Raw genomic sequence first — 130296 nt, forward strand, 5'->3', positions numbered from 1 at the left:
GGGGCTACGTTTACGGGCCTTCACATTTTTGTCATAGCCAAGTTGCTGGAACGTTCACCAATAGCGACGAACAAGGTAGTCAGGTAGGCATAAACTACTTTTTAAATTGTAACAACAAACTGTTCGTGTAATCTGCTTAACGCTTCCCCATGCTATAGACTAAGAAGGAATAGGTAGGTATGGTAGAAATCAGCAACATCAGAGGATGATCGAACTTGCACGATGGACAAGAGTATTTAGGAAGCTCTGTCGATCTACGCAGTGAGTGTTCAGCTTGGTTCTCTGTCGTAGCTTGGAACACAGAAACTACTATTATGTAGTCTCTGTATTCCAAGTTACGACACCATATGAAGGACAACTTGGGAAGACTCTTTTTAACTGACAAAGTTGTTGCTAAGTTAGGTTTACTTGCTAAATATCTCTGCTAATTCTGACATAACCTCTTACAAAAATGTACCTGAAAATCACCTGCCATGTGGAGTGGTCCAAATTCTCAGATATGTCGAACTGACTGCTAGCACTCGGTCTTTACACAGTGCTCAACTTTAGTCAGGAATTACGCACACAAGAACACTGCCAGAGTCCTGTTTCTCACTTCCAATATCTGCATCACGCAGGCATTTAACATGCCAAACTCTGTGACGTCAAAAAATGAATAAAAAATTAAGGGGTGGAACCAGTCATTCCTCCTTATAGAGCGTTGGTGCACAAGTTTGGCCCAACCACCTCAGATCAAGAAAAATGTGCACATGTATTCACTATCACATTTACCTTAATCACTCCTCACAGAATACTTGGCACATACACACCACCAACGGCACCGGCATTTCAATGTTAAACAGCCTTGTTGGAAAATGTATATCGAGACAGCCCACGGTCAGCTCACAGTCAGTCCACGGTCGGCCCATATAAGCTGCCCCTTCAAAAGCGCTCAAAATGTGATACGTAAACGGTCCTTATGAACCGAACACATCCATACACTTCAATGCGCGGGGAATACAAAATTTTGGTTTCTTTAGCTGGTTTCCCAAAATTCGCACGCAATCAGTAAATACTAACCAAAGCAAGCAAGTAATATATTTAGAATAGCCGATTTTGTCCACTTTAATCAATGGTCTCACGGCATTTTCTCGAAAAAATCCCAGAAACTCGGCAAAATTGCAGTAAAGCCAAGTTTTCAGACAGGCCAAACCCCTGCCCACACTGAGCCCACGGTCGGCCAATGCAGGTGAATAATTCTCAGGTACGCTTTGGCTAGCCATGTGGAACGTCTTGCAAATTTGGATGGAGAAAGCAGGTTCTCACCCAAGAACCGACGGTGAGATATCTCACCAAAAATCTAATCTCACCGAATATGATCGTGTTGCACATCACAAGACTTGGCTTGACATGCTGAATCTAAATATGGGCCTTGTTTTCTATTTGCATTTTTGGTTGCTGAGTTACAGTGACGTGAAATCTGCTTTTCACCTCATGCTTTATTTCCCATTAAGATTAATATGGGAGCCAATAAGACTGATTTCGTCGGCTCCTACGATTTCCCTGATTTTCGAATGAACCGTGCCTGAACATCTAACACATCTCCCATGAAACTTATGCCGGGGAAAACAGACTCTCACCCATGAACTGGGGGTGAGATATCCCACCAAAAATGAAATCCCACCAGATATGGTCGTGTTGCACCTCGAACGACTTGGCTTGACATGCTGATTCTCAATCTGGGTCTGGTTTTCTCTTTGCATTTTGGTTGCTGAGTTACAGTGATGTGAAATCAGCGTTTCATCTAATGCCTTATTGCTGCCATATATGTTGCTATTTCGCCTAATCCTCCTGTCCCTAATGCTGCACCTCGAGCTCAGTTTCATGCCCAAGCGCTTCACACCGAAGCTGAAGGTGCAACGGCAGACGGACGAACCAGTCATGAAATATGTCGCCAAGCTGCAAGCATCGCCGTATATCGTGCAGCAAATTGTGTTTTGTTGTGTCTGCGTGCAATATTATTTCGGTATTTTTTAATGGAAATTTTGATCAACGTGATGCTTTTTTGCAGACTACATTATTCGTACTCCCTTCATTTGCGGACAGCTCCAGCACGAATGCATGTGTGCTCACAGTCCACACGCGTGTAATGGATTCGTCTCTGCGTCCAGTGCGCAGCAGCTCAAGTGCGTATTTTATGAGCAGACGTTGTATGACTTGCTCGACCTCATGCGATGAAAACGCTGGAGCTGAAAACACACACACACACACACACACACACACACACACACACACACACACACACACACACACACACACACACACACACACACACACACACACACACACACACACACACACACACACACACACACACACACACACACACACACACACACACACACACAATATATATATATATATATATATATATATATATATATATATAGCGTTCTGTGTTAAGAAATGTGACCTTTCTAAATGAATGGCAAATTCTAGGGATTGGGAGTGCGCCATTTGGCATATCAGTTGGATCGCAAATGCGTTCTGCGATGATTAAAACTCCCAGGTCATCCTTTAGCCACTTCTAGCTCAGCCCGTCACCAGACGTCTTCCTATTCGACAGTACCAATGTTACATGCATACATACATAGACATGTAAACGAGTTACCAGTGCAGCGCCAAGCACAATACCTTGTGTCACCAACGTGTCGTCAGCATAATGCCTTTCGCGCAGCTGAATGAGCGAACTTTTGGCGGTTGAAATTTGAGCCTACACTATCACAGAATGATTGAGATGAAGTAGTTTTGTGAATTATTACACAATTGTTTGGACATCATCCTTGGCTGGTGTGTTAGTATGCACGCTGATATACTAATGAGGCGGAGATGATTATACGGACAGTTCTACCATCCGGAAAGTCTAGACTTGTTCCCGTGTTCGGTTTCAGCGAAGTTTTCTCGACATGAAAATATCCCGTTTTCCGTGTAGCTGGATCGAGGAGGTGAAGAAGGAATCATGCTGTAACGCTGCTAAAATAGGTTGCAGCGTGACCAGGATGCGTCTTTGGCACTATAGCGCACAGATTGTGCGAGTTTTTTTTCTGAAAACTAAAGATTGTCGACACCGCCAGTGGCTGCAAAGGCCAAGTAACGCACTATCCGGGTCGGACCGGGACGCTGCAAATAAACCATGTCCGTTTACTTGGGGTGCAGATTCGGTCAGTCTGCATCCCCGCCCGTGATAACCGATTGCAAATGCTGGTTCGATAAAGCCGGCCGGAAGTCAACGGTTCACCGTTTCGCGATTCGTGTGACTACAACAAATTAACTGACCTCTAACCGCATCAGTGTTTTGACTTGAGTCTGTGTCTCCTCAAACTCGGGCTAGTCTCGCGATGCATGGTCTTTTTCAACGCCTGTTGAGGGGGTGCGTGCCATTAGATGGTGCCGCCGGTTATGTAGTTCGTGTCTCGCTCGCTCAAAGATAGCGATATTTTGCAGACCGTATTTTGTTCTCAGATTACGGCGTGGCAGGGCGTCAGGGACGCAACCGTAGCAGAGAGAGAGAGAGAGAGAGAGAGAGAGAGAGAGAGAGAGAGAGAGAGAGAGAGAGAGAGAGAGAGAGAGAGAGAGAGAGAGAGAGAGAGAGAGAGAGAGAGAGAGAGAGAGAGAGAGAGAGAGTAGAGAAGAGAGCAGAGAAGAGAGGAGAGAGCAGAGAGAAGAAGAGAGAGAAATGAGAGAGAGAGAGAGAGAGAGAGAGAGAGGAGAGAGAGACGAGAGAGAGTAGAGAGAGAGGAGAGAGCTGCTAGCTCTCGCGATCCTCTCTCTGCGGGCTCTCTCGAGCGAGCTCTATCCTCTCTCGAGGCTTCTCTCTCTCGCTCCGCTCGCTCGTCGAACTCTCTCTCTCGTCTTCTTCTAAAAATATCTCTGCGCTTTTCAGGCCTGCTATTTGATCGTCAGAAACCCGCAAGCCTATTTGATCGTCACCGTCTTGAAAGGCGGCCGTGGTTCGGTTTGTGGATGTAGGAACCGGGTGGAGGTAGCAGCAAAGTGGCTGATGAAATGATGTCCCTGCCAGTTCCGGTCCTTAATCGTCTCGTCTCAAGTGGGATACAAGCGCCAAAATACAAAAAGCTGCAGATGAACGTCTGGGATATTCGTAGATCTTTATGGCGTTGAATGTGCTGAAGTGGTTGACTACACAGGATGCGAGGCGCGCCAGTCCCATTCCTGAGATCCCGAAGCTCAAAATAATGAAACTGAAATTAGAAACGAGGTGGATAAATACCATCTTTAACAATCATCCTGGAGCGACAACCATATGATTTGCAATTACTATGCTAGAAGGCATGGATCACATTGCTATGTGTGGAGCTTTGCGTTGCCTTTGTATGTTTCCATACAAATACGTGTAGCCCTCACGATACGTAGCCCCGATACGTGTAGCCCTCGTAAGCAAGTTGGCTGCAGTGTCGTGGTCCATCGCCTGTTTGCTTACGTTTTAATTAAATGCGCACCGGATGTTTCTGTGAATCAAATGCATCTCGCAACGGGCTGCCTCGGACAGCAGTTCGGGGCAACAGACTGCCTCACCGTGTCCCATCCCAGGCCTGCTAGTGCTACGAAAATCAGAGCTTGTCGTTACGCTAGGAGCTTCGCCACATCGCATGGCTGACACGTAATGAAACAGAGGAAACCAAAATGTGCTGTCGTGACAGGCTGCTTGGGATCAGTCGCAATGGTCTAGGATGATAAGAAAACTAGTGGTACACTATTGAGAGCTTACCGTTTGCGATACGCTGGGATCTTTGAGCCATTCAACGGATGGGATAGTTCAGCTTGTGGCACTGAGTGTCAGATGTCCTGAGTGTCAGTCAGAGTGAGTGTCAGGATATATGGGGTCATAAAGGCCTCGCTTGAGAGATGAATGTGTTCGTGGCACTTCACTAGAGTGCATGTTAGTTGAAGTGCGGACGCTTTCTCATGACGAGATCATTCTGATACTTGTGCCGCGGCATATGCTACACAGTATGACTGTGCTCGTTATACCTGAGTGCGGATGCATGGGGCTGCATTGCTGTTGCTCGACTGGTATCCCGTTTTTATTTTAGCTTCTATCACGATGATGCGTCGCCGAACTTTAAGGTCTCCTCGTACCCATTCCAACAGAATGTCTTTGAATGTCTAGATTATCCTGTTAGCAGAACGTAAACATTCTAGCTCATGTGATCCAAGTTGATCCTTGCTGTGACACACAGGTACCGACCACATCGCCGTGTCTCAGGCTGACAATGACAATAGTAGTACCACAAGCCAGGCATGTGGGCTGTGCCGAAATATGTTAAAAATCCAAGGTTGAAATAACAATTGTCGTTCATGCAGCACACGGTACAAAGGCGTAAAAAGCAACACATCGTTATTTGTAACTGCTCCCTAAGTTTCGAATCGCCATAACCTGCGGTATGCCCAGCTACCATGAATCTGAAAATCAGGCAAATCGTAAGGGTGAACGAAATCAGTCCCACCGACTCCCATGTCAATATCTATGGTAAAACAAAGTATTAGGTGAGATACTGATTTCGCATTGGTGTGACTCTGGAACAAAACGTGCACGTAGAAAATGCGGCCTAGTTTGTGGATCACTTTGCCAAGCCGAGTCGGTCGATTTTCCCGACCATATTCAGTAAGATGTTATTTAACGCTAGAAGATCTCACCGCCAGTTTTTGGATGAGAACCTGCTTTCCCCGGCCTATCTGCCATGGAAACTGTTGTGTCAGATGTCCAGCAACAATTAACGTGAAAATCAGAGAAATCGTAGTGGCGGATGAAGTCGGTTTTATTGACGCCTATGTTAATCGCCAAGGAAAATACACCATGAGGTAAAGCTGATTCTTTATTACTGTAACTCAGCATCCAAAAACGCAGCTATGAAACAAAGCCGGGCTTTGGAATCCTTGTCATGTTGTCATTTATTTCATTCATTCATTCGTCGTTTTCAAATTGTCGAGTGGTTTAGGGTACAACACGACCATATTTGGTAAGATGTGATTTTTGGTGAGACATCTCAGCTTCAGGTCGTGGGTGAAAACCAGTTTTTTACTTCGTGGGAACTTATGTGTCAAATATCTAGCTATGGCCAATTTGAATATCGGGGAAATCATAGGGAGCCGATAAGATCAGTCCTATTGACTGGCATGTTAATATCATCGGGAAATAAAGCATTACGTGAAAATCTGATTTCACATTACTGTAACTCCAGCAAGAGAGATGCAAATAGAAAATAAAGCTCAAATGTATGGTTAGCCTGTGATGCCGAACTACTTGAGGTGCCTGGATTAACTGATTAAAATAATTTTTGCCCGGCCACGACCACTTTCGACACAACAGTGGACCACCGCACACAACAGCGCCAGGGAAGCTCACACTGCGCGCGCGAGCGGCACCAACTAGATGTCCGCTCATGGCTCATACACGCAGCGCATTCCGTGGCGACTGGCTGGCGCTACTATACCCCATTCCTAGGCGGTTTGCGTGCCTGCAAGGCGACGCACCGCCCCGGGCCGTGACCCTTCACCCCAGTCTGTACGGTGATGCGCCGCCCAGGGCCATACCCCTCCGCCTCAGCATGTATGGTGACGCACCGCCCCAGGCCGTGACCCCTCACCCCAGTCTGTACGGTGGCGCGCCGCCCAGGGCCATACCCCTTCGCCTCAGCATGCATGGTGACGCACCGCCCCAGGCCGTGACCCTTCACCCCAGTCTGTACGGTGGCGCGCCGCCCAGGGCCATACCCCTTCACCTCAGCATGTATGATGACGCACCGCCCCAGGGCATAACCCGCCGATACCACATCATACGACCATATCCGGCAAGATTTGACATTTGGTGAGATGTCTCAGCTTCAGTTTATGGGTGAGAACCTGCTTTCCCCGGCCTTATTTTCATGGGAATTGATGTGTTCGATGTTCAGCTACGGTTTATCTGAAAATCAGGAAAATGGCACGGGCCGACGAAATCAGTCCCATTGCCTCACATGTTAATCTCTATGGGAAATAAAGCATCAGGTTAAAACTGATTTCACATCACTGTAACCAAGCAGCCAAAAATACAAATAAAAACAAGGTCCAAATTTAGAACCAGCATGTGAGGCCGAGTCCTTTGATGTGCAACACGACCATATTCGGTGAGATTTGATTTTTGGTGAGGTATCTCACTTTCAGTTCATGGGTGAAAACCTGCTTTCCTCCGGCCTAATTTGCAAGGAAATAGATTTTCCACACGACCAGCGAAAGTGTATCTGATAATATTTCGTCTGCATTGGCCGACCGTGGGCTGAGCGTGGGCAGTTTTGGCTTGTCTGAAAAATTGGCTTTACTTCAATTCTGCTGAGTTTCTGGGACTTTTTCGAGAAATGCCGTGACACCATTGACTAAAGTAAACAAAGCAGACCATTTTAAATATATGACTTGCTTGATTTGGTCGGCATTGACTGTTTTCATGTCAATTTTGTGAAACTGGCTATGGAAGCCAAAATTTTATATTACCCGCACACTGGGGCGTATGGATGTGCTCAGTTTATACGGACTGCTAACATATCACATTTTGAGCGTTTTTGAAGAGGCCGCTTGTATGGGCCGACCGTGGGCTGACCGTGGGCTGTCCCGACACACATTGTTGAAAAGGTCACAAATGGGAAGATGGGTGGCATGACTGCGCACGAGCAACTTCAAACATTTCTTACCGGCACTCACAATAGTACTCTCCTGCTACGTTTAACGGCTCTATTCATGGCACGAATACGGCCAAGAAATAAATGACTAGTGTATGGATCATGTAGTGCATATCAATGCACCGTTCTATCTGTGTTGTCAGTAAATTATGACGCCGATGCTGTGCTCGAACCGAACAATTATCAAACCCTGTGACAAATTATATAAAAAAGTCCCGCGAAAATTTGTATGGAAAACGTCAGCAGTGCGTCAGAATTGAATCACTAACAGGTCTTCCCAGTAACATTAGCAGTTTTGATATTTTCACAAGACTATCAAAAATGCTCTTGAGTCCAGACAAAATTAAGAGAACTTGCCGCACCCCATTCGAACACTATGGATTAGGATCACGCGGCAATGCGCGGCCGACCAAATGCTTGGGGGACGTTGGCAAGCAGGATTTCTAACACCGATGATAGCGGCTGCTAGGAGACGCGTGTACGAAAAAGATTTGCGTGCGCGTAGCGCGTAAGCAAAAACAAGGGCGGGCGCCATTGGGTTAACGTCGGAGCAAAATAACACTCGGGGGTCAATGCTGAGGTGCTGGCTGGTCCTGGCTCAGATTTAATGTGTACCTGATGCATGGATATGGCGGTCACAACTATAAAGACGAGTACACCTGTCTGGAACACGGGTAGGGAAAACATCGCGAGGGTGGCACTGCTAATCTGGAGCTTGCCCAAGGAGATCTTGGTCAGTTTGTCACGTTAGAATACATGCATGCACTGGCTTCTAACCCACCTCCAGCCATTTGGGATTTTGTTGAAAAGTATGTTTAGGTGATGACAAGTTCAGATAAGAATAAATGCTGAATTTTTCCATTTAAATGTTACACTAAAAAGACATTGGGAAGTGCAGCATGGTGAGATGATTTACATTTTACAATATATTTTGCAGCTATGCTGTCTATTGAGCAGCATGATGCTCATCATCATAGTCTGCCCTATTATCAAAGCCCTAGGGAACAACCTCTGAGTTGACAGAGAGAGCACACCACTGCTGCTGTTATTGTGGGGCAATCACATAGCTTTACATGCAACATGGAACATGGCTCCACCTAGGATTTTGCTTTTTGTCTCTTGTAAGCACAATGTATGCATATTGTGGTCTTTCAAGTTCTGGATGTCCTGGTAATCTTTTATTGGAGCACTGATGTGTGCAAACAGAATGTGTTAATGTGACACAAGTAAGTGTGATATGTAAGCTTTATTACTGGTATATCTGCATTCCATGGTTGAGGCCCACAGGTGTGAGGTCTCTGATCAGCAGATATTTCCACCTGAAGCTTGAAAACCATCCATGGCCTACAGCCATGATATTTCTACCATAGCATATGGTACAAAAGTTCTCAAATATAATGGATAACTCTCTATTTTCAGATGCTCCAGGACAAGAATTGCAGGGAAAATTGCATGGCCAAATAAGGCCTGCATCGCACCAAGACCAACATGGTGAGTTTCATATAAGGCATTGTGTTAAAGAAGGTAGTAGGGTCGTGGAAGGATGCTCTTCAAGCACAAAAACATTACAAATCGATCTATTTTATAACTGCTCAATCAGATCTCGTCAGCTACCATCATTACACACTTCTTGATATGTATATGTACATATGCAACACGTGAGTTGCGCACAACGTGCCTATCCCACTTTTTTTACCGCCACCTATTTGCACTACTTCTGAAGTGTTCTGGTGGCGGCGCCACTAGCACGTAGGCGGAGTCCGCTCGCGAGAGATGACGTCACGCGACGGCGGGCCCGCCGGCGCGTCGGTTCAATATTGCCACGAGAGTGCGTCCGACGGTACCGACGTGGGCACGGTCCGGGTCGCGGCCGGTCCGCGGCTGGTGCGGTTCCGAGCAGTGGGGACGCGCGGCGCGCAGGCGGAGGGGCGACGCGCTCTGTCGGCCGGGCGCGGCTGGCCGCGCCAGACGTCCGTCAGCACAGGTGAGTTTTGCATCGATCGGGGCCGGCGCCGAGCCCTTCCTTGCTACATGCCAGGATGAGTGCGACGGACGGAGTCCTGTCACGCAGGCACGCTGCCGGGAAAGTTGGGGGAAGTCCTGAGGCCTCTTGGCATGTGTGGTCAGCGTACGGTTGTTGTGACCTGAGGTCGGGAGGGCCGGCCGGCCTTGGCCTGGTCCGCCAACCGGCCGCGGCGCGCCGATGAGGCCATTACGTCGTTATCGACACGTGTGAGACGATCGTCGGCGCTCGCCGGGACGCCCGTAATTGGCTGGCTAAGCTCTGCCAAGTGTGACGGATCACCTGGCGAGCGGCTGCGACCCACACCGGTCAGTGTCGCTGGCGGTGACGTCTACGTCGCCCGGCCCACGAGATGAAGACCTGCCAGCAGCGTCCGCCGGCCGACCTAGACGTCGGCTGATGTAAGCAGAGACGGCCACCGCCAAGACCGGGTCAGCGTTGCTCTCTCATGTGTTTTGTTTTGCCCATCATCGCGCGCGCGGTGTCGCCTGAACTGGCTGCGACGCCCTCAGCGTCGGCCTCGTCTCGTCCGTCCCCGCGGCATGTGCGTGTCGGCCGGGCGACGTGCCGTCCGTCGCGGCGGGGAGCAGCCCTCCCCGCCGCCGCTGGCCGGCTGTTTACGGCCTGGCGGCCCGGCACCCCTCCCGGGCTCCCCTCACCGGGAGAGGTGCCGCTGGGAGCGCGCCCTCCGCCGGCAGGCCCTGCTCCCAGCAGAGGCCCTGGTGCGCGGCGGCTGCCGATGACCGCCTATCCAGCGTTCGGCCGTCTCTCCATCGGCTGCGCGCTGGCGGGCGGCGCTGTTTTGCCCTGACCCGGCAGGGCGCGCAGGTTGGTCGGGCGTCGCCCGGACGCCAGGTGGCGGCACCAACCCGGCTTCGTGCTGGGATCCGCCCGCCCACCGCGCCCCCCCCCGGCCGTGTCATGTCGCGGCGGGCTTCCATATCCGGCCGCGGGGCCGCGTGCGGCCCGCGACTGCGCTGCACCCCCCGGCAGCGCTCGACGCTCGCCGCCGGCTACGCTATTTACGCCGCATCGGCCCGCCGCGGCGGCCGACTCGGCGCACCCCCGTCCGGTTGGTCAAGGTTCGGTGGTTGTGCATGGCGCGTGAGCCGGCTGCCGTCTGCTGGCGGCTCGGGTTCGGGGAGGAAGGGAGGGGTAGTGGGAGCGGTGGCGGCCGGCTGAAAGTGTGGCGCGCGCTACTGGAGCTCGTTCTGACTGCCCGATGTAGACGGATATCTGCGTATGACGCTCGGGGGCGCCTGATAGCATGACAGCTAGGATTGCACCATCAGTGCTGCCCTTGGGAGCGCGTCGTATCTCTTCAGTGGTGCAGGCTGCGAGAGATGAGCAACAGCGTGGTAGGAGTGAACTCTGATCACCACACCATCTCCGTCAGCCGGGTCCTCTTCCGAAGATCTGGCGCGTTTGAAGAGTCCTCGCTGCTCGGCGACGCTAGGTCCACCTGGCCCGGTGCCCCCTAAAGTCGGTGGTTATTGTCAACGACTGTATGCGGCCATGTCTGACAGGATCGCGTGCTATGTCTTCTATTGCACACTCCAAGCTTAACATTCACGGATACGTGCGTTTTCGAGAAAACCGATCGACGTATTCGGTTGCCTTCAAATTGTCCATCGACTTTGGATGCATCTTCTGGTACAAGCAGAAAAATCGCGGGAGCAAAATACGTGGTGGAACTTGCTCACCATGAAATATTTTTGCTAATCTACGGTGAGTCCTCAAATAATTCCTAGTTATTCGGTACTGCCGATCACCGGCATACACCTGGAATGTACGTGTGGTGGTTTGTGCGATTTCATTATGTGAACTACTTTGGTAGACGTTTATTCCTGACTTTAACTTTTCAAAGCTTTGAGGCACACCTGGCGAAAATGTAAATCCAAGTACTCGCCCCGAAAACGTTTCCCAGTGCAGCGCTGAGCTGACGAAACTTTGTGGTTTGTTGCAAAATGTGTCTATAAAAGCTCATCATCCTAAACTTGTGTCGAGATCGTTTGCAAAGGCGCAAGAGATCCGATGATGAGAGGGTATCAAAGCTTCTTTATGACATGTTAACTAGCTTAGCCATTCCAGGCTAACATTTGTTGGATATGAGAGGGGAGGAATGGAGACAGCATAGAAATCAGGAGATGAACAGCAACAGCTCTCGGAAGTCCGTCCCGCCGCTGTCTGGCCGGGATGTGTGGTCCACAGCATCCGGGACAGGTTTCGGCCCATGTCCCAGCCCTGGTATGTGCCCGCGTGCCGTCGGTACGAACGCTCCAACCCATCAGTCTCGCCAGGTCGTGATTCATCAGGCCGATCCGGCAGAGGACGGGCGCATTCGGCGCTGGTAATCAGTCTGACTCGGGGCCGGGCCGCGCAGGCGCCGGCCAGGCCCGCGCGGCCCCGGCACGACCGGGCCCGGCCGATGGGGCGAACCCGGTCACGCAGGCGCGCGGCATTGTGCGTGAGAAGGTCATGTATTCACGAGACATTCACGAGCAGTCGCATGGCATTGTGTCTCATGTGCTGACACCACGCGCCCAACAAGTGGTGTTAGGCGCACAGATGTACACACGGCCCACCGCTCAGTAAGAATGGGCTTTTCTGGCAGCATGTCAGACGTGCAGTGGCGCGTTATGTCATTTATAGCTTGCCGTTTAAGGGTTTTGATATCGGTGCTACAGCGCAATGATCCACCACTCGGCATCACTTGAGCTTTTATGAAATGCGAACATAGGCACATGACTCTAATCAGTGCGCATTGGAAACAGGTGTTTGTTTTTTAGCCCACCACCCTCTCACGGTGCACTTTCAATGGACCTCTCATTCATTGCCATCGAAAGATCGCATCCCCCCAGTTCACACGGCCGGACCCGGCGCCCGATGCGCGCGACTCGGCTGCGGTGCGATCGCGCGCGCGCGTATTAATAGCACGTCGGCCGTGGCGTCCCAGTGGCGCCTGCTCTCAGGCTTCGCGCAGGCCGCCTTGACGCTCTCGCCGCGTGCCGACCATGGCACGGAGAAGGCGGCCGCACCCCGGCCAAACCGTTGGTGCTGCGGACGGAGGGCAGAGACGTAGTTGCGCGAATCAAGTTGAGTAGAGCAGGGAGAAATGGCTAAGCCTATCTTCAAAATACGCAAAAAGCAGGTTTTCTAGGATTTGTCTCACGGACTTGTCCCACTTTCCTCTCGATGTTGGGTGGGGGCATAGGGGGTAGTCCCCCATCGGAATAAGAAACCACACCCCTGGCGGAGGGCAAAGGTAGTGTAGTGCGGCGCTCATAGTTTTCTGTGAACAGAGCCCATAGGCTCGGCGGGGGTCAATCGGTTGAATTTGAGTGCCCTGGCCTGACGTGGGTGCAGAGTGTGAACTGTGGACAGTAGCGATGACTCATTGGTGCTCGAATGCTCGACACTCAACACGGGGGCGGAGACGAAGCTTCATCAAACTATTTGGTGGCTGATAACCAGATCTTCGTAACAGCCATGGGCCTGGTGCTGTTTGCAGGTGTCTGTGGGGTGATTAAGCTCACGTTAGGAGCCGACACCAACATGGGGGAGGGGCAAAGCGACGGAGACACAGAACTTTTTAGTTTGTAACGCCGTCGGACTAGGCGACTTCGCTGCCACCTTGCTGGGCTGTCGCCGCCGGCCTGTCGCTCCGCTAGCTGAGCCTTCCACCGGGCCAGCCGATGACCGTGGCGTCTGGTATCGCTCGCGCCTGCCCGGCACGTGGCCGCCGGCGGTGACCGTGGCGGGCGCGGGTCTGTTGCATGCGGCGGCACGCGACCGGTGACGTGACGGCTCGCTCCGTCACGGCCCGCGCCGCCGCCGGCAGTCGCGACGCCGAGCGGCGGTCAGGTGCGGCGCGCCGCCGGTCTGATAACGCCAGCGTCGATAGCCGGCCGGAATGCGCCGTCTGACGGCAGTATCGCGGCATCTGTCCGGCCGCGGCGTGTGACTGGGCTGGCCCGGGCCGCGCCGCCTCGCCATGGCCGTGACCATCGCGTACGAGAGGAGGTCGGTGGGCATCCAGGTGGGTGAGACCCGCCCTGGCGCCGCTCCGCAGCCGGCCGGCCGGCCCTGAGGCTCGGAGGCGGCCGCGGGCCGGCGCCGCGGCTCGGCGGGGCTGCGGTACACACCGCGTGAGCACGCGTCCCGTGCGGCGTCACGCTGGGCAGTGCTGTGTCGACGCGCTCCGGTGACGCGGCCTGCCGTCGGGCTCCGGCGTTGAATGGCACACTGTGACATTACATTCCCGCCGCTGCCAGGCAGGGATCCAGCTAGTCTGGCCGCCTGCCGTGACCGATAAACCGCGACTGCCACAGCCATGGCCCGTGCTGAAGCGAGGTTACGGACGATCGGGCCGAAACGTGACAGCTTCGACGGCACTGGCAGGTTGGCAGTTGCCGGCACGGGACATGCCGGTGCCGGTTGTGCGGCTTGGCGCGGCGTAGAGTTGGTGCCGACCGGGTCAGGTGCTGGGCTGAGGTTGCTCGTGTTGGCTGGGGGATGAGGGGGGGGGGGGTCGGCCGAGCCATCCGCCGTCGGTGCCAGATAGGCCGAGACGCCCGCCAACACAAATAAACAGCCATTACACGGTCACCGCCGACACGGACGCCGCCGCGACCACCGGGCGGCCGTCGCCAGTTCCTGGTGGGGCGGGGGAGGGGGCTCTCCCCGGGGGACGCCGCCGTCGGACTCCGCCAGCGGTCCGCCGGCCGGCGAGCCGAGCTACATCGCGCTCGTCAGCGGACCGGTGTCGGCCGGCTCGGCTCCGCGCCGCTGCTGGGCGGCGCCGGCGGCTCCCTGGGCCGGAGGGGCTGCCGCGCTTTGCCGGGTGCGGACGCGGCATGCGGGCGGGTCAGCTGATAGCTAGTCGGCAGGGCGGCCGCCGGAGGTCGGCTCCGCGGGACGCCGTGGCCACCGCCGTCGAGAGTCAGCGGCGGGGCGCTGCCCGGCCACCAAGGACCGCCCGACGCGCCGGCGGATGGTCGCCCCAGACGGCCGCCCCATCACATATCTCCCGGAATCACCCGCTTAACCCGTTTCTCATGACCCGACCCGACCATGTGCCAGACGTGCGGCTGCCGACGATGTTCAGCCGTGCCCTTGCCGGTCCGCCTCGTTCCACGCAGCTGCGGATGGGCAGCGCTTTGGCCGGGATCAGGCGGACGAGGCGTGACGGCCAATAAATCAATTCGATTTGCATATTGTGATGGCTGAGATACCGAGCGCCACATGCTTCTGCGGCGGCGAAAATGCGACCCATGATCGTTTAATCTTTCGCGGTCCGGATCCAGTCCTGTGACGGAGTAAAGTTGCTCATGGCAAAATGGAACGGTGGTACGGCGACCAGGACTGTCCTTAAAAAAGGTACAGTTGCTGTTTTACGATGGATTCGACGGCGCTTGGCGTAATAAACGGACGGGCAAAAAACTCAAGGCCAAAAAAAGACGCGAAAAAGCGGACCCGGTGCCGGCCATGATGCTCTATGTGGGTGGTTTTAGCTGACGTGGGATGTCAGCGTCGTAACCTTGCATTTAATATATATATATATATATATATATATATATATATATATATATATATATGTATATTCTTTGCATATGCCTCGCTCATCTCTAGCATAAATGCACCGTTGTTCCGCGGTGTGGGGCACAAGAGCATGGTGGCCCTCGTTCAGAGATATGTTTGACAGGGTAGCACGCTGGTGAGAGCTTAACAGCCCTGCCGTCAACAGAAACGAGCGCGTTCGCACCGGTATCAAGCATTAATTCTCGCAAATGGGCGGCTCCTCTGCTACGCTCACCCTCGAAACAAACGACACGTCACGTCCCGATGGCACCATGCAGTCGATGGGATGCGATCCTCAAAATGTCATTTTAGCTTAAGTATGTGGAGCGAGGTAGGAAGCCGGCGCCACAAATGAGACCGTTACTCACTAATACCACCTTTCGTTTGTGCACTGTCTCTCGCCCGAGAGTGACACGGAGAACTAACGGCCGCCAAACGCGGTTATTTTGCTCTGGTTTGATTTCCGCGTTACCTGGGCCCCTGGCATGTTCAGTTTGGCCAGGCCATATTTGCCAAGCATGATGCTAATTTTTGTCCGTGTTTTAGAGATATTTCCGTTTGTTCCAAGTGTACTACCTTATGTGGGGACCCCGTGCTTAGCAGTACTTGGAGTGCATTGTTATTGTTTAAACTGCTTCGGATGATGGGAAACGCGATCATGGCAGCGATCATGGCTGAAACGCTGATCAGCGACGTCATATAGCCACAGCAGCTGAGTGCGTCGTAAAGCCCCGATGACACACATGCAGAAGAAGGTATCGGGCCAGTGCGCACGCACCTTCCAGTTCGTTTACTTACTGAGGTCGACGGTACGGGTGACAGGTTGAGAGAAAAAAGGTCAGGAGTATTGAGAGTTTCAAGGTATTACATTACGTAAAACGCCCGTCATGCGCGTAATGTTGCACTTTAAAGCCGAGGAAGCTGTCCCACATTTGAGCCACAACCCGACCCGCTCCATCTCCATTCCCTGCGGTGGGTCCCGAGAGATGCGGTGAATGGTGATAGGCTTCAGGACAGAAGAGGACTCAGGGGGTGCCGGTAGCGTAGTGGTTACACTGCGCGTCTGGGAAACCAGAGCTGCGGGGTTCGATTCCCCGCGGCGCCCGCCCCTCCTGCCAGGGTGAGAGGCAGGCGACGTCATATAGCCACAGCAGCTGAGTGCGTCGTAAAGCCCCGATGACACACATGCAGAAGAAGGGTCAACATCTGAACACTGACGATTAGTGCCACTTCCGTCCAGTTGTGAGCGTGTGAAATTTGCACACGAATTATTTTGTGGGGTAGTAAGCCGTGTGTACCTGGTAACGAAACTCACCGCGGACAGTTTAGGACATCTTGACACGGACTTAAACTTCGATGCACGAAACCAGCTCACGAGGAGACGCACGGAAGGGTGTTAACCAGCTCACGAGGAGACGCACGGAAGAGTGTTAACTTGACGGTCATGCTGAGGCCGGTGAGCCGCTTCTTCCTCAGGTGTTTGTTTCATGATTCGCTTCGAAGTGAGCCGGAGACCCCCACCCCTCCAGATATGACCCAGGAGACACGGCAGTAGACGGCTCTGTCGTTCCCAGGGAGTCGACTAGGTCGGTCACCGATCCCGGGGCGTGACCTGTGCTAAGAAATGGGTCGGTTCAACCGACGCCGTGCTGAGCTTTTCTCAAGTGTCAGGAATTGCGATGCCCGGACTGATCGCCAGGCCTGGCGTCCCGGCTGGTCGTTCGATCCAGTGTCCCGGCTGGCTGGTCGGCCATGTGTCGCCGCCGTTCTGTCCGGTGTGCTGGCCGGGGTCCTGTGCCGCCGCCGGTCGGCCGGCCCTGCTCCCTGCTGGTGGGGTCTGGTGGCCCCGTGTCGCGTCCTGCGGTGAGCCGTCTCCCCCCCCCCCTTCCCCCGGCCTGGCCAACTATTTCTGGCGCCGACTGGCCGACCGACGGCGCGTCGTCAACCGCGCCCCTGGGCCGTGGCCGCCGCCTGCTTATGTGTGCCCGCTGACGCCCCGCGCTGCTCCGACAGGAGTCGTGCCCACCTTGGCGCGCCACGGGGAGTGTGGTGCGGTGTGGTCGCAGGGAGTGATCCGGACTGCCCTAGCCACGCAGTCACTGATGTGGTATTCCCGATGGGACCGATGGTCACGGCCGCTGTCGCGTCATCAAGACGCGAGGGCGCTGAGCCCGGCTGACCGGGGCGGACGGCACAGCGGCGGTGATGCAAGGTGCGACGAGGTGTAGCGCCTGATAAGGCGGCGCTGCTCGGCCGGCTGGGGCCGCCTCAGATGGCCGGTATTGATCGTGTCGGGCTGCCTCGGCTGGCGGGCCGACCCCGGCCGCTCCTGCCCGGGTCACCGGCGCTGGCCGAGGCTCTGGGACGGCGCCACGGGCAGACCGCGCCCCCTCTACAGGCTCACCGGGCCCGCTCCCGGCTTCACGGCAAGGGACGAGGAAGGGTGGGGCAGAGAGCTTGCAGATGCTTGTTGGTTGGTTGATATTGATGCAAACTTGGGTTGCAAAGACCTTGACCTTATCTGTTGTTCAAGATGTGGCCCGGGAATTAGCCTGGGAATGTGAGCTAGCCTGGCCTGGGAATGATTAATTTGTGAGTGAGCACTGCACTGAGCCTGGGCGAAAACAGTGCTCTTCTCTAGGCGGCAGAGGCCAGCTGTCTCCCGAATTGCACCGGTGGCACCCGCGGCGTCCAGCCCGCTCATGCCTACCAATAGCTGGCTCTGGCTGTCCGGCGCGTCACTGCCGGTGTGTGAGGCAGCACGGCACGCTATCTCGCTGCCGTCTTACGCAGCCTGGGACCTGGCGCTTCTGAGAAGGCTTCACCTGTCGCAGCGTCCCCCCGCGTCCGGAAGGTGGGCGGCTGACTAGAGCCGATCCGTTCGCGTGGATGTGACGCTGTGGGCACGTCTGAAGGAGCGCCCGTTGGCAGGCAGACTCTTCCCTCCGTGGCAGAAGCATGGGCGTAACTACCACTGCGACCAGTGGGGTCCAGATCACAGCCACTGTTGGGAACGCTGGACTGTTTTTGTATGTTGACCAGGTCAGAAAGCACCGAAACAGCAAATGGGCCCCGGTGACATTAAAGCGTGCAGCGTTCAAGTCAGTTTTTTTACATAAACAAGATATGAAAATGCAGCCCAGACTGTCATGGATGGCGCGGATAGAAGGAATGTTTAAGTTGCATTTTTTAAGTTGTTTTTGTGGTTTTACATTAATAAGAGATGAAATGAGGCCCAGGCTTCCATGAATGGCACGGATAGAAGGAATGTTTACGATTTTACCGGCTCAGGACGGCCGCATTGCTATGTTTGAATTTGGTGGCATGCATGGCGGGTGGGATGCTCGATACGTCCCGTGGCCGGTGCGGGCACGTCCAGTGACGACTTCAACTCACCAGGTCGACCACGTATCGGCCTGCCCAGGCTGACCGCCCGCGTTTATCCCGTGCGGAGTTCGCGGCAGTTGGGAAGTGTTGGCGGGCAGTGGGGGGGCCAGGAGCGTTCATTGTATCTGTCGAACAATCTGTATTTCTTTGACTTTGTATGGTTCATAAACCTTTGTGCTGATTAAGACAAGCTTACGAGATGCATAAGCGCAACGTACATGCATACATATATCCCTTGACCGCATCTTCATGGCGACATTTGTAAGAATACCTTTGAAGATGTCCAACCCTTTAACTGTAGAGTCAATATTACGCCGACGCCATTCGTCTGCGTCTCGCAGCGGCACCTGCCAGGTGGGGGAGGCCATCCTGTGCACCGTAGACGTCATTGTGAGCCGCACCGCTGGGGTGACACGCTCCTCGGCCAGGTCACGGCCGCCGTCACCGCCGCGTCGGCGCTGGACCTCAGCCGCGCCCTCTGGCTGCTGCCCCGTTCAGAGCCGCCCGCGTCAGGCCGCCGCGGGGCCGAGCTGTCACCGCTCGCCGCGCTGCGGGCACGGGCTCGGGCCCTTCCACGCCAGCCGGCACGACAGCCCCGGATGTGCCGTATGGACTGAAATGACTGGCGATTACCAAATCGCTACGTGCCCCTCCCCCTCCCCCCAGCATAGGTTCAATAGCGTAATCGTCGGCTCCCCTTCATGGAGGCGGCTGCCGTGCCGCCCCGGTGATTAATGTATGGACCGCGTCACGGAGCTGACGGCCGCGCTGGGATCAGCTGACTGGCCGCGACTTTGCCTCCCATCTCTCTGCCTGTGGAGCTGTCGGCGGCGCCGGGATCAACTGACTGGCCGCGACTTTGCCTCCCATCTCTCCTGCCTGTGGAGCTGTTGGCCGCGCCGGGATCAGCTGACTGGCCGCGGCCTGGCCTCCCATCTCCCGCCTGTGGAGCTGTCGACCTCGCCGGGATCAGCTAACTGGCCGCGACCTTCCTCGCATCTCCCGCCTGTGGAGCTGTCGACCGCGCCGGGATCAGCTGACTGGCCGCGACCTTGCCTCCCATCTCCCGCCTGTGGAGGTGTCGGCCGCGCCGGGATCAGCTGACTGGCCGCGACCTTCCTCCTATCTCCCGCCTGTGGAGCTGTCGACCGCGCCGGGATCAGCTGACTGGCCGCGGCCTGGCCTCCTATCTCCCGCCTGTCGCTGCTCTGACGCAGTCTCCTCCATCGCGCCGGTTCGAGCTGACACGGCTAAGTGTCAGTCTCTGACAGCTGGCTTGTCGCTGGAACACCAGCTCACCACTCCGGATTGAGCTGACGAAGCTGAGGGTCGGCGTCAGACTCATTATCGGCGCCGAGCTTTGGTTCGGGCCTGCTACGTGGTGAACATAAGACACGGCTAATCCGCGGCGGCGGTGTACCTGATGACACCGCGGGCGGTGGCGGCGGCCCTGCGTGCTGCTGCCGTGTTTGTGTCAGTCGAGGCAGCGGCGGTTCCGCCCCGTCCCGCGCTGGTTACCGTTGAGCGTTGAGCCCCCGCCGCTCCGTGCATCAGTTATTCATTGCGGGGCGGGCAATCGCCTGCCTCACCTGGCGTCGGCCGCTATCTGGGCCGCCGCGGCCCGCCGCCCTGCCGCCGCGTCTGGTGCCGCTCAAATCACGCGGGCCGCCGGCTGTTCCGCACGTCACGCGCCGTCGGATCAAGCACGTGGCATCAGAGCACGCGTTTGTCTTGTGCTGTGGGCACCGAGACGGGCTTATCGCGGCCTCGGTGTGCGAGGCCCAGACGCTGCGGCGGCGCGGAGCCGCTAGGTTTGGGGACCACTGGCGGCGGGCGGCCTCTCGCCGAACCGGCTGCGAGCGGCAGGCACCCCAGTCGCGATTCACTGGGATTTGAAAATAGTGCGGTGCTGACTGGCTTGCAGACGGCCGCGGTGACGAGTGCCTGTCCGGCTGTCGGGATATCGGTGCCAGTCGGTGCAGCGAGAGCCGCCGCCATGTCCGGAGTGCAGGTAAACACGCGGCGCCGTGCCGGAAGCCGACCTTGGCCCCCGCCCTCGGCGGGATCGGCCGCCGCTGAGGCATTGTTCCGACCGGAACAATGGCACAGTTGCGTGCGACTCGCCCCTGTGTCACTGCAGCCGACCACGCCCGTGCCGCGGGCGTCCGCGCGCGCCGCTTGTACACGCACGTGCCGCCCGGGGATGACGAGCTCGGCTCGACCCCCGGGCTGTCGGCCGCTGTCCGACGATGGGGTCACTTATCCTGCCAGTGATCGGAGGACGTGTCGCCGACCCGGTCAGAGGGTTGGCGCTGCCCTGTCCGACAGGCCGGCCCTGCGTCCGGTCATGGGCTCGGCGCCGTCTTGTCGGCGGCGGGCTGCCGCCAGCCTCTGAGCGGGACGGGCGATACACGGCCGGCCCCGCGCCCGGCCATGGGCTCGGTGCCGTCCTGTCGGCGGCGGGCTGCCGCCAGCCTCCGGGCGGGGTAGGCGACGCGCCGCTACTCGGCCAGCGCGCGTGACATGGCGCCAGTCAGGCGAGCCCTGTCGGTGCGCTGATGTCGCCGCGAGCCGAGACCGAGGTCAGCCACGAGGTCGCCGTCGCCCCCGGTCGCCGGGTCGGGCGGGGTCGGGCGGTGGCTGTCAGTGGCGGTGCCGGCGGCCGAGCGCGACAGGGGCAGTGGCAGCTTCGGTCAGAGATGCGTGCTCCGGACATGCTTGCTGCCTTCAGAAGGCGCTACCACCCCCGCCGCCAGCGGCCCGGGCCTGTACTGCTGACCAAGGTAGGACGGGCGCGGCGCGCTCGCGCCAGTTCGTGCACTGCAGAGGACCGTCCGGGTCGGCACCAGGAACAAACAGCGTAGCTCACCAACTCGGTCCGTCTGCAGCAAATATACACACTGGCCTGTTGCGCGATACCGGATATGGACTGCTCTTAAGATATCCAGGTCCCGCTGCACTGGTGTGCTCCTGCAGGCGTGATGGCAGCACTGAAGTTTTGTTAGTGTGAGCTCAGCGTATTCTCGCCGTTTTTTCTCCAGCTTCTTACCACGGGTTTGAAAAAAACCATCCATCTCTGCGTTATGAGGTGAAATTGCATATTAATGTCATCGGAGCCTCCGATTTATGCATGACGGATTCATCAGATCTAACGACTGAGGCGCTGTGAGGACACCGCCTCTACCCTCTACCGCAAACCACGGTGTTCCGTGCTTGATCGCGGATAACGCTTCAGCGCCCTGTTTGGGAAGTGGAGTCCCGACTTGCGTCGGCGTATCTGTAATTTGTCTCCAGCCATATCAACGAACGATCTTCAGATTGCGCCCGAGTGTGTTGACGGCTGCGTGATGCTCGACCACGGCCCCTCAGCCAGTCTCTGACGCCGCTCGGACGGTGGGCAGACCCGACGACCGACTTGCGTGAGCCCGGCGCGTGTCACACCGCCGGCCAGTTATCGGTCGGCGGGCACAAGTGTCGCCAGGCTCGTCTGACCCTCTGGCCCTCGGTCACGGGGCCTATGGGTCGGGATGCGGTCACGAACCTCGGGTCTGCGGGGCCGGGAACAGGGACACCCGAGGCCCTGTCGGTGCCCTCGGTGAGGTCACTTTATCCACGTTTCGAACTGTGCCCATTGTACACTCCAAAACGCAGGGACCGGTTGCTGATAAGTCAGATGCATGGATGCTCTGCATGCGGCGTAAAAGTTCTTGTTCATGTTCGCACTATCCATGTCAGTTTTCCCCAACCATGCAAAATTCAGTCCTTTTATGGCAACGGGGAAATATCGCTACAGAGGCCCGTTTGGTACATGGCGTTGTAATCTCTTCAGGCTCCCCTTTGTTACGGTGTGTCCCAGGTTATTGGGCAGCCGACCTTCTAATACACTGAAGGTTATCACGGTGTAACAATGTTGTTTGTCTCTTCTGCGGAGCCACATGTCGAGGTCACAAACGAGTCGTTGGATTACTGGTATTGGCGTGTTGATGACCTGGAGCGAGACCGCAGCCCGCACAAGCACGAGTCGTACTTGAGAACAGAGAAAGCTTTGCAAGTGGGCGAGCCGGCCCGGCTTCCACGCTTTCTAGTCGGTAATATCTCCGCAACCACTGATCACGGTCTGTTGAAGTTTGCAGCAGCGAGGAGCGCAGTTTTTAGCTGTGCTGTAGAGGCATTTACCGATGAGGTGTTCTATCAGACACGATTGTCTAGCGACATTGTGATAGAGGCGGCGTTCTCTTCCCCGTCAGATTGACATGGGAAACGTTAACTGTTCTAATTTCAAGAAAGCTTCTCAGCATTGCCAAAAATTGGGCCTTCTTTTGCCGCGCCCAAGCCTTAATGGCGTGGCATGCTACTAACAAGGGGTCAAGACAGTTTGACAGTAGTGAGAACGAAGAGTGTATTGACGGCGGTGTGGGTCGTTGTGTGCAGGTGGTCCCGTGCTCTCGTGCACAAACCATGGATCCCCCGGGCTTTAGCCGTTGTAAAGACTGATGCCAGATCTCGTGGCCAAAGGAATAATTGACTTGAAGCGCACCGCACTGTGTAAGCGAAGCGAATGCACCTGGCGCCAGCAAATGACCTCGCGATGTGAACACTGCCCGTCGCGCACCGTCGCATAGTGCGTCAGTAATCCGCCGGGAGACGGCGAACGTCACCTGATCCGAACTTCCGGCTTCGGAGTGCAGCACGCTCCGGTGGCCGCCGAAACGGGTTGTCGGTGAAAACCGCGCGGGTGTGTAGTCCAATTCATCGCGTACGTCTTGAACCTTTAATCATGGCAAATTCGAAACATTCGATTCCGTGGACCGAAGTGGCCGGACCTGGCCAGGCCCACCTTCAGACAGTTCCCAAGCCATGTGGTTTTTGGAATTAACGCGCGAACGACCATTAGTGAGCCTCTTAGCTGGATGTCCTTGAAAGGTGACTTTCCAGCGGATTGGTGATAACTGTTCAAGCCTATTGGTATGAATTCCCAAAGGCGGACGGGCCGAAGAGTTTGTGTTGGGAACTGTCTGCATGGCGGTAATTGATAGCTTTCTCGCCTGTTGACACCGCGCTCAACCCGCGCCGCTCCAGACGTCTCGCTGGTATGCATTTAAACATGTGAAACTAGAGTTCGATTGAGCCTCGCTCTGGAAGTCCAGGCACGTTGGGTGGGTGCATTAGCTGGCCGTCACCGGGGCAGCGTCACGGCTGGAGTATTGTGCGGTGGCCGGGCGGCTGTCTCACCCTCGGCGGCTGGCTGGAGTATTGTGCGGTGGCCGGGCGGCTGTCTCACCCTCGGCGGCTGGCTGGAGTATTGTGCGGTGGCCGGGCGGCTGTCTCACCCTCGGCGGCTGGCTGGAGTATTGTGCGGTGGCCGGGCGGCTGTCTCACCCTCGGCGGCTGGCTGGAGTATTGTGCGGTGGCCGGGCGGCTGTCTCACCCTCGGCGGCTGGCTGGAGTATTGTGCGGTGGCCGGGCGGCTGTCTCACCCTCGGCGGCTGGCTGGAGTATTGTGCGGTGGCCGGGCGGCTGTCTCACCCTCGGCGGCTGGCTGGAGTATTGTGCGGTGGCCGGGCGGCTGTCTCACCCTCGGCGGCTGGCTGGAGTATTGTGCGGTGGCCGGGAGGCTGTCTCACCCTCGGCGGCTGGCTGGAGTATTGTGTGGTGGCTGGGCGGCTGTTTCAGCCTCGGCGGCTGGCTGGAGTGTTGTGCGGTGGCCGGGCAGCTGTCTCAGTCTCGGCGCTGACTCAGCACCGACATTGTCTGGTGATTGGCACCGGCGTGCTGGGCGTCAACAGTTTACAGCGGCGACACGGCATGACCCACCTGGGTGGGCCAGAACAAAGATCTGCTCTCAGAGCTGCTCTAAATCTGAGATAAACACTGGCGGAGGATCTGGACGGTCTGTGCGCCGGCTCACCCAGAAATTCACACGGCGCTGGTCCTAGTGTGTGGCTTCCTTCCCAAACGCTCGACTTCAGCGTAAGATCGGCTGGTGGATGTGTGTGGAAGGGGGATGGGCGTGGGCGGGGGCGTGAGCGTGAGCGTGTGCACGTGTGTGTGTGTGTGTGCGTGTGCATGTGTGTGTGTGTGTGTGTGTATGTGCGTGCGTTCGTGTGTGCGTGTGTATGTGCGTGTGTGTGCGCGTGCGTGTGTGCGTGTGCGTGTGTGTGCGTGTGCTTGTGTGTGTGTGTGTGTGTGTGTGTGTGCGTGTGGCCAGCTTCAGCAGGTTTTACGCCTGACGCATGAGTCAGCCGGTCTGTTCAGCTGACGTTAATGGTGATGCTGGCGCATGGTGTTCAGCCTAGTAGAACACCACCACATGGCATGTGTATTCTGACCGGTTTCCTCAGACGCCTGCGCCCGGCGCCGCGCCCATTGCCGTGTTGTCTGACGCGTGTCCTGTCCAGTTTCAGCAGACGCTGCGCCCGGCGCCGCGCCCATTGCCGTGTTGTCTGACGCCGTGTCCTGTCCAGTTTCAGCAGACGCTGCGCCCGGCGCCGTGCCTATTGCCGTGTTGTCTGACGCCGTGTCCTGTTCAGTTTCAGCAGACGCTGCGCCCGGCGCCGCACCCATTGCCGTGTTGTCTGACGCCGTGTCCTGTTCAGTTTCAGCAGACGCTGCGCCCGGCGCCGCACCCATTGCCGTGTTGTCTGACGCCGTGTCCTGTTCAGTTTCAGCAGACGCTGCGCCTGACCCGTCAGACATCGACGGGTCCGCAGAGCCCGGTGGGCAGAGCGGCCCGGGACGTCCCCGACATGGCCGACCCGTCCCAAGGTGAGCCAGACCGCGCATCGACAGCCGGATCCTGCCCCCGTGCCTCCCTGCGGCCAGCGGCGCCCGCCGACTGCTGCCATCGCAGGTCTTGGTGGCAGTTGACGGCGTTTACAACAATTTACAGTCAGCCATTTAAGTCTTCAACAAGTTGCACTTAACAGCAGTCAACAAGGTACTCCCGACACATGCGGCGGCCGATACCATAAAGCGTCCGTGTGACCTTTTCACGTGCAAAGCTCAACCCTGTGACAATTCACAGCCTGTCATGCACAATGTCCGCCGCCGTCCGATGTCACACTCACATCATGTTCCCGTGCAGAATGCGGCGCAGTTTCTCGCAAATCGTCTTCTACTCATCCAGTGATACCGTTCAGTGTGCCAAGTCCTGTGGTATGAACGCTGCCGTGAATTGGAAACACGACTACATCCAGACGGGACCGGTCCCCGCGGATCCGTCCCTGTCACCGGCCGTCGCTGACCCTTCACCGTCATCCAAACTGGACCGGTCCCCTCGGATCTATCCCTGTCGCCGGCCGTCGCCTACCCTTCACCGTCATCCAAACTGGACCAGTCCCCGCGGATCTATCCCTGTCGCCGGCCGTCGCTGGCCCTTCACCGTCATCCAAACTGGACCGGTCCCCGCGGATCTATCCCTGTCGCCGGCCGTCGCCTACCCTTCACCGTCATCCAAATTGGACCGGTCCCCTCGGATCTATCCCTGTCGCCGGCCGTCGCTGGCCCTTCACCGTCATCCAAACTGGACCGGTCCCCTCGGTTCTATCCCTGTCGCCGGCCGTCGCTGGCCCTTCACCGTCATCCAAACTGGACCGGTCCCCTCGGATCTATCCCTGTCGCCGGCCGTCGCCTACCCTTCACCGTCATCCAAACTGGACCGGTCCCCGCGGATCTATCCTTGTCACCGGCCGTCGCCTACCCTTCACCGTCATCCAAACTGGACCGGTCCCCTCGGATCTATCCCTGTCGCCGGCCGTCGCCTACCCTTCACCGTCATCCAAACTGGACCGGTCCCCTCGGATCGATCCCTGTCATCGGCCGTCGCTGACCCTTCACCGTCATCCGAACTGGACCGGTCCCCGCAGATCCGTCCCTGTCACCGGCCGTCGCTGACCCTTCACCGTCATCCAAACTGGACCGGTCCCCGCGGATCCATCCCTGTCACCGGCCGTTGCTGACCCTTCACCGTCATCCAAACTGGACCGGTCCCAGCGGATCTATCCCTGTCACCGGCCGTCGCTGACTCTTCACCGTCATCCAAACTGGACCGGTCCCCGCGGATCCAGCCCTGTCACTGGCTGTCGCTGACCTCACCGTCATCCAAACTGGAACGGTCCCCACGGATCCATCCCCGTCACCGGCCGTCGCTGACCCTCCGCCGTCATCCAAACTGGACCGGTTCCCACGGGTCCATCCCTGTCACTGGCAATCGTTGGCCCTCCACCTTCTCCTGCGGCGGCGACCCGCTTCCTGCCGCCGCACCAGGTCACCACTGGCGTGCGGTGCGGTGCGGCGCGGTGTGGTGACGTGCCGCCGCCCGGCCGCCAGAGCGGATTGTGATGACACCGCTGCCGAAGCGCGGCACCACCTCGGCCATCCTGGTGGAGCGGGTGTCGGCGCCGCCGGCCGAGCCAGCCGCTGGTGGTGACGTGCACGTCGCCGGCGGCGATCACCACGGCATCGTTGTCAACAAGAGCAGCAAAACAGGTGAGGCCGCGCTGCAGAGCTGTCCTCGTCAGCAGCTGGAAATGGGCCAGGTTAGGCTCCCCTGTTACCTTCAACCACAGCAACAAGCAGGGATAGCGGTCTTTGACAGGGGCAGAGCTCTTTTTCATTGACAGCACCAGCTGTAAGTGGCTAATCAACATTTTGGAGGCGCGTTTTAGCTGGGCGACTGTACTGCCACACTCGGCCAGACCAGCCCCCGCGTAGCGGTGCGATGTGTGGACAGGGAGCTGCACTTCTCGCAGTCGGGTAGTGAGAGGCGACCGGCTGTTTAAGCCTTGTCACCGAAGTGCTCATTTTACTGTTTTATATTATCGTACGCCTCAACACGTCCTGACTGTCGGAATTGGCTAGTTTAGAATACATGTTTAAAAAAACTTGATCAAGCCGTCCTTGAATCTTTTTTCCGGCATCGGTAAGTGAACAGTGTAGCCCCAACAGCGCCGGTGCTGGTCGGGGCACAGCCGACGCCGGCGGCTCCCCTGTAGCGCGACAGGCGGGGTACAGCCGACACCGGCGGCTCCCCTGCAGCGCGACTGGCGGCGCCGCTCCGAGTGGTGCTCAGCGCCGCTGACCCGGCCGACGGGCGTCCGGCCCGTCATTGGTTTTCATCAGGGCCGCTCGCACGTCCGGCCGTCGGCCCGCGCGCGGAGTGAGGCGCCGCCTGCCGTCCCTCCCCTGGTCTGGCGGCGTAAATCTGTACGCTCCCCTCGCTTCTCAATGGCTTCCACCCGGAAGCGGGGAGCTAGGCTGGAAGACGGATGAGGCTCAGTGCACGGACAGCAACGTCCCCCTGCCTCGGCGGCGGCCCGCGTATGGGTGGGCTCGGTACTCTGCCGGGCGTCCCCCAGTCTCGACGCCGTCCTCGGTCGCGGGCCGCGGGTCCGTTAGCCGCAGCGACACGTTGGCACAGGCTTGGCCAGCATTTGTAGGGCATGTGGTTGTATGAGCGTGAAGTCCAGGGACATGCCTCGATTCCCTTTTGCGGTCGTGAGATGAATATTTGAACTCGTTCAACGGTGTTTGTAATTTTGACATTGCATATGCTGCTGGCACACATACGCCTGTGATCTATGAAGGATCATAGGCGTCGTTAACAAGGCAGTTAACGGACAGACGGTTATAGAGTTGCCAACACTATATCGTCACAATATATCACTCCGGCGCCTTGGTTTACGGACGTGTAAAGCCACAGCGATGGCGTTAGTGCCAGCAAGCGCTGCCCGTCTGTTATGATTTTGTCTGTCACGAACGGTGTAGTGATGACACGGCAGGCATTGCCCATCGCCAGACGTGCTCGGTAAAGTAATGCCGTGTGGCTATGATGTGATTGTGCGCCGTCCTGCCGCTCCCATTGTATTGATTGTGTCGTGCTCTCCGTATTCCCAAAACACCCCCCCCCCTCAAAAGGCCCATCCAGTGCTCCCCCTCATGGTCGCTCTGTTTCGCGAGCGATGCGGCGGTGCACTCGGCGGCCCAGTGGCGCGTGTTTGTCCGCCTGTGGCTGAAGGAGCGGCGGCCCCTTGGGCTGTATCCGTCCGGTCCCGGCGCCCCGCCTCCAGACCCTCAGAGCATCTGCCTGTTTGTCTGGCTGGCTAGTGGCGGCCGGCTGTCAGTGACAGGGTCCAGACGACCGGTGGGGGCCGTCAGCTGACCACGCCCATGCCCCAGGCCACGCCAGCCCCACTGGTCGTACGCACCAGCCTCTCCGGGCTTCTCGCCTGGCTGTTGGCGACTTCTTGTCCGTGTCATGGACTGTGCCAGCGTGCTTCTGGCTCAGATGTCTTGCAAATGTGTTCTGTCTGGCCGCCGGTGGTCCTTTGACCGTGCTGTTGACTATGCTGGCTTGTTTTCGGCTCAGGTCTACGTGGAACCGTTTTGCCCGGCTGGCTGGTGGTGACCCGGTATCCGTGCTACTTACTACCTTAGCTTGTTTTCGGCTCAGGTCTGACGTGAAGCCGTGTTGTCCGGTCGGCTGGTGGTGACCCGGTACCCGTGTTGCAGACTACTCCAGCCTGCCGCCGGCGCAGATGTCCCTCGAGTTCAAGGTGTTTCTGGTGAGCGCCGCCACTGGTATGCACACACAGGAGTCGCGCACCCTCCGCTTCTGGTTCAAGGACTACGTACCGGAGGCGGAGCAGGCGCGCTACTCGCAGGAGTTCTTCAAGGAGCTTGTCAGCCCGCTGGACTTCCCCAGAGGTCAGTAGTGTCCGTTACGGAGCTGTGCCGCGTGCGCGGTATGGACCTCTGCTCCGGGTATAACGGCCCGTCCTCCGTCCAGCGCTCACGTGGTAACTCGTTTCCAGGGTCAGCACGTACTCAACCTGAAATGTCAGCAGCCCTGCTGATCTGTACCAACAGCTGACGCCATGACAGCAGCCAGCGCTGTGCTGGCGCGGATCTAGCCGGCCACTGTCGGTGCCACTGCCGTTCGGGGACGATGTGACGGATGCCCGCGTGACTGGTGATAGGTCTGTGCAGTGCGCCCGGCCGCCGACGGGCGTCGGGAGGCCGCCAGAGCCCCTTCCGGCGCTGTGTTCGGTGCCCGTAATCAGTGGCGGTGCCTCGGGCGCGGCCCGCCACTGCCCGTCGCCTGACGCCCGCGCCTCGCGTCCGCAGACTATGTAGGCTTCATTAAGAAGATCATGAAGTTGATGCAGACGAAATACATAGACCTGCGGCGGACCGAGATCGAGCTGTGTCAGCTGACCGAGTCGGCCTCGGCGCCGGTGCGCCCCAGTGAGTACGCCCGTACCCGCGGCCCAGCCCGCCCGCCGCTGGACCCAGACCGTGGTCCCGCGGCGGGATAGGCTGCCGATGATTTGTGTGCCGTATCACGTCAGTGTGTCTGGCCTTTGGGCAAAGTCGGCAAACTGCGTGGCAGTGCGTCTGTTTTTCAACTCAACGCGGCGTCCCAGGTCGTGGCGGATAGCATATCGATGCCATGCTGAGTTATGTGGATCTGTACCGGTGCCGGGTCGGTCGCGCCTTCTCTCGCTCGGTGTGTCCATCTCCGCTCCGCCCCTGCCCTCTCGCTGTTGGTCCGTCTTCGCTCCGACCCTGCCCTCTCGCTGTTGGTCCGTCTCCACTCCGCCCCTGCCCTCTCGCTGTTGGTCCGTCTCCGCTCCGCCCCTGCCCTCTCGCCGTTGGTCCGTATACACTCCGCCCCTGCCTTCTCTGGCAGTGTGTCCATCTCCACTCCGCCCCTGCCTTCTCGCTGTTGGTCCGTCTCCGCTCCGCCCCTGCCCTCTCGCTGTTGGTCCGTATACACTCCGCCCCTGCCTTCTCTGTCAGTGTGTCCATCTCCACTCCGCCCCTGCCCTCTCGCTGTTGGCCCGTCTCCGCTCCACCCCTGTTCTCTCGCTGTTGGTCCGTCTCCACTCCACCCCTGTTCTCTCGCTGTTGGTCCGTCTCCACTCCGCCCCTGCCCTCTCGCTGTTGGTCCGTCTCCGTTCCACCCCTGCCCTCTCGCTGTTGGTCCGTATACACTCCGCCCCTGCCCTCTCGCTGTTGATCCGTCTCCACTCCACCCCTGTTCTCTCGCTGTTGGTCCGTCTCCAATCCGCCCCTGCTGTTGATCCGTCTCCACTCCGCCCCTGCCCTCTCGCTGTTGATCCGTCTCCACTCCACCCCTGTTCTCTCGCTGTTGGCCCGTCTCCACTCCGCCCCTGCCCTCTCGCTGTTGGCCCGTCTCCACTCCGCCCCCGCCCTCTCGCTGTTGGTCCGTCTCCACTCCGCCCCTGCCCTCTCGCTGTTGGTCCGTCTCCACTCCGCCCCTGCCCTCTCGCTGTTGGTCCGTCTCCACTCCGCCCCTGCCCTCTCGCTGTTGGCCCGTCTCCACTCCGCCCCTGCCCTCTCACTGTGCGTCCGTCTCTGCTCCGCCCCTGCCCTCTCACTGTACGTCCGTCTCCGCTCCACCCCTGCCCTCTCGCTGTTGGTCCATCTCCACTCCGCCCCTGCCCTCTCGCTGTTTGCCCGTCTCCGCCCCGCCCCTGCCCTCTTGCTGTACGTCCGTCTCCGCTCCACCCCTGTTCTCTCGCTGTTGGTCCGTCTCCGCTCCGCCCCTGCCCTCTTGCTGTACGTCCGTCTCCACTCCACCCCTGTTCTCTCGCTGTTGGTCCGTCTCCGCTCCGCCCCTGCCCTCTTGCTGTACGTCCGTCTCCGCTCCACCCCCGCCCTCTCGCTATGTGTCTGTTGCCGGTGGTTGACGCTGCTCTCCCCTCAGCCAGGCCGGGCTACATTCTGTGCTCGGTGGGAGCTCCTCAGCGCCCCTGTAAGATACGGCTGGGGCGCGCGCTGTCACTAATGCCTCACCGCTCTGCCACGGCCAGGGCGGTGGGATGCCGGAATGCTGGCCCGCTCGCTTACCCACTAACGTCGGCAGGGTGGCAGCGTGGCAGGGGCGTGAACGTACTAACTTTGGCTGTCGTGGTGTGACCGCCTCCGCACATTAACCCACTGACCGCGTCTTAGAACGCACTGAAGTCGGGCTGATGACTCGGTCTGAACTAACTCGCCGGCATTCTCTTCGGGCGTGCATGTCTACTGCAGCGGCGTTGGTCGGGCTCTTCCGCCGACTGTCTGTCATTGGCCCGGATAATCCGCCCACAGAAGTGCTGAACTGCTGCTAATTAACAAGCGTAGAGGTGCACGTGGAACTAACCCGGACTGCTGACAGCCTTATGCGTAGGAGATTGCCGGTGATGGCTTGCCCGACCAGCGGCCACTCCTGTCATCCCGTGTTGTCAAAAGATGTAGTGGATGCTGTTATGATTGTGCTCTGTGAGCGCCGGGGTTGACCCTACCGTGCGGTGCGGAGGCCGCGTGAGCCATGCCCCTCTGTTTGTGACGTGAAGCCCTGAGAGCCGCGACCGTGCGGCAGACGGGCTGCACAGTCCGGAGCGGCACGCACGGCTGCGGCCGCGGCGGCCGTCAGCCGGCGCCCGGCCGGTGCCCTGTCCGCGGCTGGCGCCGGCCCCTCCTCCCCGGCTGCCGGGCCTAGAGCGAACCGCTAGGGCCGGTCCAGCCGGGCTCGCCGGCGACCGGGCCCCGGAGAACACGACCAGAGGACTGAGGAACGGCGGCGCGGCGGCACTGCTCGGAGCGGAACGTCCGCCGGCGCTGGCTGGCGCTGGAGCGGCTGGAGCGGCACAGAGACGAGAGCCGCGCAGTAGCAACGCTGCTCGGAGAGCCGAGTTCTTCGGAGAGACACCGAGTCCGGGATATGAAGCGAGGACGCCCCTGTCGAAAAACGTGGTCTCGATGAGGGAGAAGAATGGAAGCGTGATCTCCCCGGACCGGGCCGGCGCCGCCGCTGCCAGCCGGGAGCGGGGTCCGAGAACCCCTCCAGCGCGTCACTCCAGTCTTGTGTACACCCCGGGCTCGCACAACGGGCGAGGACCTCTGCCAGGCGGGGCTAGTCAGGCCGGCACGCCGCAGCCGCCCCGAGCCGGCCTGGGCGGCGGCGTTGAGCCGAGTCGACAAAGCTGGGTGTATAGTTCGGCGCCCGGCCGCCTGCCGGCCAGCCGGGCGGCGCCTGGCTCGGACGGAACGAGACTGGGCGCTGAGCGGCGCCACGATAGAGCTGCGCCCCGCCCGGAGCCGGGCAGGAGCCCCGACCGGAGCCGCCAGCGCGACGCTGCCGACCGCCGAGCCGGAGCCGCGCCGGAGCAGGAGCAGCGGCCACTGGTCCGAGCCGCCGGCTACCGGACGTCCTACCGTCTGGCGCTCGGCACGGAGGAGGCGCCGGGCGCGAGCGGCCGCGCGCTGGAGCCGCGGGCCGGGGGAGAGCGCACCGCTGGCGAGGCGGCCGGCCGGTCGGCAGGACCCGGGACGGAGAGGCAGGAGGCTGGCGGATCCGGCCAGGCGGCCCGCCGCGGCTCGACCAAGCAGCACAGAGCCGGCGGCGACGAGCCCGGCTTTCGCCAGGGCTTCGAGCCAGAGCGTCGTAAGAATCGGGACGTCGGGTCGCGGCCGGGTGAGGCCGACCGGAGGCCGTCGAGGAGCGAGCGTCAGCCGCGCAACCCAACCCTGGTCCCGGCCCCACCGCCGACAGAGCCGAAGACCAGACCTGCCGTCTCGGCCCCAGATGACACCCCAGCGCCGGTGGTGCCGGACGAAGCCAATGTCGCCTCTCCTGGAACGGACAGCCTGGAGCGCCATCGCAAGCGCCAGCGCAAGATCATGTCCCTTCTGCAGGCCCGCAGCGTGCCGGCGGAGGTGAAGCAGCAGTTTGCGTCCGACGCGTCGCTCTCGACGGCTGAGAGTGGCAGCCTCTGCCCCAACGGCGACGAGCAGGACCGGCGGCTGAAGCGCGAGCGCAAGATCCGCTCGATGCTGCGCTCCTCCAACCTGCCGCCGGACATGAAGAAGCAGCTGGCGTCCGAGCTACTGCTGCCATCGGCCGGTTCGCAGCAGCATCTGGACGCGCTCGAGCCGCAGTCGCGGTCGGTCAGTGCGCCCTCGCTGCCGGCGCGGTGTGCGGATGCCCCCAGCAGCTCGTCGGCCGGCGCCGATGAGCAGCAGCGCCGCCGCGAGCGCAAGCTGCGCTCGCTGCTGGCCAAGGCCACCGTGTCGACCGAGTCGCTGGAGAACGGCTCGCCGTCGGGGAGCACCACCAACGTGGACCGGCTGATCGCCGAGATGAAGCGAGGAGATGTGGACCGTCCGCCGGCGCTGGCGCCGGCGGAGCAGAAGCGGGAACGGTCAGAGGTGGGCGGGGCGAGGAGCAGCACGGCCATCGCTGGAACCGCGCTGAGCGAGGCAGGAGCCGCCGGAAACGAGACGGTAGAGGACGACGGGCGGAGGAAGAAGGCTGGCGCAGCCGGGGGACTGGCGGGGACTAAGGCCGGCGACGCCTCCGAGCCGTCGCCGACTCGTCGGCCCGGCACGTCCGAGTCTTCACTGACGCGCAGCTCCGAGTCGCTGGGCCGGCCGGACCGGGTGACACCGGAGCGGCGGAGGCGGGACCGGCTCTCGGACCCGGGCGGCGTGGTGCGGGCGCGCCGCCAGCGCACCGCCTCCGAAACGGCGCGGGCCGACGACCTGAAGCGTTGGCCGCCGCCGGCCGACGAGTCGCGTAGCTGCGAGACGCTACACCGGCCGCGGCGTGCTGCGCGCCGGCCGGACAGCCCGTCCGGCTGCCTGCCGGGCGGCGGCCGGCGCGGCCGCTCGCCGGCGCCCGAGCGGCCACCGCCGCCGGCGCCGCCGCGCGCCCGCTCGCTGCCCGCCGCTGGCCGGCTGCACTTCCGCGAGGCGGCCCGCGCCCAGCTGTACCGCGAGCTCTACCGCAACTACCGGCGCCGGCAGCGGCTGATGCGCGATGCGGCGGCCGAGGCGGCGGCCGGACCGCCACGCCGCTGCGCCGTGGCCGAGCAGGCGGTACTGGCCGAGCCGACCGAGCCGATGCCGCCTGCCGAGCGCCGAGAGCGTCTGCTCCGGCTGGAGGAGGACATCCTCGAGGAGCTGCTCTTCCTGCTGCCTCACAGTTTGAGTGCGCGCTTGTACCACGGTGGGTGCGCTGGCCGGCGCGGGGCTGGACGCCATCCGCCAGTGCACTACTGCCGTGGACATGCGCGGGATTATTCGGCGTTGATTTTTGTGTGGTCGGGTTGGCACTTGACTCCGACAGGGACCTGTCTCGGAGAGGGTTGTGTGGCGAACGCAGATGTGGCTAAAGCGATGGCCAAGTCCAGATCGGTGTCCCGCGAAAATCCTGGCAAACTATTGCCGATATTGGCGTCGTATCTGGCGATTTCGATTTGATAAATGTTCTGTGGATGCCGATCGAGTGTCGACATGCTGTTATGAGCATCTTACATCCGTGGTGTTCTGCTGACGATGGCCGGCGGTGGGCTATGATTCTTTGGGTACTGTATGGCACGTTGTCCTCTTCCATTGTTTCGGTGGTGGGTACAATGCTGCTCTGTTATGTATGACGGCAGCACAGGAACGCGAGAACGTGGTGTTGGATTGCTGGCTCGGCCCCATCGAGTCAGCAGGGCGTGAGAGAGACGACGTCAAGTTTTTGCGGGTGTTGGTGTTGGAGTGGTGTACGCGTTCTCCAGCGAGCTTGCCACCACGTGGCGGCTGTATGAGCGACACTGCCGGGATGACCGCATGAGCAATGTTCATCATAGTCGTGGGCTGGTGACGGCATTGTTTATCCTTACAAACCAGGCTGGCGGTATATGTTTTGATGTCGGATATCTGCACAATGACTCACTATCAGCGATGGTGTGTCACATCTGCGGCGAACTCCCCAGGGGTTTGCAATACCGTATTCGAATGCTGTGATTCGGTTGTGCGTTGGCGATGCAGGGGCGTGGCATATGGTGCGCATTGTTACGCCACGCGTGGATGCTGCGCACGCATTACGTTATGCAGCTTCTTGAATGTGCTGCTGCGATACTTACATGCAGAGAATGCGTAGACATAGACGGGCTGGGGGTAATCACTCGACCGCATATGCGGGTGCACATTGCGCTTTAAACTGCGTCCCCGTGCATCCGTTCGGAGCTCCGTCCTGTCAGCGGTATGATCGAGGACAACGCGTCAGCCTGTTTGTTTGCCGTAATGGCAGCCAGGGGTGTGAGCCAGACACTCAGCCGCTGTGCCAGTGACGTATAACCTCGTACGCGCGTGGTTCTCGGGTGTTTATGATGAGTCGGTCGATTGAGTGTCCGCTTAACTCGCGATGACAGCGAGCGCCGGGCTGAGCGAAGGGGTGGTGAATGCATGTGACCGCAGAACGCAGCCGGCCATGTGACCTGGGCCGCGCTGAACGGTGGGGCTGACCCGCCGTGCCGCTGTGTGACCGCCGGCCGTGTTGCAGTATCGCCTGAGGAAGGCCACGCCAACGGCGAGGTGGAGCTGACCGAGGCCAAGGTGCTGGAGATGATCGAGCAGTCTTACCCGAACCCCATCACCGTGCAGCAGATGGCCAAGTAAGTGGCGGTCGGGCCAGGCGGTGGGTACCGCCGGAGCGGACCGACTGGTCCAGGGCGCAGACAACGCCTGGGATGCCGGCCGGTGGATAGTCACGTGAGTTAAGGTTGTGGGCGCGCGTCTGGAAAGCCGCAAGTAAGGACGCTGGTGTTTGTCTCTTACAGCACCGAACGTGCACTTCGCTGCTTACGGTGGGCCGTGTCCACGAAGCCGTTGTCACAGACCTGCCGCAGTGTGAGGATGAGTGTGAAGTGCTGTGGGTCTACACCCTGTGTCCGTGCCGTGTCCGTGTCCATGTCCGTGTCCGTGTCCGTGTCCGTGACGGCGGCGGTGTGCGGTCGTCCGCAGGCAGACGTACCGGGCCGCGGAGGAGATCCAGCTGCACCTGTCCAGTCTGACGGAGCGCGGCACCGTGCGGCCGCTCGAGTCCGGCGCCTACACGCGCGTCCAGCAGAACGACGCCGAGGTGACCGTCGTCAAGCAGATGCCGACCGTGGTCAGCTCCAAGCAGCCCACCATCGCCATCATCACGGCCAACTACTGCGAGAAGCTGGCCGTCGACGCCATGATCGTCAACAAGGAGACGTTCGTGCGGTTCACCACCGTCGGTGAGCGGGAGGGCCGAGGTGTGCCGTCTGTCGCGGGTCGGCGGGAGGCAGAGCGGGACAGAGCGGGCGCGTAGTGCTCGCCACTAGCTCCACAGCACGCTTTGGAGCGGCATGCTGTGACAGGCTCTTCTTGGTGCCATTCTGCAGACATGATTTTCAGTAACGCCTTTTTAAGTAGTGTAGGTGAGTTTGGTTTCTATTTGAGCAGGTTTTATTGGGTACAAATAACCACTACAATCGGCGCAACCGAAAATCTCAATAAACAGCAACAGCTATCAGTTCTTGTCATACGTCTAAGCAGCGGAGCTTTCTCCCTATCACCGCTCGCAGACAACACCGTTCCGCCGGAGCGCACGCCCCGACCGCGCCCGCCTGACCCGTCTCTGCCCCGCAGGCGAGTCCAACGTCTACACGCTGGGCAACGTCGGTGCGCACCGTGTGGTGTCGACCAAGCTGCCGACGGTGGGCCACACGCGCGGCGCCGTCATCGCCGCCGGCAGCACGACCACGCGTCTGCTGGGCTGCTTCCAGCAGGTGGAGCACGTCTTCCTGGTGGGCGTCGGCGGCGGCGTGCCGCACTACACGGACTACGCCCGCCACGTGCGGCTCGGCGACGTGGTGGTGGCCGCGCCCACCGACGGACAACGGTAAGCGGCCAGGACCGGCGCCGGTGGTGTGGGGAATTGGCCTCTATCGAGGGATATTGCATTGGGGACACCTTTTGATATTTAGTCCGAATCCTTTATATTTCGATTTGACCAGCGCCCACGCTAGGCTTATTGCGTGAGCCCTGACCCCACCACCCGGTCATCAAATTCCGATTTAACGGCAAACGTTTGCGGTCGATGCTTAACGTGCCGCTACATTTGGCATGGTCCGCTCTGCCTCTGGCGTCACCTGACCTATTGCGCGGCCGCTGGCACCGGTCCGCACGCTTTACTCGCCAGGGGCAAATAGCCAGCCCCTATAGCGACTCGAACTCACCCAGCTACGAATAGGTGGATTGGAAGGCAGACACTCAAACCAGCTGCGCTATCGGGAGGAAATGTGCTTTACTGTGTCTTGTTCGTGGGAGTAAACAGCTGTCATCTTCCCTCGTGCTAAGCATTTTGACTTTTAATTTTGATTTTCCTTTGTCCAAAATGTGCATTTGCAGCTCCAATACGAGTGAGTCATGGCTCAGCGGGCTGTGGACAGTATAGGGTCCATAATGTCCCGGGTATGTCGACGGCCTCCGTGCCGTCCGGGTGAGCGCCACGACAGTCTCCATACCGTCCGGGCGAGCGCCGCGACGACCTCCATACCGTCTAGGCGAGCGCCACGACGGCTTCCATGCCGTCCGGGCGAGCGCCGCGACGACCTCCATACCGTCCGGGCGAGCGCCACGACAGCTTCCATGCCGTCCGGGCTAGCGCCACGGCTTGTGTCGCCCTGGCAGCGCCGTCTTATCTGCTGACTGTGTGTATCTGGTGTGCCGCAGCTTTATCTACCTGCACTGCGAGCGGGCCAGCGAGCTGGAGTCGGGCGCGTTCGAGTTCGAGACCAAGTCGTGGGGCCCGCCTTGCCTCGACCTGCAGAACATCGCCGCGCTGCTCAAGCAGCAGGGCGAGGAGCACCCCGACTCTGCGCCCTGGGTCAAGTCAGTCGCTTGCGGCGTCCGCTCCGCTCCGCTCCGTCCTGTTACTTGTTACCTGTTACCTTTAACCGCCAGCAGACCGTTCCCCGCGCGCGGCCCTCTGTGGCCTCCCGATTGGAGACGGCGGGCCGTCCGCAGTGAAGGCGCAATAGCGTCTGACCCGCGTCCAGTCATGGCCGCACAGCACACAATGTGCAAACGTGTTTATGAACAAAGGTGCTGGGCGCAGTTGTCGTCGCAGGATATATCGACCCTCTGATGGGCGCTTGGGGACCTGCGAGTTGCACGCCTTGTTTGTTGTTGACCAGCTGGGACCTATTCTGGGTGCCAGGTGGGCGGTGTGTCACCAGTGTGTTTCGCTCCCCCCCCCCCCCTCTCTCTCTTTCTCTCTCTTCCCTCCCAGTGTGTGCCGTTTTACAAACGTTACCATTACTCGTCTGGGTATGGCGCCTACCCGTATGATGATGTTCCGCATACTAATGCCTCCCTTACCAGTATGACAATGTCCCGTATAATTATTTTCCACATGTGCTTCGATTGCCGGCAGATTGGCATTACCGTTTAGGTCAGCAGACCTGCCGCCTGGCATGCCCCATGTCGTTCCCCCCTCCCCCCGCTGTGCATTCAGTTGGCCTTTGTGTGTTGTCCAGGTACCTGGCGGACGGCCAGCAGCGGCTGCTGGAGCAGGACGCCGCCTTCGATCGACCGCCCGAGGACACGGACAAACTGTACATGGCCATCGGCGAGAAGGACTTGATCGAGGTGGCGCACCCGGCGCCCGCCGAGAGCACCCTCAACCTCAGGTCAGTCACGTCATACGCCGCGGGTAGCCTACTTACCCAACCGCCGGGGTAGTTTAGCAACCCACCCGTCAAAGGTAGTCTAGTTACCCACCCACCATGGGTAGTCTGGGTGCCCAACCGCCGAGGTAGTCTAATCACCCACCCGCCGAAGGTTGTGTAGTTACCCACCCGCTGGGCTTAGCCAAGTTACCCGTCCGCTGGGCGTAGTCTAGTTACCCACTCGCCGAGGGAAGTTAAGTTACCCACCCGCTGGGCGTGGTCTAGTTACCCGTCCGCTGGGCGTAGTCTAGTTACCCACTCGCCGAGGGATGTTAAGTTACCCACCCGCTGGGCGTGGTCTAGTTACCCACCCGCCGGTGGTAGTTTTAGTTACCCACTCGCCGATTTGTGGGGTTATCCACCCGCCAAGGGTGGTGTAGTTACCCACCTGCCGGGAGAAGTTTAGTTACCCACTCGCCAGGGGTAGTTTAGCTGTTGTCCCTCCATGCTTAGGCCCGAGCCTGGCATGGCACCGGTAAGTCACGGGTGCCTCCGGCCAGGTCTGGAACGTCACTGGACACCATTTGACCGTGCTGTGTGCTGTGCGCTGTGCGCAGGGAGCGGGGCCGGCCTATGGTCCACCTCGGGCCCGTGGTGTCACTGGACACCATTTGACTGTGTTGTGTGCTGTGCGCTGCGCGCAGGGAGCGGGGCCGGCCTATGGTCCACCTCGGGCCCGTGGTGTCACTGGACACCATTTAACTGTGCTGTGTGCTGCGCGCAGGGAGCGGGGCCGGCCTATGGTCCACCTCGGGCCCGTGGTGTCACTGGACACCATTTAACTGTGCTGTGTGCTGTGCGCAGGGAGCGGGGCCGGCCTATGGTCCACCTCGGGCCCGTGGTGTCACTGGACACCATTTGACTGTGTTGTGTGCTGTGCGCTGTGCGCAGGGAGCGGGGCCGGCCTATGGTCCACCTCGGGCCCGTGGTGTCACTGGACACCATTTAACTGTGCTGTGTGCTGTGCGCAGGGAGCGGGGCCGGCCCATGGTCCACCTCGGGCCCGTGGCGTCACTGGACACCATTTGACCGTGTTGTGTGCTGTGCGCAGGGAGCGGGGCCGGCCCATGGTCCATCTCGGGCCCATGGTGTCACTGGACACCATTTGACCGTGTTGTGTGCTGTGCGCAGGGAGCGGGGCCGGTCTATGGTCCATCTCGGGCCCGTGGTGTCACTGGACACCATTTGACCGTGTTGTGTGCTGTGCGCAGGGAGCGGGGCCGGCCCATGGTCCATCTCGGGCCCATGGTGTCACTGGACACCATTTGACCGTGTTGTGTGCTGTGCGCAGGGAGCGGGGCCGGCCCATGGTCCATCTCGGGCCCATGGTGTCACTGGACACCATTTGACCGTGTTGTGTGCTGTGCGCAGGGAGCGGGGCCGGCCCATGGTCCATCTCGGGCCCATGGTGTCACTGGACGCTATTTGACTGTGTTGTGTGCTGTGCGCAGAGAGCGGGGCCGGCCCATGGTCCACCTCGGGCCCGTGGCGTCACTGGACACCATTTGACTGTGCTGTGCGCAGGGAGCGGGGCCGGCCCATGGTCCATCTCGGGCCCGTGGTGTCACTGGACACCATTTGACCGTGCTGTGTGCTGTGCGCAGGGAGCGGGGCCGGCCCATGGTCCATCTCGGGCCCGTGGTGTCACTGGACACCATTTGACCGTGCTGTGTGCTGTGCGCTGTGCGCAGGGAGCGGGGCCGGCCCATGGTCCATCTCGGGCCCGTGGTGTCGCTGGACACCATTTAACCGTGTTGTGCTCTATGGGCAGGGAGCGGGGCCGACCCATGGTCCATCTCGGGCCCGTGGTGTCACTGGACACCATTTGACCGTGTTGTGTGCTGTGCGCAGGGAGCGGGGCCGGCCCATGGTCCATCTCGGGCCCGTGGCGTCCGGTCGCCAGGTGGTCAGCCACGATCAAATGAGACAGGAGTTCTCCAGCCAGGTCGGCATCCTGGCGTACGACGCCGAGTACGACTCGGTGGTCGAGAGCATATACGGCAACAGGAAGGACAACTACATCTTCATCAGGGGCATCGCCGGTGAGCGTCTGACAGGCCATATGGCGGTGACCTGGTCGTGCCTGGGGCAGGAGGGCGGCTGCTGTTGGCACCACGTACACCAACTTCGTCGCTCGTGTTGAAACACGTGACTGGCGTAATCTGCGCGTGTTGTTGCCTGATGTCGGAGGGAAGCCAGCCTGTTTAAAGACAAGGAGTGGAACAGATGTTTATGATTCAGCAGCTGCCTCCGTGTAGTTTGTGAGCCGACCAGTTGCGGCCGGGCAGGCCGGTTACCACGTCAGTGACGGCCACTGGCAAGGGTGCCAGCGGTGGCAAAAGAGTGGTGCGTCGTCTGCCCATTGGTTTATTTTCCAATCATTCTCAACCGGAGCGTTCTCAGGGGAGAGGCAGCTTCGCATGCGGCCCGTTTGTGCCGTTTCCGACCTCTTCCCAGCTCGCTGTCTGACCCGCAAGGACTGACCCCGCGTGGCATTTCAGACTACAAGGACGGCAGTCGGGGCCGCGAGTGGCAGCCTTACGCCTCGCTGACGGCCGCCAGCTTCATGAAGGCCGTCATTTGCGCCATGGACCCGCCCAACGACGCGTGAGGCGGCGGCTGGCCGGCCGGGCGCCGAACGAGCAGTGCCGCCGGGCGCCGCGCCCGAGACGGCACGGCACGTGCCCCTTGGCACACCGCAATTATTGTTTGTGCGTTTTATATTATTTAAAGTATGTGTTCGTTGCGATGAAAGCTTACGCATTTTGTATTTGCGAACCGTGGCGACGGAGGCTGGACTGGATGAGTGTGTCGGTGGATGGGGCGGCACGATAGGGTCGGGCCGGTCGATTGGACTTCCTCTACTGGCAGCTGTGAAACTCTCCACTGCCGTTTGTTGTATTCATAATGTTGTGTCATATGCAGCTCAGAATACCATCCCATGCCTTCGGATGCTATGCCCTGACAAGTGAGAACTCTTGCACAGTTAATTAATAACTGTAGCTCATAATACCACTCTATGCCTTCGGATGCCTATGCCCTGATAAATAACAACTCTAACTTGACTGTCACTTTCACTCGCCTCGCTTGTGACCTGTCTCGAAGTTTGAATCGATACCGAGCCTGCCGGCGACACTTCTGAATTCATCGCGACGTTTCGTGAACTGAACTGTATTGTTGGCGTCGTTTCATCAGCTCCCCGCGTTTTCATGTGACGTTTAGCAGTTTTTGAATAGGCGACCCTCGCCGTTGGGCGCCTAAACCGCTGCTGCTGCGTTGTTGACCCGGTCGGACTCGCTGTGGCGGTGGGCGCAACTGAGGTGTGCTCGTCTGCTCAAGCTGTGCACGTGTGAGGCATTGGTACGAGTCGCGCCGCTGCCGCGTCCTCGGTGACACCGGGCAGTGTTCCCTGGCCGCCATCCAGCCTGTCATGGACGCCCCGTTCCTCAACACCAGCGCGTCTAGGTTACGACCATGCGCCGGCCACGTCCACCACCCTCGCTAACTCTGTCGTGGCGCTGGAGGTCACCGCCCGCACGTGGAGGGACCTCGCTATTCTGCATCCGTCCTCTTCACATGCCATATTTTGATGCGTTCTTCGATTGTGTTAGCAATGTCTAGAAATCTGGACGTGCTCTTTGTGCGCATTCCTTGCATTTTCTTCTCTATGTGGCCATTTCCGTTCATGTGCTCTAGTGTACGCATGAGTCGCTCCACTTCATTCTGGGGCTGTAATTCCCTGCTTCCCTAGTCCGGATGCTGCTCGGTAGGTGCTACGAGTGCTTGCCCTCGTCCTGAATAACAATTATGAAGGAAAGTGTCGGAGCGTTGGTGAATAAGTGTTAATTATACCAAGAAAAACTTGTGTGGGGTGTAACATTCGGAAAGTGAGAAGCGTTCGTGGAAGTCATTACGGCGTTCGTTTGGCCCAAATTACGGCCGGGGCCGTGACGCATTAGATGTGCGAGCTAGTCAGCTATTGCATTACGTGAATATTTGCAAGTGAGTAAATATTTCCTTATTGCATTCAGTAAAGATGTCGCACCCAGTGAGGCGGCCGCCTGTGCCGTGGTGTATTGCTTTCACCGTGTGCGCTGCCGCGTGAGCAGTGCGGTGGGAATCGCCGGAGCTCGGGCTATCCGCGGCTGTCTGAGGCGCCCGCGCCGCCTGCGGGGCTCGACCGGTCGCGTCACCGCTGCAGGGCTGGTCCCGCGCGGGTGTGGTGATCCGCTCTGCCTAAAGCCCAAGACTATGTTATGAAACTTCTCGGAAAAAAATATATCTGAGCTACCAGAATCCACCTACTGGCACTTGAAAAACCGACAGTTTGAGGGATACAGACAGCCCCATTCGTTCTGTCCACACCGCTGTAATGTAGCTCACCTACTCGTGCCATTCGGCTCAGCCAACGCGTTGGATTTGAATATCCTGTTCTCTTCTAAGTAATAGCTCTCGTGAATTCAAGGCAGGGGTACTGGACTTCCTCATACCAGACCGAGGACTGGATCCGCTTACCCGAGTATAACATTACGGTGCACGTTGCGCTGAGCTGCTGAAACCGTAATGTGAATGCATATGTACAGCACGCACGTGCTTGCAATATGCCACAATATTCCTTAATTAAAACTGTGACTCATCGTTTCCGTGAAGTAGGGACCAGAAAAGGACTACGGGGTTCCTTAATAAGTAGATGATTAGGGTGACCGTTTGCGTCAAAGTGAAAGTTTAGGGAACAAAGTAACAGAAACCCCTTAGATTGCAACTGCGTTACAAAACGAACCCAAGCGATGTTGATCGCGCAGCAAGCTGCACAGGATACGGCATTGTCACAGGGCCTTGCACGCGGCGCCATCGTATCCCTGCCAGATTTGTGATTGATTCCGGTTCAACGGAGTCAAGTCGGACTGCAATTCAAGGATAAATGATCAGTCGCGAGGTCGATCCTGACAATGGCAATTCAGGGACGACAACTGATGAGGTAAACGGCCCATTACTCCATGAAGGCGTCATAAACCATGCACCCGGGTAGCAATAAAGTTATTTCAACTTTTCCTTCAATTAATGAGTTCATCGGGAGTCATACACATGGTGGATATTATGGTTTCAGGTCATAAAGGTAGAGCATGAAAAGGCATGCACAAAAGGTACACGAAAATGATGCGAGCAATGATCAGAGCTAAAACAGACCTGTCAACGCACTATGATACAGATCAGATCAGCTGTCAGTGGTTAAAATCGCATCGCGTATGGCGGCCTTACACGCGTTCAGTGCTGTGACATGGCGGGTGCACGATGGCAGGCGGTTCCAGGCTAATTCGATTCAATACGAAAACGGCCTCTGTGATGTGCCAGTCGGTGTGTGGCAGGTGCAGAGTACGTACGTCCCAGGCGCACGATTTACGACTCGAATCAGCGGGGCGGGAGGCGCAATATCCTTTGGGCCACCACCGATAGTATTACAGATTCCATTTCATTATGAGCCTATTAAAATAATATCTTTATTTCGGCGATTCAATCTTGATTCTGCTCTGAATTTACGTAATCACGATCTACACTGCTATCCACCAACAAGGGAACTTGAGGCTCGGGGGATCGAAGCCCTTGGTAGCGAGGAACTAAGTGAATGACCAAACCTGTTGATAGCCCCGTGCTCCGAGCCTATTGAACCGATCGACATCAAACCGTCTCCATCAGGTCAAAGGTCACTATTAGTGCAAAAAACAGGCAAATAAGGCTGCAGACAACCCCATGCTCCGAGCTTTTAGCACCGATCGGCATGAAACCTTCACCATTCGATGCGCCACAGTAAACCTCCTATCCTTTACAGAACATAGTGACCTTGGATCAGGTCAAATGTCACCAAAAATGCCCAAAACCACCAAAATTAGTTGCAGACAATCTCATACACCGAGCCCATGGCACTGATCAGCATGAAATCTTCATCAGTTGATGCGCCATAGCTGACATCCTATCCGCGTTAGAACATGGTATCCTTGGGTCAGGTTAAAGGTTACCACAAATAGTAAAAACCGGAAAAACAGTTGCAGACAGCCCCATGCCCCTATTGGTAAAAGTTTCATGCTGATCAGCCATAGGCTCGGAGCATATAGCGCTCTGCAGTGAATTCTGGTGGTTTTGGGCGTTTTTTTTCGTGACCTTTTACATATTCCAAGGTCATTTTGTCTGGAAGGATATGATATCGACCATGGCGCATTGATTGATGAAGGTTTCATGCTGATCGGTGCTCAGGCTTGGAGTATGGGTTGTCTGCAACCCTGTTTTCCGTTTTTTTATTTATGGTAACCTTTGACGTAGCCCAAAGTAATAATTCTGGAAAGGATAGTCATTGACTAAGCGGCATCGAATGACGAAGTTTTTTGGTGTCGAGCGGTGCTGTTGCTCAGAGCATGGGGCTGTCATGGCATATATAGGCTCGGAGGATGGGCTGGTTTAGTCGATCGTTTACTTCCTCCCATTTAGTGGACAACACTGCTTCGTCGCCATCCATGCAGAAAGTCGTAAGTACGGCACCGCAGTATATATTTTCTTCAACTAACACTTCCAGCAAGCTAGGATGCGGTTTCGTTAGCAGCTCTGAAACCGCTGACACCAAGTCACCATCTTGACCTTCAAAAATGCATAAACCTCTGGGGCATTGCAAGTAAGTCCAAATTCAGAAACCGCCGGCGGATCTGCCTGGAACCTTTACCAGAAAATAGAGCATACGCGATTTGATCAGCCGTTGTAATACTGGTGGCATCTGGTTGCCATCCTTAACCTTCAAAACCCGCATAAACCACTTTAGGGCATTGCAACCGAGTCCACGCACGGAGGCCGCTGAACAAATCTGCCTGGAACCTTTACTAGAAGATAAAGGACACGATTTCATCAGCCGTTCTGAAACTGGTCACCTCAGGTTCCCAGATTTACCCTAAAAAACCTTATAAACTACTTTGGGACATTACAACCAATTTCAAGCACGGAAACTGCTGAAGAGATCCGCCTGGAACCTTTACCAGAAGAAGACACGCATGCGATCTCATCAGCCGTTCCAAAACTGGTTACCACAGGCTCCCATCTTCACCTTCAAAATCCGCATATGTGGCGCGCGGCGTATCTATCCGCTGCGGGCCACATGCCGTTTTTTTTTTTACTGCAATTAGGTTATTCTCATCACGTGTGTATTTTTGTAAGCCCGGGGACTGGATTGAAACAGGTTAGCTTCAGATGTGGCGCGCGGCATCTGCATCTGTTTCGCAAAAGTCTAGGTAATGTCGGCGCGCCAATGTTTTCGCCACCATTTGCAGTCGCCCCCTGTCAGTCGGCTTATGACAGGGAATTGCTTCCATGGTAATTATCTGCAGATCAATACTGTGGGCCAATTAACTGACTGCCCGCTGTACCAACCAAGCGCTGTCCTTATTTGGTAGCCTGTGTGCCCCACTCAGGCCGACAAAAATGGAGCTTTGCAGACAGATGTACGATTCTCGGAGCTCTACGTGACATGTGCGTTGAGTTATTAGGCCGGGCGGTGTGCTGGGCCGCGTGGTGCACATGTGGTGTGTGAGCAGCCCATAAGGAGTAATCGCCGGTTAATCTGAGAAGTGGTTTAGCCTGCAAATATGGCTTTGCCGGATGAGATTGCCCAAGCCATTGGAATTCAGGGTCTAGGGAATGCTGCATCTGTATTGAGCAGACCTGCTGACGAATTTGGCAATGATGTGAGTTGGCATTCGTGCAATTCAGGGCGGTGAGGATGTGCGCGGATGAAGTCGTGTTCCCTTCTCAGCAAGGAATATAAACTTCATCTTCAGCATCCCATATGTAGAGGGTTTGTTCCACACCTACACAGGGCTTTGCCTCTGGGATACTGTATCAGGTATCCCACATTGTTTGCTAGATTATAGGGTGTTGCTGGGCAGTTCAGTCATCTTTTCTGCACCAGATTGTGAAGAAATGCCTTACTGAACATGCCAAGTATACTTTCATGTGCAGCATGCTCTGAGTTTGGTTCAGTTCCTGCTAGATCAGTCCAAAGAGAGGCATCATATTGGGGGTTTGGGATGTTACGGTGATAAACGCAAGGAGAAATTCCTCTTGGATATTTTCAAGGAAGGTAAGTTACAAATGGGATGCTTTCAAGCATGAACTGGTTTTAGAATACATATATGCTAGGCTCAGCACTTTTATGTTACTTTGCACCTTGTGCAGTGAATGTATATTTTAGACTGGGGTCTACCAGCATTGAAAAAAATTAGTTGGGACTTTGGCACCAGAGAGGTCAATATCCATTAATGCTCTGAGAGCTCTGTCCTCTCTCTCATCTTTGCCTCAACCATGCCTTGATGAACTGCTATTACATTGCCCTTTTACCTTGATCCCCTACATCTTGACCTTTCCACACAATTTTCAACTGAAGTCCTAAGTAAGGGGAGAAGTTACATCCATTGGAACTGATGACATGTTTGTAGTGGCATGGAATCATCAGCATACTTTTGATTGAACTTTACCTCACTGGGGGCCACACAGTGAAGGCTGAGGAAGGGATTTCTTTATGAAGGCTGAGGAAGGAATTTCAGCCAAAATAATTATTGGCAAGATTGGTGCACATGAGTGTGCAATTATGATGCCACAGGTCAGAATGTTCAGATGTTATTGTTGACTGAAAACACTTGCACACTTGGTTGTGCAAGAGTTTTGATGAATCACTACTTGGACATCAAGAGTACACTTCTGTTTGATTGCTCTGTCGCTGATCATAAGCTGATGTCGGTTCATTGCACAGGAATGTATATGCATATTACTTTCAAAAAAATGTGCCAAGCTTCTTGTGAAGAGGAACCATTGGCTGGGCAATTAGCATTCCCTGTTTTTTTCCAAGGGTGTACCATGTCCTTTCCACAATCAGTTTGGAATATTGTAAGGCTAAGAGACAAGGCATCTGTATAAGCTGGTGCACTCACTGAAGCTGAACTTCGCTGTTGGAAAAAATGACTTAGTGCCATTGAAATTCATTAGCAAAATTTTTTCTGTCATATCTAGGTGTGTTTCACTAAAAGCATGGGAATTCCTAGGTTCCCAAGCATGGATGGCCAATTGAAGATCTGAGTTCTCAGGGTGTGGTGGCCCATAAACTGTTGATGCCTTTCTTTTGAAGATGTTAGCACAGATAGAATGCTTTGTTCAGTTAATAAGCTCTTCTTGTATAGGACAGGAAAAGGCTGTTTATTGCAAGCAAGACAGATATGTTGCATCATGAATGCACCAGGAGACCATATAGTAGTGTCACAATATTAGTTCCATGGCAAAAAGTCCTACTGACAGGAGAGCTGCAACATTACACTGCATTATTTCTTCTGAAAAGTAGCTGGAGGCCACTTATATGTTATATTCATTTTACTGCAAAGACCCTGTGTAACATGAGTGTGATACATCCAAATGTTTATTTGAAAAGCATATACCTGCATCACTTCTACAGCAAAAATGTATGTGTGTCATGAGTGCTTAACAGCAAAACATATGCAGCATTAACATATATCCATGAATGACTTTACAGCAAACATATATGGTCTTCTTATATACATAGTATTACTTCTGCAAATAGCATGACCTTAGTGTGACATAACAAAACTTATACTAAAAAAGTTAAACTTGTCCTTACACCTACTGCAAAAAGCTGTGTAATTCTTGCTTGTAAGCAAAATTGCTTCTGCTGTCGATACTGTCATGCCACATATTTTCTATACTGCACTCAACATACTTCACTAGGTATAGCTGTCTCTACATGGGCAGTCAGTCATCTTACACTCATGTGACAAGCCTCAACAAAAAACTGGAGGGGGCAAGTACAAACATGCCTGGCCAAGGAAAATCACAATAGGGGTGCCTTCTTCATGGTGTCAATACATAGTGCTCCAGGTAATATTACATTTTTGTTGACAGCTTCACAATGGCAATAGATCTACACCATGTGCATTACGCAGTCTTGTCAAAAAAACTTGGCAAGCACAGGGTTTTAGTGTTGTGAACAAGGGTGCAGTTTCCTATATTCCATTGGACAGGGGGCTCCAGCCCCCTCGCTGCCTAACTTGGGCTCCGGCCTGTTTGAGAAAAAATAGGCCAGTTCCTAGGAGAAACCCATTTGGTGGCGTATTTCGGGAACAGGCTGGCTGCGTAATTTTGCACTCGCCACATTTATTTAGGAAACTACGCCCCTAGTTGCAAAACATTCGGGTGATAAGCAGGGGAAAACATCCAAACATGCCCCAGAATGCGTAAAACACATCATTTGCCCTGAATGTGACATATCCTCCTACCACAGATGAGAGGTGGATAGGGTTCCTGACTGAATAAACTAAACCCCTGGTGTGGTGTTCACCAAAATGCGACACCACTTCTTATGTGAGGCTTTTGTGCTACACAGGAAGTCTAATGCCGGAAAAATGTTTGTCAGTCATTGAGATTCCGCAGCCAAAACTACAGCCTTTACTAATGTACCAAGCATGACAAAACGACAAAATAACGTGAAATGAATTGAAACAATTTTTGCATTGGCACCACGAGATTTCAATTCCAGTATTAGTGGTTGTGGTTCCTTCCTTTCTTGTGAATTGTGCCTACATCCCCGCTAGGTGTCCACACATTTTGCACTCCGCGGCTAAGTATTAGCAGTTGAAGTAATGTCGTATTTACACAAAGGCGGGTGTGCATTTTTGAAGCATAGATTGTGTCTTATAGTGCTAATGTCGCCCATAAGTCCGTGGTGGAAGTAATGCCGTGTATTAGTAATGGCAGTAAGTTTTGCCGCAAAATGAATGACGGGCTCAAATACGATGCCTATGTGCGTTAACATTAGCAGTAACGTCATAGCACTCTTGACCGCAGCAGTTTTGCTGTAGCACTGATGTGAAGCATGCGCAGCTCTGTTTCTCTTGTTAACTTATCTGTGTGGAATGTTCGGCCTCATACCCTCGTTGAATTACGCAGCGCCCAGTTATCATCGCATCATGTGCAGGGATTTTTATTTTGTGCATGTTGCCATCACATACGGAAAGGTCCTAGATATAAATATACGTCTAACATTATTGTATTTTCAGGCATCGTTGGAAGCAGCTTGGGCAGTAAAAGCTTCAGAACACGCTGACGTATACTTCAATGTAAGTTCCTCATTGGGTAGTTGAGTCATGGAGTCTGTCATTGTAACGCGTCAGCCAGATATTCCTGAGTCATTATCTTTCCTGCCTTGTTGGCTAATACTTAATCGTATGTTTATTATATGTATGTCCGTCCCGGTGGCTCAGTTGGCAAGAGCGTCTGCCTTCCGATCCACCCACTCGTGGCGAGTTGGGTTGGAGTAGCTTTAGGTGCCAGCTATTTGCCTCTGACAGGTATGGCCTGCGGCCGGTGGCAGCGGTCGCGCTAAAAGTCAGTTGACGTCAGAAGGCAGGACGGACCGTGCCGAGCATTGCGGAATGTTAAAATTTTGCCGCTAAATTCTGCCGTTTCCCGGAATTGCGCGATCGGACAGTAGGGGTCAGGGCTCACACAACAAGGACTGCTTGGTGTGAGTGCTGATCCCAGAAATCCATCGATTCACATGATTTGGATAAAATCCTTAGAAGAAACATGCTGTATTTTCAACTCAGAACTGTCTAACTTACGAGGGGTTGAATTATATTTTGGTACTGTTCATGGCTCACTTGTCTGTTTTGAAGGAACTGTAACTGGTCGTCAACTGATGCCGCAGATTATCTGTTCTGTGGACCCCAAACTGCTGCGTCTGACGCCGCACGATGACGAGATCTACAAACGGTTCCGCGAGCAGTTCCCAGAGCTGCCCGTCCAGAAGCTGACCACCGACCAGATCAAGAATGAGGAGGCCAAGAAGGTGAGAACGCTGGGCACGCCTGCGACCGTCGGGGGAGGGGGGGGGGGGGACATGGAAGGCTGCAGCTACTGTTTGTCTGCCTGGGAGGCCTGCGGTCTCAGCGCGCCCGAACGCCGCTCTCAAGTGATCCTTGCGCCGTCCGTTTGCGTCACAGGAGTGGCGCGCGTTCTGCAACAGCTTCGAGGGCAAGGTGGAGGACTTCAGCTTCGCCACGCTGCTGCGGCTGGACAGTGGGGACGAGTACTCGCAGGACAACACCGAGGTGGTGCCGCGCGTCCAGTTCTACGCCGTGGAGCTGGCCAGGAACCGCGAGGGACACAACGACAGTGTCAAGCTCAAGTTCAAGCCGCAGCCCCGCGCCAAGGCGGTCGGGTAGTCGAACGCCCGGTCTGTGACGTGATGAGGGGAGGGGGGGGGGGGAGACATACTGACCGGAGCACGCGGGCGCATCGTCTAGCGTGTGCGTGATGGGGAGGGACGGAGGGAGGGAGAAAAGAAATGGCGGCGGGTTGCGCGGTGCTTTGCGGCATAGAAGAACTGCGTCCCCAGTCCTCCGTTGTTTGCAATCTTGTGCATTTTCAGCAACGTGTTGATCGTCCGCCACGGGCTACTGTCGTGTTGGAGCTACTTGTCGATTGGAATGTCTTGGCTGCGCATGTACGATGTACGTGATGATACGTTTTTTCTCGAAAATGTGCAACAATGGTCTAAACTACTGCGGAGGCTCTGACTTGAATAGCAAAAAAGCACGCGATGCGTAAGTACAGCCTGTTTAATAATTATCGGCCGCGACACAGACGGTGGCAATCTATGCAAAGAAATGTTTGAGAGCCACTGACGGGATCAGATTGAAATCGGATTACAGTGTTGCGTGGTGGCCGGGACGATTCTCACCCCAGACGGCTGCCCGGTGAAAGGTCAACTCAGGCCCGTTCGTCTCATGGCTCGCTTGGCGAGAGCTTGGCATCGTATAAGGTCGGGTTGGGGCGGGCTTCTGATGTGCAGTTTTCGGATTGCACCGGCGGTTTGTTGATATGCACACGTAGTTACGTCCGTTGGCAGTGTCCCGCGTTCCAGTAGCTACCACTTGATATCAGTACATTCCGCTGACAGGTTTCAGTCTGGTAGATTTAGCGCCAATCCTTTTGGGGTTACTGGCCACAACTGGTTGAATTTATCAGTTGTGTTTGTGCTCACTGCCACACATCTCTTCACGTCGGAGTATATACGAATCAATTGGATGAAACCAGTAATGGATGGATCGCGCGGTGCGTTACGACGTTGCCACCCATACTGCTTACCCAACAGCACACATAAGCGGATAGCGGGCACAGACGGTGTTCCGTCAGACGCAACAGAAGGGTACAGATTGGTGATGACTTGCTGCATTGTGAATTGCTTGCCAAGCTGTATACGTGCACTTAAGGCGGCTCAGTGACGAAGAACCAGAACACATGTAGGATATTCTCCGTCCGACTCTGACAGCGCTGAAAGTGATCTGAATTTTTAATCCCGTATAGGTGCAGCATGCGGTTAGTCGGTAAAATTCTGTGCAAGATTTGAGTTGGAGCCGCTTCACTTAAGTCCTCAGTTGTGGTATGTAGGACTTTATATACCTGTGTCCTTTGTTCTTTACTTATAGCCCCCAATTTGTGCTCCCTTTCACTTGTGAGTACATAGGTAGGGCAACGTTTGCGGGTGATAAGTGCATTATAACCCCACCTTGCCATGCCCATGCATGTGCTTAAATGGCCATATCCACACGGGCAGGTGATAGCAGTAGCCTTTTCTTGCGTCAGTACCTCTTTCCGTGATCGAGTAATTGCATGCAGTACGGACCGCCAGGTCAAAAAATGTCCGCACCCGAACTGAGTGCGCAGTTGGTTAGCTTTCAGAAGCTTTTGATTCTGGTAGTCAGAGGTCACTTATTTGAACGGCTGAATGGCGCATCAGCTGGCGCGTGTTCATAGACTTAATCTCATCTAAATTCATATCAGAGTTGTTCCATAGAACCTCGACTAGAATATTTCCCTAAGTTAGCCCAGGCTGTGTTGACCGCACGGCTCGCGTCAAAGCGTTTACTACCTCTGACCAAAATACACACTCATCTAACAAGTTCAGTAACTTTTTAGGATCGATGTCATAGTGCAACGGTGATATGTTGTCCTTTATTGTAAGTCGATATTGTGCAAGTTCCTTCCACTTAGCTTTGTAGTCAGAGTCAAATATCTTCTTAATCCAGATAATTTTGAGGCTATCGGCTTGATCTCATGGATCTGGGCCTTGCAAGTTTTCCATGTGAAGATGGTTTTTGAGTACAGCTCATTTTGCTTTGTCTCGCGATCTATTCCAAAATATCTGATAAATTATCGCTTTCATTTTCTTAAAAATCATCCTGCTAACCTCTTCTAATGCTCTCGTGATGCGAAAGACACTTCATCACGTGCACCCTTCCATAGACCGTAATGCTCCGTCCAAATCGTAGGTTCAGGTTTTCTTGCAATCCTATTTGTTCCAGGGTAGTTAAGATCGCATAGATCCTTGCGTGTTGCTGCTAGTTTAACTCCTAAGTAACTTTTTGGTTTTCGCCCCCTGATATGTCTATCTGTGGACAGGTGCTATCAGTGCGGCTGCAATGCTGTCCACCCAAACCCCTCGCGCATTTTTCTTTTCAAGGCCAGGATTGACACATGTATGTACGCGTTGAGGCGTTTAGAGCACCCCTTAAGAGGGATATCTTTATTTCTGTCTCGCCAATGGTGAGCCCCTTGATGCTATTACAGTGACGGATTTTGTGCGCTAACGGTTCAATTGAAATAAGAAAAAGCAGACAACTGAGCGGGCATCCCTGACGAAGGCCCTTAGACATTATGTATGCTGCTGACAACTGTCAGTTTACCTGCACACATCCACTACTATGAGTGATCCCTGTTCGATTATAAAGCATGCTAACCCACTTCTGGATATCGGGTCTGAAATCCAGTGACTGGCGAACACTTCCAATAACCCCAGTCCACAGAATGGTAGGCCTTACGCCAGTCACAGAAAGGCATCATTCCGGGTGTATCACGCATCTGCATATCGCGTTATAACGATAATAAGGCGCATATTTTGCCTGATAAATCTTCCCCTAAGAAAACCAGTCTGGTCTTCGTTTATGATATGATGCATCAGCGCGTTTAGCCTACGAGGAAATGCCTTGGTTGATGTCTTAAAGACAACATTTAAAAGGCTGGTGGGACGAAGTGAGTCCATTTATCTCTTGTTTTTGTCCTTCGGTATAAGAACGGTGGTGCCAGATTTTAGAATATTTGGAATAGCTCCCAGGTTAAACATTTCGAGCAGTGCGGGCAAGGTAATTTTTTCAAGACATCCCAGAACATTTTATAGAACGGCACATTGAATCCGTCTGGTCCCGGAATCGTTCAGGCTCTCAATGGAAGACTGGACGGTTTACGAATCGTTTGAATATTTGAACGAACGATAGGCTCTCACTGAAAAGCGTGCGGTCTTTAACTCAACTGTCAACGGGCACTCACAGTGCTGCGCCAGATTCCTCCACGCAGGTTATGCCGTTAACGAATGGTTCAGGTGCAGCGAGGGCCTCATCAGGGGCGTACAAGATCTGAAAAGAAGCGCGTCTCTCTTCTAACATTTGTTGTGCATCCGCTGATTCATTGCCCTGCTCGGTGAGCTCAAGCTGCATTGCTCTGAGTGTTTATTTGGTTGCTCCCTGTTGTTTCTTTTGTTCAGAGCATGAAAGTATTGTGTGCCCTTCTCTGCAAACTGTCGCCAATTCGTTCTGGATCGGGACATATTGTTTTTACTAAGTGTATCCACAAGTACGTCACGCTTTGCCTATTGCTCCTCTATCGTTTCAGCTGGTAAGTCGCGGTTTAGTTCACCATTTATTCTGACATCTACCTCGCTGAACTTTATTTCGGCAGCTCTTTTCTTGTGGCTAGCGTACTGTATAATACAGCCCTGCAGAACACAAAGGAAGGTGGCCAGCGGAGTTGTCTTTTTAATCGTATCGGACTCGTCTTGAACTATGTCCTCTATTTATGATTTGATCTCCATCACAAACTCATCGACAAGCAAAAACTGTACAATTTCCAGAAAGACCCTCCTCTTGTATTTCCCACAGGAATGAACAGATTACACATCCTGTGATAAGTCGAGTAACCGTTCGCGATCAGAGCCGAAGGCAATGTCTCTTCCATTAAGGATTTTTTGCCAAAGAAAGCCGATCCTTAACTTCCTGGGAGGACTGGATCTATGACAGGCATGTTGCTTTGTGCCTATATTTTAGGTTTTCCATACGTCTATCAGGTCATTTTCAGTCATACTGCGTAACTAGCTGTTTATACCGAGTATGGTTTGATGTATCGCGTCTCACACCTTTTTTGTTATAGTTCATTAACACGCGCCCGGGTGGCCGGCTAAATACCTTCGCTCGGGTGGGGGTTCAGTTTGAACCCGCCCCCCTGAGATCTCGACAACTAAGAAAGCTAGAGATACCAAATTTACAGGGTGTGTTGGACTGTACGTGAACTCACTTAGGGCAAAGTTTCAAGTTCCTAGGTCATGACCTTCGGGTCTAAAAAGGTCAAACAAGGTCAAGTTCCAGGTAGGTCTCCAAAGTGCTCCCAGAACCTAGATAACCGTTTCTAAGCAGAAGATCACATGCTCATTCAAGGTCAGTGACCTTGTTTGACCTTTTGAAAGTCAAGGTAACCAAAATCATGCAAGATCGCTTCGAGTTTTGCATTTGATTAAGCGACAAAGATTGCGCTAGGCAGTATGTTCCTAAAGCAAGATGTTGACCTGGGTCATTTTAGGTCAATGACCTATTCTGACCTGCAAGAAGTCCATGAAAGATGTATAATGCGGTTCCTGCTATCAATAAGTTCGAAATGAGCACCAGAAGCTATCCCATACAGCAAGCCCTAGCGTACAAAACAGGTTGGTTTGGACTTTAGTGTGACCTTCATGCCCGACTTAAGGTCAATGTAATTTGCTTATTCAACTGTTGTGTTGCCTAAGAAAGCATCTCACAGATGCATGGCTTCGTCTAGCACTCCGTTGTTCGATCAGATTGAAGATTTCCCTAGAAATTACCTTCGCTGAAACCATGGCCTGACTTTGATCTGACATAGGTCAGCGACCTTACAAGGTACATCTTAATTTTTGGTGCCAAAGGATCTGCTATTCAATTATCTACAGTATGCAAAATTTGGCACGGCTATGCCCACCGTTCGGAACCATTCTGGAAAAAACCTTGGGGGGGGGGCAATTTGACCATCCGACCACCCGAGCGCGTGTTGAAGTAAACGTTTAAATCCTCCCTATGATGTTATAACCGCTGCTCAATTCATCACAGCGGTCGAGGAAGTTCTTAAAGGGATTGCTGTGTCGTTATTTGGCCAGTACACGCCACCAAGTGTACTGGCCAAATAACTGGTGGCTACGTTAACGTGCCATTAATGATTACCCACAAGGTGACAAACGTCTGTTAGCGCGTTCCCGGGTCTGTTTCCCCCAGGTGGGCCGCCCATGTTGGACCCAGTTGGTTGCCCATGACATGCCCACATGGGATCAAAGCGGGAAGCCCTGATGGGCCCCATATGACTGCCCATCTCGGACCCACATGGGTCCCAGTTGGACATGCTGGTTGAGATTATTCCTTGTACATCATTTGCAGCTGCGTTAAATGAAACGCCGGTGCCGACACCTGGGCTGCCCGAGTAGGACTGGCCAGCATTTAGCCGGGCCCATTTCCACATTCCACATTTAGCCGGGCCCATTTCCACATTCCATTTAGCCGGGCCCATTTCCACATTCCACATTTAGCCGGGCCCATTTCCACATTCCACATTTAGCCGGGCCCATTTCCACATTCCACATTTAGCCGGGCCCATTTCCGTATTCCACATTTAGCCGGGCCACATTCGAGATGTCCCGCGAAGGTGTTTCCTGCTCGTGCGGTGCCTCCCCTCCCCGAGAAGCATGAGTGCGTGTTTGATTAATGTGATAAAATACACGTACTGGATGACTGTCCGTTTGGTGAAGCGTCCCCCGTTCACAACGCTGCAGCAGCTATACCTTGGTGATGGCGATGGCGCTGTTTGGTGAGCACACCCTTTGAATGAGGATACTCGAGACGCGGCTGCTTCCGTTCGATGTTCAAGACTCACAGGGAAGAAGCGACCCACCGGCCGCTTTAGGTCGTATGAACCAGATCAAGTATGTTTGATCCGTTTGGAACGCTTGAAACGGATTGATTGATGTACTGGGGCCAACATGACCGTCTTAGAACACATGAGGTAAGCTGCGGGTGTGTAACCTACTGAGGTCACACCGTCCGCGTTAGGACGTGCCGAGGTCACGCTGACCACGCAAGGACGCGTAGTGCAGGCAGCCAAAGATGTGGCGTTTACAGCGGGACGTGTGGCACGTTCTTGGAGCCTGCGGAGGACACCATGAACACCGTGGGATGCATGTGTTGAGCCTTGTATGCAGCGTGGTAAGCCTCAGGGAATACCTGGGGGCGCTTGGGCCGGGGGTATTGTTCAAAGCTAATGCGGTTACGGAGGGATCTATCGCAAGACTACGCATGAGGTCAACTAAGGAAAAACGCTCGGCAACAATGACGGTTCGTAGCTAGAACATCACGTACTATCCTGCTAAGCTCAGCTGTGGCGTCGAGATTGTCGGTGTTACCTACAAGCTGGTCTGATCTGAGACCGCTGTCACGTTCCATGGGCGGCGTAGAACCACGTGACGCCAAAGGTGAGAACGGTGAGCCTGACTGCGTGGACAAGCTTATGGCGTTGGCGGGATTATTGATTATGGCAAGTGCGGCGGTGTAGTCTACGTCAAATCTCATGATCCCAACTATGATAACATCTATAATCAACAGTGGCGCAGCTTGTTTATTCGGGATATACGCCCAGATAAGGTGTATGTATAGTATGTATACACCCTATCTGGGTGTAATATCCCGAACAGGAACAGATTTCCCGAACAGGGAAATCGTTCATATGGTGCAACAACGGAGAGTCAAACGAAGCCATACATCTCAGAGATGGTTTGTAAGGTAACAAAACAATTGAATTGACAAATTCCATTTGCCTGGGGTCACGTGTGAAGGTCAGACAAAGTTCCAAACCAACCCGTTTTTTACACTAGCGCTTGCTGCACGGGGTAGTTTCTGGTGCTTATTTTGAACCTACTGATGCTAAAAACCGCATTGTACATCTTCTACGGGCTTACTTAGGGCCAGAATGGGTCCCTGACCTAAAATGACCCAGGTCGACATTTTGTACCTGGGAACATACCACCGAGCGTAATCCTGACGCGCTTTGAAATGCAAAATCAAAGCAGTCTTACATGATTTTGGTCATCAAAGCCTTACAAAGATGGAACAAGGTCATTGACGTTAAATGGGCACCAGTGACTTTTTGCTTAATAGCAGGTGTCTAGGTTCACATTAGTTGCATAAGAAGGTCTTAAGACACTTTGGACACCGGTCTGAAGTTTAGCCCTGTTTGGCCTCATTTGACAAGAGGGTCATGACGTAGGAATCCTAAATTTGGACACAAGTGAGTGGTGCGTGCAGACCAACACACCCTGTGAATTTGGCGCATCCAACTCCTTTAGTTTCCAAGATCTCGGAGGGGAGTCACATGGACCCACACACACCCGAGCGCAGGGTATTCAACCGGTCACCCGAGCGTGCGTTAAGGGGGGCTCTGTCAGAACACCTCAAGATAATTTGTAACTTTCTGTCTGAAGCCGTCTACGGCAGCAAATGAACAACGCGAGCCAAAAGTGTTGGGTGGTGCTCCTCTTTGGCAGCTCCTGTGATGGCCACATATCACCAAAAGTCACAGTCATAACATCAACGCTCAAGTTTCATCCTGCTTCAATTCAAGGAATAAATTCCTTGCATTCCGATTTGCATTCTGATGCGATTGACCTATGGAGATGGTACGACGAGGCGTGTAAGTGGCGTATTGGTTTATTGTTTCGTCAAGATCAGATCATTCCGGAACAAGGATGATGTTGTGTATTAAGTTAGTACGACATTTAGATCATTATTTTGGTGTGCTCGATGTATATGTTTCTGGTACGTTTAAAACTGTCATTCGACAATTTTACCAGAATTGACAGGAGGTAATGCTCTTTTAGTTTACTGATTCTGGTGCCAATCCGAGTAGTCCGGTTTTTTGCCGTGACTTCTTCGACCTGCTCTAACTCATCGGTTTCTGGAGCTGCGGCTTAGCGATTTTACCAAAAGAATCAGAAGGTTAAGCCTTATCAGTGTACCCATTTTGGAGCACATTCAAGCAGTCCGATTTTTTCACCTTGGACTTTGGTTGGACAACAGCTCCTTTGTCTTTCAGGCTGCTAGAGATTCAGCTTCGTCAGTGTACCAGCTTTGAGGAAAATCCGAATAGACTGACTCTTGACTTTGAAAACTTTGAGCTGCAAAAAAATTTTGCCTTTGGACCTGCGACCTTGTATTCTTGCCAGAAGGATAAGGGTGCATAAATCTATACGCATGCCAATTTTCAGGCACATTGAAGTGGTACGCGCGAATATGACTGAATCTGGGTCTGATTTGACGCGCGTGTCACGGTGGCCAGTTATTTCACACGGGCGTGATGGTCATACCAACACTGCAACAGCATTTCTGGAAATCGTCGTTTATTATCTTCATCCACGAATCATACACATGAAACAAGCCACTGTCAAGTAACATCGCGTCATCGAATATCATCCAGCTGGCTCGCTTAGTTAGGGTGCCATCGCGCGTCGACACGTGTGGAACAATACATGACAGGACATGCCACCGGCCGGGCACACGGGCACAACATTCCACAGCGGCCACCACAATGCATGCCGACAGTATATGCCATGATCATTTTGCAGCAGGCCACCACAGAAACCCCTGCTGCTAGCTCAATTTGTGGTATACAAAGTTATCAATGCACTGAGGCTAGTGAAGGTTGTGAGCTGCCTGCCGTCCGCCGGGCAGCGGGATGCGATGGCTTGTCGTCCGCTGGGCAGCGGGATGCGATGCTGGCCGGATTTCCGCAGGTCAAGGGAGCACAGCTGGCGTATCCAACCATCAAAAAACGGCCAGTCCTTCACCAGTGCAAATACCGCGCAACGAAAGCAAACAGGGAAAAGGTCCGACAAACTGCTATTCCAAAAAGCCGTTTGTTCCGAACACGATCTCAGGCAAAGACAAAGGTCAGTTGTCTCCCGCCTGGGGGCTCACGACCTCTGGCCACCCATCAACAACACCCGTGCGAGACAGGCTAGACAGGGGACGACTCTGCGTCCGTTGCTCCGTCAGACGTGGCACCAGAACGACACAATCCTAACAGGCCGGCTCTGGCTCCCATGGTGACCGGCCCCCACGCCCCGTCATAAAGCACTGTTCGGCGGCCACCGGCACGGCGTCAGGGAGTATGCCAGGGCACAGGCAGGAGTACAGCAGCACAAAACTAACGCGGTGCGGTCGCCTCGGTTACAATCCCAACGAGTGCGTCACCACAGCGAGACAAGAACAGAGACGGCCGGTCGCGCCGGCACTAGAAAACGAACATGACACGGCACTGACCCGACACGCGTGACCTATCACAGACGGATGGTGCGGCGGCCTACCGGCGAGGGTGATGGTCCGCTGCCAGTCGCCAAATGCCGGGCGAGGCGGCACAGTCAGGCAGGGGGCGCCGCACGCAGAAACGGGCTGCGGGGGGCCTCACTCGAGCCCGAACCCCTCCGCGTTGGCAATGGCGACGGACAGCTTCTGTTTGAGCGTCTCCTTGTCCTTGTATGTTGGCAACACCAGCTGGTTGAAGCACGTGTGCGCCAGAGGCAGCATGTCCTCCTTGTTGGGGTACAATGTGACCTTGAAGGTCATCTCGCCCATGCCACCCACCGGAACTCGGTCACTTCCGGTCACAAAGAGCAGGAAACGCTTCTTCTCCTCGGTGCTGAACTGCTCAAGCGTCTCCCAGAGGTTCCTGCGATAGTAAGACAGGTACGTCCGTGGATGCACCTCAGTAGAACATGGCAAAATATACCCGTCTAATGCCGCCTGATGGCCGTCACTCTAAAAAGGATTACGGGGATATCCATGAAGGAATATGAACTCATGACGTCACCTGGTTACAGCGTCCCGCAATAAACTGTGCTCGACAGACCGATGGCCCGGTGCCATCACCTGAAATACGCCGTGTGGAACGTCCTGAAACATCACAGTCCCTGTACGGCGGCGGGCGAATTGTAGCTGAAATTATGCAGGGGTTTCGAGACAAAAACGAGGATCGAGGGTGAGCTAGCTTGAGCCTCTGTTGTAGGCTGATGGGCTCTACAGAAGTTGACAACGTCAAACGGCAGCGCCGCGGGTCGTAACAGTTACGTACGTAACTCACGCCCTCCATTTACGGACCCGCTTATTGCGGATCCCACTTCACAGTAGTTAGGGGTGGTGTATCACACTAGGTAATTAGCGCGAATATGAATGAGGTCAATAGCATACACGCATAAGTCGCCACCTCAAGAACAATTTGACGCTTCCATCCACAAAAGACGATGAGCATATGCTTTTTGCACTCACCTGCTTCTCCTTTTCTCAGAGTGGCGTCCTAAGTGACGTATGTATTTGAACACCAACTTTTATTGATGGGCAGTGTTTTGCATTCCCAGAACCGAGGTATTTGCAGACATGGTATGCGTATTTACTGCGTAGATGTTAACTGGTCATTTCTACCAACTGACTGCCTCGATTTAAGCTGCCGTCAATTAAAACACCAGTTCGCAGCGAACGCGCCAGGAGCATTTGCAATGACTGTGCTGGGAGCGTTTGCAATGAGTGCTAGGAACATTTGCAATGGCTGTGCTAGGAACGTCCGCAATGAGTGCCAGTAACTTAACGATGGCTGGGCTGGGAGCGTTTGCAATGAGTGCTAGGAATGTTCGCGATGAGTTTGCTGGGAATGTTCGCAATAGACTTGCTAGGAGTGCTCCTCTGCAAACTCGTTCTTCACTTGCTACATAATACTCAATGTTTTGCACCGACTGTATAGCAGGTAGCCCAGCGTATACAGCATCTGCAGCACACAGATGGTTTTGAAACTGAGTCTGCATCGCTCACCTGATGACCTCGTGGTCGGCCGAGTAGCCGTCGTACTCGGTGACCTTCTTCAGCTCGCCGAGATTGATAGTGGGGCAGCCGCACACGACCATCTCCACCTCCTCGGGCCGGAACATCTGGTCAAGACAGAGGGTGCGGCCGGCGCCACCGTCAGCTCCTCACCGGGGTACCGTCCCAGGCCAGCGCGGCTGCGCTCCACCAGCGGCGGCTCGTTCGACGTGTCCCGCTGGCACATAATCGTTCGGAAGGTTCCGCCAGGGCGGATCCAAGATTCATGCCGGGTAATGCCTGGCATGGTCAACCGGGTCGTGCCTCTATACCAAGACGCCCAAACTAGGGCAAAATAACGCATTGCTGAACATTAAAGTAAATCTAAGCAGCTTTTATTTCACAAAGTTCTTATGCACGTTTTTCCAGACCTTGCCCCGCTCCCCCCCCCCCCCCCGCCCAGATGGTGCGCTATGTACGCGTTCTTAAGATCCGGACATGGATAATATATCGTCGCAATACAAGGTTTATTTTGCGGCCTACTCACCAGCAGAGCATTGGAGGCGCCTAGAGTGTGGAATCCGAGATAGAAGGCCCGGACTTGTTCATAGATGGCGGTGTTTAGAATCCAGTCCAGGTAGAGGCGCACATACTCTTCTCTGTTCTCGTTGTTGACCGGCACGTCCTCGCCGTTCTCCCGGAGGTTGATGGTGATGACTTTGCCAAACTCCTCGATGGACACGTGAAAGTTGAGGCAGAGATCATCCTCTACGTTGCCCTCGTACGCCAACAGCTCCTTCAGCCCACGTGCCACCTCCTGTAAAACGAGCAGCGCCAAGTAGGATCGTCACAAAAGATCGACTCGCAGTTTGCCGAATACCTTTTTGTCGACTGCTATACGACAGCCTCCATATTGGCGGCATGCAAAATGTCGACGTGCCAAAAAGTCGAATGGGCAACATGGCGAACTGCAAAAAGGGTGACCTGGAAGAAGGGCGAAATGCCGAAATGTCTACATGTACATGAGTCATGGGTCATGTACAAAGGCATTACATAGCGAACTGCAAAATGGCGTCATACCAAGAAATCGACATGCCGAAATGCCGAACGGTTAAATAGCGAACTGAAAAACCGCGACATGCGCAAGGTCGATATGCACAACTGGCGAACGATTTAATGTCGTCGAGCTGCTTAAGACTCTTGTTTGAACAAATGGCGACAATGGCAAATAGCAACATGTCAAAGCCATGCAAAGCCAACTGGCGACATGAAAAACTTTGAGTGCCAAAGAAAAGATTGGCAGGTTCTCGAGGGCTACATGGAATAAGTAATTTCAGCTCGTTATTTTATGACAGATGCGTCTGGTGACTACGACCAACCAACTGTTCCTGTTCCCTTCCTTCTGCCGGAACAGAAGAAAGAGGGAGACTGATGTTTTGATGATATGCTGAAGTTGTAAATCCGCAGACACACATCAGAAATATATCAATAAAATATTTGTACGACGCGTCTGCAGAGTCCGGACAAAAAGTCGGCTTGCCCTTTGCTGAATGATTTTTGGGGACTCCATGCTTCCAAATTGGGGAAATGTAAAAAAGTCGACAAGCCAAAAAAAAGTCGAATCGGATAATAAGCGAACTGCAAAACAGCGACATGTAAGAATGGCAGCCTGCCAAAATTGCGCACGGCTCAATGAGGAATTGCCAAAAGTGGCGACATACCGCAAAATCAACAAGTCAAAATGGTGACCGGCAAAACGGTCGCATGTAAAAAAGACAGTTTGCCAACTTGGCAAGCGATGAGCTGCGTATAGAAAACGTTCCGTATTTCGAGATGTTGATGCAAGCTTCAAATGTGATAAAAAACATTTCCGCGTGACCATACACCAGCACCAACTCTAACTACAAATATGACCCTTTTATGTTGCGCCATTTAGCCGTCCACTAATATGACGTCAATGTTTTGCTGGGTCGCTATTTTGTAATTTGCCATTAAGCTGTTCGCCAATTTGGCATGCCGAATTTCTAGCATGTCGCCATTTTTCAGCTCACCGTTAAGCTTTTCGCCATTCTGTGGCGTCGATGTTCTTGCATTTTGCCCTTTTGCAGTTAGCCCGTTAGCCGTTTCGACTTTTTGCCGCATCGACTTTTTTACACGTCACCATTCAGCAATCGACAAAGAGTTATCTGCCAAATCGGAACTTCGACTTTTTGTCCTAGAACCCCATTCCTCATTTGAACCAAACTGTACCACGTTCATATCTTTACTTATGCACAAGTCGGCAGGGGCCGGCCGCCAACATAATGTGCACCAGAGCGACTGCACCGGACATGTAGGACTTCGAGGGCTCGCGCTGTCATCTGACAGATGGGCGGAAGGCTTGCAGTGTCATCTGACAGCCGAGCGGAACGCCCGCGGTGTCATCTGACAGCTTGGCTGGGTACCCACGAGTTCACCTGGCCGATCCTTCGAGTACTCACAAGTTGACCTGTCAGCAGGCCAAGGTACTCGTGTACGCGCGAGGTCCCCTAGCAGTCTGGGCCGGACACTCACCGGCATGATCTGCGCCAGGTCGTCCAGGGTGGGGCGTTTAGCAATGCCCACGGCTACGTGCTCCATGGTGGGCACCACTGGCGGGCTGAGCAGCTTCCTACAACACATGCCCGACGTCAGATGACTGGTAGACGCTTTCCCTGAGCACTGAATGATGGTTATGTTTTGTGGTAATTATCATGCAATTTACTGGTTTTCGTGACCTGTCACGTTCGGTGATGAAACAAGTGTCTCTGAGTTGTAAGACAAATATCACCCATAGAACATCAAAGACAATAAAAAAACCAGCTTAACTGCTTCAGCTTTGATGGGATTACATTAAAACGAGTTCACCGAATGCGATCAAACACAGTCAACAGTCGATCGAGTCATAGATATGATGGCAGGCTTTGAACCTGGTCAAATAACCCACATATTTACACAATGTGCTACACCACTGGGAGCCAGCCCGTTATACCATATGTTATGAGCGTCCGGCTCTGCCAACACTGTCAGGTGCTCGACTGAGCCAGCCGGCGCGCTCTGCCGGAGCAGCACGCGCCAGGGTGTGCTCACTTGTAGCAGATGTGTGGGAAGCGCAGGTCCAGGATGATACCGTTGTAGACGGCCAGGCCCATCAGCACGCCGATCAGGTTGTACTCGCGCAGCGAGCCCGAGTGCGTGGTGGAGAACCAGTAGCAGCGCGACTTGGGGTGGTACACGAACATCCCGTAACTCGGCTGCCGGCCGACGAGGACTGTAAGTTCCCAGTAGCGGTGGCACCACTTCAGGTGGTCAACAACAGTGCCATTGGTGTGGTAAACGGACCTGCTGCTAAGCACGACGGCAGGCAGTTGGTGGTCGATGCCTGCGCGAGTTTGGTTGGCACCCGAGCACACTATAGTGCCTCTGGAATCGACGTGCCAAAGTGCCTAACTATTGCGAAACATGTGCCGAAGATGTACTGGAGTGCCAGTTATCCCAAAGTGACGCCGCCTTCTTACACCGGTGTCATCGAGTGCCGCCGGCTATCGCAGACAAGGTCTCGGTAGACTTAACCAGTGCTCAAAAGTAAAACCTTGGCCTCGGTTCTGTCGGTGTGACCATCAGATATGGCGCCGCCCATTGCGTGCCGTCAGTCCCGAGGGGTTTCTGCAAATTCGCGAGGATGACACGATCGATCTAGCGCGGGCAAGTTTTACCCCAGGGACATGGCGGCGCGGACGGTAAGCTATACGACTGGCGACGTTGCGTGGCCGCAGAACGCTGTTTGAAACACGGAGTCGCGTTGCAAAAGGTAACATAGCAGTGGCGCCGTTGTCTCCTGAATGATTTTGGACCGTTGTTCACTCCATCAATCGTCTGCCATTGGCAGTTTTCAGTTACGATGTCATGACATGCAGGTGGATCGTGAGGGCGAGCTGGCACCCTATGGCGACAGGCACCCACACCCCTTGGCAGCAGCAACACGAGACTCCGGAGACGCAGCCAGCCGGCCCGCACCGCTCCACACGACACTCACGTCGAACACCTTGCGGATGATGAGCATGAACCACTCCTTGGTGAGCCCACCCATGTCGAGACCCGGCTCGCCCGAGAACGTCACCTTCAGCTTCTTCTTCAGGTCACGCTGCTTGTTGGCGATCTGAAGCGGGCGGGGTCGGTGTGAGGTCACCTTAAAAAAGTTTAAATAAAAGTGTCGCCGTTGTCACATGTCCTAAAGGACTAGCCATCGGAAGCATCCAGTAGTCAGCCAGCTGCTGCTTGGTTCACTCAATCACATATTACACGTCGCCACATCACATGCTTATGCTCATCCACCACGTTCATCACCGGACCTCCTTGAGCGAGTCGTCCAGCAAGCGCGACCTCCTGACGTGGATGTTGAGGAAGAAGACATCGATCTGCGGCGGCTGATGCCGCGAGACCTTGGCCACCAGGGACCGCCTCGCTGTCAGGATCATCTGCTCCGAGTCCTGCGTGACACACAGCACAGCGGTCAGGGCGAGCTCTCAGAGTACTGTGTGACACACAGCACAGCGGTCAGGGCGAGCTCTCAGAGTTCTGCGTGACACACAACACGGCAGCCAGGGCGGGTTGCACTTGAACTGTTGAACAACGCGCTACACGGATTGAGAACACTTTTCTGGTACATGTGCTCTCAAAGCGCACACGCACGCACACACACACACACACACGCCCGTGCGCCCGCCCGCGCGCACGCATACGCTCACGCCCGCACACAATACATCTCCGTAGTGCCACTACAGAAATTTAAGAAGTGGACGGCGTTTCACTTCCAACCTAACACCAATCATCACCCTTGAAAAGTGATACTTTGGTACTTTGATTCTTAAGCGTGATGCTTTCAAGTTACCAGACAGTTTTCTGATTAGAAATAAACACGTAGAGACTTTGGAAAGCACGGCATTCGGCTGTCCTTTCAGTGCGTGTTCAATGAAGGCTCCAGTGCTCTAATACCGTACGGCGCCAACCGAACAGCGTGCGACCCTGTCTATCTGCGTCATTCTGTCTGGTCATCACGGTCCGTGCTGTTCAATAGATTAATAAATGGTTTATCGCATTTGTTTACAGGTTGCAACCTTGGTGTAACCATGCAGGGTGATCACACAAATTTTGCATGTGATGGACTCGGATTGAAAGTCGCCCGGGTGAATTTTGCATGTGATGGACTCGGATTGAAAGTCGCCCGGGTGAATTTTGCATGTGATGGACTCGGATTGAAAGTCGCCCGGGTGAATTGATTTGAGGCGTGTTCAGCTATAACGATAAGTGAGGGGGGGGGAGGCAGGTAGATGTTGCATATCATGTCCGTCACTCAATCTCGTCGACAATTCCATGTTACCCGTGAGGTATTCTGAACCCGAAGACCCATGTTTGACGAGGCCCTCCGGTGCATGGTTCCCATAACATTTCCTATTCTGAGCTCTGGCCCGTAAATTTCGAGGCATCGATTTTGGCACGAGGAAATCGTTGTTCCATGACCCTGCAGTGAATACGCCCACCAACGCCTTTGACGGCTTGAGTTTGACATTTGCCAAACCTGAAAGGTCACATTTGAACGCCACTAATGCCTGCCCCTCCATGAAAGCCCTCTGTAAAGCCTTCCTGAGACGTCCGTCTGGCAGCACTTTGCATGCCAACTAGTACAAGCCCTAAACAGCTCTGCACTGAAGCCGTAATGTCTTCTCAGCGCCCCCTCCCGCACCCAGTGTCCCCCCGCCCTCGGTTAGCAGACCGTCGACAGCTTGGCGACGTGCACCTTGGTGAGGATGGTGCGCTTGGCGACGATGCTGAGAATGAAGGGGATACTGGCAGTAGGAGAAGCGGTCGGGCCGGTCGGGCGTCTGCCAGTTGGTGTACTCCTGCATCAAGTCGACGTGGTCGAGCGCGTGGTTGTAGAACTCGGTGTAGGGAATCAGAGCCGGGTTGGCTGCGTTGTTGGCCGCGTCTGCGCGACGGGGCGGCGTGGTCAGTAACCCGACTGCAGGCAGCCCGGCTGGATTCGAGACGACGCTCATCATCAGCACAGTAATTGCACAAAGTGGAGTAATCCCTTGAAGTACCACGCTCTTCCACTGAATATCGGCGGCATGCAGCGGCGCGGTAAAATGCCGCAACTATACTCACTATCGCACGCCTCCTAGACCAGACAGACACCAAACAATGATTTCTGGTTTCGGAGCGGAATGGCCGGCTCTCATTTCATTGGCAGTGTGCGCCGTTGAGCCCCCCCGCGACAGGTCGCCGGCCGCGCCTCCGACACCAGCCCCGCCGCGCCGCCGGCGCGTGTACTTACTGATGAGGGCGAGCACCTTGATGGCGGTGGGGATCCACCAGCGCGACTTGTTGAGCGGCGGCAGGGAGGCGTCGGCCGGCGGGAACTGGCGGATCGTGATGAACTGGATCATGTGGGCCACGATCATGCGCAGGCGCGCCGCCTCCAGACTGCGACGACGCGAACGCAGCAGGTTATTGTCGGTGATACCATGTGACACTGTCGGTGTGGCACCATGTGTTATTTCCAGTTTTACACCATGCGACACTATCAGTGCGATGCCATGTGACATTACCAGGGTGACACCATATGACGCTCTCAGGGTGACACCATGTACCGCTGTCAGCGTGATACCGTGTGACACTGTCAGGGTGACACTATGTGTCAGTGCGACACCATGTGCCGCTGTCAGTATGACACCATGTGACATTGTCAGTGTAACACCACGTGCCACTGTCATGGGGACATCCCGCGACACTGTCAGTGTGGAGGGCTGCATGGCCCTGTCACGGCACAATGACGGAGAGGCCAGTGACGAGATCGGAACGGTGCTGCCGACCCCAGACCTGAGACGGCTCCGCGGTCCCGAGTGCGCGGTACTCACCACCTGAACCAGTGCATCAGCAGCTGGTGGTCGCCGTTGGAGAGCGTGGTCAGCTGTCGCAGCAGGTGGGCGAACACCGTGTACGAGCTCTGGGACGCGAACAGCGGCAACTGCACCAGGATGAACAGCGCTCGCACCTCGTCCTTGTGGAACAGTCTGTCCACGAACGCGATGACGGTGAGCAGGCGGGTCAGGCCAGGCCAGGAAAGGCACGGCACGGCAGGGGGCTTCCGACACGGGCTGATCAGACGCAACAAGATGCTTAACTGTGACAAGAGAATGTCGCAAGAATATTCGCCGGATGACATCGAAAAAATATGCTGTTGGTGACATGTACCGACAGATGAATACACTTTTTTTGCGCGGCAGCTGATATACCCAAAGCTGACGACCCTAGCGGAAAAAACATATATCTTCTCATCGCGGAACATACATTTTGCCCGATGAATGAAAAACAGAGTGGTCGCATGAACTATTTGATCTATTGATATCATAATTTGGACCAGTGTTCGCTTGGTTGAGCTTGTCGCGTATTCGGTGTGTCGTTTTTTACCTCGTTCTCGAGATTGCTTGTAAAAGAGTAATGGTGACGAGCGTGACGCTGAAACATCAAGTTGTCCAAAACAAGACCATAAAACACGTTGATTATGTCCATCAAGCGATTATTTGGTCCCTGGCACTCACGTTGTGTGCCATGTACTGATAATAGTACTGCGCAACGTGGTTACAGATTTGCACAATCATTACATATTCATTTCTATTTATTACATTTATCTATTTTCTGACTATTGCAACTTTACAGATTATTACGCAATACGATTATTGCTGTTCCGTGAGGTCAAAAGTCGCCCACGGCACGCCAAGATGTTGATCCGAACGCAGCAACGGTGTACCCCGGACGGTGCGGTATGGTTAAGCGTTAGTTGAAGAGAGCTTCGTTTCGACGGTGATGATGAATCAACATCACTTTGAAGATTGCTGGCGTACAAAAAAACCGCAATTTTTAAAGTATGGCAGTGAGAGTTACGCAATATATATATATATATATATATATATATATATATATGTATATATATATATATATATATATAATTAATTATTTGGTATTGTTATATTAGTTATATATAGTATTGTTAAAGACCTTGGCGTAGGTACATTTATTCAGCTCCTTTTGCACTGTGCGCATTTAATAAAGAAGAAATTCAAAAAGCTTACTAACTGCGCCTACGCTGAGTTCTTTAACAGCACTTGTATAGAGGGCAGTTCGCTGCCTACACATATGGATATATATATATATATATATATATATATATATATATATATATACATGTAGTGGATGGAGCATCCTCAAATAATTTAGTAGAAGCAAAAAAATTAATCATCAGGACAACAGTACCTATCATTTATGTCTTAATCGGTCATCGTTCAGGTATGCGTTGGTATCATCATCGGGATATCACATACACGATGAAGAAACAAGGCTAATAATGCAATACTCTGATGACGATGCCTAAGCGGACCGAAACGTTGATCGATTGAGGCATAAATGGCAGCGAATGCTGTCCTGGCGATTGTTTTTTGCATATACTACAAACATTTGGGAAGGGAGAGAGGCTTGGTTTGATTCGAATACTAAAGTTGTATATTTCAGTCTCCACTTTTGCTACGGCTTCACGACATTACAACGTTACGAGCTCTGGGCTAACGAGAGCATTCCGCTGGTATCCCAGCTCTGGTTTGGTAAGCTTCAAGCTCTTTCGGACATAATGGGCTGTTTCAGAGCTTTTGGATTCAAGAGAGTGGTAAGAGGTGAAGTATACTGCAGTCACATGTGATGCCACCGCTACTGAGCATTCCACCGCACGCGGAACCGACTTCGGGTGCGTGCAGCGGTTCGGGAGGGCCTCGCTCCAGGGCCGACGCGAGGCCGACTGAGGCCGATTCATGAATCACGGCCGTGGCAAGCTCCCGGTGCCGGGCAAGCTCCCGGTGAGGCAGGACGCCCCGAGGTTTCAGGACAGAGCGAGGGTTGAAAGAAACGGGACGGAGGCGAGTTGAAATAAGCAGCGAAGAGTTCAGCAACATGCGGCTGGCCAGCACACATTTGCTTTTTTCGGTTATGCAATCAGCTGCAAATGCGCTGATATTAGTTCATCAAGAGGCCTCATGATTTGCGAGTGACCAAAGCATTTACCTACGCGGAACAATCTTTTAATTGGTTTCTTTGCTTTCAGGTTAGAGCTGTTTCGTCCAGTGATAGTCATATGAGAACTGTATGCTCAAGGGAAGAGGTACGCGGTGAAGTCTGTGCTTGTTTGAAGTTTGTGCGGGCTCTCGGGGGAGGGGGGGGGGGGGGGTTACCACCAGGACATGCTGTAAGCCAGCTGTCACCTGACTGCCGCGGTTCGCCTCGGTGAGACCGGCGGCGCCGTGGGGATTCAGAATGGCCAACTGGGCGAGCACAGAAAGGCTCACTGGTTGGAACGTTGGTAATCGTACTATGATGCTGATTCGCCACTGCCTTCGCTACGAGGCTCACCTGGCCGACATCACGCCAGTGCATACCATCACGTCTCGTTGACATGCCGAGATACCTCGGCCGACTTAACACGTGTGAGGTTTGACCAGGACGATGGTCTGAGCAAGAAGTTCTTTGTGGTAGTGGCGTGTCGTTTCAATCATTCCGTGTGACTGACTTTCGACATACCGTAACCACAACGTGTGTAATGGCGTGGTGCCAGCTAAATTTAGCATATGGATTTCAATGCAGACGATTACGAACGATTACTCGCTGACAGTAAAATTGTTTGACATCGCATCCAGCGACGGCGGGATGCGGGCACGCTACCACGCGCGGAGCTCGTGCAGTGAGCCACCAACCTTTTCTTCTCTTGCAGGAGGGCGTTGATAACGGACTTGAGGACGGACTTCTGCACGATCGAGGGCTGCAAAGCCAGAACGACCATGAGACAACGCAGCCGAAGTGCAGGGCTGAGGCGACCGTCCATGCGACGCCATCAGTAGAAGCGCCACGACCTGGCAGCAGGCTGCTGAGCACTGCATAACGCAGAGCTCCACCGCGCAAAGTAGGCCCCACCGCGTGACCCACTGCGACGCTTTTCGTTCTGATTGCCCTCGTAAGCACAACACCAGCACGATCATGACGGTGTCGTTTCAGTGCCCTGCGTTTGACAGAAAAGTGACTGCTCGTCTGTGCTTACTCCGCTTCCGCTAGACTGATGCCTGCCCTGACTAACGCCGGTGAAGTTTCATTTTGACGACGGCCTGGAATTGATTTAAGGTGGCACCGTTCCGATTCAAGGCCACGCGGCCTAAATCCCAAATCGTTTCTAGGCACCATTTGCGGTGGTGACAGGTAGCCCCGTAAAATACATGTGTTCCACATGTGTCCCATAATGTGGGTGGCATGGGGGCATTACTGGAATATATTTTCAATAGAAATACCATGAATACGTGCTATATTTATTGATATATAACCACCAGAGTTGGGATATCAACTGCGTGTTAAGGTTCTTATTGCATTGTGTCAGAGGTGACTCTTGCCCGATGCACTCATTTCGGGCGCAAGTTTGAATAGAATGAAACCCGCATTGGCGTCACCAAATCCAGTGGAGTGATGTTTGATGCTTACACATGGATCAAGCACAAGTCTCTGTCGCGGCATATGCCTGTATTCTGTAAAGGTCCGGCAAAGGAAACGAATAAAGTGCGTTTTGCATAGATGAAACTGCGTTAGTGTATACCAACGCATGCTTCGTTAGACGTAAACCGGCATAACCCTCATAGGACAGATCATCATTCATGCCGATTGTATGAACGCATTCAGCACCCTTGTATGCACTGTGTGGCGGTCGGCCAATTTTGGAAGCAAGGCTAGGAACGGTCTCACTCACCATAGATTTGAGCGAGTCGTGAACGGCGTACAGAAACTCCATTTTAAGCTCGGGGCTATCCACGTTGGCTCCATCGCGTTCCGTATCCTCCTGAAACCCAACAGTCAGGGCTGGCTCAGTGGTCCGCATGTGGACGAGGCTGGCTCAGTACGCGTCGCGCCGGCGTGTGGGCCGAGTACACCTCGTGTGGACAGATTGGCCAGGCATGTGGACGGCGTTGGCTCAGCACGCGTTGTGTGCACGAGAGTGGCTCAGAGTCATACCGTAGAGTCATTCCTAATCGCAGGGAAGTCCGGCTCAGTGCACATCGTATAGATGAGGCTGATTCAATACACCTCGCGTGGACGAGTCAAGCCCAGCTCCCGTGCTGGGACGAGCCCAGCTCAGCACCGGCATGTGGACGGGCTCGTGCAGCATCCGCGAGTGAACTTGACTGGTCCAGTATTCACACGCAGTCGAGCCTAGTCTGGCCTCCGCGTGTGGACAATGCCGACGGACATCACGCATGTGACCGACGCTGCCAAGTACCCGACACGCGGCCAAGGCCGGGTCGATGTCTCGCCGCCCAAAGCCAGACGGTTCATGGCCGGCCATCAGCTAATTGGCGCGCCGCCGACCATGCCCAGACCGGCGCCTAAGCCCACCGGCATGGCGTGAGTCGCTCGGACCGGGGCCTGGTGTCGACGTCTGGTGCCGTGCGGGCCGAGCGTGCAGATTGCACCCGGCTACGCGGCGCATGGTGCCCGCCCCTCTCCGGCCCCTCGAGCGTACCCGATGAACCGACCTCCTGTCAACAACCCCGCCTGCGGCTGGCCGCCTTCGAAAGGCCGCCGCCGGCTCGATGGCTCCAGCCGGCGGCAGGTGCCGTAGCCTGCATGTGACCCTCAACAAAGCACGGTCAGTCAATACCGTATGGAAACCGGCACCGAGCGCCCCCTCCCCTCCCCCTCCCTCGCGGCGCCCGCTCCGGGAGGTACGGCGCGACGGGAGGTGGTCAGCACCTGGTCGGCCCCGTTAAGGCGGGCACCGTGTCTGGGGCGGCAGAGCCTGGCGCTCCGCTGAAGCGGGCACCTTGTCCGGAATGGCAGAGCCTGGTGCTCCGCCGAGGCGGGCACCGTTTCCGGGGCGGCAGAGCCTGGCGCTCCGCTCAGGCGGGCGCCGTGTCTGGGATGGCAGAGCCTGGTGCTCCGCCGGGGCGGGCACCGTTTCCGGGGCGTCAGAGCCTGGTGCTCCGCTGAGGCGGGCACCGTGTCTGGGACGGCAGAGCCTGGCGCTCCGCTGAGGCGGGCGCCGTGTCTGGGGCGGCAGAGCCTGGCGCTCCGTTGAGGCGGGCACCGTGTCCGGGATGGCAGAGCCTGGTGCTCCGTTGAGGCGGGCACCGTGTCCGGGATGGCAGAGCCTGGTGCTCCGTTGAGGCGGGCACCGTGTCCGGGATGGCAGAGCCTGGTGCTCCGTTGAGGCGGGCACCGTGTCCGGGATGGCAGAGCCTGGTGCTCCGTTGAGGCGGGCACCGTGTCCGGGGCGGCCGAGCCTGGCGCTCCGCTGAGGCAGGCACCGTGCCCGGGACAGCAGAGCCTGGCCACTGGCGAGGAGGCACTCACTCGAGCCGCGAGGATGCGGCAAGCAATTGGGTGATTCGATGGCTCGTACTGAGCCGGTGGGAGCGGCGGATCTTAATGTTCACATTCATACGTATACGTTTATGTTTATGAGATATACACACATCTCAATACGCACAGAATGGATAATCCAAGCTCGATGCACTTATTATTGCACAATGCTTACGTTACAGTTGACAAAAATAACGACGCTCAGACTGTGCCGCGTTGTATTCCACACGCCGGGCCCAGCTCTTGGAGCTGAGAGCACTCCCCAGTACCTACAGTGGATCTAGGGATGGGAGAGAATAGAGCTCCCCAGTGCCTACACTGGATCTAGAGATGAGAGAAGAAAGCGTTCCCAGTAGCCACACTGGATCTAGAGATCGGACAGGATGGCGCTACCCAGCACCTACATTGGATCTAGAGATGAGGGAGGGGGTGGGGGTGGAGGGGGGGGGATGCGCTCTCTGGTGTTTTAACCAGATCAAGATATAGGAGAGAATGCCCTCTCTTGCATCTGCACGGGATCTAAATAATATTGGAGAGGACAGCGTTCCCCTGAGTCATTACGGTATATGAATGTGGCAGGAAATATGCTCCATTCTACAAGTGGGCAGACATTGGCTGGACTTTGATGGCGTAACACGTTGAACTATGCAATGATTTGGGAGCTGACAACGCTCTCCTGCACACGTGGTCAGGGTGTGGGAGGCGAAAAAATTCCGGTGCGCGACGTCCAGAATTCGGATTTGTATACTGACGCCTTGCACATTGGTTCGAGCTCCCGGAAGCGGAACCGATCCATTGTGTAACGGACAAGGCATTTCAACAACAGCAGTTCAGGCTTTGCGAGGTATATATATATATATATATATATATATATATATATATATATATATATATAAACAACTTAGAAAACCCGACCACCTAAAATGCACCAAAGTATTGTATCGATTCAAATGCAATATCGAAGGTTGTAAGCTTCGTTCCACACCACAACATTGATGTAGCCACGACACTCACGTTGCCTGGCAATGCACCTGCGTGACAGGGCACCTCCGGGCCACATGCGACACGAGCATGGCAAGTCGTTGACACGACAACAATTGACGGAAAATACTGGCATTCTTCAGCCGTGCAATGGTAGAGGGCGCCTTCAAATCCGGGAAAGCATATGTCTTAACGAAACTCTCTCCATCCCAAAACAAATTCCTACACAACCCTTGATCCGTTAGGTGGTGGACGGTGAGTATTATATATGTGACTGTGGTAACGCGCTCGTGCCTTTGTAGTGTTCCCATGTTGGGTGCATTTTATCTGTATCAAAGTGATTCTATCTTACTTCGATTGGCCATGCTTCATTTGTCTACTCTGCACTAAAGTTCCCAATAACACATATTGGGAAAATGCACCGCAAAGCTTGTGAAGGTGCATGAGACGGAGCCATTTGAATTGTGCCAGTTTCCCCAAATCTACTACAAGCTGTCATGCTCCTGGACAGGCAACACCGCCGAGCCCAGTTCCCGCTAATAAAGCAGGGATGAGATTTGAATGGGTCTAGAATTGCAAGATAGCGTCGTGTGGAAACACCGGACGACTGATGCGGCAGTGATCTCGGCGTTCCTCACTAGGCGGCGTGACCCAGCGGTATCAGCCGGTCCGTTTCCGGCAGCCAGGAGGATCATTCTAGGAGCTTCACTGGGCTACGCCCATTTTCCCTACAGTTAAGATGTCCAGATATCGAGGAACTCACAGTGTACGGTTTTACGTAACATAAACAAAGAAGCGCTTGGGCCTCTGGCTTTTCTGCACTGTGAGTTGGGAGTTCTTATTCCGACAATAAATCGACCTTGTACGTACGTTGGTTACATCGTTATCAAGGAAGCATTTGATATATCATCAAAACTCGATAGATTTTCGTGTATGCTAGAACAAGAACTTTCGGCTCACAGTTTAACCCATATGGAACACAGCCCATCTGTGATAAACCATGGAGAGTTGAACTTGGATGGAGGGTAACCGGGGTTGAAAGTCATTCATACCTGACAGCCGAAAGCCTATCTCTTCTTTCTTGAGATCTTTTATCTCTATCTTAAGATCTCTTCATCCTTGCGGATAGCACGCCTTTTTAGCCTTTTAGATAGCACCGATCGTTTCGAGAAGTCCCAGAAAAGAAATCAGGTTAATAACAAACTAAATTGTAAGTATCATGCTACAACTCAAAGTCCCGGTTGAAAGGAGCTTACTTCGAGGAATCGATTATACCCCAAGATGATTTCGTCGCTGTAAAGTTCAAGAACGCGCAACTCCATTTCCATACCATAAATATCAAACTCTACGCCATTCCACTGCTGTAGCCAACTGCCCACGCACATCCCATGACCTGGCGATAAAGTCGGCAGTAAACTGGAGCGAGGTCACTGCTGCCATCGACGGTAGCCAGAAAGCTGAGCAGGTGACCCTCACAGTGCGTCGCGAGTATTAAATGCCGGCATGGCTGTACAGGGCGTAAGGTATCCGATTGACTAAGGTAGTTTTTTATAAATTTGGTCCGAATCCTTTGAATGGATGGATTTCTGGGATCAGCGCTCACGCTAAGCAGTGCTTGTTGTGTGAGCCCTGACCCCCACCATCCGATCGCGCAGTTCCAGGCAACGGCAGAATTTAGTGGCGAAAGCTTAACGTGCCGCAATGCTCGGCACGGTCCGTCCTGCCCTCTGACGTCAACTGACCTTTAGCGCGACCGCTGCCACCGGCCGCAGGCCATACCTGCCAAAGGCAAATAGCGAGCGCCCTAAAGCGATTCGAACCCATCCCGCCACGGATGGGTGGGTCGGAATGCAGGCGCTCTAACCAACTGAGCCACCGGGGCGGACAAAGTCCCGTTCCATTGCAATTCGCCTGTTCCGACGCATCCGTTCAACACCTTCGGTGGCTTTTCCAGCCTCATGACGCCAGACCCATGATTCCCTCAATGGAAGGCGCGTGCGCCCGGCAAACACATTTCACCATTTGTTCGTCTGGTCGGCCGCAGAAAATGCCGCCATTTCGTTGCGACCTTCCTTCAGCGGAAGCCAACGCCGACGTAAAACGCTTGGAATGACGCCTGGTGACGTCGCAGCAGCGATCGATGGTGGTCAGGTGCAGGCCCTGACGTGGCTGGAGGAATGTGACCTAGGGCGCCACTGCGCCGCGGCAGGACGTTGCTGACGCCTGGTCGGCACCAGGCGCCGACGGGCGGAGCCGCCCAGAATGCCTTGTGATGGGTTGGACGTCGCGGAAATTAGGCCTGACCGCCCATAAATCGGCACAATCGATGGGCCGTGGTCATCGGGGGCGGGCTCCCGCGCAGGCAGTCGTCTCTTCGATGTTCAGTGGACGGTTCAGCTCCGTTCCCTGGTCGTTTGCCACGAGGTGGCAACATGCTCGCAACCCAGCGGGAGCTCACCAAGAGCTGAGGGCACAAATTTGTTTGAGTCCATTTCATCTGCAATGCTATGGTGCTAAAGTCAACTTCTTATCCAAATTTCGACCAGTGAGTGGTAGGTTTTGCCAACAATGAGAGGGGGCCGCTGCCCTGCATCCCCCTCCCCCGCGACCGTTTGGCGGTTGGGCAGTCCTTGGTCGACACGCAGTGCGGTGGGGGTGCCTCCACTCAGGGGCGCAGCCAGAGCCTTGCCAAGGGGGGCGCAGGGTTGAAAAATACCCCCAAATCGCATGTCAGTCCCTCAGTTATGTCAGGGACCCCGGAAATTGCAAACTGCGGACCCCGGCCTCGTTTCTGGTTGGGTAGTGGGTCTCAGGGGCTCAGATGGACGTGGAGTCGACTGCTCGGTGTTCGTAGTTCCTGCCGACTTAGATACCTGCATTGTCTCAGGGATTCCTCGCACGGTGCAAGAGGACCTCTGACTGATATTCCAGGTCGCTACCCTACGGGCCGCGATTCTTTATGTGACCTACAGCTAGTCCTTCGGGTCGTTATGCCCTCCAACCGGGCTTTTGATCGTCGCTTTCGTTGGCCACCCAGGCCCCTTTTCGGGTCTCATCAAACACTTTCTTTGGATCTGCACGGGGTCCCTGCCAGCATAGAACTCTCTGTTAGACACTGTGGCCCATAACAGATACAAGGCCCCAGGCCAGTGTAAATCATTGGGTCCGGCTTTGAAACTGATTGGGAAGTGGGCCCTCAGGCCCATACCGACAGGGAGCCGACTGTGCCGTACTGGCAATGCCTGACAAACAGACAGGCCCATATCGACTCAGGTGGTTCCCGATCGACGCAAAGGGACCTCTGATCGTTACTTGAAGGTCCGTCTTTGCAGGTCGGGCCCCTGAATAAGAATCCGACCAGCCGTTCATGTCCTTAAACCCCCAGTCGGGCCCCTGATCGTCGGACCCGCGGGCCCTCCAGACTCTTCAGGCCTCCTCGAACATTGCCTCTGGCCGACTCGGGGCCCCTTGACAGCACAGGGATCCTACTAGGTGCTGTAGGGCCCCGAATGTTATAGATCGCTGGCTCCGGCTTTGCCCCTGCTTGGGAAATGGGCCCTCGGGTACATGCCAACACGGAGCCGACTGCGCGTTACTGGTAGAGTCTGACCGAAATATAGGCCCTTATCGACTCAGTGGGCCCCTGATCAGCGCGCGGGGCCCACTGGCTGTCATGGGAGTGCCCAGCCCTGATGGCCGGGGCCCCTGAATGAGACCTGCGGCTGGCTTTTTGGGCCTTTCGAGTCCTCAAATCGGGCCCTTAATCGCAGGTTTCGAGGGGCCCTCGGACCCCCGGAACCAAAGGGGGGGGGGGGGAGACACGTGCACTCTGTGCCTCCCTGTCTGCGCTGCTGTCTGCACTTTCCTTGCCTGTCGTTCTGAATGGCGACCACGGTATGCATTATGGCTTACAAACATGCTGTCGCTTACCAGTTGAAAACCGCAGCAACTTTCTCTCCGCAAAATTGCATCCTGGAATAACGCGAAATGAAGCGAGCGACAGTGGAGCCGCCGTGGATTTTTCCATCATAAGATAACATAAGGGAAAAAGTGGCAACCTGGTAAGAATCCCCTCACCTTGAAGGCGGCACAGATGTCAACAAAGCTTTCGAATATTGTCCGAAGGTACGTCGACACTTCTGCGTAGTTCTCCGACTCCCGAGCTCGTTGAACATCCGTCCTGTAAGAGCACGCATCACAGAATGAACATCCGTCCTGTAAGAGCGCGCATCACAGAATGTGATGCGAAATTGAAGTGCGTCTTACGATGACGTGAGCCCAGTCACGAAGGGAAGCAACGTCCGGTGGTATTCAATAGTTAGCACAATAAAGTCATTTCAACAGGAAGGCAAATCTTGGGTACGACCACAGTGTTTGTATTGAATCAACCTCCAAATCTGGTGCCACTGCACCCAGTTAGGCACAGAATCATGCTGATTTAAATGCTTTTTACCTCTTAGGAATCGTCATGACCCCACCAAACTCAGTTAAGATCCTCCTTCGTGCCAGCATGTCTTTCTGAGGGGTGGGGGGGGGGGGGGGGGGAGGGCACGATTGCACCATACAGGCCCCTGAGGCGAGCGGCGGGTGCTGTCCCGGAGCGGCAGATGGCGCGGCCCGGCACCGGCCGCCCAACCGCGCCGCAATTGTCGCCATCGATTGCGCGCCCGTCGACGGAAGTATGCCGGCTGGCCGGCACGCGGTGTTGATTTCCGATAGGTTGCGGCGCCGCACAGTGCGTGCCGCTCGAGCGATTTACCAATGAGCGACCACGTCCTGCCCGCATCACATTGGCACAGGAAAATCGAACCTGGTGTGTGTGGACAGAGCGATGTCGATATATCCCGCATTTATGAACCCTGTGCGCGTCCCGAGTCCAGGGGCCGTCGGAGCAAAAGCAAGAGCAAAGGAACAAGAGATCAAGAACCAGTGCACTACAACAGGTCAGTGACCAGGATGGCTGATATTGCATGGTCTTCACTTTGGTATTTTTATACTACGCTCAAGCATAGAGTGCTTGTAAGGCTTCCAATGCAGGGAAATCATTTTTCCTAGTATTCGTAACTCATAAATTACAGTCGTCCGATTAGTTTGATGTGTTTTTATCAGTTTTAGATCTTTCACTGCTTACAGTTAACCGCTTCGATCATTCTTAACGGTATCTCAACATTGTCGTCGCAGGCAAAGCTACACAACGGGCAATAGCTTGCTTCAATTTGCCCCAAGCGACCAACGTCCCTCTCAGCGGCGTAACTGAGTGAGCGCTCCTGAATAGTAGATAGGTACACAAATTTATAATGCGAACCACGCGATTCCAATGCGTGAAAACCACTGGCTGGCCGTGCCACGTCATTTAGATTACTTCATCAATGACCACGCGCTAAAAAATGGACATTCTAGCGGAGCTGCCGTCTTGAGCCACTGCCACCGCCACGTCGCATATTCACCAGGCGCATGGGCTAGTTTGCGCCGGATCCAGGCCACCAAGGGCCGTGTGTGCTCTGTGTGTGCTCAGTGGTTCGCTTCCGACGGCGCCGACGGTGCGCCGTTTTGTGTACGGTGAGACAAACGAGCCTGGTGGCAGACCCCCGCGGACCACGGCCGGCGCCGGCACGGTGTGCGGACAACACCTGATCGACCCGAGGGGGTTTGGAGGCGTGGTGCCACTGCCACGCGCCACGGTATGCCACTGTCACGGGCAGAGCGCCACTGGTCCCCGCATGCCGGTGGGTCACCAGTGGACGGCGAGCGACGCCGTTGCGTCACCCGCGGACGGGAGAGCGACGCCGTTGCGTCACCCGCGGACGGAGAACAATGCCGTTGCGTCACCCGCGGACGGAGAGCGACACCGTTGCGTCACCCACGGACGGAGAGCGACACCGTTGCGTCACCCGCGGACGGAGAGCGGCACCGGTGCGTCACCGGTGGACAGAGGGCGACGCCGTTGCGTCACCCGCGGACGGAGAGCGACACCGTTGCGTCACCCGCGGACGGAGAGCGGCACTGGTGCGTCACCGGTGGACAGAGGGCGGCGCCGGTGCGTCACCGGTGGACGGAGAGCGGCGCCGGTGCGTCACCGGTGGACAGAGAGCGGCGCCGGTGCGTCACTGGTGGACGGAGGGCGGCGGGGCGATCGCTAGCTCATGGAGGGCTCCCCTCAAAGCGGCGGTAAAGGTGGAAACGTCAGCAAGAAACAACGAGTTCAAACGGTGGGAGCCTCGGAAGAGCTGTGAATGAAATCGTGCGGTTGATTGATCGTTGGAATCTGGGGTGCATTCGTGAGCAAGCTGCTCGTATCTTTACCTACGAAGCCCTAGCTATGTTCTAGCGCAGCTTTTGCTCGACTGAGAATCTACAGAGGCGTTACCCTGGCCGCAAAATAGAAGCAGGCGTTTTCTAATATATGGACCAACAAGTCCCCAAAAAGTGAGTTAAATATGGACCAACAAGTTTCCAGAAAGTGAGTCAAATATGGACCAACAATTCTCCAGAAAGTGAGTCAAATAGAAACAGGCGCCTTCTAACACATGGACCAACAAGTCTCCAGAAAGTGAGTCAAATAGCGAGTTCAGGCAGCGGATCCAACAGTAATCAAAAGCCGGAGCAATCACGGGACTAACCTGGAAATCATGGCCTCTCTTTGTAGGGGCAGAAACTGTCGGCGTGGGGTTTCCACGCGCTTCAGTCCCAGTGCCAATGCCGGCGTAACGGACCACAATATACGTAAGACGGTCGGCTCAATTTTACCGCAGCCCAGGAATTGTTTTCACTTGCGGCTTGATCTTGCTTAATCTTTTCTAAAACACTCGTTACAGTCCTTTGGAAAACTTAGTTGCTTTACAATAATGCCCCAAGTAGGGGAACATGTCCTTTTCCCATTCGTTGGAAGTTAACTCTGTGCTGGGCTTGACATCTGCCCTGTAGCATCCTAGTTAGCATCGTTCACAGCAGCGCCCACCACGTGGCATGGACTACCATCACATCCTGAATACCCAGACCGTGAGAGCGTGACGGCTGCAGCTCCACAGAGCGCTGCACACCTTATACGTACGTTGGGTAGGCGGCGCGACCAACCACCTAGCGACAGACAGGCCGTGCACCCCCTCGTTGGCGGCGCCCGTGACAACAGCCCGGCTCCAGGTGTAGCTTCTCCCATGCACCAGAAAGTACCCGAAAGGCAAGCAGCTTCCCACGCACCAGAAAGGCTGGAAGCTGTTAACGCTGATGAAGATGGGGAGGCGGACACCGACAAATACCCCCAATGGACGCATCAGGGCGTGTCCCTTGAGTACACATCGAGGTGCACGTTGGGCAGGGTTGAAGCATTGGGTGGCACGACGCTGGGCCGACTGCACTGCACGTGCGTTTCGTTCGGGTACGAGAAATGTAGACGATTCGCCATTGAATATGCTGTGAGCCTGAAGCATCAGCCTACCCGGTGCTAACCCCGCTCGGAGTTGTTGATCCGTTCCTACCATGCTGCTACTGTGCCAGTTTTCTGTCTACCCTGCCCCGCCCTCTGTCCCTCCGGCCGCGTGGACGGGGCCCACTCACATGAACTCCTCGCGGCGCTTCTGGTGGACGGGGTAGAGTGGACGGCGCAGCCCCTCGCTGCCCGTGGACGAGGCCAGCAGCGACTCGATGCTCCGGGAAGAACGGATCGAGTTGGCTGTGCTGGTCCGGCTCCGAGACGTCCGAGGCGGCGGCGTAGGCTGCGGGAACGACGTTTCAGGTCAGATGAGGCTAGCTCAGGCTAGCTCCAATAGGCTCAGATCAGGCCACACAAGCTCACGTCAGTTAAGGTCACAGCACAAGTCAGTCGGCAGCAGTGCAGATCAGCTCACAACAGGTCGGATGAAGTCAGGCCAGCGCAGGGCAGCAGACTTCAAGTCAGGTCATATCAGGGATACAGGAAGCCTTTGCAGAATTCAGTATCACTGGCGTTTACTCAAGAGAAGACCCAGAACGCGCAAACCAATGTCTACTATTGGAGAGAAGCTCACTGCACTGTCCTCATGACTTCAGCTAAGACATCACAAATTCAAATCGTCATGCTCGCTGGCAGCGTGCAGAAATGCAGTCCAAGTTGCAATTCTTCGAGCGGAGCAAAACTGCATCACAAGCTCTCTAGGAGGAACACTCAAAAGCCAAACCCTACGCCGCAGGCACCCACCTGGAAAATTTTAGCCCCCCCCCCCCTCGACACGCCGGTCAGCCCATCCCCAATGTGGCTCCGTGTGCGGTGCGTGGGGGAGCCGCCGACTTACAATGGGCGGCAGGGCTGCGGTACAGATAACGCTGGCCATGGCCAGCGGAGAGAGGTTGACGCCCAGGTGGGAGAGCAGGGCAGCACTGATGGCTGTCGGGCCGCGGCCCATCTGCGTCTGCCGGCAACGCCGTCCGACAGCGGTCACGGCGGTTCAGCGAGGTGCAGTCAGTAGGCAGTGTGGATTCAGCAGGAATCAGCTAGCGGTCACAGAGGGTTCAGCGAGGATCGGTCGGCATTCAGGGAGGATCCAGCAGGGACCAGCCAGCGGTCAGAGCGGATTCAGCGAGGAGCAGTCAGTAGTCAGTGTGGATCGAGCGGGAATCAGCCAGCGGTCAGAGAGGGTTCAGCGAGGATCTGTCGGCATTCAGGGAGGATCCAACAGGAACCAGCCATTGGTCAGAGAGGGTTCAGCGAGGATCTGTCGGCAGTCAGGGAGGATCGAGCGGGAATCAGCCAGCGGTCAGAGAGGGTTCAGCGAGGATCTGTCGGCATTCAGGGAGGATCCAGCAGGAACCAGCCAGTGGTCAGAGGGGATCCAGTAGGAGTCAGCCATCGATCAGAGAGAATCCAGCAGGAATTAGTCAGCGGTCCGAGGAGCCAGCGGGGCTCAGGCAGCGGTCAGGGAATGACCAGCGTGGCTGAGACGGTGGTCGGGGAGTGGCCAGCGTGGCTGAGCCGGTGGTCGGGGAGTGTCCAGCGGGGCTCAGCCGGTGGTCAGGGAATGATTAGCCGGGTTCAACCAGTGGTCGGGGCGGCGGAGCCGGTGATCGGGGAGTGTCCAGCGGGGCTCAGCCAGTGGTCAGGGAGTGTCCAGCGGGGCTCAGCCAGTGGTCAGGGAGTGTCCAGCGGGGCTCAGTTACCTTCGGGGTCACCGGGGACGGATAAACGTCAAGCATTTTACAAAAGGCTCCCATGGGTCATGTGGATACCATATGATAGTTCAAGTTGATGCCTGCTGAAGAAATGATATGGGACTAGGTAGATCCATGCCTAAGGTTAACTCGCAAACTCAGATGGGAGTATTATCCAGGCAGGGGTTCACAGCAGGATGGGATACATGGTTCAATCCAAGCAGGGTTCAGCAGGTTATAACTGTGAAACCCGGTCCATATAGTGGACTGAGCTTTTTGGACACCATTTAACCCCAGTCAATGGTGCTCTCACTATTAACAAAATATAACGAAGCCGCCTCGTTACCGAGAAGTCTTAGACAACTGCCCTCCATCCATTTATGTACCCAACTTCAAATGGACCCGTAGACCCGAACCCCCAACACAAAAGCAGCCTGCAGACTAGCAGCAAACCACAAATTACAACCACCAACTACCGTTTGCGTAACGGCCGCCGAACAAAACACTCGGCAGCCATCAAGCAACGCGTCACGCTCACGCCAAACTATAAAACCGGTGCGAACCGCGGGCCGCAGGGCCGAGCGGCGACCTGCGCCCTCTTACGATGAGGGGCAGAGAGATGCCACCATTGCCGGGCTGGCGCAGCGCGACGTTTCTGTTGGCCTCGAGATTGTAGAAGTTGCCGCAGTACTGACAGATCTGGCGGACGCGTGGTCCCGACACCGGCACGGTCACTGAAACGGCGCAGCGCGGTGGTGGGTGGGGTGGCAGCTGTGGTGACACAGAACGGGGCATGATGTTTGGAAAGCTAGCCATACTACATGGTGCTACTCAACAGGCATAACGCCATTGTATGGCGAATTGACAAGGTCCTCTGTCACAGCGAACGGTTATTTATTAGGGTCATGCCCAGGACCGTCAGTTCGCATTGATTCCAAGCGAAAGTCGTTGAACGCTCGACGCGGATTGGACTAACTAGCATTGGTGATCAAGCCCTCACGAATCGTGGGGAAATATGTAGCGGGCTATGGCTTACAAGCGTTCCGAATTTATCACCACAGCTTACGTAAACCTGCCGGGAGTTAAACCCCCACCCTTCCACTCCACCCCCGGGAACTCCACCCTCGGTGACCGGGGATCGCTTAGAGATGGTGGTAACCTCTGGCGTTGTGACGAAAGTCTCACCTTTACAGGACGGGCAGGTGAGGCTGTCTGGCAGGGGCCGGGACAGAGGTTCCATCACAATCGTCTCGATCCTTTCCACTACCTGGAACAGCCCCGATGGACGGTATCTGGACGATGCGTTGGGCGCCCATGAACGAGACAACGGCAGTCGTCAGTCTGGTCAGAAGCGAAATGGCCAATTCTGCGATCAATAACTTAAAATATCTAATCAAATGGATACATATAACGGGTCTAAGCCCCGCGTAAGATCAGCTGAATGACATACTCCCGCTTCAGAGCACCGCCAGGGATTTCTAACGTGAATGGTTACGCCGGCGCGTGTTAACTGTTGTCTAAATGTATAACGGCCCAGGCGAATCACGAAACAGCGTAGATGACGAGTGCATTAGGCGGATGATTACGGTCATACACCACATGCAGCAGGCATCATTACACGATACTGGCTACATTACTTGTCCGTCCCGTTGTTCAGTCGGTCGGAATGCCTGTTTCCGTTTCACCCACCCGTGGCGGGGTGGTTTTGAGTTGCTTTAGGCGCTCGTTGTTTGTCCCGACAGGAACCGCCTGCGGCCGGTGGCAGCGGCCGCGGGTGGGTGGCCAGGTGACGTCAAAGGGCGGCACGGACCGTGCCTAGCATTACGGCACATTAAACTTCCGCCACCAAATTTTGCCGTTGAACTGGAATTGCGCGACCGGATGCAGGGCTCAGGGTTCACATAATAAGCACTGCTAAGCGTGGGCTCTGATCCCAGAAATCCATTCGTTCAAAAAGATTCATATAAAAACGAAGTATAAGACAGTAGTAAAAGCCTTATTCTTTGGCGGAAAAAACAGGATAATGGTAACATAGATGATTGATATTTCAGCAACATGCTTTTATCGGAACAATAGCACACCGCATGCAGACTTCTGCTATTGTTTCGATAAAGGCATGTTGCCGAAGTATCAACCCGTCTATATCTTTGTGCTCCTAGTTTTTCTCCGAAGAATAGGGCCATTACTACCGTCTTATCTCTGTGAATAATGTTCCTCGCCAATGCACTGAACAGCTGTAGTGAAAAAGAATTACGGTCATGTTGTCGAATGTTTTATGCTGATCGATTGATGAGCTATTATGGCCCATCAGTCAATCATTATATGATATTATGGCCCACATATTCACATGTGTATTATATATATATATATATATATATATATATATATATATATAATATATATATACATATACATATATGTATGTATATACATTCATGTCTTATGAGATTATGCTAATGACATTAAAACATTAGGATCAGGATTGTGCCCGGCAGCCCGGATTTGGTGAACAGGTCCTCCAGAGACCATCGAGCTAAGGATACATTTATGGCAGTCAATGAGGCGACGCGTAGCAGTGCAGCCACCCAAAGCTGGCAGTGCTACGGACTATCGCTTCTCTTCGCCGGCGTGCGAGCAGATAGGTGCGGGACGGTCCGGGTCTGTGGTGGTGCAAGTGAGCAGATAACCAAAGGGGAAGTCTGAACGGAAAACAACTGAAATGTGGTATTCATTCTTATCCACGTCAGACACGTTGTTCCGTACCACATCGTACACCTATCCCAGACCATGGATATTATATCCAAATAGCGGTCAAAAGCAGGCGCAATTCAAAGCCTGGGCTACCTCTGCGTTAAAACAAGCGCGGCAAAATTTACTGTGCCCAAGCGTAATCTCAAAAACACTCTTCCGAAGACATCTGTAAGAAGACAATGGTAAAAGTGAATCCAAAAGTCCAATGGTCACGGATGACCGGAACATCCTATCCCCACGGTGGAATATGTCGTAACTGCAGCATTCTGCAACGGTGCATTACCCAGCAGACATCATGCGGTGTAACAAGCGGAAACAACACATCCGTCATCGCACGGGCTGCCATGGCAACCAGCGTCTGCAGGGACAGCACTCACCTGTATGCCGCTCGGACACTTCGAAGCATACCCAATCTAGTGGTGAAGAAGAAGGAAAACAAACGTTCAACTGGTTGATAATGGAGGCGTGCTCGGTGTTCAGCCATGAGATGATGGGACAACAATAGGATAATATGCGCATTTGCACTTTGAGTGCAAAGGCCTTCCTTGTTCGTCAAGCTACGGACGCGGCCAGTCCCTGACTCCCCGCGGTTCAGAGGCGGTGGGCCGCTTCTTCAGAACACGCCAGCCGCGCCGGCCGTGCGCGGAGGACCTGCGCGCTGCCGTGCTGGGCGCCCGCAGCGCGGCGGCGGTACTCACATAGACGGCGGTGGGCGGCAGCGGCGGCGGCTCGCCAATCTGGCCGACCCGGTGGCGGAGCCGCTCCCAGATGCGGCTCATGCGGCGCGTGGCGGCGGCCGGCCGGCCCGTCCCCCGCCGACTGCCGGCCATCGGCGCGCGGCCCGCCGCCGCATCGACCGCCGCCGTCTCTGTGGTAACGGCCAGCACACACGAGTTGCCCCGCAGCCAGGTCCAGCACGGCCGCCGCCGCCCGCCAGCCCGTCTGCATTATGAATCGGCCGCGCCGGCCGCCCCCGCCGAACGCCCTCTGATCGGCGCTGATCGCGCTGCCCGATCAGCTCAGGCTCCGGCCGCGCGTCAAGGCTGGCGGCCGCCGGCGGCCGCCGGCAGGTCAGGGGGACCGGGCGGCAGACGGCTGGAGGCGCTCCGGCCGCTGGCAGGCCAGAGGGACCGGGAACCACATGACTAGACGTGGTCCGGCCGCCGCCAGAAAAACCAGGCGGAACGACTTTATACTGCATTGAATGTCTGCACAAATGATAGCAAGCCGATCCACCACCGCGCTCGCTCCGTCGCCATCCGTGTCCAGCACCAAAACGGCAGGTGCACGTCACGCACCGAGCAGGTCCGTCCGCCCGAGCCCTGTCGGCGCACGGCCGGCCTACACTGGCGACGAGGGCGGGCCTCACATGAGGGTGCCGAGGTGCCGGCCTCTCACTGAGAGAGGTGCGGTCGCGACTAAGCGAGTGCCGCCTCGCACTGAGCGAGGTGTCGGGCCTCACACTGAGCGAGGTGCCAGGACCTCACACGAACGAGTGCGGGCCTCAGCTGACCGAGGTGCCGGGCCGCACTGAGCGAGCTGCAGCACTGATCGAGGGTGCATCACTGACCGAGATGCGGACCTCAGCACTGAGCGAGGTGCCGGGCCTTGGCACTGACCGAGGTGCCGGGCCTCGAGCACTGAGCGAGGTGCCGGGCCTCGGCACTGAGCGAGGTGCCGGACCTCGGCACTGAGCGAGGTGCCGGACCTCAGCACTGAGCGAGGTGCCGGGCCTCAGCACTGACCCAGGTGCCGGGCCTCAGCACTGAGCGAGGTGCCAGGCCTCAGCACTGAGCGAGGTGCCGGGCCTCAGCACTGAGCGAGGTGCCAGGCCTCAGCACTGAGCGAGGTGCCGGGCCTCAGCACTGAGCGAGGTGCCGGGCCTCGGCACTAGCCCCGCCGAAGCCGACCAGGCGCTGGCCGACAGAGACGGCCACTACATTGACTTGTTTGTGCGGCGGAGTCGTGACCGGTGTGCCTGTGGGTATGTCTGAGTGCCTTTGCTTTGAATGGCTGTCTTTGTCCTCATGACCTTCATGCCATCCATTTATCTGCTCGCGACGGGTGGTAATAGCCCGAAGATTATTCGGGCTGCCCAAATACGTGTCAATAGTCAATCGATGCCGTCAGCGCCAGATTCCGAGTCGGCTACGCGCCACCACTCGAGCACACGTGTTCCGGCCCGGCTCGCGCCCAGCTTCCGAACACCCCGGTACGTACCCCCCTTGAGCTGCCCGACCACCTCGTGCTCACGCATGGCACGTCATCTCAGCCCAGGCAATACAATCAGCCCCAAAGCGCAGTATACAATCTGATGAAATCCCCGGACTGGAATGTAAGCTCGATTCACTAGTTATTGATGCGCAACACTTTCCTATTCATAAAGACTGACCCGCACCCGGCCGGCGGTCTGAGACGACCGGGCCCGGCCGGGCGGCAAAGTTGATTTCCTGCCCTGGGATCTCCAAGCCCCAGACGCCGCATGGGGAAAAATAAAGATACCGTTTTATAGGTCTCGCAACACCATGAAGAATATACATCAAATCTTCGACATGATGTCAAATGCGAGGTCACCAGAGGTCAGAAAGGGTCAAAAACGGTTGTTCCGATAGATGCAGTGAAAACTTGTGTTAACACGTCAAGGCGGATATCGAGGGCGCGGAAATCAGCATTCAGATTATGGGGAGCCCATCCCAAAGCAATAGCCATCTGCCTAGTTGCGGCTGTCAGTATGTCATCAGCGGCAAAGCAATAGGGACATTAGTATCAGTATTGGTATCCGTATATTGGAAACCATCCACATGGTGGCTGTTACGGTTTCAGGTCACACAGGTGCCGTATGAAAAGACACGCACAAAAGGTATGCAAAAATGATGCGAACAGTAGTCAAAGAGCTAAAACAGACACATCAACGCACTATGGGCCGGATCAGATCAGTTGCCGGTGGTTCAAATCACAATGATCGCATGGCGGTCTTAAACGCGCTCAGTGTTGTCACATGGCGGACGCATGATGGCAGGCGGTTTCAGTCTGCTGCGGCTCGATACGAGAACGTCCTATGTGTGCTGGTCAATCGGTGTCTACGCAAGTGTAGACTACCTCTATCCGAGGCGCACGTTTCACGGCTCGAAACAGTGGCGCGTGCGGCGAAAAGCGCGCGGACCTCCTGACGAGCGCTTACCATCTTCAGCATTTTAAATACTTTTGTCACGTTGCGGTGCGCCGTCATGACCTCGATGCTTCGCTACCCGAGGGAATTTAAGACCGGAGTGAAGTGATTGTGTTTTTTGGAGCCGGTAATTAATATCGCAGCAAAGTTTGTTGATTTTTTTTATCTTGTGAAGTTTGCTCCTGTTCTTCCCACTTAACATGCACAGGCAGTACGTGATATGAGGGAACATGTACACCTGGATGATGATTTTGTGTGTCTGAAGTAAAGCAATGATGGACTTTGTACAGAGAAACAGGGGTGCCCATGCATTTTTTTTCACGACGCTCGGGACATGGGTACTCCATGACAAACCGAAGTCAACTATGACGCCGATAACTGTGGTGCCACTTAAGGCATGTGCAGTCGAACTGCTTACTAAAGTGGAAGTCAGCAGATTTTTTAAAATTTTGTTTTGACCCAACGAGCATAAAAGCAGTTTATGTTTTGTTCAATTGGAGAGAGTTGACACTGAACCAGATCTGAGGTACACGCATGGTAAGTTCCAGTCTGGTTTTGAGGTCGGCGAGACCCGGTCCGTCAGGGGGCGTCCAGGCCACGTGCATGGTGTCGTCGGCGCAGGAGATACGGCGGCCATGAGTCGAGTATCTTTATAGATCGATTGGACCGATGATCGAGACCTGGATACACCGCATGACATGGGGAGAGTGATCCGCCTTCCACACACCGCCTGCGCTCGACCACCCAAATAGCTCCCAAACCATCCCACATCGGCAACGCCAAACCAAGACAGCTTGGTGAGGAGGACCTCGTGGTCGACGAGTGGACTCGGGCAGACGGTAGAACCGACGGCGTACTTATTTGTCGTGCCTCATATGGCGGTTGAGTACCTCCATGTCCCCATCGTCCAGCGCCCAAATCTGCGATGTCGTAGTACTTATTGTGGAGGTTTGTGGCTAGGAAGAGACTTTTAAGCCTCTCGGGGACCATTTCCTCCCGGAGGACCCTCGCCCGCTGCGAAGTGTCCAACCCTCCAACTTCTTGGATTGGGGAAGAGGAGCCTGTTGTTCTTAACGAACATTTCCCTCGAATCCGTGATCAGCTTGATCGGTTCTCGTGCATCTTCTGGGACGAGGATGGCACCTTGCTTTCACACTTTCCCCTGGCCATCACGACATCAAGCTGCTTGAAAAGACTCGGCCACTTTCGACAATGCACTGTCATGACGCAGATATGTCATGTCATCGTCAGTCATGACGTCCGTTCGACGATTTATCTTGGCGTCTGAAACAGCTTACACACGACAATGAGCATGGCCGGACCCGTCGTGCGCGCATTTAAGTATTTTACATTGCCTTCCGTAACTCTTGAAATGTCCGGCCTGCCAGCGCCGAGCGCATACGCCGTTTTGGCATGGATTAGAACATATAAACAACATCATGAAAGAAAGCAATCGAACATCAAAGAAAGCGATGAGAACTGATAGCTGAAGAACATTGCTAACAAATATACGAATGTCTATCCTTATTTTTGGCGTGCGCCTGTAATGAGATTTGCCGGCATTACACTTTCATAACGCAGTCATGTCGTCCGATCGGCGATTTACATTGCGGTGTAATAGTGCTCCCGCGACGGTACTGATCGAGTATGATCGAACGCGTCGTGCACGCATACAAGCATTTTATGCTGCCTTCCGTAACTCTAGAAATTGCCGGCTCGCCTGCATTGAACGCATCCGCCCTTGAGGTATCGACTGGGAAACATCAATGACATCACCGAAAAAGGCTGTTGCGCTGGCATCTCAAAGCTGTAAAAAGTGCTAACAAATGTACCCAGTGGTTGTCTTGGCCATAAATATACAGACTGGATAGGACAGGGGAAAGGAGTGGTCCGCCTGCTGGTACATAAAGCCGGCCGCCACACCGATAATGTGTATATATATATATATATATATATATATATATATATATATATATATATATATATATATATATATATATGTACATATAAGTACAAGAAATATAGACTCGCGCTGATAACGCCATCGCAAGGCACGGGGCGAGGAGGTCGCTATGTAATACCGTGGAATCAAAAATTAAAACTTAAGTCCATTTTGAAGACCTTTGTGAGATAAATCCATATGCCAACGATATTGAAGCATCTATGTCTTGCATTTCACTACTCAATGAGTTACCCCGCCACCGACCTGCACGACCGCTGCCTGGGCGGACAGCCCGCCGTGCTGACACCGAGCGATGGTGGTATTTTCCTGCCTTCCTGCTGTTCTAGAACTCCGCTGGAGTCGGCTGCGGTCGCGTCTGATGTGTACGGGTGACATCCGTTCGGAAAGCCTGAGGAGCGTAGGCCCACCCCTGATGACTGCCGCGGCCCCTCCGCTGGTCCGGGTCGTCCGCCGCGCTCACCCCAAGCATCGGTGGTAGCGTAGATTGCACCCACCGTTGTGCCGGGTTCTGTGGCGGGCGCACAGGCGCGCAATGATTGATGCTGCTGTGAGGTGGACGTCGGCACACCTGGCGACGCGGTAATCCTGTGTCACACACACCGCGGATGTCCACGGACCGGCAGCTGCGTGTGTGGCGCCGACGTACGAGTTGCTGCCGAATCTGCATTGTGCGGGGTATGATGCCGCCTTCCGCTGCCTTCGCCATTTCCACGGCCTTCACATATAGATGAATGGCACGAGTACTTGCCACGCTCAGATATATTAGGCGCCCGAGCAGGCACCCGGCCATGTGAGACTGGTTGGCCGATTTCTAGTGAATGGAATGAATACTTTTGAGTTCTCAAAACCAGATATCACAACAATAACAAAAATAATACATCTGACTGCCCGGACCGGACCGGCCGACCGGACCGTCACGAGGCGCCACAAACGTGTTCAAGGTTAATGTCTGCAATTCGCGCGCACGTTTTCTGCGGATGACAGCTAAACTGCATTGAATTACGAACAATTACTAAGTTAACTGGCACAAAGCACTAATCACACGTCGCCCGGATCACATATCGCATAAACCTTAACAGAGAGCAGGGGACAGGCCAGACGAACCGACGGTCGGAGAGGTGAGAAAACTGTAGGAAAGCATATCTTCTGCTGGTTACACCACCAGACAAATGAAGACTGGATAGTGGCTCCTTCAGCTTGCCTATTGTCCTCTTAACAGCAGTGCTTCAGTGATTTTTTGCGAATCGTGTTTCCTCGCAGGCCTGCGTTACGCAGCTTCGCCTGGCGATAAAGACGCACCCGTCGGCAGGTGGCCACCAGAATAGTCATCAGCCCGGTACGGTGGTTTCCCAAACCGTACTTAGTTGCCTGAGATCGTAGCCGGGATCTCACATGTCATCGGCACCGATGCTGCACACCACCTCTCTCCTGCATCTGCCAGGGCGCTGCATGCTAAGCCTCGTCCAGCTGCACAATGTAGCGTCTACTCAAAAGTCTGCTCGTCGAAACAGTCTACGTCAGCCGCTGCAAAGATGCAATCGCGATCTTGACACCCATCTGGTGCTGCTGGTGTTAACCTACCTGTTTGTAACAGCTGCGAGACCAGCATCACAGCCACCTCCCGACTAGGACCAGCGACATAGTCACCGGCGCTGTGCGGTAGCAACCTCCCAGCCAATCGGCCCTGTTGCCACGTCGACCTATCTCGAGGCAACCTCGCTCCGCACCCCGGCCACGGTGAGCTTGACCGTGACCTGCCTGTTGCTGCTCGCGCTGCCCGGTGCGGTAGGCGCGATGCCGGGCTGAAGAACCGGTCAGTCGTGGCTGCGCTCTCCTCCGGACGGCCGTCGTCGGAACCTACTGGCGGGGCTGGCCAACGTCCAGTCCCTGCTGCTGAAAATCGTCTCATTGCAGCATGACCACCTAAACCAACTCCATTATGACTCTTGCGTGATAACGAGACGTGGCTTCGATCCGACACTGCGTCCTAGCTAGTCAGTCCCCTACCGTGCGCTGTATCGTGCGGACCGGCCGGGAGAGGTCGGCTATGGAGGTTTGGCGATCCTTGAGCCGTGACTGCTACGAAGCCACTGTCGCCACACAGCCGGCACCTGAGAGTCCGGACTGTAGGCTTCAGTCCCTCTGGATGCGTGTGAGGATCGGAGTCCGGTCCGCATTTCACTGTGGCTGCGGTCTGCCGGCCCCCGCGCCGCGCCAGTGGCTGCTCTCCTGGCACTTCAACGAACTGGAGCTGCAGCACCAGCGAGTTCTTCTTGAACACACCGGACCGATTGTCACCATGAGCGATCTAACTTGCAATTTACTGGACCCCGCTAGTAACGTTGCGAACGATCGGTCAAATGAGATGCTTCGATCGTTTCATCCGCACCACTTCGTCAGGGAGCCCACCTTTTTCTTCCGGGTCGCTTTTAGACATGCTCCTTTCTAATTCAGATAACGTCGTTCAGCGTGTTGGAGCTTTTCACTGCGCTTTTAGCCGTCACCATTTTGTTCGCACGCTCTTAGTTTTGTCAAGTGTCGTGTCAAGCCTCTCCGCATCCATACTGGACTGTTGAAAGGGATTGACCATGTTTGTTTGCTTCGTGATTTGTACCATATCGACTGGTCGGGTGCTTTTAGGTGCCCATTCGCCGCCATGCGGTCCCATTTACTTGGCTGCATTATACATGTCGTCGACAAATATGCTCCGATCAAACATGCATCATTGAGAAGCCCAAGCGCACCAGCTGTCACTCCGGTGACCCATGAGCTCATGGCACAGTGGAGGGGCGTGTTGCATCGCGAGGGGAGATCGCCGGCTTTCCGTGAAATGGACCGGAATATGAGGTAAGCGATCAGGCGTGACTGCCGGGCAGATATTGAGAGGCTGCGTGAGCAGGGGAGGAATCCTCTGTACCACATTATCCACCAGCTGTTGGCGGGAAAAAGAGCAGTGCTTGCAACCTCCCAGCCGCGACCCCGGCTGAGATGAATGCTTATTTTGTCAATGTCAGCCCCCGTGTCGCAACCAACCTGTCTGGTCTCGGACAGCCACCTGACGTCCCATATGGCCTGCCCAGGGTGGGCGCCTGCAGTTTCCGGGTGACTGACCCGGTCCTTGGCGGGCTGCGCGAGGTCATGTTCTCCATGAAGCGTTCCGAGGCGTGCGGATCTAATGGCGTTTGTATCCCTTACCTTACCTTACCTTATGGTGATCGGGAATTGTAAAAGGCCACTAGGCCTGTAGATCCCGGTCTCGTCAGGCTCCCGGTCCGGTAACCAAACAGTCTCAAATTATGGGAAGATTCAGTGTGGGACGTCGTACATGATGTCAGCCCAGTGCGTATCAAGCCTAGACTTCAACTGTTCAACTGAGGTCAACGACACGACCGGGTGTGGAAGAGCGTTCCAGTCGTTGACAACCCGCGTGCTGAATGAGTTACGACGGACGGGAAGTCCTAGCTCGAGGTTTTCGGAGCTCCCATTGGTGTCCTCTCGTCACCTCCGAGTTGTGCCTTGTCAGGAACTTCTCTTCCGACAGCGACATACCTCCGTGAAACAGCTGGTACGCTGTTACCAAGTCTCCCCTACGACTACGATAGTACAGCGAAGACAACTGAAGGAGTCTGAGCCTCTCAGGGTATGGCTGGCGCCTCACTTCATAGACAAGCCGGGTGGCTCGTCGCTGTTCGTATCCTACTCCTCCGTTTTGACGTCATCAGCCCCATCCTTCTCCATATTATCAACACCTGCCTCACCTCCTGCGATTTTCCCGTTTCCTGGAAGCACACCCTGGTTCATCCTATTTTCAAATCCGGCGATCCCACCCTGGTCTTCAATTACCGCCCTATTTCTATCGTTCCTATCATGGCCAAGTGTTGGGCATGTGGTGCAGCGCCAGGTGCTCAGCCACATGTCCAACAATCGTCTTGTCTTCATCCCAACATGGTTTCCGTCCCCGCCACTCCACTGAGACTGCTCTGCTCTCCATGACCAACCACATCTTTTCCAACATGCATAGTGGTCATCTTCACTCCTGTGCCTCTTGGATCTCAGTGAACATTTCTGTGCAATTCCTCATGCTCAACTACTTTCCAAGCTCCAGCTCCATAACATTGACCTGGCTTGGTCCTCCTCCTGTCATTCTGGTTACTCCCAGTCAGTCCACATCTCTTCTTCTGGTCACATGGTCTCTAAGCCCCTCCTCAGTACCATGGGAGTCTTCCAGGGATCAGCCCTTGGTCCTCTCTTATTCACAATCTTTGCCAATGACCTCAGACCGCACATGCCAGATGCTCATGTGACCCAGTAACCAGACAACATACAAGTCCTCATATCTGATGCCAAACACAACCTTCCTTCCCCCATCCAACACACAGGAACCACCATGTCCTCTGACATGATTTCACTCTGCAATGACAGTTCTCTTCTGTCAGTCATGCCAGAATGCACAAAACAAGAACTATCCACTTTGTAAATAAGTTCCTCTCATGTAGTTTTCTTTGTTAACAAGAATCAAGGGTACACCATGCCAGAACTTTTGCAAAAATAGGCAAGTACCATAAGCTTTTGGGAGTGCATTGGCCAAAATTAAGTAGCAAAATGTTTGACTGCCAGTACTGCTCCTGTGATTTTTGCATGGCAACATGCACTGTGCCTACATTAAAAGCAGATAACAAAACATTACCTGGATTCTGACACTGTATTGAATGCAGCTTGTGAGTCAAGGCAATGGATACTAGGTAATTGTAGGCGACTTACTGCTTGCATAAATAAATTGTCCAGGAACCAGTCAGGAAGTCATTTCAACAGAAATTAGTCACCACAATATCCTGATGTAGAACAATGAAAAAGGCACTCAGCTGGCAAAGCTAAATACAAAAAGTCAGACACCTCAGTCAAGAAGTTGAAAGAGGCCACCAAATATAAAAACCTGGTGAGCACTGACATCAACAAGACCATAAACGTTCCATTGAGAGGGAACCACGCGGACTGCTTGGAGCGTCCCACTGGGGCAGCCACCACCAGTAACAATAACATGGAGAACGCAAATCCATGCCCGATCCGGTACCTCTGCGTCTTGCAGAGACCGTGCCAGCAGACAATATATCCAGCGAAAGCCATAAAACAACGAAACATTTGTCAACAACGCTAGATACGCAGCCCTTCCGACATACTACGCAACCCACACATGCAGCTCCATGTCTGTATCAAGATGGCGGCGGCTTTCACGTGCTGGCGGACAGCTGTTGTCCTATCCGAGTATGTATGGCCTTAGTGTTGTATATTATGGCAGCATTGCTGGTGAGTCCTTGTCAGCTAGAACTCCCAGGCTTATCTTGAGATATTTTAGGGGGAAAGTCTCTATTGACTTGGAAACAAATATGCAACCTACACGCATGTATGTGCGCGAAAATCTCAGTGGAGCCGAACTACCAGCCTTATCTTGAGATATTTTGTCACGAAAAGTCTCTAGCGACTTGGAAACAAATATACGCGGGTCGAAGCATGATCATCGGAATCCTGCTCCAAACAGCGCCCTGGGAGTGAGGTCACTTAGTCTGATAGCCTGTTTTAGTGGTTGATGAGTTCCTTGCGCTATAGGGCCGCATATTCAGTTAAACTCGTAATCGGTCTCGGGTTTCACATCGATGACAATCTGTGGGAGGCCTGAAGAGTGCACAGTGTGCTATTCCTTCCACCAAGTTCGTTGTGTTATATTTTAGTAATACCCAGGCCAGCTCAAAATGGTAAGAAAATACATCACGACTTAGTGCCCATGTACTTGTTGTGTAAGAAACAACTGTTGGTTCAATCACTTATGAATGTAATTGGTGAGCTGCTTTTATTGTTGTTTTGATTGGAAACCAGATAAGTGGTCATATTCTGTGAAGTAAATCTTATTATGCACATCTCTGAAGGATTGTTTCCTTAAACCACATAATTTATTATGTTCTGTAAAATGAATTTTATTATATACATCCCTGTGAGTGATTGTTCCCTGGCAGTTCATCTAACCCAAGCAGCTCTGAGTATGAGTATGTTTGAGTGTGACACATTGATGCTGACAGATGAGAAGTGAGTTTCAACTAGGGTGGGCAGGTGGCTGGTCCAGGTCTGAGTACAGACTGACAAGTCCAGTTATGGTCATGATTGAATCAGATAACACACTGTGAAAATTATATAAAGATCATTACTAGTCATGTGTCTTTGTGATCTATGCAACCCTGTTTCAGCATATCATGTCTATCTCCAGAAATTCTTCATAATGCTGACAGAACAATATCATCAGCATGCCATTTGTCACATATCCTTTAAATGAGCATGGTTACAGCCATGCCATACACAATGTGCAATGATAGCATGGGGTTTTCTTTACTTAGCACCTCAATAACAAATGGTGTCATTAGCCATAACATAATAAGACTGAAATTTCCCAGGATTTAACCTAGCCTAATCTACCTTATCTTATCTAGCATACCTTATCTTTTTCCTGCCACTGCTATCAGGGCTTCACCCTATGCTCAGCTGACTGTTAACATCTCACCTGATAAAGCAATCATCCACCAGCAAAAAGACCTGTACCAATATTGGTGCTGTAGCTTATGCAAACCCTTGCAGACATGTCACAGACTGGCACAGTCATGATATCTATTATGGTATTTACAAGGGAAAGATGATGCATTTCTTTGGTTTTTAGATACTTCTTGATATAATTTGGTCTAAAAAAGTCTTATGTAGTCACCTTACAAAGATTGCTTTGATTCAAAGGCAATGCCTTGGTGAATGTACTAATTTTGAATGTAAGTGATAACAATGCTCAATAAAGAACTAAATATAAATAGCAGTAAAGCAGTAAAATGGACAGTGAAGAAATGCACTTATGACATATATTTACAGCTATAAGATGTCACTTCCTCCATGTTCTTGAGTAGTAATTTGGCAAAAAAGATGATCATTAAACAGAAGTAACATCTTGAACCAGCATGAGAATATTGGCACTTTGTGGAGAATACAAATAAGGCTTTTAAGTAGTTGAATTGGAATATGAAATAGGGTAGTAGTAAAATCATAGAAAGCAATAAGCAATGAAAAAAGAAGGTTACTTCACCTTGCATGTCTCAATGGCCAGGTCAGCAGTGGTGTTGAGAACTGTGGGAGAACTTTGGGTAATACACAAACAAGTATTAAAGAAAATGCTAGGAGGTAGCCAGGTATGGGCCAAGTAGAACATGCCCCCTTCCCTGAGCCAATAGGGCATCATTAGGTATTGGGTAGCTGGGCAGGAAAAAAAGCTCATATTCTCATGATATCATGGTAAGTATGATATTTGGCCCAGTGAGGAAAATGTTGCCTACATGCCAGGGGAAACAATGGTGGAAATTTAGCAGGTGCTGGATCATTTTAGTTTAACAGTATACTAGAGAGCGTTAAATGGATCACAAATACAAATGTCCCACTTGCAGTGCTCAAAATTTGGCACCGATGCAGAATTCGACCGGATAAAATTTGTGCTCTGAATTTGATGCTAGAATCCACACTCAGTAAGGAGTACCAGACACACACATGGCACATTAATTTCTCATCCAACAAACCATCTCAGGGTATTTACTAATGAGGCCCACCAGCAATACCCCAGGTATTATGTTGCTTAGGAAAAAAGCCAGTGTGTTTTTTTACTGAGGATTGGGTTATGTGAAAATGTTCTGGACATATGTTTTTAAATCCAGAATTGTTGCATTTTGTGCCCAAATTGGCAGGCATCAGTACAGACCAGAGAAGTGTGTTAGAGGTGAGGTTTATCAGTGTTCTATAACTTAATCATAGGACATGACCTTGTATATTTACCTCAAAATTGCTATATTTTATAGAAAGTTAGATAACATCAAATTCTTGCATTTAAGTCTTGAATGAACACTGATACACCAATATAGCAAAGGACCCGTAACCTAATCTGTTGGAAAACCCGTGATAACTTCCCATGTCTTTTGTATTTATTGGGAGGGATGTATCTGTCTGGAAAATATATAATATGCTTGTTGAATTATCACTGTAATGCTATACACATAGACACACATAAACATTCCAAATCAGTCATATAATTTAAAACATGTCTTTCAGCACTTGGATTTTTGTTAATAACATTAAAGTACTATCATGTAATTTTTAACCATTTCAGTCCCACGAATCCAAACCCATAGCTAGCAGGTGTGCTCTATGGTTGTTCAAGTGCCATAAACCTCAGGAGATGGGTTGATAGTTTGGGAAGTGGATGGTGTCTATACATACCTGAATGAAAATGTTCTAAACAGTTGAGGTTGTGTTTTCTTTGCATCAGGTTGTAATACTTTGTAAGTCAGCAATTATTGAACATTGTCTTCTGAGTTGTTGAAATATGGTTCAAGTTGTAATGCAGTTAGGGACTGGAAAGGCAAAGGTTCTGACCAAATTTTAGATGAACATGTTCTCCAAGCCCCCCCCCCCCACTGCTGTGACTGTACCCATTATTTTGTTGAAGATTTTGGGATAGAGGTAATGAAAGGTGTAGGACAGGCCCAAATGGCAATGTTTTTAATGCTCCAATCTGTAACCAGCAGATTAACAGCATACAGATCACAGAGTGCACTTGAGATGGATGGGAAGAGTATCTGTGAAATGTGCATTATATTCAAGGTCTGCTTTTAAGGGAGTGGTCCACATGTGTACATGCTTTTGAAGTGGAATAGCCATTTTGAAGATCATTGGACATAGTTTACAGCTCAGCCCTTCTTATGACCTAAAACCATCTAGTTTGTGAACCACATGCCCACAAAGATGTGCAGGCTTTTTATGTCATTCAGGCATGCATGGCACTATAGCAATGCCATATAAATCCTGTCACCCCATGGACCATGTAATGTTCAAGGCCAAGAAGAATGTCATATTATCATCCAGCTGTTAAAATCTGACATCCTTGAGCACCATTTCTACATGTAGTGGATGTTAAGTTGCTCTCAATCAAGGTTGAGCAAGCTGTGTCAGTTGCAATCACGAATGACATTTTGTGCCAGGTAATATGAACAGTTGGACATGATTTCTAGTTATTATGAAAGTGAGACTAGTAATCAAATGACTTCTAAAGCTCTAAAACTCACATAAACCATATGCAAGAATGCCACGAGAAAGGGCCCAGAACACAAAATGATAACAAAATGTGGCTCACTGAACACTTCAAGCACCATCACTGCCATATCGCGGCAAATTTAAAGTGCTACAAATGAGTGCTATGGTGACAATCTGGCATGGCTAGTGTGTTAACTTCTCAACATTATGCAAACATTCCATGATGCAATCAGACAATGACATATGGAGGAACTTATTTACTAAATAAGACAGTTTTATTGTTTAGGGCAGTCCTTTCCACTAAAGAGTGAACAAATAGGAATAAGTGAGCATATTTTGTCATATGTTATGCTTACTTCAAGATCAGCAGCTGTGAAACATTTCCTTTAAATTACTTTAGTTTAGGCGTTTACCTGGAAGCAAGAATACCACAAAATTTAGTCCAAAAAGCAAAATGAGCTGAGGCAGTTGGCAATGACCAAGACATAAAGAGAGTTATGCAAGTAAATTTTGCCAAGAGATGCTACTACCAACTGAAGAGATGCCACTGTTTATTCGATCTTGTATATGCAAGCAGATCAAAAACTTAATCTCTGACCTGATTGTGAAAAGAGTTGCAACCCTGAATCCCCAAATCAAAAGTCTCTGTCTTCCCCAACGTGCACCAGCCGCGCACTGGTCTGAGACCCGTACTAGACACGAAAATAGAAATTATGTGCTATAAGCCAATGGCGCTGTAACATGCTACTCATATAATCTAAACAGACCGTCGTTTATCCATGTCTTTCCTCTTTAAGGTCGTATTATGCTTATTCCTGGTGCACTTATTCCCCATTCTGCAGGGTTGGCATGCGCAGAAGCTGCGCATGTTAACCATACGGAGGCGTCTAGGGACAGCACCATTAGAGGAGCAAGAGGTCAACTGCCCGTTGTCATTTGTCAAGGGGTCAAATATACTCATCCCCCCCCCCTGCCCGGTCTCGGCAGTATAGGGCACAATACACGGACAGACATTCCTGAAGTCGTCAACCTTCTGCGTGTTCGCGCGACCCTGACCGCCAGCTCAGCTGCACGCATGTTCCGTTCGCGAGAGCGGCTTAATTCATGCTTCGCTTAATAGTGATACAGAGCAATGTCAACACAGCGACAAGCCGGTAGCCGGTGAGCCGGTAGGGGGCCATGCTTTCTGTACTTTTGAAGGTAGGGGTAACGGCTTTAATTCCCCCACTTTTGCGATTTTATTTGTGTTAAGCTTACTGTGGTACCGCCTGAACGGGAAGGTTCCACATTTGGAGATATTGAAGCAAGCATCCTATATGGTGAAATTAGCTCACTTGTGATTATTGGTGTACTTTAAGTAGGTTGAAAGTGCTGCTCTAGACAACACAGTTTCCCTGTTTGGTAAATGTGCTCCTCAATGCACCATTGTTTGGTTAAGTCATCGTGCCTTGCACAACGTTGATCGGGAGTAAATTAATGGCAGTTATATCCGAAAATTGTGCTCACGAGCGCTAGATATAAACGACTCGACGATGGTGTTTGTCCTGGCTTTAATCGCCGCCTGGCCAATGAAATGTCAGGATTTTAATGACTTTATTATGGCACCGTGGATGCCTTGGTGACTTTGAAATAGTCTCCGAAAAAGTCTGCACATCTTCGCGGACGGTTAGTTCAGAAACTAGAGGTGTCTATATCTTAAGAATGGCAGGGCTGTGGAGTGGACCAAATGGCTTTCAAGAAAGCCATTCCAGTTCGAAAGCCCAAGAATTGTGGAACGCCCCTTTTAAAGAGTGTCTCACCCTTACTCTAATGAAACCTCAGGACTAGTCACGTCTATTACAGCACTGGGTAGCGCCACTGGAGCGCCGCTTAAACATAAGGACATCAAATTTGTTTTTTTTGTTGTTCAAATGACGCTTTCAGCGCTTTGTAACAGCGCCTACATTTCTTCCCTGCAGACGTGACCACCATCGTCATGATAACCACCGTGCGCACCTCCACTGTGCGACCAAAAGAACGTGCGGGATTTGTCCGGCGGGCAAAGGCCTGTTACTGAGAAGCACATTGGTTGAAGTTTGAACTAGGATCGTCACATGGATCGTGTGATGCTCCCATTCCTAAAGCCAAATTGCGCCTCGAGAAATCAAAGCATAGTTAACTTTTCATGGAATTCGCGGGATGATAGATCCACGTTCTCATATCTTTTTGTCTAAACAAAATGCTTCAAGCTTTTGCAGCATTTATTGGGTGAACATTTTGACGCATTAGTGCGCTGCAAACTTTGCGGAACACAAACGTTGGAAAGGCAAGAGAAATCAGAGGTACTACTTTCATGGTGGTGAGCAGGGAGTCAAATGATGATATTATTGATAACACATGTTGAACCTACAAACGCGAAGTAAAGAGCGAAACACCGGTTGTGCGCATGATCCCATTCGCCTTCCTTCCCCACATTCTGGGGACATGTGTCCATTCATTCGCCGCCACCAACGGGCCGGACCGCCCGCCCTAATCTGTGCTTTGGGTCGGGTGACCCGTCAGGTTCCACTCTTCCGCGGGGACGCGGGGATGGGGACTTTGTACCAACTAAAAGCTACTAAAAGCTACTAAAAACGACTAACTGACAGCCAACGCTTCGCACCTCGATCGACTAAAGACGACTAAATGAACAGCGAATCCATTAATACCATATCCTGTTCTTGCACGAAGTATCTTCCCACTCAGCCACAATGCCACCAGAACATGATTGTGCAGTGTTACACCAAGGACTACATGGACGCAGTTACAAGGTTTTACTCAAGCTTTGCTCTGATACGTAACATGGGGTCCTCTTAAGTTAACTTTTTAAAATTCTCTTTCATAAAATACAGTTTTAATGTGATGTAATTATCAGATTAGCAATTCTCTTGATGACTTGCCGGACAATTGTTCTCTGATATGATGTGAGTGAAACGCTCAAGCTTTTATATTTCTTCAGAACTAACGTTCACACCATCTGTTAACGACGTTCAAGTGCCTGGAGCATAAAACATTCACACAATGTGCTAATGATGTACAGGTGCCTGGGTCTCTAAAGTTCCGAGGATCCCACTAACATGGAACGATGTGGGATACTGGATCCATCGTTGGGAGCCAGGCACATGTCTGGGCGTAACAGTAAATGAAGTGGGCAAGCGAATCCTCAGCATGTCATCTGCTTTCTTTGGTGGCTGGTCCTAAGTGAATATTTGTAATGCTCTCTTCACTGTTTTGCTCTGGAGATCATTGAGATTATATGCTAAAATTCACTACTGCTTCTGCTATTCTACCCGCTGTGCGCTACTCTGTGGTGGTTGATTGGTAAACCCTATGTGTGCACTTCTGTAACACAAACTTCTTTTCAGTTTGGATACCCAATGTTCCCTGATGCGCTGCGGCCGTTCAACACACAGTACAGATGCTATTCTGTATCGATGCTGCCAGGCCAGGAGCGCACGGACGTCGAGAAAGGTGGCAAGAGTGAGTACTCAATACACTGTCTGACGGGTCTGCGGGCCAACCAGCTGCCCATGTTTACGAATTACAGCGTGTACAATCATCCTGCAGACTGGGTAGGCCGGTAGGCGCGCCTGAATATTGCGAGCAGGCCGTGTTTGCAAGATGCGTGACGGGTTGAGCGGAAGATGAGCGTTGACCCATCGCGGGCATATGGTGGGGTGGTTTCGAAAGTTAATCCAGCGACGACCACTTGAGAATGTCCCCTTTTGCCGGGACAGGCCGACGCCTGGCGGGCCGACCCGTGCATTACCAGGCTCGTCTGACCCGGGCGCCATTGTGTCCGGCAGTCATCATGCCGCCGTCGGCGTTGGACACGCTGACCCGGCTCAACGTCGTCTACCCGATGCTGTTCAAGCTCACCAATCGGAGGGCGGACCGCGTCACACACTGCGGCGTGCTCGAGTTTGTCGCCGACGAGGGCAAGGTCTACCTGCCCTACTGGGTGAGCCAGACGCCACGAGCATGCGTGAGCCGCCGGTGTGCCGGTGGTGCGGAGTCGGCGGCGTCTCGGTGGTGTGCTTTGTAACTGGGCGGCCGCTTGCGTCATGTCTGGTGCGTGGAGGATCACATACGTTTATGTTGATGATGGCGCTGCGATAATCTCACACATGGGGCGAATGCACTTGATATCCATTCGTCCTTTCTGCTTGGTGGGGCCTTACACAGGGCCTGACATGTGCCGGTCGTGCGGTGTGTGGCAGATGATGCGGAACCTGCTGCTGGAGGAGGGTGCCCTGCTGACGGTGGAGAGCGTCTCGCTTCCTGTGGCCACCTTTTCCAAGTTCCAGCCTCAGTCGCCCGACTTCCTCGACATCACTAACCCAAAGGCGGTGCTGGAGAACGCGCTACGCAACTTCGCCTGCCTCACCACCGGCGACGTCATCGCCATCCCCTACAACGCCAAGGTGTACGAGTTTTGCGTGCAGGAGACTAAGCCCGGCCGCGCCGTCAGCATCATCGAGTGCGACATGAACGTAAGCACCGTGCGGCCGGCAGTGTGACGGACTGCAGTACTGCGCCATCGCGTGCTGCTTAAAACCCGCGAGAGATTGGAGAAGATGTGATAGACGCGGACATTTTCAACATCGGTTTCTACATACATGTGTATCGAATACCGGAACTTCCTCTGTAATCCTTCAAAGGTTTATTTTGGGGAAGGTCGGGACGGAGTGTATTTCGTATGCATTCCGTTGCTTTAACGACTTAACCAACGAATGGGTATTCCCAGTTTTGCAGCGTGTGCAATGATGCGCTCCCAGTGGCCATGGACGTTAGTGAGGAGCCATTACATCGATGCCTGTTTCCCTGTGCATGGTCTGTCGTGTTTTTGGCCACCGAAATGGCGCGTTGAAGAAGTTTATATATGTGTGCTGTACTTTGTTGCCAGCGATCTGACCCAGCTGAGGCTGCCCGTGTTGCCGACAGGTGGAGTTCGCCGCGCCGGTCGGCTACCAGGAGCCGGAGAGGGAGCCAGCCGCCCAGCAGCCCCCGGCCGAGGAGCACGAGATGCCCGAGCCGACTGGCTTCGTGCCGTTCCAGGGCTCTGGGCTGCGGTGAGCCGCCGCAAACTGCACCGGCAGCGGCGCGTGGCGCAGTCCACCGATGGGCGCGGCTCGGTTTCAGCGTTCTGTTGACAGTCAATTAGCGGTCTACATACATTCATTTATGTGACTACATTGGATGCTTTTGCATCCCGAACACGTCAGAGAAATGATCAGTTTGTAAATGTCGTTGGGTGGGAAGGCACGTGCCGATCCGATCCGAACGATTTATAAGTTTCCTCGCTCCCAGCCCCGTAGTCCGTTCAGACAAATGTTTGCAGAACCTGTTCGTGGCCCTTCGACCTCAACCCTTGGACATTAGTGCTTACGGAACTTGTTTGTGGACGTCCCGAGTGGCGGGCGTGGGACGTACTGTCGTCGGGTCACGCATGGCCTCTCCTGCGGCCAGCCACTGCCAAGACACGACCGTTGCCGTTTATTGGTCGGATTCGGCCGGCTTTAGTCATTATGACCATCCCACGCACCGGCTCTGGCGCGGACGTGTCGCACCGTATGGGGCCGATCGCGTGCTCAGGTGCTCGGTGGGGATCTTACATCCCGCCCCGTGGCTTCGGCGCGTGACTCACCCACCCGCCCCAGGCTTGACGGCAAACAGAAGAACCTAGACGCGCCCAAGGCCACGGCGTCCAACGGACCGCGGGTGCGGGGAATCCCGGACTACGACTACCAGATCGGCTACCTTCGCTTCTTACGGAACGCTATACCCCAGCCACACCAGGTGTGTGTCCGTGCTGCGCCGAGGTCCTTATCGTAGCAGAATTGGAGGGGAGGAGGGCACGACGATTTGGCGCCTCGACCAGAGCGGTCCGCGGATGGCGGCGTGGCGCTTCTCGTGCAGTTTTGATGTCCCCGATTATGTCAGAGGATGGTATCCCCAAAGACCCATCTGGCGTGCCAAACAGGCACAATGGAGGGACTGTCGGATGTTCTCTACATCTGGCCGGTAACATGTTCTGGGTGACAGCAGGTGGAGCAATGTTTCAGCGCCAGCGGCAAGTGACGTTGACTGACGTTGACTGAAGTCCTGCTAGATGACCGATGGGCCTGTTGGAAGTTTTACGGGCGTAATATGTGGGCTCACAAGGGTCAGTCAACCTGGTCGTGTGCAGCTCGCGTTCCTTAGGCATTTGCCTGCTGCGGCATTGCTATTGCAAGGACCGTAGTCGACCGCAATCAATGGCCCGCGCGACGATCACGATCACAGGTGGACTATGCATGCGGGCGGCAGCCGGGCGCGGAGCCGCGCACCCACAATCAGCTCAGTATTGCCATCGAAGGGCGCCCGTAATGGCCTGGCGGTGCGCCTGCGGCTCGTCAGGGATGTGGCGTGCACCAATGGAGCACTTCCCTTTGTTCTGTGGGGCAAACTGTGCCCTCTAACCGGGTTCCGACTGGTTGTTTGGCCACTGTCGTGAGCGATGGGTCCGTTTTGACACGGCCGTTCTGAGTGAATGACCGTAGCGTGCCGGCGCTGTTTCAGGCAACCTCTGAGGAGGCGGTGTTCAGCTCGTTCTCAGGCGAGGGCAGGAAGCTGCGACAGCCCAAACACCGACGACCGTGACCGCACGGCCAGCACCGCTGCCCGTCGCGTTACTGACTGCTATCCGCCGTCTGTGTGTACAGGACATTTCTCAAGTTTGTATATTTATTCTGCCACATGTCGAAACCGCCCCGAATAAATATTGCGACCGAAGCCGCGGCTCGCTCTGCCGTCCATGCCATGGAAGCTGCCGGACTAGGAGTGGGCACCGGGGCGAGGGCCGGACCGCTCACCCCGCAGCATATGCCGTAAAGCTCGATGGGACACGACACGCGCACGGCCAGCGGCGGTCTGCTGCGTCGGCACGGCCAGCGGTGTCAGCAGCGGTCTGCTGTGTCGGCACGGCCGGCGGCGTCAGCAGCAGTCCGCGGTGTCGGCACGGCCGGCGGTGTCAGCAGCGGTCCGCTGTGCCGGCACGCCCTTGCGGCGTCAGCTGCGGTCCGCAGTGTCGGCGGTGTCAGCAGCGGTCCGCCGTGCCGGCACGGCCGGCGGCGTCAGCAGCGGTCCGCTGTGTCGGCGGTGTCAGCAGCGGCCCGCTGTGTCGGCACGACCGGCGGTGTCAGCAGCGGTCTGCTGCGTCGGCACGACCGGCGGTGTCAGCAGCGGTCCGCCGTGTCGGCACAGCCGGCGGTGTCAGCAGCGGTCCGCTGTGTCGGCACGGCCGGCGGCGTCAGCTGCGGTCCGCAGTGCCGGCAGTGTCAGCAGCGGCCCGCTGTGTCGGCGGTGTCAGCAGCGGCCCGCTGTGTCGGCACGACCGGCGGTGTCAGCAGCGGTCTGCTGCGTCGGCACGACCGGCGGTGTCAGCAGCGGTCCGCCGTGTCGGCACGGCCGGCGGTGTCAGCAGCGGTCCGCTGTGTCGGCACGGCCGGCGGCGTCAGCTGCGGTCCGCAGTGCCGGCAGTGTCAGCAGCGGCCCGCTGTGTCGGCACGGCCGGCGGCGTCAGCAGCGGTCCGCTGTGTCGGCGGTGTCAGCAGCGGCCCGCTGTGTCGGCACGACCGGCGGCGTCAGCAGCGGTCCGCAGTGCCGGCGGTGTCAGCAGCGGCGCGCTGTGCCGGCACGACCGGCGGCGTCAGCAGCGGTCCGCAGTGCCGGCGGTGTCAGCAGCGGCCCGCTGCGTCGGCACGACCGGCGGCGTCAGCAGCGGTCTGCTCTGTCGACACGGCCGGCGATCGACGCCGCACGCCCCGCGACAGTCGCCAGCCGCGCCCGCCACAATTATGTTCACTGGGGAAATATAGGATGCATCATCTCACAGGCCCCAATCTAGCCGGACCCGGTGCCACAGCGGTGGCGGTGGGCGGCCTCACGTCTGGCCGGGTCTCGCTGCGCCCAAACACCGCCGCCGCCGCCGATGTCAGACGCGGACGCGCCGTGCTCGGTCCGGCCCGGCCCGGCGGCTCAGCCCGTGTGCCGCACCCTGCCGCGGCGGGCGACGCTCAGTCGGCGACGCCTGGCGCCTCCGTGCTGAAGTAGGGCGCCGACTCGCGGTTGAGAAGCGTGTGGCAGACCTCGCAGACTCGGCTCATGGTACCGCTGGGCCCGCTTGGCACCGCCTTATTCAGACAGTCGGCGCAGTAGATCTTGCCGCAGTGCCGGCAGTGGTGCTGGAACGCACCCCCGCGGCAAGGTCACACTTCTTGTGTGATAGAAACGGGTACGGGTACGTATCACTATCTTGTGTGATAGAAACCGGTAGGATTTCCCCAGTGCAAACGTAATATGCACTGGGGAAATCCTACCGGCGCGACGAAGTGCTAGTTTTGATGCATTCAGAACTGAGTATGCGTGCAAAAACGATACGGGAACAGCATCGGCACAGGCGAAACAACGTGGCACTGGACTGCACAAATAGATCTATCTCGGTCAAGTCTCTTGGACAGAAACATCGTTCGATATTGCCACTCCACTGGATGAGTGCCGGTCTCCGTCTGGTGCTCTACGTACTTGACGCCCAGCCTGTGCAGCGAGTACACTGTCCCGTGCACTGTCAAGATTGCATTTCCAAAATTGCAGCAGGGGAGGGGGGGGGATAATTGTATTGGGGAATGCTTTCAGAGCTGGCTCCTTGGTAGTCTTATGTGCCAAATATCGAAAAAGGGGACCCGGACCTGTTTGCATACTTGACCACACAACCCAGACGTCCATCTGGAGGAAACCACCGAGCGGCGGCGGCGGCGGCGGCGGCACCAACCTTGCGCCTGCTGACCGTGAAGCGGACGTGACAGCGGCTACAGTCGTCCACGTCGTCCTCGTGTTGCCAGCGCACCTCCGTGTCCGATTGGCGGATCCGCTCCAGCTCCATCTGGCGGCGGCGGCGGCGGGGGCGCGGTCAGCACCGCATCACGGCCCGGCCGTGGTCAGCACCGCATCACGGCCCGGCCGTGGTCAGCACCGCATCACGGCCCGGCCGTGGTCAGCACCGCATCACGGCCCGGCCGTGGTCAGCACCGCATCACGGCCCGGCCGTGGTCAGCACCGCATCACGGCCCGGCCGCGGTCACCACTGTATCACGGCCCGGCCGCGGTCAGCACCGCATCACGGCCCGGCTCGCGGTCAGCACCGCATCACGGCCCGGCCGCGGTCAGCACCGCATCACGGTCCGGCTCGCGGTCAGCACCGCATCACGGCTGGGCCCGCGGGCTCACCGACACGACCGAACTGCCGAGCTCCGATCAAGCGTGCGGGTACTTCGTGACGGGTGTTGAGCATAGGTTTACAAGCTGAACTGGCGAATGTGAAATGAACAAAGACTGGATACTTTAAACTGCGGCCGAAAGTAAGACTTGGCCGCGCAGACAAAAAAAAAACAGCAAGGTGCCGAACAGACCTGCAGTGACTGGGATAGCTTGACGAAGTCTCTCTGGACAGCTTCAGAGTTGTCCAAGTCGAGCTGTAGCGTGGCCACTTTGGTCTTCAATCTGGATACCTCTTCTTGGAGCGAGGACTGGAAGACAGACGCACAAGTCTGAGAAGGGCGGCGGTGGCCACCGGGGCGTTAAAATGCGTGACAAAACAGCCTCCTATAGTGCTTCCCCAATAAAATCAACCCCCCAAAGATGAGAACTGCAATACACGAACCCGACGTCACACGGGCATGCTCTACACTGGTTATCACCAGGGTCCCCTCTGCCGTCTCACCAGACCCTTACTACCCCTCAGCCGGCACCAGCCCTGGAGTTCCTTCGCTGCCCCTCGCGCGGAGCCAGCCATGGAGACCCCTCACTGCCCCTCAGACGGCGCCAGCACTGGAGCCCCTTGCCGCTCCTCAGACGGAAGCAGCCCTGGAGCTCCTTCGCTGCTCCTCAGACGGCGCCAGCACTGGAGGTCCCTCAGTGCCCCTCAAACGGTACTAGGCCTCGAGTCATGCCCCGCCGTCCCTCAGACGACTCCAGGCTCCCGAGGACGCCCACGACTCCCGCACCTTGGCGGAGCTCTGCTCCTCCAGCTGCGCCTGCAACGCGGCCACCATCTGCCGGTTCATGGCTGTCTGCTGCGCCAGCTGATCACGCGCCGCCGCCAGCTGGCCGTCGGCCTGCTGGCGGCGCGCCTGCTCGGCCTCCAGCTCGGAACTGACGCTATCCTTCAGCGTGACCTCCTCCCTGGCGGCAAAGACACGAGCGCAGTGTTAGCGGCGCGCCGTTGTAGGTGGGAAACACGCCCCAAGGAGGAATTAGGTGGGGGCAAACCAGCGGCCATTGAAAGCGGCAGCTAATATAATTTCACAAGGTTCACAAACGCACCACTTACATCGCGACATCACGATCACATCACGCCATGACATCACGGTTTATCACAAGTCTGTGCGACGCACGATTGCGCCGCAATGGCCGGACAATTTGCGAACGTCAGGACTGCCAAAAACGCTGCCGGATATACCACGCTGCCGTCAAAACTGTGAGCATTTCACAGAAATTACACGAACGTGTTTGTCGATTTGCTCGCTCCTGACAGCACCCTTTTATTCGCCGCTTTTTTGCCCTGATCACCGTTTTTCACCGTGGTCACACATGAATCAAGACTAGGTAAAGGACTGCATGATGGTTTTTTACAAGTTGTAGTCATGTCACTCCAAGACCTCCGGGCTGGCAGCAACCATTTTACGCGTGTAGCTGACAGCACACGTGCGTCTGTGGTAGGCCAAAGGGGCAAAGCTGTTTCACAGCCAGCGGGCCCGCGACCGATTACACTGCGCGGCTTCTTTGCTCGCCATCCCAGCTCAATATCTCGACAACTACAGGTCGGAGCGACTCAGGAGTCGCACGCTTCGATAGGAAATTGTACGGGGAATCGCATGCTAAGTCCCTCGTCGCACGTGCCACGTGCCACGCGCCCACAAGGTAGCAAGATCGATTCAGCTGTGTTCGTTGAATTTTTTACCCGTTATGCCAAATCTCGGCACGCAGTGCAAATAGGGGCATGAATCCGTGTTAAAACCGTCCGGTAATAAAACATCCACAATTTCGGAAAAAAACATTTTGTAAGACGCACGGTTGTGCTGCAATTCGTCGGAAAATTAGGGAAGATCGGCTATTCGGAAAGCGCGGTCGAAAATACCCTAACGCGGGTGAAGGAAATTCGTGGCCCATCGGCGGTGAGCTAGCAAAAGGCGTCATCCCGAACGCGATTAGTGGGCAAAAACGGGTCGGAACGACTCGGAAGCGGAGCGATTCGATAGAGAATTGAACTGGCAATTGCATGGTGTGAAGTGCTGGATCGCACTTGTCACATGTCACGCTGAAACGGGCCAGCAAGATAATTTTGCTGTTTTGAAGTCTTGAAAATTCTTCTTAAAAAAAATTCTTCAAAATTTGAACAGTTTTCCAGTTTTGCACACGGCACCCGGGGCACAGAGCGACTCAGATTGTGATGCTTCGATAGCGAATCCCGCAGCCAATCACAATGGTCATGTGCATGGTCGCACGGGCCACGTGTCCCGCCGACTCGATCTCGGAAGATGGATTCGGTTATTTTCAACGGATTTACAGGTTTTGAATCACACCCCGGCACCAAGGACGCGGAGCCACTCGGTACTGGTATGCTCTGAAAGGGAATCAAACGGGCAATCACGTTGTGCAAAGTCTGCGTTCGCACGTGTCACGCGTCACGTGCGTATGAGCCAGCGAGCTTTATTTTTCCATTTGCGACCGTTTTCACGATTTGTGTCATATGCCGGCACCCAGTGCACCTAGAGACACGAATCCAACTGCAAAACATAAGTAAATCAATGCCTACGTTTTAGAAAGAGCGCAAAGAAGCAAGTACGCAAACGCCCGCAACATCTCTAAAGTGTGTGCATTTTCATTTCCACGGGTTGGTAGGCTCGATTGAGACGATCGACTGTCATGCATTTTATTGTGAACAAGGGGATATTTCTCATGAAGGTTAAGCTAGCCAACGTCGCAAGTTGTTAAGTGCATTTGCGAAGAACATTATGCGTATATATATACATATATATATATATATATATATATATATATATATATATATATATATATACATATTACGGTACTAATGGCCTCATTCCTGGTTGGATTGCCAGGAGAACGGAAAGACAGATGCATTGTTGTTTCGGCTACGTGTCTTTATTGAGGTGAATATCAGTAGTAAATTCAAAATTTCCGCCGATCCTACTCAGTGCTTAGTTTTTTTTTTCTTAACAGCCTTAACTCTTACAAGTCACCAGTCAGGGAATTCGTAGGCTAGATCGAGACGATCGACAGTCATGCAGTCGTATGTGAACGACTGATGACTTGTAAAAACTGCAGCTCGCTGTTTGAAAAAAGAAACAACTGAAAAGTCGAGTGGGATCGGCAGGCAACTTTGAATTTACTCCTGATATTCGTTTCGGTAAAGGCACGTAGCCAACAAATAAATGAATATATCTCCATTTTCCAGGTTATTCTACGAGGAACCACGTTATTAGTATTGGCTTAGCCGACATCGTGGTAAGTTATTAGGTTTGCATGTACCATGTCAGTAGGCGAGAGAACAAATAATTTCTTTACAAAGCTGAGGGAGATCTTAAATGCGGACAATGTGTCCAACCTGATTATAGCTGGGAATTTAAATGTAAAGTTGAATAGCCTTGGGATAGAAAAAAACTCAAACAAGGAAACAGTGATGTGCAAAGATCGTTAATGAAATCATCAGCACTAGGGTTGTTTCATATTTGGAGAGAACCTTACCCGCATGAAAGCAATTTGCTCGGAGACGGCTCACTCCGTTGCAACATCTACGATTGATTACTTTTATAATAATCGAGGCAATTCATCATACGCAGAAAGTCACTAGATGTAGTGGAGCCAGATTGTGTCAGTGATCATAATATCATAGTGTTGCACATGGAGGGGGAAAACAGTACAAGTGAGTCAGGTTTATTGCCCGCCAGATCATTGTTGTTACGGTTAAGGTGGGCAAGACAGATATAATTCGAGAAAAGAATGGGGAAAAGGCCATGCTCTTCTCAAAGGTAAATTGTTTGGAAAATCATGAGAAGTCGACTCGATATTCCTGAGGTTTTTCGAAAGCAAGCAGCGGAGAAAGGAGCCTAAATGCTGGATTTGGTTCAACTGTAACAGGGAACAGAACGCGTTCTTGAAGCTTGCCGATTCGGTTTCCTCGCGTTAGTGCCGCTGAAACAAACCGCCTAATAGGGACTTGCATCTGCTTATGTCTCGCATCATCCGCATGGCCAGGCGACAGCTAGGCCAAGGCCGAGGTCACGGTCGCTACTCAACCAACAATCCGGTACCTATTCCAGATGGCATCTGGGTGAGCAACATTCGGCTGGTTGGTAACACATATTCCACAATCCACCCACAGCACCGGACATCCACACCTGTATCCACCCATCAGAGCGCTACATTCAGCGCGCCTGTCGCGATGGTACACCGAACGCAGGCCAGTCTAAAATACGTATTATTAACAATCGTCTTGGGAGTACTTTCGCCTGAAAGGTTCTTGGTGGCATATTTTGCAGTCTGGGAGGGAGGTGCCCGCCCGAACACAGGGACTTGATTCCGCCTCGTCGATCACCTCCGTAAACGCAACACTCGCGGTGCGCGCCCTACACCCGTGAAAGTCAGTTAGGACGGCTTAGGAAATGCCACAGCGGCGCAACTAAACAAGAGTGGTCAAGCTCCAAACACGCATTCAGCAGCAGAGTCTGACTTTTAGCCAATAACCTTACGGGGTTCGGACCATTGGTGCCGCATCAACACGAATGCCTGAGCGGCCATGCTGTTCGCTGACCATGAGCAGAAAACAGCCTGTGAGATGACGGCATTTGCAAGAGGTCTCCGTGGCGTCATGCGTGCATGGGCAATCTTAAAAGAAAGCTGCACAATATAGTCTGCATATCTTCGCAGCGTTCGAACTCAGGGACCACATTTTAGGCAATAAAAAGGGCAAGACCGTGAACTGCACTGAATGATCTTCAAGGTACCTAGTTCAATTCTAAACCCCACACAAATGTAAGACACCCCCTTTAAAAACAAGGGGTCTGTGCATGAGTTGTTGTGTCTCTTGAAATAATTTTCTGGGGCTTCCAAGCTGGAGTTAAATCTAGACAAAATAAAGTTCATGTGGCTGGACCGCCGTTCTTCAATTATGCATGACATCAACGGAATGTTGAATTCATGGTCAAAGAGGCACCTCGGCGTTAAGGTTAGAATAACTGTAACCGTCGTCGTCATTGCGAGTTTGATATCCAATCTGAATAACGTAATAACATACTTAGTGATCACCAACTGCAACCCCCACCAAATCCCAAGTCTGATTTATGAGCTTTGAAATGAGATTTACCTGGCGCGGTCGTCCACCAAACGTGACTTGACACGTCGTACCAGTCTGTTGGCCCAGGTGGTTAGCAACAACTTCAATACACAACTACGCAGTGCATTGAGGCTTAGTTTAGTCCTTCCACTATTTAACTTCACGCTTAAGTGTCAGTCAATACTTAAGCACCGCGTTGCTCCTCTTCCCACCAATATAATGTTCAGAGCTGGATTGTGCGATACAATGGCTTCTGAATGCGGGCTTAATGCCTTTTACGCCGGGCAATTCCAAAAGTTTAGTTATGTTCTGCAGGGAAGAACCTGGTACGGCGACGGTGGTTAGATGAGATTAAGTGGTTTAATGAGTACAGTCAATGGACGGGACAATCTTTGCTGCACTTCCAGTTACGCGCCAAATGCCCTGCATGTAGGATTGACATACTTCGATACAAAGGCCTTGTCAGAACGACTCCTTCAAGACGGAGGGCCATTGTGCGCGACGGAAGAAAGCATGAATGTATGTCTATGCAGCCGAGAGAGGACAAAGTTAACGGTGAATTTGGGACGCAGGAGAAACCGTTAGTAGCTTTGAAACGAGAGGTTCATAACGCTTGGAATTCACGACTCGCGAACCGAAAGCGCTGCAAAAATGGGAAGCCGGCGACGAAGCCCCCGAATACTGGCCCGAATAATTTAAACACCCTTACAACTGCAGGGCGTCTACTCAGCTCGTGTCAGTCCGATCTATTTCCGCCAAACGGTTTTCGAATATAACACGCATTGCAGGCTCACAGCAATGTACGTATTGTGGGAGAAATGACAATTCTCTTTGGCTGCCAGTTTTACCTCCTCTTTAGCTCTTTAGCTGTCCGTTGGTTCATGCATTTAGGTGCGATGCATTCCGGGACATCAATGGGTGTGCGAGGCCTCTCCGTGGCACCTGACGCACGTGCTGCTGTACTTAGTGCGAGGAATGCTCCATGCGCGGTAAATCACATGCATAGCGTTCGAATGGAAGCAAGTTTTCTCTAGATGGTCTCCGACCACAAATCAAGCAATTATTTAATGCCAAATGATGAATGCCATTTAAAAGCGAGCGTCAAAAGCAGGGATTGATGGAAAATAGCGGCATTTTTCTGAGTGTCCTCTACATGCCATACATAAATGCGGAAGGCGACGCGTAGCTACCGCGCCAACTCGGGACGGAGCGACCTCCCGCAGCGGCTCTCGCCCCTACGGAGCCCCGTGTCGCGGCCTCGTGCGGCGGCGGTGCGACGGGTGGCGGTTGTGCAGCTGTTTGAGCCGTTGATATAAGCGCACAGAAGTGATGTGGTATCGTTTTTAGTACCATTGCAAGTGTCCTTGGCTGTACACTGTGCAAAACTAAAAGAAAAAGAAAGACAAAAAAGGCTGTGAAGTGCACTAAATGATATTTAAAAACGGCTATCTCGGCCCAAACCGTATCAAAATGTGAAACAGTGCCCTTAACAATTTTTCCCTTGCAAATTGCCACCTGATATTACGGAATCAACAGTACGTACAAGAAACAGTCCAAAGCCAAGCTGAACCCAGCCCCGTTGCGCTGGATGCACATTAACGAGCTTAGCCGGCTCTCACCTGAGCTCTATCGCGTATTATCAACAGAGCTGACTAAGCTCAGTCGCACGTTCTCCACAGAGCTTGCTAAGCTCAGTTGCGTGTTCTCACCTAAGCTTGCTGAGCTCCGCCACCAGCTCGTCGTTGAGCGAGTCCTTCTCGTGCTGTAGCGCCTCCTGCTCGTTCTTCATGAAGGCCAGCTGGTTGCGCAGCGTCTCCTCCACGTGCTCGCGCGCAATCTTAGCTGAAATCAGCTCCTCCTTGTAGCGCAACAGCATCAGGTGCAGCTCCTGCCGGCCGGGCTGCCCGGTCAGCACGGCAAGTCCCGGCAGCGGCTGCTCGGTAACGGCTAGCAGTCGGTGACCACGGGATGGCCCACCGACCGGGCCGCACACGCCCAGGCAGATGGAGATGGGGAGAGCTGTCTCGACCGCCGCCTCTCGACACAATCCGGACACAATCTGGACACAATCCGGCAGACATAGCCCTGGTGCGAAATACTAAAGCATGGTCACACATCTACACATGCACTTCTCGAGTGATCCACAGCAGCGCCACCTCTCCGAAGTGAGGCGTACCACACCAGCCCTAACAGTCCTCAGTGTCACACCAGCCCTCACGATCCTCACAGTCCCACACCAGCCCTCACAGTCCTCACGGTCTCACATCAGCCCTCGCAGTCCTTACACTCCCACACCTCCCCTTACAGTCCTCACAGTCTCACGTCAGCCCTCATAGTTCATTGTAGCCTCTCCGAAGAGACCCGTCCCGCATCAGCCCTCAGCCCTCACAGTGCCACACCAGCTCTCCCACTTCACACTAGCAGCAGTTTCTAATGTATGCGCTTAGTCGGACGTCCGATGGAAAACACTGTCGTGCAGAGATAGCTCGCATGACCTGCACCGCATGTAGAGCGGCCCCGTTTCCCTTGCACGCGTCTGCCAAGTCGGGGTCACCGTCGGCGGCGGGCGGCGCAGACTCACCTCCACCTGGTCAGGCAAATTGATGAACTCGTTCTGCAGTTCGCCGGAACAAGCGCTGTACTTGCCCAGCAGCGTGTCATTCTCCGCCTGCAGCCTGCCGGCGGTGGTCCGGTCACAGGCCCGCACGGTAGCCGGGTCACGTACTCACGCACTGTCTGCTGGTGCACACTGGCAGGTCAGAATGGCACGCCTGCTGCGCGTGGACGCGGCTGAACGTGCCCAGTCGCGTGACGTATGTCTGCCTGAATGCCGTGGTGCCCCTCGCCAACGCACAACAGCACTGTTGGTCATGTGGTACAGAGCTGACTGAACGTGTGGTACGAATAAATGTGCTATACTACTCCCCACTACAATTCTATTCCTCATGTTCTCAGCCACCTCCCGCGTGCTCCTGTTGTGCCACCCACCCGCGGCTGAGATCGTCCCAGACTTCGCACCTCATTGAGCCGTGCGCTCGCCTCTCGGCTCTCTCCTTCACCATTTACACCACGTGCATGCCCGCCGAGATTGTCCGGGACTACACACCTCCTCAGCTACAGCTGCACAGCCTGTCCCCCTAGTCCTCCGGGACTTCACACTTCTTCAGCTCTAGCCGCAAAGTCTGCCCCCCCCCCTAGTCCTCCGGAACCACACACTGCTTCAGCTACAGCTGCACAGCCTGTCCCCCTAGTCGTCCAGGACTCCAAACCTCTGCAGCTTCAGCTGCATAGCCTGTCCTAGTTGTCCGGGACTCCACACCTCTTCAGCTCCGTAAGTTGTCCAGTGCATTAGCGAGGAACATTATTCACATATATAAGACGGTAGTATTAGCCTTATTCCTAAAAAAACGAGGAATGAAGATATACTTATTCTGCTATTGCTTCGACAAAGGCATGTTGCTGAAATATCAACCTAACTATATCTCCATTCTCCTGTTTTTCCGAGGAATAAAGCTAATATTACTGTCTTATCTTCTTCAGCTCCAGCTACACCATGTGCCTGTTCCTCGCTCGTTCCTGTACCCCCCATCCTCTCCGCACCTGTTGAGCTCCTGCTGCACCCCGTATCTGTACCCCCGCCAGGCCTCGGTCCTGCCCGCACCTGTTGAGCTCCTGCTGCACCCCGTATCTGTGCCCCCGTCAGGCCTCGGTCCTGCCCGCACCTGTTGAGCTCCTGCTGCACCCCATATCTGTACCCCCGTCAGGCCTCGGTCCTGCCCGCACCTGTTAAGCTCCTGCCGCACCCCGTACCTGCACCCCCGTCCGACCGCGGTCCTCTCCGCACCTGTTGAGCTCCTGCTGCACCACATGCCGGTCGGCGGTGAGTCGACGTAGCTTGTCCTGCACTTCCGAGACGAACTGTTTGTGCCGCCGCTCCAGGTTGTGGTAGCGCTTCTCCCCCGTCTCCACCGCCTTGTACAGCTCGCTGATCTGGCGAGGGGCAGTCGGCCGCGGTCAGCCGGGACCACCACACAGCCTGACGCCGGGTCTACCTCGGCACGCCTCTCGCCGCCCACTGGAGGTTAAGGGCGCGCCGACTGCTAACATAAGTTCAATCTCATAGAAAAATTGTTATCACGTTAGCGCACAGCACACATAACGAGCAATCCTAATGCACTAACGCGTTCTCGACCCTCAATTCACGTGTCAACGACCGCGGGAGCGCATCTGACGGCGTCTTCCCAGCCATACCCCAACCGTCGTCCACGCCACGGCATGGGCTAGATCCAGGTATGTTCCCAACTTCATATATATACTAACGTCTCGCAGTGCGCGCCGTTACGTGCGCAGGCGCTTTCATGAAGCTCCAGCGACGACTACGATGGTCATAGCGTCGAGCGGTAAGCTCCCTTGCCTCCCTCTCACAAGCCTAACGTCCAAAGCTCCCACCGAGCTACTAAACTCGTCCGCTGCCCGCCAGCTACCCTGCTGTCTCCTGACACGCCCCCGTGAGCCGTTAGGCCGGGCCGCGGCTGCGACTGCGGCTGCGGCTGCGGCTGCGGCTGCGGCTGCGGCTGCGGCTGCGGCTGCGGCTGCGGCTGCGACTGCGGCTACGGCGGCGGCGCGGAGCGGAGCGCACCATAGCCCGCGCTGACGGCTGCGCGCACCAGCCGCCCACCTGCTGCTGGTAGTCCTCGGCGTGTCGCTGCCACTCCTGCTCGGTCTGCTTGCGGTAGCGCGCCTCCCGGCCCAGGTCGTCCTGGTGACGCTCCAGCACGCGGCCGAGCTCGGCGCGCCGCTTCTCCGCCGCCTTCAGCTCCGCCTGCAGCTGCTGCAGCTGCGACTCCAGGCTGGCGCAGCGCTCGCAGCGGCCGCCTGTCGACACGCATCATGTGACCCGGGCGTACACGCGTCACGCACGGCGTGCCGACTCGGTCAGGCAGAATCGGAACTGGCTGGTCACATAGATGCAGTTCGGCCCGCCGCCCAGGAACACTACCCGGCATCAGTGTCGATGCCCGAAAACAAAATTAACAAAAATAGTAGCTCAGATGAATCACATGACGAGCTGGGCACGCATAACCCGCCCGACACTGTTCCGTGCTGCGCAGAAGCCCGGCTCGGTGGCCAGGGTCAGCCGGACCCCGCACTGACCTGCGCCGGCGTCGGTGCGCTGGCTGCCGGTGGAGCTCGACTCGGCCATGTCTAGCGAGAGCATGCTGCCGTGGCAGCCGGCCGGCTCCGGCTCGGCCTCACTCTGAGAACGGCGTCATCCGGGGTGAGACGGCGGCATCCGGAAGGAGACTTTGATTTTGTTGTTTGAATTAGAGCCCTTTCGACCAGAAGTGATCAGTTCAGGGTTATGGGATGAAGGAAAATGGCTAACGGTGAGGCAAACTTGCATGCGCCTGGGGGGCCAACCGCCGAGCTTTTACCTGCACATGTGTGCTGGGTACCCGGTCGGGGTCCACCTTCCCACGGGGCTCTCGGCCCACTCGTGATTGACGCATGCAGCCTGCCCCGGACAAGTGGGGTGTTGCAAGGATGCAGGATGAAGCAAGATAGAGGATAAGAGGGACGGATCCCAGAGTGAGACGGCGGGGCCCGTAGTGAGACGGCGGGGCCCAGATAAGACGGCAGGGTCCGGGTCGCACGGCAGGGTCTGGGTGCGACGGCGGGGTCCAGACAAGACGGCAGGGTCCGGGGTGCGACGGCGGGGTCTGGGTGCGACGGCGGGGTCCGGGTGAGACGGCAGAGCCCGTGGTGAGACGGAGAGGTCTGGGGTGAGACAGCAGAGCTCGGGATGAGACAAAGGTGTCCGGGGTGAGACGACGGGGCCTCGGGGTCCAATGATGGGTCCGACAACGATTTGCGGTGGGTAAGTTCGAGTCAGTACTGGCGGGTCCAGCCCACTGGCTGCTATCTGGACCAGAGCGGACCACAATGACGATACAGAGCACACAATCTCAGACGACACACCACACAACAGACGCTGAGCGTGACTACATCGACGCGAGTGGAGGGCTTCACACCCGTTGGTCGTGGCGAGCAGCCCACGCCGCAGCACCACTCCCGCCAGCGGCACCGATCGGCGGTGCTCACCTGCGTTCGGTCCGTGTCGAGACTGAGCTGGCTGGCGGCGGGCGACGCCGACGGCGCCTCCAGCAACGGCAGCAGCTCGGACGGCAGCGCGGCGCGCAGTCTGCGCACTAGCGCCGCCTGCTGCCGCTGCGCCTCCTGCAGCTGATCGGCGGCGCGCTGACCGGTGCGGCGCGCCTCGGCCGTCCCGGCACGCTCGCGCTCCAGCTGGGCGCGCAGCTCCACTTGTGTCTGTCTGCCGGACCCAGTCGGTCGAGGGTGCATAGTCACAGCCAACACATGGGTTTAGCATCAGGCCCATGCCAACATCTGGCTTTAGTGTCACTCATCAGTGTTCCGCTTATCCAGAGCGAATCATTTGCAGGGAGGGTTTCGCCCGGTGTTTGTGATGTAAAAGACATTATATTTTCAGTAGATGCCTGAAATCGGCGATGGTAACAGCGCATCATCAGAAAACGAAGTGGCTACTGCAAGTCTCCGGGGCCTTTTCATACAACGAAGCGCGGTGTTCAGTAGCTAGCCACGAGTTTGTGTGCACAACAGACAACGTGAGCTCCCAATGGATACATGCAGCACTCGTACCGGTGTAAGCATTGATTCATACCCTCGACTCCCTGGGGTGTACCCCACCCTGTGGATCAGCACTCACTTGCCATACTTGACGTCGTCCGAGATGGCCAGCTTCTGCGCCTCCAGTACGGATATGTAGAGGTACATGTGCGGCGCCAGCCCCGCCGGCAGCTGCTCTTCGGCTGGCAGCTGTTGGCGCAGCTGCCCGGCCAGCTCTTCTAGCCGGCCGCCGGCACACAGCTGGGCCAGCAGCTGGTCGGCGCGGATGAGCTGCTCGCGAGCGGTCAGCTGCACCTGCAGCTGGGCGTCCGTGTCGCGCAGCTTCTGCTTCAACGCCTGGATCTCCTCCTCCAGCGGGATCACCAGCGAGCGCATCATCTCCGTGTCTTCCTGGGCCTGCCGGCGGGCGGGCACCGGATCAAGGCTGGGGAGCGCCACGACTGCCGGGTGCGCCCCCGGGGTGCCGAGCCCGCGGCCAGGAGGCACGCCCCACAACAAAGACCATACCACTCACATGGCAGACGGCGCCCCCTTACAACGCCAGTGGAATCTGAGTGTGCTGGCAGACAGCGCAGCAACACATCTACTCAAACCGGCAAGAAAGAAACACGGCCGGTCCACACGCAAACAAACACGCATGCTTGAGTGAGTGACAAAGTGCCCGGCCAACCTGCAGTGCTTGAGTTCCCTTGAGTCCGTATTCGCCTCATTCTCTCGCTCCGGTTCCCCTGACCGTCCGTATCCGTACCCGCCTGATCCTCTGATCCATGTTGCTCCGGCCGGCCGTGTCCGTAACCACCTTGGTCCAGGTTGCCCCGGCCGTCCGTGTGCGTGCCCGCCTCATGCTCTGACCCAGGTTCCCCTGACCGTCCGTGTTTGTACCCGCCTCAACGTCTGGTCCAGGTTGCCCCGGCCGTCCGTGTCCGTACCCGCCTCATGCTCTGGTCCAGGTTCCCCTGACCACCCGTGTCTGTGCCCGCCTCATGCTCTGGTCCAGGTTCCCCTGACCACCCGTGTCTGTGCCCGCCTCATGCTTTGGTCCAGGTTCCCCTGACCGTCCGTGTCCGTGCCCATCTCATGCTCTAGTCCAGGTTCCCCCGACCGTCCGTGTCCGTGCCCATCTCATGCTCTAGTCCAGGTTCCCCTGACCATCCGTGTCCGTGCCCGCCTCATGCTCTAGTCCAGGTTCCCCTGACCATCCGTGTCCGTGCCCATCTCATGCTCTAGTCCAGGTTCCCCTGACCGTCCGTGTCCGTGCCCGCCTCATGCTCTGGTCGAGGCTCCCTGGCCGTCCGTGTCCGTGCCCGCCTCATGCTCTGGTCCCGGTTCCCCTGACCGTCCGTGTCCGTGCCCGCCTCGTGCTCTGGTCCCGGTTCCCCTGGCCGTCCGTGTCCGTGCCCGCCTCGTGCTCTGGTCCCGGTTCCCCTGACCGTCCGTGTCCGTGCCCGCCTCGTGCTCTGGTCCAGGTTCCGCTGACCGTCCGTGTCCGTACCCGCCTCATGCTCTGGTCGAGGTTCTCCTGGCTGCCGAGCGGCGAGGCCTGCGTGCCGGCCGCCGACGTCACCGCGCCACCCAGCGTGATCTTTTTAGCCAGCTGTTTGGTGACGGCTGTCAGCACGTGCGGACCGAAGCCGGCCGCCTCCTCCGCCGGCTGCTGCAGCAGCTGCTGCTGCTGCTGCTGCAGCTGGCGCAGCTGGGCGCGCAGCTGCCGGATCTCAGCCTGGTGGCGCAGCGTGTGGTCCTCCAGGGAGGAGCTGGCTTGCTCTGCGGAGACACGGGGCAGCCGACGTCAGTGGCGCTCCGGCGTCAGTCGTGCCTCAGCAGACGTCAGACCGTCCCCGCTACGCGGAGCGGCACAGCTGACCATCGGGTCGACGCCACTCCGCCACCGAGTCACAGCCTCGGTCACAAAGCTGCTGTGACGCCGCACATCGGCGCCGTTCGCCGCCGCTCGGTTCGCAGCGTCCTGGTACGACACAAAACACCAGTCATATCTGTCTCGTCTGCTGCGTCAGCCGTGGTGCAAAAACAGCGCGCTAGCGTGCAATGATATTGGAGCCGCCGGCCGCCGCTCACAAAACAGCAGCCCCGCCTCGCCAACGGGGCCGGGACGCCACGGCGTGGAGAGGCGTGACGTCACAGGATGGCGTAGCACGTGTGGTCTCGGCCGGCCGCAGCCGGATGTGGCTCGCCAGGCCGGCCCGGCGCCGGCTGGTATCGACGCCGGCCGGTGTCGGCTTGCACCGGCCTTCGCGCCATGGTAGCGTGACGTCACAGCCAACACAGATCAAAACGCGCCGCCAGGACAGGACGAGGCGCTGTGAAGGTGGCCTCAAGCAAAAGGACATCAGAGCCGGGCTCACGGGATAGAGTACACCAATGGCGGAGCGCAGAAGCAGCATGTCTTGAAAATTATTTGAAAACGCTGTTGTCGCCAGTCGTTCACGAACGAAAGAGCTGATATTTCACCTTCGGTGCAAATAAATCCCTGCACGTCTATAAACACACGGTCGGCAACCAACTGACATGCCGCAGTTGGGCATTATTTACCAAAATTGACAAAAGAAATTACAACAAAAATTGGAGCTGACGTGACAATCACACCCGCATTCCAGAACAGTCAGAACCTCCACCCCTAAACGGTAACACTGACGCGCTGCCATCTGTTGACTATCACCTGACAAGGTTGGTGGGGGCAAGCTTGATTTGTCTCGTGTCTGAAGCATTCTCTAGCCGCCGAGTTCTCCCGGCGCTGAGCAAACCGCTGAGGTGGTTATCGTTGTAGTTATGCATACATGGAACGCATGCCTACCCGACGCGGCTGTGGTGAAGTAATGATAGTCGGAGGGTAACAGGAGCCCGGGTCAGTTCTACATGCCCTGAGGCTAAACGGCAGCCCTGGATGTAATGATGGTCGGAGCGTAACAGGAGCTCGGGTCAGTTCTACATGCCCTGAGGCTAAACGGCAGCCCTGGATGTAATGATGGTCGGAGCGTAACAGGAGCTCGGGTCAGTTTTGCATCCCCTGAGGCTAAACGGCAGCCCTGTATGTAATGGTGGTCGAAGCGTAAGAGGAGCTCGGGTCAGTTCTACATGCCCTGAGGCTAAACGGCGGCCCTGGATGTAATTGTGGTCGAAGCGTAAGAGGAGCTCGGGTCAGTTCTACATGCCCTGAGGCTAAGCGGCAGCCCTGTCAAACCGGCATCACAACAACTCGCGGCGTCGGTAGGCCTTACGGACCCGCCAGCTGTGGCTGCGCAGTGTGGTGGCGCCCCGGCACAGCTGCGTACTCCAACACGTCTGACCCGTTCCCCGAAGCGCGGCGGTCAGAGCCGGCGGCCCGATCCCGACGGCCGCGTCCGAGCGCTCGTGGGGCCCCGGGCCTTGGCTGATACGCACATGCCAGGGTGGCTAGGGACACTGGCCGAGATCGATGCTCTGTCGCACCCGGTGGTGAGCTGTACCGCAACCGACGGTGAAGCGGACTTTAGTGAGCGGGAGCGGCGGGGTGCAGGCTCGAGGTTGGCGGCTCGCGCACCACGCTAAAACGCACAGAAGCTGAGCAGGCGCCGCTTAATGCGCAGCACGATCAGAGGAGCTTGAGGTGACCATACGGCGGCGCCACTCCACCGCAGTCTGCCAAGGCTCACCCGTCCCGTGTCGGCTCCGCACCAGCACTCGCAGGAACCAGCTCGGCGCGCACTCCTCCCGGCCGGCAGTCAGCGGTCACTCCCGCCTCACCGGCGGCAGCGGCCGCGTGTCGCTCCCAGCTGAGCCGGCGGCGCGCGTGCGCACGCCGTAACGGGGGCAGCGGCCGGCCGGCGGCGCGGCAACAGGTCGGCCGGCGGCGCTGCGTTGGCAACGCCGCGTGACGGCGGCGTCACGCGCGGCAGATCGATGGTCACGGCGCGTCACAACAATGGCTATCGAGCGTCGCAGCGCCGCTGGTCTGTCACGTGACACGACGGCCGCCTAGCGGTGGCGCCCAGACGCACGGAAGGGTGGAGGCAGGCCGGGCCGGGTCAGGCCGGGCCGTAGGAGCCGCGAAGTCCGGCCAGGCTGCGGCCACCGGCCCAGGCATCCAGTACGGCTCACCGGCTTCATCACTCAACATACGGACGCGGCGTTTCTCGCCAGCTGACCAGCAAGCCCGTCAGCTGACGACGACCAGCGGCAATCGCCCCAAATGAGACTCAAAGGCTTGGTTTGCCACCAAACTTACCGATTGGCTCATGAAAAAAACCTAGTGTCAATAGCCCGTCACGCCTGATTCCTGCTGGCATGACAAACGCTGCTGGGGACGGGCCTCCTTCGAATAACACATGGATGTCGATTCAATTCGATCGCAGTGCATCCCACGTGACGTGGCGTCACATAACGTGACGCGTTAGAAACATTACAAATGATCGGGCCTATTTCAGATAAGAGCTCGTCTGCAGCTATCCCATACAGTTGGCGACCTGGGCCCGGTGGCCTGGTCCGCGTGCGCTGCCTTCTGCGGCGCGCGCGCAGAGACCGCCCGTCAGGCCCCCGGTGAGCCGTAATGGAGCCCGATCGAGCATCGATCGTGTCTGACTGGCGGTGAGGTCCGTGGGCGGGCCTAGAGCCGACGCTGACGGACATGCCGGCGACCGGTCAGCGACAATAGCTGACGGTGCCCCGGCCGGCGACCGGAGGCGGGGCCGGCCCGATCACGAACTCACAACAGCCGGCCGAGGGCGGGGCCGGCCCGGTCACAACAGCCGGGTAGGGGCGGGACTGGCCCGCGCTCGTGCCACTCTCCCGTCCGGCTGCAACGAGCCCGCCCAGTCTAGGTCGGCCGGCGGCTGTGGCTGCGGCGGCCGTGGCCTGCACGGAGGGGAGGGGGAGCCATGAAGGCCAGATCGGCGGCCCAGAATCGGCTATGGCGACAGCGGCAACACAGGAGCCAATACGGCCGGCTGGCGGGTGTGGCGGGTGTGGTGGCGGCCGCTGCGGCCGCGGTACGGCAGCCAGCAAGGCGTCACTGGTGACTGAGAGCCGGCTGCGCGGCGCCCCCCCCCCCCCCCAGCCCGACTCATGGACAGGGTTAAGGGCAGTGATGACGCTCGAGCGCCGCGGTCGGCCTTTCCCGGCCTCCGTGACGTAGCGGAGCGGCGGGCCGCGTAATGATGCGGTGGGAATGAACTCGCCAGAACGTACTCGGGGTGTTCCAGCCCACAGCCGATTGAGGTCAAGGATCAGGGGGGAAAGTCCGACGTCAATACAGTTGGCATCCGTTCCCCAATGTACGCACCTTGGATGGTGCAAGACTCCCCTGAAACTCTGACCTTGACCACGGCCAGGACAAGAGGGATTGTCGCACTCTATCCCCGGCTTTCGAGCATGCCTTTCAAGTCACTCAACATGTCATACAATCCGGCTATGTGAGCTTCAAACACGTTTTTAACATCACATGTAGGCCACCTGAGGGTATCAGGGAGTACCGTGACCATTCGTGGTGGGTCGAGTTGATACGTGTTCCTGTGGTCAAGTGCCGTGGGCGTAGGTAGGCGAGTGGGCTGATCCGCCAGTTGCATTATGTTCAGATCGCTAATCAATTTGGGGCAGTGCTGGGCATGGATGTTCGGTGCCAAGACGTTATTGTTCAAGTCTCCCGGGAGAAACGTCGTTTTGCAGGAATAGAACGCATTACGGAGATGGTTCTGTAATTGTTCCAGACTCGCAGCTGTCAGGGCTGTCAGGTGGACAACAAACCACGCCGGCAGTCGCCGGAGATGCACCACGCCACGTTACTCAAGTGAAAGGGGGATGGGCACCAGGGTTACGTCCTCCCTTTTTAAAGATTTTGAAGGTTTTGGGGCCCTTCATGGTTTTTCTCTGTAACTGGGTGCCTCTTAAAAATACAAGTGTCCTGAGTGAAGGTTTTGCGCCCCATCGCCCAAGGGGCCGATCCAGGACATCATCAGTGAGAGACAAAAACAATTGTGGTACCCCTGGATTTTGGTACCCCTGAAACTGAGAGTTTCGGGGCCTTCCAATCGCACCCTTGGATTTGGTGCCTCTAGAAAATAACTGCTATAGTGCCCTGAAAAGCAGGTTTTGACGCCCACCATCCCAAAAGGCCGATACAGGTTTTCGCCAACGGAGAGGCACGGGCATTGTGGTGTTCCCTTGAATTTGCTGCCTCTTGAAAATGAAGGTTTTGGGGCCCTTTGTGATGCACCCTGAAGTTGGATGCCCCTGGAAAATAAAGGTTAAGGTCACAGTACCCCTCACCCCCAGCGACCACCAGGCCATCACCACCACCGCGGGGCTGGGCAGGGTGAGGCAGCCATTCCAGAAGCGTCTGACTCGGGGCCGGCACCGGGGTGACTGGGACGCTAGCTGCCTGGACCTGCCCGCCGCTGATCGAGCCGAACTCCATGCCACTAATGATACGGACCTGATGGTAAAAATCATTTACGAAAACATGGCGTGACGTCATGCGTTGTCACTGTCCGGGGAGAACTGTCCGCGTGAACCGCCTCAGTTGCCCCGTGGTTGTGTGATAACCCGCAGCTTCGGGCTACGATGGTCGAGCGGGCTCACACAGCAAGGAACGCCTGGCTGGCTCCGCGCACTCCAGAGGCTCACACGGACTTCAGACGGCTTCGAAACAGCGCCAAGTGTGCGATCATGGCTGTTGGACGGATTTCCCCTGTGGTGTGATGACTTCTCGTGTCCGGCACGATTGCTGGAATGCTTTCGAACGATTTGTCATGACGTCAGCAACCAACCGAGAAGATCGGAAACCTTGACCTGGCTCACGAGATGAACCGTCATTTCGAGACGGGTGGGTCTCGCATTGACACCACACTTGGGGGAAGCACCGGACAGTTACCCAGACCGCCAGCTGTCTGCACGACCGCCTTCACTTCTAAGCCCGCTACTCCCCCTGAACTATCTCCGTCGATCCGGCGGATGAGCAGCTCGAGAGCGGTGTGTGTGAGCCGCGTGCCAATAACAGCAGTCCGCGGATGCTTTCCTGCGATCGGTCCGCATCTCCTGCGGATCATCGACGGCTCCCTCACAACTCAGGTATCTCCCGATGAGCGGAAAATTGCGAGCGTGGTACCCATTTTGAAATCAGGTGACCCAACTTCATCAGTTAACAGGCCCTTATCTCTTTTAATCGTTTAGCAATGGTATTCTCAGCTTTGCTCAAAACGTCCATATGTGCAAAAATGCCTGGAATAGGGATATAGAACACGTGCATAATAAGAGGGCCCTAATAGAAGCCCTCTGACAGATATTTCAGGTCTACGGGTGATACAGGTCTACGGGTGATATTTCGTACTACGGGTGACGGGCCGGGCCCGAGTTCCCACGGGTCCTTCATATTTGGTCACGGGGGTCCTCTG

General features: G+C 55.0%; 5 protein-coding genes across 10 annotated transcripts; 3 read left to right on the forward strand and 2 right to left on the reverse strand.

The window, feature by feature from the left end:
- Window positions 1-9131: 9131 nt before the first annotated feature.
- LOC119112042 (uncharacterized) lies at window positions 9132-43104 on the forward strand. Of its 6 annotated transcripts, none has more exons than XM_037236011.1 (13): window positions 9132-9203; window positions 25365-25467; window positions 27031-27189; window positions 29212-29406; window positions 29827-29946; window positions 31433-31480; window positions 36041-36152; window positions 36502-36761; window positions 37156-37408; window positions 38242-38400; window positions 39048-39200; window positions 41091-41281; window positions 41741-43104. In XM_037236011.1, the coding sequence occupies exons 1-13, from the start codon at window positions 9201-9203 to the stop codon at window positions 41848-41850; spliced, it is 1866 nt and encodes a 621-aa protein (XP_037091906.1). In that variant the 5' UTR covers window positions 9132-9200; the 3' UTR covers window positions 41851-43104. The 6 variants fall into 6 exon arrangements, with proteins under 6 accessions (XP_037091906.1, XP_037091908.1, XP_037091909.1 ...); XM_037236013.1 differs by lacking the exon at window positions 9132-9203 and adding an exon at window positions 9559-9696; XM_037236014.1 differs by lacking the exon at window positions 9132-9203 and adding an exon at window positions 10060-10136.
- A 3647-nt stretch (window positions 43105-46751) lies between these two features.
- Window positions 46752-51890, forward strand: LOC119112152 (protein PBDC1). Its single transcript, XM_037236201.1, has 4 exons — window positions 46752-46960; window positions 50336-50395; window positions 50986-51126; window positions 51281-51890. Exons 1-4 carry the CDS (start codon window positions 46862-46864, stop codon window positions 51500-51502), a joined length of 522 nt encoding a protein of 173 aa, XP_037092096.1. The 5' UTR covers window positions 46752-46861; the 3' UTR covers window positions 51503-51890.
- Window positions 51891-59829: 7939 nt separating this feature from the next.
- LOC119113117 (putative E3 ubiquitin-protein ligase HECTD2) lies at window positions 59830-88366 on the reverse strand. Its single transcript, XM_037237456.1, is given in 19 exon segments — window positions 59830-61166; window positions 62300-62415; window positions 62835-63104; window positions 64841-64937; window positions 65396-65559; window positions 66342-66464; window positions 66658-66795; window positions 68103-68147; window positions 68149-68291; window positions 68640-68788; window positions 69223-69378; window positions 72103-72167; window positions 73137-73226; window positions 79805-79907; window positions 83282-83439; window positions 83995-84111; window positions 85451-85581; window positions 86033-86114; window positions 88297-88366. Coding segments are annotated over 18 exon segments (2385 nt in total). The 5' UTR covers window positions 86088-86114; window positions 88297-88366; the 3' UTR covers window positions 59830-60901.
- Window positions 88367-98250: 9884 nt separating this feature from the next.
- On the forward strand, window positions 98251-108806 carry LOC119112460 (ubiquitin recognition factor in ER-associated degradation protein 1). The gene is made up of 7 exons (XM_037236659.1): window positions 98251-98480; window positions 105216-105330; window positions 105657-105811; window positions 106071-106343; window positions 106795-106922; window positions 107511-107649; window positions 108412-108806. The coding sequence occupies exons 1-7, from the start codon at window positions 98478-98480 to the stop codon at window positions 108490-108492; spliced, it is 894 nt and encodes a 297-aa protein (XP_037092554.1). The 5' UTR covers window positions 98251-98477; the 3' UTR covers window positions 108493-108806.
- An 877-nt stretch (window positions 108807-109683) lies between these two features.
- On the reverse strand, window positions 109684-126679 carry LOC119111288 (rab GTPase-binding effector protein 1). Its single transcript, XM_037235105.1, has 14 exons — window positions 126565-126679; window positions 124407-124678; window positions 122994-123310; window positions 122543-122579; window positions 122348-122419; window positions 121400-121502; window positions 120924-121120; window positions 120090-120235; window positions 118827-118920; window positions 117955-118133; window positions 111894-112071; window positions 111300-111416; window positions 110663-110773; window positions 109684-110075 (listed from the first exon to the last, which is right to left on the reverse strand). Exons 2-14 carry the CDS (start codon window positions 124413-124415, stop codon window positions 109908-109910), a joined length of 1728 nt encoding a protein of 575 aa, XP_037091000.1. The 5' UTR covers window positions 124416-124678; window positions 126565-126679; the 3' UTR covers window positions 109684-109907.
- Between the last annotated feature and the right edge of the window lie 3617 nt (window positions 126680-130296).

This window comes from Pollicipes pollicipes, unplaced genomic scaffold, assembly GCF_011947565.3.
Source record: "Pollicipes pollicipes isolate AB1234 unplaced genomic scaffold, Ppol_2.1 Scaffold_7261;HRSCAF=8764_pilon_pilon_pilon, whole genome shotgun sequence".
NCBI lineage: Eukaryota > Metazoa > Arthropoda > Thecostraca > Pollicipedomorpha > Pollicipedidae > Pollicipes > Pollicipes pollicipes.

Bases quoted from the DNA above. Each gene is read 5' to 3' on its own strand.
- LOC119112460 (XM_037236659.1), top strand. The intron at 105,812-106,070 runs GTGAGCCAGACG...GGTGTGTGGCAG, and splicing joins AGGTCTACCTGCCCTACTGG to ATGATGCGGAACCTGCTGCT. The intron at 106,923-107,510 runs GTGAGCCGCCGC...CACCCGCCCCAG, and splicing joins TTCCAGGGCTCTGGGCTGCG to GCTTGACGGCAAACAGAAGA.
- LOC119111288 (XM_037235105.1), bottom strand. The intron at 122,580-122,993 runs GTGAGTGCTGAT...TGGGTCCGGCAG, and splicing joins GACGACGTCAAGTATGGCAA to ACAGACACAAGTGGAGCTGC. The intron at 118,921-120,089 runs GTGCGGAGAGGA...CACCGCCGGCAG, and splicing joins GTGCAGCAGGAGCTCAACAG to GCTGCAGGCGGAGAATGACA.
- LOC119112152 (XM_037236201.1), top strand. From the start codon at position 46,862: ATGGCTTTGCCGGATGAGATTGCCCAAGCCATTGGAATTCAGGGTCTA. The intron at 50,396-50,985 runs GTAAGTTCCTCA...CTGATGCCGCAG, and splicing joins ACGCTGACGTATACTTCAAT to ATTATCTGTTCTGTGGACCC. The intron at 51,127-51,280 runs GTGAGAACGCTG...TTTGCGTCACAG, and splicing joins AGAATGAGGAGGCCAAGAAG to GAGTGGCGCGCGTTCTGCAA.
- LOC119112042 (XM_037236009.1), top strand. From the start codon at position 13,730: ATGGCCGTGACCATCGCGTACGAGAGGAGGTCGGTGGGCATCCAG. The intron at 36,762-37,155 runs GTGAGCGGGAGG...TCTGCCCCGCAG, and splicing joins CGTGCGGTTCACCACCGTCG to GCGAGTCCAACGTCTACACG. The intron at 41,282-41,740 runs GTGAGCGTCTGA...GTGGCATTTCAG, and splicing joins CTTCATCAGGGGCATCGCCG to ACTACAAGGACGGCAGTCGG.